Genomic DNA, 121,896 nt, shown 5'->3' with positions numbered 1-121,896 from the left:
GTAATAAAAACAGGAAGGAAAAACTGAAATTGCGACGGATCTTTCTCACCGCCGGATGGAGGATCCACCAAAACTAATTAATATTATAAAGAAGTAATTACGGGAAAAAGAAATTATATTCATTAATATCAATATTGTTGGAGTAAGAAATGGATGTTTTGTAGTTGAACTCGATATATCAAGTTGGTCACCAAACTCAAAACAGTTTCAAATCGGTCATTTAAGTCAGATATGAGTTTAAGGTGTAAAACTATTATTAATAAAATTTACATAATTTTTGAATGTTATTACAACTAAGTACATGATTATGACTTCTAGTATTTATAATAATATATTTAGATTTTATCAAGTTTATTTACTATATATTTTTAATTAAAACATAAAAAAATAATTATATAATAAAAAGTTACGTTGAATACATGCTAAATATTTTTTCTGTAATAAAGGGATCACGTACATTGTCTCTATTGCTGATTTGATATATACATATGCGCGACTGCGGTTCCAACATTGGAGTAATTGCCATTAGTTGATTATGACTCATGAGACAGTACTACATTCTTTCTTCCAAGAGGTGGCCTTGTCATAGTCCGATCTTTTTTCAATCCGGAAACAGTTGTCTTTTCTTTTTTAACAATGTCTATCATATGATATCTGATCATGTAGCTAGCATTTGGTTTGCTAGCAACAGAAATATAAAATATTCGTAACTCTCAGTTAAAATTTCAAAACGTCATTAGATAATAAACTAGATCAGCTTCTAAACCACCTCTAATGATTAACATATATCCAAACATGAAGTAGAAAATATATGTTAAGCCTACTGTTTAATGTTATTAGTTGTATCATCAGATAATAGTTTCATTGTTTGAAGCATTAACAATAGCAATTTTTAAGTACTTTCACATGTGAAAATGTACCCGAAGCTTCAAATGCAAAGTGATCAAATGAATAAAAGAGAGCTAACCATGGACATGATATATTATTAATAAGCATTTCTTCACTAAACACTTACAGCACACGTACATGATCCTACTCACAGAGCAGACATTGCAGAATAAAATTTTATTCATCCACCAAATGATATTGATACAAAGAAAGTGCAACAAGAAGTCGCATTAATAAAAGAAATTACAACAAATCCCAAACACATCTGCAGCAATATAAGATTTAAACTTGGTTTAAGATCATATATAGCTAATTAGGTACATTCAAAGCCATTGGGTAGTGTCTTCCCACAGTTGTTAAGAACTAGGCTCAGCGCAACAGGAAGATTGAGGTTGATGCCCAAAATGTTGGCCTTAATTGCAGTGCAAAGGCAAAGAGCCGCCTCAAGATTGACAAGACCCTCAAGGAGAGCACAACATGGCAGCGTTGGAGGAGCTCCGACGACAACGTTCTTCACCAAGTTAAGTACATCAGCGCAGACTCCTAGCTTGAGTTGGTCTCTAGGGCATTTTCCAGTAGGAACCTCGGGAATGACCGGAAGGCTTCCGGTGCAAGTCTTGCATGAACTGACCAAAGAAAAGAAGAGAACGTTGAGTGTGAGGAACAGAGCCAGGGAAACATTTTTAGGGGAAGCCATTTGTTGAACTCAACTAAGTTTTAAGAGATGAGAAAGAGAAGGCTTCTGCTTTTTCTTTGATGGTGCTAAATTATGAAGCTAGGGTAGCGCATTTATAGTGTGCGAAATGATAGGTTTTTGTGGTGGTTCGACACAAAACAAGATCTCAGCTCATTCGTATCTGTGCGGGGAAATTGATGAGCTGTCAGGCACATTAAAATTATTCGGACGTATATAATCAAGTGGGATCAAATTATACAGAATGCCATGTTCCGTGCTTCAGAATGAATCGATCTCTGGCTTTCTGCATTATCGATCAACATACTTGTGCATGTAGACGATATCATTTCTTACTGCTTACTTTCATAGTTATCTTATCATGCTGTGTATACATATATGCGGTAAATTGTACATATAGGTGGTGCAAACCCACATATAACTCTACTAAAATTTATACTAAAACGAAGACATAGGAGGGAGGGCTCGAGACTGTTCCCTGAATCAAAATTTTGATAAATATTAAATTTAATTTAAAATTAAATTATGGAGAAAGAAACTAATACATAATATATACATGCCAACATTCCAGAGAGAGACTCCTTATATGGAGTTACATAGTGCGCCACTATAAATCATCAATTTTATTATAAATTCTGTTATAGAATGCATATAAAACATGATTCTAATATAAAATATATATATTTTAAGTAATTTAACACTTAAAATTTGATGAAAAAAGTATATTTTCAAAACTGATTCTACAATAGAATAATTCTGGATGATTATTATTCTGTTATAGAATCATGTTGAGATATTGCATAATTTTAGATGATTTTTGGAAGAAAAAAATTGTATAACTTCGTTTTTGGTTTAATAATCAAAATTTGCAATTATATTTCATAAAAAATATAATAAAATGTATATTATGTATATATTTATAATACTGTGCTATGTAACTCCATATAAGAGGTTATACTATGGAGTGCTACCCGTGCATATGTATATTTAAAAATAATGAAATATACCTTCTCGTAAAAGTTAGTTATAAGTTAGGGAGCTGTATGGATACTTGAAAATAATGAAATATACATAATCGCATGGCATCTTCTAAATGAATGTTTATGGATGGCCCAGCACTGTTTCTTCACGAGCGAAGTTTCTAACCTCAATTATATGGGCGTCTCAATCTAATTTCACATGCGGATACTCTCTTTTATTTAGTGCCACAGGTTCTGCGGACAAGCTTCTATATATGTACCTTTCTACAATTGATTACTTTCCCATAGAGAACAAACAAAGAATGCGCCGAAGTTTCACGAGCGAAGTTTCTAACCTCAATTGTAGGGATTGTGGGCAGGCCTTTATACAGCGCTCGAAGCGATTCAAAATAATTGGTTCTTGAAATACATAATTGAATTAATCAAACTTAAATATTTAAACATCATCAAGAAAAATTTATGAGGATACAATCCAAGTTTTACCCCTTGAAGTTCTAAAGTTACCAAGTTGATGACGACTGATAACTAAAGAAAATTCAAATTGAATTATTTAGGAGTTGTCCGTATTTCAATTCAAAAAAAAAAAAAAAAAAAACCTTGCAACTAAATACAATCCGATTATAAAAAAGAAGTTCAAATATCTCCTTTGTATTTCTTGCCTCTAAAATTAGAGTTCAGATCTCTCATTTTGAGTATGAATAAGAATTATTCTACTAAAATAATTTAGGTTCAAATTGTTTAGTGAGTGTCAACCCAAGTCCTACGTCGGAAAGATAAAGAAGATTTGTCTTGAATATAAGCAGCAAAAAAACTCCATTAGTATGAGGCTTTTTTGGGAGCAGTCCAGAAATAAATTCATGCGGGTTTGACCACGGCCCAGAACGGACAATATCATATTAATGCGGAGTTAACGGGTGTTGCGCGGCCACACAAATTTCACTGCAAGATTTTATTTTTTTTCACTTTATTTTTATAATAAATCAGCTCTCCAATCATATTGCCTTTATTTATTATATTTCATGCAATTCACTCCCCCAAACCACTATTAATCGCAAGTGGATACTTAAATTTAAAATTAATCTGCATTTTCATGGATGGCTCATCTATTTTGTGTGTTTGAACATTTGAAGGGACCTATTTATGCAGTTGGGTCGCTACCGCCTGCCGCTAGTCTCAGTTCGGAATTGTTTAAATGAATTATTTTTTACTTATAAATAAGAAGATATTATATATTTTATAATATTGAATTTAAAAAAAAAAAAAAGACGACGACAAAAGCCAGAAATAAGCCGGCGTGATGATAAATATGACCGTCATTTAATATGACTGCCATAAGTGGCAATCAAATTTATTTGATCTTATTTAGTTTTAACATGTAAATTTCGTGATTTGACCTTAAATATGACCGCGAGCAGTCATATCTGAAGTCGATCATTTTTACCTACTTTTCTTATAGTGTAATAATAGTAATATGAAGATAAAAATTTTATTTAATTTATATACGATGCATTCATTATATATTGGCACACATTAATTTATTAAAATTAATGAAAGACTACATCGTACATTCACCGAATACTAGAAAACAAGAAGGCCCTTTAATTGAGCACCATACGAAGAGAAAATATTTGCAAAGTGCAACGACGCATACAACGCTCACACGACACTGAAAATAATTTAAACATGCAGACCACAAGTAGTTGGAGGAACAACAGCAAGCCAGAATGAGGCGATCACAAGGAAGAATGATACGTAGCTAAATAGGTTCAGATGTTTTTAGGTACATTCAAAGCCGTTTGGAAGAGTCTTGCCACAGTTGTTGAGAACCAGGCTAAGTGCAACAGGAAGATTGAGATTGAGTCCCAGAATGTTGGCTTTAATGGCAGTGCAAAGACATAGCGCCGCCTCGAGGTTCACAAGGCCTTCAAGGAGAGCACAGCAAGGGAGTGTCGGCGGGGCTCCGACCACTACGTTTTTCACCAAGTTAAGCACATCAGCACAGACACCTAGCTTGAGCTGGTCCCTGGGGCACTTCCCTAATGAAGGAATGGGAATAGCAGGAAATTCTGCTGCACTGGCTAGGGAAAAGAAGACGAGGTTTAGGGACAAGAAGAGAGCCAGTGAAGAAGTACTCTTGCCACTCATCTTCATAATCTTTAGAACTATATGAAAGCAGAGAAAGACCGGGAGTGTTTTAAGTGTGGTATGGAATGCTTTAGTTTATATCCTAGGTAAGGTATTTATAGGCACTTGGGGGTTAGAAAAACGTAATTTAAAAATAAAATGAAATTTTGCAGATTAAATATTAGGTATATTAGTTGGCATGCAATGCAATCACCAAGCATTGTATTTTTAGGAATATTTTTCGATCTAGCTAGCTAGCTGGTCGATATGGCCATGCATGTTCACTGCACAAACCGTACGTGTTTATGTTATTATATAACTTGCGTGCAGAACTACTTTAGCGCGTCTCCAAATAATGGAATTGAGGGCCATAATAATATTTTTCAGTCTTTTTATACCAATCTGATGAACTCCTGGGAAAAATTTCAAAAACTTTAATTTATTAATGAAGTATATAACGAAAGCACATATTAATGTAAGGAAAATACTTCAAACATAAAATTAGATATAAATATTTCGTAAAATGATATGTGTTAAGTTTTGATTGAAATGAGCATTTTGTATTCATATACTCCTTCTATTCCTACGTTAATTTTTGACACGTTTTTTAAGATTCATTTAAAATATAATTTCATAAAATATAATTTATTTTTCATGAATAAAAATTTGATATTTAAATTTTTATTCAAAAAAAAAATTCAAAAACATATTATAAAATTCGGTTTTTCTATGGTGTGCCCATGGGCACACACTAAGCACTAAAATTTATGAAATTAGAGGATTTCTATTGGCTTACCTTCTTTAATAATGGTGGACCCCCCTGCAGTTACAACAACCACACCAATCAAAGCCCTCCATTTTTATTAATGTTAGTGCTTAGCATGTGCCCATGGGCACACACTAGCCAAACCGTATAAAATTATATTTTATAGAAATCTCAAAATGCTTGCAAATGTAAACTAGCCAGAGGGACAAAGGGAGTAACTACCATCAATAAAACATCATAACTCAATTATCATGTCGCGAGAGGCCGAATGCCAAATAACTTTTAAGTTAGACTTAATAAGAATTCTAAACAGCCTTAATTAAGTTGTCAAGAGGGCAGACTTACGTATTGATGAAATTGTAGAGAACTCATTGTGACATTTAGAAAACTAGGATACTGTGCGTATATTTACAAGTCAGTGTATATACTGCTTGTTTATCGTTTATGACAGAACACTGCGCTTCGTTGAACCATAATACAAGTTTTATTTGCGGAAGAGGTCAGAGGAAGGTTTTTAATATCAAATGAATTTTATACTATAATTTAAAATTTTATATATTGGTGAGATGATCAGCTAAACCAATATATCTATGGTGTGCCCATGAGTATATACTAAGTGTTAAAATCAATAAATTCAAAAGTTTTTGATTAGTTTATATTCTCTGACCATGATGGACCTCCCCTGCATTTACAACTATATCAATCAAAACTCTCCGATTTCATACTCTTTTCGTTTTGAAATATAGGTCGCTTGACTTTTTGGCACACGCTTTCAAGTCTTTTGACTGTTTAGTTGAAATTGTTGTTTTTAAAATTTTCTTTTTTAAAAAATGATAATATTAAATATATAATTTTATTCAAAAAACAATTTAAAAATAATCATTTTAACTATGCGGTCGAAGAACTTAGAATTGTGTGCCAAAAAGTCAAATAATTTATATTTCAAAACAGAGAGAGTAAATTTTAGTGCTTAGCATGTGGACGTGGGTAACAAGAAGATGCTAATAATAGTAAACGCCAGTATTGAAGCATCTAGTTGAAATTGTTTGTTTTTAAAATTTTCTTACTTCAAGTGATAATATTAAATATATAATTTTATTCAGAAGAAGAAAATTTTAAAAATAATGATTTTAACTATGCGGTCAAAGAACTTAGAATTGTGTGCTAAAAAGTCAAACTATTTATATTTTAAAACAGAGGGAATAAATTTTAGTGCTTAGCATGTGCACGTGGGCAACAAGAAGATGCTAATAATAGTAAACTCCAATATTGAAACATCCGGTTGAAATTGTTGTTTTTAGAATTTTCTTATTTCAAATGATAATATTAAATATATAATTTTATTTAGAAGAAGAAAATTTAAATAATGATGATTCTAACTATGCGGTTAAAGAATTTAGAATTGTGAGCCAAAAAATCAAATAATTTATATTTTAAAACAAAGAAAGTAATGTTACATGGGTCGTGAGTGTTGACGTGGGCAAAAAGAAGATGCTAATAATAGGAAACGCCAGTATTGAAACATCGCTGTCACGTTACATGGAGTGCAGGGTCACGGGCACGGCCAGTGAAGAATTCTAGTTAATAAATTTGTTGGCACGTTCTATAATGAACATTATGGGTTCGTTTGGGTGAATTTAAAATAAGTGCTTCTTGCTTAAAATAAAAAAATATAATAGAAGTCAGAAGCAAGTTATATAAGACTTATAAGTGATTAAAGTGTTTGTGAAATAAGCAGAAGTCCTGAAACAAAAGCTAATATTCCTAGCTTTTTATAAGTGCTTCTTGACTTTTTACACAAACGGTACAAATAAGTGCTTCTAACTTATAAAACAGAAGTCGGGCTTAAAAGCCCTAAACAAACACCCCCTATGTATTTATAACTTCAATAATTCAAATTTTAGCTAGTGCTTTGTGATATTGTGATCGATGATGGAATGGATGTTAGTCCAAAATGACTGGACTAAAACAAAAATGCAAATTGGGTGGAGCCGTGTGGTTATGTATTTATGCATTTGTTGAACAAAATTCAATCATACTTAAGAATCGCAAAATATATAACGCAAATTTTGGTTAAATTTCGAATTTTTCTCGAAAATTGAGTTCAATCCCGGAATTCATATTCGAAAATAAGTTAAAATAAACTGAATTTAATACAATAATTTAAACAATTCACAAGCTCATCATAGGTTTTAAAAATTTTGATTAGTTAGTATAATTGATAATAGTATTTATATTCATAAATTAAACTAAAATCTTCACAATTCTTGATTCTTGATGTGAGATTGGATACTAGGTGTAAATTGATTTAAAATAAGTTACTTATTGACATTACGTGATAAAATCACACATCTTTAAGTTCGAGAGTAGATTTATTACGATAAATAGGATTTCGAAGTGTGATTTATCTATATAGATGCAATAAGACTAATGATAAGGTTAAGAATAGAGCGGCTTCATTAATTAAAGCAAAATTTGATATTTATATATCACTGTAAACAATACTCCTACACACTAGGGGTGAGCATAAAAATCCGAAAAATGGATTATCCGATTTTCCCATCCGGTATCCAGTTTTAAAAAATCCGAAAATACGGATATTTTATCCGAAAAACCGGACCGGATATCCGATCCGGATTTTTTTTGTAAATTCGGATTCGGATCCGGATCATTAAATTCCATAAAACCGGATATCCGGATCCGATTCGGTTTTTGATTTCCAGTCAAAAAATTAATTTTTTTCATGATTAATATACTTATTAAAGATAAATAGTGCAATACAAAATATAATAAATAAAGTAGTAATTGTTGATATAAATTATTATATCTTATAACACTAATGTATATATAAAAGGATTCATTATTTTTTGATCAAATATTGTAATATGATTAATCACAAATATCATTTAAGAGAATTATTATAAGAGTTGAATTAAATATTCTATTTAATTAAAATAAAATATACCTTAAAATTTTGATTTTTAAGTTGCTATTAATCACTTTTAATTTATAAATTTAGTTGTAACATGTTAAAAACATAATTAAATTAAAGAATAATTTACAAATTAAACTTAATTATATGTAACAAATTCGGATCCACATAATCTGGTTTTTCGATCCGGTTAAAACGGATATCCGAATTCTGGATATCAGATTAAACCGGAACCGGAACCGGAACCGGAATTGATTTTCAATGATCCGGAAAACCAACCGGATATCCGGTTTGATTATTACTAACCGGACCGGATATCCGGTTTTGCTCACCCCTACTACACACCCGCATCTATGTAATCTATCTACTTATCTATATAGTAACCCAACAGGTTAGTGTCAAGCCTCCCTCCTGAGCAAATAAATTACCTAGCTCTGAACCTGAGCCTAACTCCGAACCTAACCTCATCTCATATATATAAAAAAATATTATTCATAAGACTCGAACTCAGGACCTCTACGATACAAATACATCACTGAAACCACTTGAACTACACAAAAAATTAGTTTGTTATTCAAAAGCATTAACCACATACTTTAAAATTTTTGTATTTATATTCATTTCAATATCTTATTTATTTGAGATAAGTTTTTATTTCAGTTAAGTTTCATATATTATTTACATGAAGATTAATATCTATAAATTAATTATTTATGTAAATAAATATAAAATTGAAAAAGAATATGAATAATCGGGTTTGAGCCATGATTCAGATTTCTAAAAATAGATATAATTCATATTCGAATAAAAATGAACGAATTCAAATCTAACTTAATAGTTTAAACGAGCACCGATACAATGTTATAAAAATTTTAAGTCATGAATGTGAGAAATAGTTTAAACGAGCACCGATACAATGTTTTTTCATAATTCAAAATATCAAATATATGACTTGATCTTTAACAATTGAACATGATATGATACATCACGAGTATCAATATATTTAAAAATATGAGTTTGCACAAAGCTAAAAAGGTAACTACAAGACTAATCGAACTAATTATTTCATGGTTTTATGAACTTCATGATGCCTAACTCATATCTACTCTCTTTTTGCTATTTGAAATTCCTGAAAATCATTTGTTTGGGATCTGGTTTATAACGATCACATGAAAAATCATTAAAAGTCTTAATCGACAAGCTCAAAAAACTAATTATAAAAAATTAAAATTTAATAACGAGATAATGTTATAACATACGGTATCAAATTAATAATCATCTAATATTTTTAAATTAACAATAAAAATATAATATGTTGAAGTACTATATAATTGAATGAATAATAGAAGGATAAGACACATCAAATGTGTCAGAAATTTTTGGGGTGCAATTATACTGTTAGTAGTTCAATTGATGATTTTATAATAAAATAAAGTATGTGTCTTTTTACATACAACATATGTTTCAATTTCTATTTATACAAAATGTGTGCAACATATGCTAAAAAGAATGTGTTGATGATCTGCTCGATCATGTATCACTTTAACAATTATGCAAAGGTACGCTAAAAAAAAAAGAAATAAATGCAAGGCAACGCGGACCACACATCTTCATTTAATCATGATTTAGGATATTGTAATTCACATATCAAGAACAAGTTTTCATCAAAATCATGGCATATTAGTTGAAATAATTTAATAATTTCAATAATGAATTACATATACTTCTAATCAGGTATAATATATTTAAAATCTAAAATTTCAGTATTAATTTCGAATATATTTTTGAACATGGATAATATGATAATGGTCTTCATATCTTAACGAATTTGAATATAGAAATATCAGTTCGAATGTAGTTTTTGATCCATAATTTTTTTTAAAAATATACTCCATTCGTCCCATTTTAAGTGATCTTATTTGACTTTCACGGAGATTAGTGGTGGGTTTATCCTCTGTTGTCCCCGGACACCCGGGTTCGACTCTGGCTCATCCGAGAAGTAGTGGGTGTAATAGTGAAAAGTAATGTTTAAAAAATAGTATGTATAATAAGTTCATTATTACAGAGATGTTCCAAAAAGAAATAAGGGTCATATAAAATCGGACGGAGGGAATAATACGTATTATTATTATTAATGCTATTAAGTTGCAAATATTACATTTTTCATATTTACATTTTTAGTCAAAAAATAAAACATAATAGTTACGCTCGAAACAATATGATGACACACGGATATTATTTAAAACACAATACAAACTCAAGGCCCGTACCATAACAATATAATGACACACGAATATTATTTAAAGCACAGTAGTCCGAAATGTTTGTATGTTACCGTCGACAAAATGTTGTTTATTCCATTTTTTTTAATTATGCAGAAGATTTGTGAAACTCCCCTGTATCCAAATTTTTTTGAAAACAGTAAGGGTGAATCATTGTTGTGATTGTCTAAATGTTATGTAAATGAAAAATGACATACAAAATATGCTCAGGAGAAAGTAGCTCCTCTGTAAAAATTGTTATGTTGTAGCAACATTATTTAACTTTCTAATCTGAGGAACATATTGCTAAACTATTTATGGATCAACCTGTTATTACCCTGGTTTTTATTTATTCCTTTCAGAGTGTCAACCTAATAACAGCAAGTTGACTGATGCCTATGTTCCAAGCGTCTCTGATTTGAATAATTTTCGAATTGGGGCTGTGAGGAGTGCTCTCCTTAAGATGAAGTGTGAGCATACTCCTTCAACGGAACTGATTTGTGGTCCCCAGGAAAAGGCAAAACAACAACCAGTTATGTGTTGCTTTCAAATACTTGAAATTGAAATTGACACTTATTTGTGCCCCTTGGAATACAACAGTGACAGAAGTTCCTTCCCATGTATCGAAGATATTGAGAATTCCGGACCTTCCTTTTCTTCAGAACGAAATGAAATCTGCAATTAAGTTAAAATTAATTTCTTCTGAATAAGTGTGACACATAGTTGGTGTGTGAATGTACAGTTACTATTCCACCTACTACTATGATTTGTTTATTGTTTATGATATTTATTTAGTTTACTGGTGATGAGACCTTAAGCAATATTATGGATCATATTCAAATAATTTCTCTCACATTTTCATTTTCTTTTTCTCACATCATTTTCTGCCTGTCTTGAGTTTTCTACTATTTATTGATGTTTTCTTCCAATAAATTAAAATTTTAAATCTCTAAATACTTTAAATTTTTTTTTTTAATTCGATGTTCAAAGTTTATTTGCACTTCATGTTTCGTACATGCGAGCAACGACACAGAGGCCAGAGGCCCAGAGCCGCGGTTCCAAAAGTAGCCAGTTCAAGTACTGCCACAGTGCTACTGGCTGTTAAACAGTTATACGTCTTCAACACGAAACTAGTAATAATATTTAATTTTATGATAATTTTGATAATTATATTCAAATTAAAACTGAAAATAAGAACCGGAAATAAATTCTGAATTTTATAATAATTTATTTTCTGTTTGCAAAAATTACTGAATTATTAATCACCGATTAATTATCAACTAACCGTTGATCCGTAATTCATCTTGTTATTTAATTAATTATCCAATTAATCCGATTAATCTTATTCCATTTCTTAACTAATTAAATAACTAGATGAATTACAGATCAACGATTAGTTTAAGCAAAAAATAATTATTTTGAAAAACACTTATTTTAACTAATTAATTAAATAACCAGACTCTACTTATTTTTTACTTTAAATAAAAAATATTTATTTTAAATTCACCCAAACCGCCCCATAGTCTGTTAAGATATATTGTTGATGGAAAATAACTAATTCAAGTTTTGATAGTCGATCTCATGTTATATATGCAATGGCTTAAATTTTTATATATTAGTCAGATTTTATGAGATCCTGGTTCAATATTTTAAATATGCCATATACATCATGCATTCAGTTTTTCCCTCGACGTGGTGAAGTTGTTCTTCTAGCCAGCTCATACAGCTTAAGAATTTCTATCTCGAACAAATCATTCTAGTCCCTGATGAGCCCTATAAGTACATAACCCTTGAGATCACTTCAATTCATCCTGCCATCTCCGATCAGCATTTGCATTTACCAGACCTATTCAGCCTAGAAAATTACTACAAAATGGGTTCCAACACTACTGCAGCTTCACTCTCTCTGTTTCTGTCCCTCGCCCTTGTTTTCGTTAGCCTAGTGAGTGCATGCGACACTAAAACTAGCCCCGACGTACAGAAACCATCCCCAACTCCTGCAGTACCAACTCCGACTTATACTTATGCTGCAAAATGCCCCGATGTCATAAAGTTAGGAGTGTGCGTAAATGTACTCAACTTGGTTGATGTTGTGGTTGGATCCCCTCCGACGCTGCCATGCTGCAGTCTCATCCAGGGCCTTGTGGACCTGGAGGCTGCGCTTTGTCTTTGCACTGCCATTAGAGCCAATGTTTTGGGCATTAACCTCAACGTTCCTGTTGCACTTAGCTTGGTTCTCAATAACTGTGGCAAGAAAGTTCCAACGGGTTTTCAGTGTTACTAAGTGAGGGAATTCTCCGTAACTGTTTTATTTTTGTTTGCTGTCAAATTGTATTAATAATTTCATATTTGTTGATTCATTATAATTCCGTCTGATTTGTTGTTATCTTTGTAAGTGTATCTGATTTATATAAATGCAAACTTTTTTATTCATCGAACAGCTATATATCCTCTGCATATTGTTGTACACTACTAATATCAAAATCACAAGTAATCTGTCGAAAAGGCCCGTTTGATCTCTTGTTTTTCAAGGCATTCATGTATTTGACAAGGAAAGAAAGCAAATACCAACTCCAACAGAGTGATTGTGCCTGGCCATTAATTTGCAAACGACGTGAGTCACATTTATAAGCTATAGGGAAACATGTTCGACGCACAATTAAGTATTCAATTCCTACTTAATTGGTGCTTAATTAATGTGCATTTCTCAAACAATCAAGTTTGCGGATCAATTAATTATCCAGTGATCACTTCATTCTATAAGTATACCACACACGCTGTAACAGTACAACTTGAATATCTCTACATCAAAACCATCTAGGAGTTGATGATATAATTAGCTATGTCTTGTGAAAAAGGATCATCAGAAATCTTCTTCTCAAAAAGGATTCACATTGTTGCTCACTGCTCAGCGGGCTTATTGATCTCGAAGCTGCACTTTGCCTCTGCACAGCCTTAAAAGCTACAGTAACATTCTCGGCATCAACCTTGATATACCCATTGCACTGAGTTTGCTAATCAACATTGGGCGAAAACTTCACTTGAGACTTTCTGTGTGCTTGACACAGAAGCGTGATCTCAACCATGACCCTTTGCAATATGTCATATAGAGCACATAAGCTGATCTAGACCATCTTATTATTCTCTAGCCCGTTTGGGAACAATTTAAGCGGGCTTATCAAGACTTTAAGCTAGCTGTGAGCTGTTTGGCAACCCACCGTTTAGGCGGGCTTTAAGTTAAAAACAGCCCAAAAGCGAGAAGCTGCTCACAGCTGGTACTTCTCAGCTTTTTTTCTTCTGCGCCTCCTTTCATTTCTCCTATTTAAGTTTAAATACCCAAACACACACCTTCAGCTTAAAGTCAAAACTTTCACAGTTGACCTAAAGCCACAATACCCAACTTTAAATTATAAGTAACTTATTTTAAGTTCAACCAAACATGCTCTTAGTAATTGTTATTTAGTTATGTATGAGTTTTCTGGTTTGATTGTAACGATTCCAGAGCTTTTTAAACTCTCCATCTCATTGTATTTGCGATTCATTTTTAGAATAATTTCAGGTTTCTGTTTCATAATTTGTTTTCTCGTATTATGTTGAAAACATGAATTCCATTTGGACTCTTTTTTACCATCTTTAAGTTTTATAAACACTCATTGTGATATCAAAGTGCAAGTTTGGAAAGAGGTTTTAAAAATATTCAAATTAAGAGCCCATTTGGATATAGTTAAAATTATATATTTATGATTTATAGTGACTTAATTAACAAGCGTAGAGTTTATTTTGTCAGGTTGAGTAATTTTATTATAGATGACTTATGGGTTATTAACATAATATAAAAAATAATTTTATTAAGAAAATCATAAATATAAAATAAGCTGATAAAAGTATACATCCTGTCAACTTCTTGTATTAAGTTAGTTTTTAATTTATTTCTAATTTCAAATTAATTTATATTTTATTATACAAATGTATAAACAACGAGGTCAGAGTCCAGTAGTTTGACTACGATAACCAGCATCAAACAGTAGTGCGAAATAATGTATACACTTGTGGCATATGACCAAATTATCACTTGAAGATCACGAAAAGGCACAAACGAAAAGAGAAAAACGTTTCATATAGTACCAATGAATATTGGAAGAGAATCTTTCAAAAGTAGTCGTCAGTAGTCATTATCTGGGACAGTTCTGGGGAAAAACCATGTTTAATCGTCTTACTTTGAACGTAGAGTTGGGGCCACTATTTCACTGTGCAGTGTGTGACGCTAAATATTGAGTACTCAACGAGAACCATTTGCATGGGTGTCTTATATATCTTCAATTTCATTTTTTCCGGAGACTACTACTTAATTTTACCTGTTATAAAAGAATAGATTATGTCAAATGATTGATCTCGTTGTACTTGTATATGTTCTTATTGTCAGACAATCTGTGCAAAAAACCAATATATGTGTTTGTGTGTGCAAAACAGAAGAAGAATGAAGGAGACAGATTAAACAGAAGGATACGAAGATAATCCGAGTCCAGTGCGAAACTGTCTCCTTAAAGCGTATTCGCCTACTCACCGTATGTGTGGAACGAAAGCTTCTCAAGATAAAACGGATTGCGATGTGGTTAACAAGAACGGTACCTTCGGCGAGCTTGAATCGAGCAAAACAACTATCAACCCTTCAACCTATATGGGTATTTATAGGTGAAGAAAGACTTGCGCACTACTTTTTTCCATAATTAATCGTCATTAATTACAGAATCGGTGTAAAACTTGCACGCCACACTATTCCATAAATAATATGAAACAGAATCAAATAAATATTTACAAGTTATTATATCCCATACATAATCTGAAATAGAATCAGATTAAATATATCAAGACTATATGGTAGCGGCGGGAAATCCTTTGGCTTTGAATCAGGGTCTTCACCGAGTAGAATAAGTAGGCTTTTTCGGTTGAAGCTCTCCTCGAACCATTTCTGATGATTGAGCCTTTCCTGAGTTAGTGAGAAAACTCTGCTTTAAGCCTTTCTTCAGAGTTCTAGCAAGCCCTTCTTTGACCGGGCATTTCTGCGAGTTGATTCTACACCCATTCGGCGCCATATCGGTCAGCCATAGACCCCCAGTTACTGGATCTCTGAATCCTAGTTACCTAACCAAATGTTGGCCTGTTTGTGGTAGAACCCCGGTTCTAACCTCGGTAGAGTGGTAGCGGGACACAATCCTGTAGCACAACAACGGAGTCAACCGTTCCCTTGAGTTACGACGAAAAGAAGAAGCGAATCCCCTTCCTTATTAGGTAACAAAGTACCACCAGCGCTCTTACCCGAGGAGACCAAGATCAAAAAGAATGCATTGGAACAGATCTGCAAATATCTCTTGACCTGTGGACCTGTCTCACGTGCAAAGAAACCGGAATTCATGAATAAGTCAAAAAGCACCTCGTATGTGAAATATGATGACCATCTATTTGAGTCGATCATTTCCAAGATCTAATTCAAGTTTTTTCTTATGTAGTGGAAATGCCTTACAATCTGAAGTTTTACGCTTAAGGGAAGACATTTTCTTTTGCGGCCGGCCCCCGGACTATGCAAAAGAATCGAGGCCGGGGGTCTCGTCCACAACGGTTCCCCCCCCCCCCGCCTTTGGTGTGGGTTCGACTCCCATAGCCCCGATGTGACGAAAAAGACTGATTCAACAAGATACGCCGTGCCTGCATTAAGATTTCTATTTGAACCGCCTCTTCGAGTGTAAGTTCGGAGCTTGATGCTCCGGAAGTCCCCTGCTCTACTCCTACGGACCCCGCCGGAGGCTGGTTCGCCGAGGAACCAGAATGCGAAGGTTTTCGAATAGAGTCCAAAAGCTCCTCCTCTGACTTAGTCATTGAAGGCAACATTTATCTCTGCCGGGGTCCCTCCCATTGCTCTAGCCATAAGCTATGGCAGCTCCAGCTCGCAACCACAGGGGCCCGCCCCGCGAGGCCAGAGTGGGCCCAGCGGTCGGCCTCCATTCGAATTATGCTGAACACCGTGATTGATGAGCGGGTAGGTGGATTAGGTTTCGAACCTAGAATTTATCAATGAAGAAGCGGGACGGCATAGCCCGTTGCAGAAGTCCCCCTTTTTTCGGAAGGTTTTTCTGTAATCAGGCTTCGACGAGAAAGACTTAACTGCTCGAAAAGTTTCAAAGCCCCCTTCTTTCGGCCCTGAATAAGCTGAGCAACCTGCCGTCGAAGGGCGGGCGTTTTCGGCCGGGCCAGCCGGAACTTGACTCAGCAGATCTTTCGCTTCTAAAGTGTTGGAAGATACATTTTCGGTGCCATGGAGCTAGACCAGTGAGCTATTACGCTTTCTTCAAAGGATGGCTGCTTCCAAGCCCACCTCCTGGTTGTCATCGCGTTGAATCAGTCTTTTTCGTCACATCGGGGCTATGGGTTTTCGCCTCAACTCCCTAAATAGGAAGGGGGGACTTTCAAAATAGATCCCTTGCTCTCACGTTCGAGTGTTTGCTCGTCGTTTAGGCCGGTAAGTGAGGTTTCTGCTCATTGCAGTCACCTCCCCTTTCCTTCGCTACTAGGAGAGTAAGCTACTTCTATTAGCGCCGGACCTTGAGTCGAATTGATCGTGTCATGTGCAACGTCCATCAATGGTGGTTCATTAATGTCCATTGATTTAGACTCAGAAAAAGAATTAGAAAATCAGATTGAGATCCAGCAACAGACGCTTCCCCTCCTTTCGGACATCCAACTCTACTTTCTCTTCTTGTCCTGATCGCGCAGTATACAAAAAAAATGAGATTATCGCAAATAAAATATAAGACATTAAAAACTCTAGTGTTACACGCGTGGGCGGCACTTGAACAGACTCTTAAAGGTTACTACCTACTTATACGGAAGAGGTGTACTTTGTGCCGCCCCGTATCCGCATTCTCAGAATCCGCATTCATTGATATATCATTATTCTCCCTCTCTATTGACGTCTCCCCCTCAGTCGAAGGCTAGAGGGCTAGTCCTTATAAGACATCACCTTCCCCATGCTATTCCATCGCGCTCTCCTATATCTTCTCTAGCTCCATTTCCATCATCTGCATCTCCTGGGATGGATAAGGGTAGGTTGGGTAGCTTTTGCTATCTTTTCTTCCATTTTCAAATGAATTAGAAAGAACGAAGAAGTAAGGAAATGAGACGACTCTTTCTTTCACTATATCATAAACAGATCTTCCCCTCCACACCAATCACGAGTTTTTCTCTATTCCTCTCGTATATCGTCGTAACACCCTTAATGCTAGGTTTTGAAAAAGACTTTTCATGCATCAGAAAGGATACAACCCCTTTATCTTTATGATTCCAGCGTTTGCGCGCGCGTGAACCAACCCAACAAACAAGGAAAGGACGCCTCTCTGGGCATCTGAGAATGATTCGAGCCGTATGAAGGGAAACTCTCACGTACAGTTTTTTTTGGGGGGGCCGGCAGGGTCCCCCCACTTACTTGGCCCGGGCCTAAGTGAAAGTTAAGTGGTGGGCCTACCCATCCCAACCAGGGGTATGCTAGTCTTAAGGAAGGGCGCTCGGCTAAAAGCTTCAAAGAAAGAAGCTCGGCTAAGCAGCAGAGGGGGTTCCAACATCAGAAAGAGAATCAGAATCGAGTTCGGAATCAGAAATGGGGTAACCCTCAACCGGGGAATCACCTGAGATAGAATCACCTCGATCGACTAAGACAGAAGAAAGAGGACTTCTTGCTTTAACCAGTCCCCTTTCCTTTGTATCGGACCTTTCCCGCTTTCCTTACTTTCCTTCCTTGGCTAGTTCTAATTTTCCACTTTGCTTTGTTCATACAAGAAGTCAGAAAGTTGTGACAATTAAGATTCATAAGAGGAAGAACTGGCTTTTCAGCTGAAAGGAGGGAACGAGGACAGCTTCTTGCTTTTTTTGCCTATCTGGCTTGACTACTCTGCTTGCTTAACACAAGTCTTATTTAACCTTCACGGACCACTTCACTACCCAGCAAGCGTAGGCTCGAAAGCAACGGATTAAGCAACTTGCGCGAAACTTGAGCAGTTCTCCATAAGGGGCAACAAGCAACGGATTGAGCTGAAAGCCGTTGCTCTAATGCCTCGTTACGTATACTTCACTCGCTCGTTAGCCACATACATAGTTCCTATTCAATTTTTTACAGACTTGGAGATCAAGAAGGGAAAGAAAAAAAAAGAAAAGGATAATGAAAGCGCCGAGACATCTATAGGATATAAATTTCCCCTCTTGGCTAAGCTCCGCTTGCTCCAAACCATGAGATCCAAGAAGGGGGTGGACAAAGAAGCTTCGTCGGATCTTCCCTGAAAGCAGGGGAAGGCAAAGAACCATGAGACGGGCTCATGTAGCCCATGCCAGATTAATCGTATTCTGGGCCGGAGGAATGAACCTATTTGAAGTGGCTCATTTCGTACCAGAAAAGCCTATGTATGAACAAGGATTAATTTTACTTCCTCACCTAGCTACTCTAGGTTGGGGTCGTCATGCCATTCGGCCCTATTACGGTAAGGCCAACGCACCTGCAACCTTTATGCGGCTGATGAACGATGTTCTTAGGCCTTATTTAGATTGGATGAATTCGTCACGGTTTACGACGACGACATCTGGTTTATAGCAAGTAGCAAGACTAACAAGTGGTCGAGTGGATTTATGAACGAGCAACTATTATAAGCAATACCTTTCTATTTTTGGATTCTTTCTCCACGGGCAAATATAGTATACTACACTCTTTCTTGGCTAGTGTAGTAAACTATATTAGCCCAACTTATTTAGCCTCCATCGCGCAAAAGGGGGGCTTGTAGGAACATGATTTCTGGATGCTGGGAGATGGACAGACCAGACTGCATAAAACTACTGGAATGGAAAGAAAGAGAGGGGAAGAAGCAATTCGTTAAAAAAGGGATGAGCTACCCGGATGAACGAAGAGCTAAAAGGAAGAATGCACCTCCGTACAAGTGCTGCGTACAAGTTTCGGCCAGAATGATTGGGAAAGATCAAACCCATTTGAACCGCTCACATCACAGTAGTAGTAGCGTAAAGGCCGCGGATGTTAATAATGAAAGACAGAACATATATTAGAAGGCAATCCCGGGGGAATTCCTATCGATTTCCTATGGATAACAATCCATCTTTCTCGCTTTCGCTCTTTCTCCCAATCAGTCGCGGGGGTTCCGGGCGCCAGCTTACTACTTACTGCCATGGTTGGAGCTTTAGGCTCCATAGACGGAACTCTTTTTAGGTCTTAGGGGGGGGGACTACTTGGGATCAGCAGAATTCTAAAACTGCGGAACCAACTTCTTTCACACCAGGAGAACAACATCCGGAGCAAGGACCCCAACAGTTTGGAAGAAGTTTCCCAATGTCGCTCCCCGATGGAAGTGGGGAAAGGGATGATGGCATTGCCCGGTAAACCGCCAAAGAGATCCAATTAGCGAAGCGACGAGAGTGGAGTTTAAATTGACGTGAGGACCTACTCGTGACTTTAGGCATTTCTTTTTCCCGCGTTTTGAACGGGTTCTTGAACAGCCATGTCATTCCTTGGAACGTGAAAGCTTGTCTCGCGCAGGGACGCTCGCGTTTTTGGCGGGGCCGTATCTTGCTGGGTGAGACCGAGAGAAAGAAAGGACGGGTCAATGTTAAGTCTGACTACGAGGCTTCTTAGCCCGCAGCTGACTACTTATTGAAAGACCGAACAGAAAATGAAAAGTCGTACTACAACAACTGTAAACATTCCTTTTTTATAATTTTGTTTGAAGCGGGCCAAATATAAAATGAAATGCAGAAATAGGGGAAGGGTAAAGGAGGCTGGGGAAAGAAAGAGCTATGCTATTCGCCGACCTTTTTTTATAATTTTGTTTGAAGGGAAAGTAAAGGATTACTTCGTTCTTGATAGTTATTTCTTTAATCGGTGGATAGGAACATACTCTGGATCTTTGAATACACTGCCCCCTTCACTGCCCGATCCTTCGGGTCCATCGGACCTAGCTTTAGCGCGCACTCACTCTAACGGCGTACCTTTTGCATGATGGGTCAGCGAGGAAATGGGAACAGCGGCTTAAGCCATTAGGTGTAGGCGCTTTCCAGAACAAAAATGGGGTTTTTGTTCAATTCATTTATCTGCTTTAAATCGTTGATGGTTCAATTCGAAAATAAAAGATATTTTTTTTATGATAATCAAATTTTTAGTCTTTACTGTAAAACTTTATTCAAATAATTATATCGAAATAGTAAACTTTTTCGATTATAAAAAATTGAATGCTTGCTTTTGAGTTGAATTTTTGGTATTCAAAAAAGTAGGAAATGGGCCATATTGAGTCACTTTAAGATGCAGAGTAAAAAAAAAATTCATTTATCGCATTTCAAGCAAAAAGCGTGGTTTCTTTGACATAAAGGCTATACTCCCGCAGTTTCATAAATATACATCTCAAATGTTCAAAGAGTCAACTTGCTTAGTGTCCTACACTACGGGGTCCATAGCTTGAAGAAAGGCTCTTAGCGAAGCTACTCTAACTAATTAGCTCCTAACAGCGGGAACAACAGCATCTTTAGCTCCGACGCTACAGTTCGCTCATCCAATAGTATTGAACATCCAAAAAACTTCAAAATCAAATGCGTCCCAAGCCGAAATATCACAAGTGGGGCTCGCTTCTTCAAGCTCCGCCCAAACCTATACAAGGTGCTGCTCGCTTTCTCTCGGCCACTAGTGGCTTATGTAGTGGTGGTCGTTCAACGGCTAAACACGAAACAAAAAGGGCCTAGTACCTAACTTTTTGATAACAAGGCAGAAACCCCCGACCCGACATTCATTAGTTTCGAATGAAGAGTGCTCCGCCCTAGCAAGCACCTACTCCTATCAAAAAGCTTTACTTTACTAAACAAGCAAGAAAAGCCCTTTACTTTCTATTAGTCAAGCGCTAACGAGCGATTTGTACACGAATGCGCGAGTTATACCGATATATTTATGGATGGAATCAAATATGCAGTATTTACCGGACGGACTACTATAATGAGTCTAGTGACTACTAGAGTAGAGTTAAGTCAAAAGGTATGGTTGGATAAATAACACATAAATCGAGGGCTATGCGGATCCTCAGACATATATGAAATGGAATAAAGATGGGCCTCGTTACGTATACTTCACTCGCTCGTTAGCGCTTTAGTTTGATTGCCCTTAATAGTTCACTGTTGGCGGAAGCCAATGTCCTGCGTGAGCACTAGCTGAAAGCCCATACGGAGAAGAGCTTACTTATGAGCAAAAAGGGAGAGGGAGCTGGTATACTTGGGGCACATCATCGGCTCATCCCCATTCCCGGACAGACTTCGTCTTCTCAGGACCTATCTTGACTCCGGATGAGCCGATGATGTGCCCTGCCAAGTTACTTTGAATTCCAATTGGAGTTCCCTTTGTAAGCCCTGCTCCCGGAAAGTTCCCTGCCGAGACAGATAGAGAGAACACAGATTGGCTGAATACGGGAGACTTTCCAGATGACCTATTCCGGATTCGCTACTAAAAATAGCTCCTGCACCTGTAACCAAACCAGAGTCATAGGCTTCCTTCGCCCGAAGGGGCCATCATCATCTGGATGAGAGAGGGCGATACCCCGGCAATGAAGGCCGCATTGAGGGCTCAATCTAGCGCAAGAGCTTCTCTGTTGAGTTCATCTCTAGTACTGAGAATCGAAGGGGAAGGGGAGTCCATCAAGCCTGCTTCTTATTAAGGCGGTTATGTTGGCGTGGCGGAAATGAACGAAAAGCGGGTTAGAAAGCCGTATGATAGGTGGTAACTATCTTGTACGGTTCGGGGGGTAATCGGCGTAATCTGAAACAAAATCAAATTAATTTATGTCATAATATTTGAGCCAAATTCCATTTGGAAAAAATAATTTCCATTATCAAAAAGATATCATCATATCTCACACATAATGCTCAAAATATTATTTACCAATATGGGACTTATACCCATATTTTCCAACACTTATTTATGGAACGGCATTCTTATACTCTCTCTGTCCTTCTCATTTTTTTACGTTATTTTTTGGCACCCACCACACTCATTTAAAGTATAGTTTCATAATTGTTTTTTTTTAAAAAAATTCTTCTGAATAAAAGTTTGATGTTTAAACTTTTATTTATAAAAAAAAATTTAGAAAAAAAGTTATAAAACTATATTTTATAAGAGCCTCAAAATGCTTGCAAACAGTGCACGTAAACTACCACGGGCACGGATGGAATAATGTCATTATAAGCAACAGCAGGCTAATTAAAACCAAGAAGTATCTTGTTCGACATTATTCAACGGCATATATTTTCGTATCAAGTTGGCGGTTTTGTTAATGAGTTAGCTTACACTTGCAATTGTACACAAATACGGTGGTGTGTTTACATCGACGCTATACCTTGACGTTAGATGTAGTCTAATTATTACTGCTATGTATTTTCAAGCAGATATGTTTTTTATTGAGTAAGGATTTAGCTTTGGATAAACAAACATATTTTATATCATCGTTTCAAGGAAATTATAATGAGTTATGTGATCCGTGACGATCTTTTTTTATGGGAATAAGTAAATTTCTTCTAAATAATTTCTTTTTTATTCCACTAATTTATTTATAATTTTTTTACTATTTGATACTTATTATAAGATGTATATATAAAACATAATTTTATTATTTATTTTAATATTTTTCTGCGTCAAGTCGTCCGTCCCAAATATAAAGAATCAAGAGAGGAGCAACGTTATTTTTTAATAGAAAGTCACTTATTTCTAGTTAATAATGTCAACCAAATACTCATTATATCTATAAATGGGGCTGATTTTAATAGAAGTATAAATAGTTTAATTATAAATTAAAAAAATTATGTATAATTCTAAGCTTAAAACTACTTACTAAGGGAAAACCAGCATATGAAGAAAAAATGAATTATATTTTCTATTAAAAGTGCTAATGTATTTAAATATAATTGCTTCATTTTAATATGGTACATTAAAACATTTTCATATTTAAAATCAAAATTACTCTTTAATCTGAAATCACAAGAATAATTTGAGCCCACAAGTTAGAAAACCATATAGGGCCGGATAGAGTGGTTAGCAACTCTTTAGAGGATTCAAGATTTATATGAGAAATTCAAGTTTTCACACCTATGACGGTGACTTAAAGTGTGTCAAATTTTCTTTCAACTTGCATGCTAGTATAGTGCATGATGTTCATTGTGAGACCAATTAATAATCGTCTATTCGTCTGTATATATATATATCCACTTGCTCAATCAATGGTTTTTGTCACCTAAGCAAGCTGATGGATTAATCCTAATCAATCGTATTATATGACTGAAAGTGAAAGATGTGCCCCTGGACTCCTGGTCACCAGAAAACTTGTACATATCGGTTGAGATTACTTTACCAGGTAAAATCATTGATGCAACTGATTGCATTGCATTAATTTATGTTTTTTTTGTCTTTCTATGGTTATGTGTGTGACGATTTATCTATATAGCAGACTACTATGGATAATTTATTTTGTATACTTTATTAATAATATCCTTTAAATACTTATTTAACGTAACACTTAGATATAAATTATTTTAAAAACATCAATTAGTTATTTTTTTTGTTGTATGATATAATTATATTTTCTAATATTGACTAAGTTTAGAGGCGATATGCATGTAACTGAATTCATAAAATAGAAAATTAATAAAGGAGAAAAAGAAATAAGAAAATTAATCGAATTTTTGAAAGTGATGGGAGAATAAAAATATTTGCCGGCGAGACTAGTAAAGTATGGTATGTCAGTTCCACTGACAATTAAACCGGACGGAACTGAAGAATATAATTAGAAGACGTCGGGGCCCTTTGGCTAAATTTAAAAGAAGCGCTTTTTGTTTAAAATAAAAAAATGGAGTAGAAATGAAAAGTAGATGTAAAATTTTTAAGTTGGTGTTCGGTTACTTTTGAACTTATAATTTTTTTCAGTGAATAGGTGAGAAGAAGAAGGAAAGAAGCTAGAACTTCTAGCTTCTCAACTTCCACTTCTAAAATCCAAAATAAGCCATTTGCTTTTTTTTCCAAACATGGATATAACTACTTAACCTAGCTTCTGCTAAAATAAAAAAATGGAGTAGAAATGAAAAGTAGATGTAAAATTTTTAAGTTGGTGTTCGGTTACTTTTGAACTTATAATTTTTTTCAGTGAATAGGTGAGAAGAAGAAGGAAAGAAGCTAGAACTTCTAGCTTCTCAACTTCCACTTCTAAAATCCAAAATAAGCCATTTGCTTTTTTTTCCAAACATGGATATAACTACTTAACCTAGCTTCTGCTCAAAAGAAGCTCCTGCTTCTTGCTCCCAAACACCCCGACGTCATGTCCTACTCTTCTCCCTGCAGCTTGGGGTGTAAAACCAACCAATTTTTTTATACTCAGGATGGAATTGTGGAAAGACTTTACGCCATTAGTATTGACGGCCGTTCTCAGCGCATCCCAAAATAAATATTTGTAGAGGTATAATGGACCGGTATTTTCTTAAAGAAAATTATTTATGAAATTTAGATATATTTACTTTAAAATTTAAATATCATCAGAATTTTTAAAATATTAAATTACGATGTCAATTTAGTTTAACAAATCTGGTGACACTCAATAATTATTTTAAATTATGAAATTTATTAAAGTTTGATGATATTCAATTGATTATAATTCCTTTGGATTTCATGAATGATGATTGCGTGAGATTGTTCAATATATTTTATGCTTTTTAATCATAATAATCTACGAGATATTAAAATATAGTGTTTAAATTTTAAAATAGCAGGAATGTAGAAAATAATGGAATGGAATGAAAAGATAATGAAATGAATTTATTATTTAAATTGGGATGATGGGAGAAATTGTCATAATTTCCAAATTATATGAACTAGAAATATAACTTACATGTTTTGGGAGACACGCTCATTTTCTACTTATCCATAGGATATTTTTAGTTTTTATATTAAAAATTCGACTCACTCATATTAAATCATTGTTGTCACTCTCAGTTCTCTTCATAAAACTTGTTTTATAATTTTTTTTATTTCAATTCATCCCTATTTTCATTACATCCAAGTAACGCATTTAAAAAACTCTACACGAATATTTTATTTATAATTAAGTTACTAGACTCCGTATAAAATCAATATCAACTATAATATATCAAAATAGAAAAATATTCTTAATTATTAAAATCTTAATCAAAGACATCTGTAAAGATATACGGCCCTAGAATGTTTAAACTGTCACTGATTTCCGCGAGACATAAAAAAGGATTTTAATCTAATAGTGGATAGTGGATAATTTAATTTTCACAACTAAAAAGTTTGAAAACAAAGTTGCTGTTATTTATAATTTGTAAAGTACGATCGCCTTTTATTATGAAGGAATTAAAAGTTGATTATCAATATTGTATATACCTAATTATAAAGAAACAAAAATAAAAATTTGATTATTACCAAATTTATTCCTTTTATTTACTAAATTACTTGCTACAAAAAAAAGAAGCTAAACAAGTATGCATAAGTTGAGCCTCTCTACAGTAATATATTTTGTATCGATAGAATTTCTGGCCTGGTTGGCGACCCCGCCCTTTTGTTCATGGAAAAAAAGTTAATAGTATGTAGCTAGCTAGATTGGCGATTGCAAAGATGAGCACGAGGCATGGGGCTAGTTAGCTCCACAGCCACACTATAAAAATGCACATATCCTAAGCGTAGTCAGCGAACACTTTGTCTCTATCGCTCTTAATTTCAGTCTTCGCACCTCTTTTATTTTCGAAAGGCCGGATGGCACTAGACGAAACACAGTCCGACAAAACTCTCCAAGATGCTTGGGACTACAAAGGCCGCCAGGCCACCCGATCCACCACCGGTGGCTGGACGGCTGCCGCCATGATTCTAGGTTCGTTAATTACGCTCTAATTAATCGTCCTTACGTACGTTCAATATGTAATTATGTTTTTGTGGATCGTCAGGTGTTGAAGCTTGCGAAAGGTTGACGACTCTAGGCATTGCCGTGAACTTGGTGACTTACTTAACAAGTAGCATGCATTTAGGCAATGCTAGCTCCGCCAACACAGTCACCAATTTTCTCGGAACCTCCTTTATGCTGTGTTTGCTTGGTGGTTTCGTAGCGGACACTTTCCTCGGAAGGTACTCGTGATCAACCTTGTTCGCTTCTGTTCAAGTCATATGATCTTTCGTAAACACAATTGTATGATCAAAGATTAATTAAATTTATTGTTATGCATGATGCGACATTATTAGGTACCTCACCATTGCAATTTTCACGACCATTCAAGGGATTGTAAGTAACTTTTTTGACCAAATATTACTACTAATTTGTCGAGATTTTTAAGTATACTTAGCTTAAATATTACTATTATTCAGGGTGTGACAGTCTTGACAATCTCGACCACAATCCCGAGCCTACGTCCTCCGAAATGCAATACGGGTTCATCCTCTTGTGTCCCAGCAGACGGTATGCAACTCGGCGTTCTATACACAGCCCTATACCTCACTGCACTCGGAACCGGTGGGTTAAAATCCAGCGTTTCGGGCTTCGGATCGGATCAATTCGACGACACGAACCAACAAGAGAAAAACCAAATGACCAGTTTTTTCAACTGGTTCTTTTTCTTCATCAGCATCGGATCACTAGCAGCTGTTTCGGTTCTTGTTTACATACAAGATAACGTTGGGAGGCGTTGGGGTTACGGTATTTGCGCGTGCGCAATAGTTCTCGGGCTCCTCGTGTTCGTGTCGGGTACAAAAAGATACCGGTTCAAGAAACTTGTGGGCAGCCCGTTAACCCAGATTGCTACGGTGTTTGTGGGTGCTTGGAGGAAGAGGAAACTGGAAGCTCCGTCTGATTTCACAGTCTTGTTCAATATTGATGACATTGAAAATGAAGGCTCAAAGAAGAAGCAAAAGCTACCACATAGTGAACAGTTCTGGTAAGAGCTAACTAACACTCAACTGTTTTAATCAATTTTATTTAAAGCTTTAAAGTTGATGATCAATCGATCATATCATGAATTCATGATATTTGCATGACCTACCGTTTGGACTTGCATATCAACATGCATATATAAATATAATTTTTACATGATAATAGAAGGGCAGTGATTTGTAATATTCCAAAAAATGAAAAGTAGGCTGGGACCGAGAATATGCTATTGGACTGGAAGAATCCACGTAAATCGAGTCCTACAAGTAGGTCAATGACAAAGATCCAGTGGCCTATTTTTTAGGTGGGGCAGGTTGTTAGCTATTAGAAGAGGGACATCTTGATTGATATACATTGTGTGAATCCTGTCACAACACCTATGGTATATGGAATTATGAACCCACCATGCTAAAATAATTATTAATACATTCCTCTAGGCATACCGGATGTTTGAACGAGTTTAAAATAAGTGATTCTTGTTTAAAACAAAGAAATGAAACAGAAGTTAAAAGCAAGTTTAGACTAAAATGAAGAAGTGAAGTGACTAAAGTATTTGGAAAGGTATATAAGTCATGAAACAAAAACCAGTATTTTCAACTTTTTATAGGGACTTCTTATTTTTTACGCAAACAGCAAACAGTATGAATAAATGTTTTTAACTTATGAACCGAGAGGTAGGGTTTTTAAGCCCGGCCAAACACCACCATAATTAATTTCAAATACCTGGAATCGAAACTAATTAATTGATATATCAATATATGATTCTTTTATGAATTCGAAATTTAAGTCAAATCAAAATTTAATCGATAAATCAGAACAATATTATTAAAGGATTAAGTGATTTCAAATAAATGGAGAATTTTTAAAACACTGTTTCAAGCAAAACAGGTCATAAAATTTCATTGCCTTTAGCTATGATCATTGATTTGTTATGTAATCTTGTTGCAGCTTCTTGGATAAGGCTGCCATCATAAATGCTGATAACAAAATGAGCACCAACAAGAATGGTGTGGTGGATAAATGGTCCCTCTCGACTCTAACAGATGTCGAAGAAGTGAAATTGGTGATCAGAATGCTACCCATTTGGGCCACCACAATAATGTTCTGGACAGTTCATGCCCAAATGACCACATTCTCAGTGTCACAAGCCACAACCATGGACCGTCACATTGGCAAATCATTCCAAATCCCCCCAGCATCCCTGGCCATTTTCTTCGTCGGCACCATCCTCTTAACCGTCCCCGTTTACGATCGAATCATCTCTCCGATCGCCAAAAAACTGCTGAAAAATCCACAGGCTCTAACCCCGTTACAGCGTATCGGGGTCGGCCTCGTTCTCTCAATACTTGCCATGGTTTCGGCAGCACTAATCGAGATCAAAAGACTAAACATTGCGCGGTCACATAAATTAGTTGATCATTCGGATGTCATCATACCCATGAGCGTATTCTGGCTAGTGCCGCAGTTTTTCTTTGTGGGTGCGGGTGAGGCATTTATGTATATAGGGCAGCTAGACTTTTTCCTCAAAGAGTGTCCTAAAGGGATGAAGACCATGAGCACGGGGCTGTTTCTAAGCACACTTTCACTAGGGTTTTTCTTTAGCTCCGTGTTGGTTACAATTGTTCACAAGATCACTGGCAATAAGCCATGGCTGGCCGATAATCTTAACCAAGGGAAGCTCTATAACTTCTATTGGCTGGTAGCCATTTTGAGTAGTTTCAATATGGTTCTGTTCCTGCTGGGGGCTAATTGGTATGTGTACAAGGACAAGAGGCTTCTTGAAGAGGGAATTGAGTTGGAAGAGGAAGAATCTGCAGCTTACCATGCATAAATATATATAGTCTTGTATTTTCCACATATAGAATAATTTTGGTGATTTATTTGCCATGTGTAACTAAGGTTGTATGTTTAGCATATTGTACAAATAATATGGGAATGTATTTTGGAGGGTTTTTGAGAAAAGTTTCAACTGAAAGTTCAAAGGTTGGTCGTTTTTTATCTCTTTAAATAAAAAGTAGAGGTAATCTTTTACATGATATATATTCTGTCGGTTATTGTGTGTGTGGGGTGTGTGTGTGTGAGAGACCGGAGTTTGGTACGTATTTTAAAATTTTATATATTATACTTTTATAAATTATTTTAAATAATATTTTTTTGAATAAAAATATAATATTTAAATATTTATTTAGAAATAAAACTTTAACAAATTATAAAATTATATTCTATAAAAGTCTCAAAAACATATGTCGTCAAAGAAACCTGTATAAAAATTGAAAAAGGAAGGAATATTAATGTCATTATCGATATAGATAAACTTTTTTTTGTTTTTAACCAATCACTATTGTGGAGGATATAAATATAAAATTATTCGTATAAAAGATAATTTAAAATGATTGGGCTTTTACTGTTTATGCTATCAACGGCAACCATATATGAGAGCTAAACTTATATCCCATGATTCTTGGCGTGGCCTCATTATATTTTCGGGCTTTTGACAATCCATCTTAACCAGGCTAATAAATCAGCCTTGCAATTTTATATTACTGCTATTCACAAGTTTAGATTAGGAGAATGGTAAACCTAGTTGATTACGAAATTCAAGTTTTTCTTAGAAAAAGATTGAAATATAATTTATGAAGGCAAAATGTCGAGGACTTTCAATTTGAGAGGATGTCGAATTTTGTATTAATTTTCACTCTTCTCTTCTTTAATCATCTTCCTTGATCTTGTATTAATTTCCTGGACTTCTTAAAAAAACCACAGATGAGTATAAAAAGTACTCATAGTTAATTTCCTACAAAATTCTCATAATCCCGCATATCTTAATCGAGGACCACCTCAAAATGACGCTTTGGTTAAAGTAGAAATATTCTATATTAAAGTCGTCGTTCCGTTAATGAAATTCATAACCCATTGGGCCGAAGAACTTGGTGAGATCAGTTTAATTATGTCGCAACATAAAGAACGATGTTGGTTTTTCCCATGCTAATTAATGTTGAAATTGACTACGCCCACCTTTTTTGGCAGTCATGTCGATTTTATTATTATAAGCTAAATCGTCGTCATTTTATTCCGTTGGCACGGTGACCCAAAGCGGAGATTCGCAGCCAGACTATACCAGTATACCATAAGTTTGCCCGATTTTAGAGGTGGTCGAGCAAATACTTGCACCAAATGTTTTTACACCAAATGTTTAATGTAATATCAAATTTGATGCCGAAAGAAATCTGGTGTCTCTCATAATTCCAACAATATCTTTATTTTTGTTTATAAAATGAATTTGTTCCTTTTATGTTATAGAAAATTCTTTTTAGTGTAAAGTACAATGTCAAAAACAAATTTATTCTTTTTATATCATATAAAGATATTCTTTTTATATAAATTATAAGTTTTTAATAACTACAATTTACTTTATGAATTATTTGGTTTTAACGTTAAAAGTACATAAAAGTTACACTATTTAACCGAACCGAGACTATCGATTACTCCCTCCGTCCCCCTCAATCAATATACTTATATAAAGGAGAAGCGAGGGGCGTGTATGTGGCGCTTCTCGCATCGCTCAGTTCTATTTTTCTAATTTTCTGGAATTTTTGGATAAAAATATCAAAATTAGAATTATCTTTTTTAGTTTTGGGTATATTAGAAGCAAGTGTCACATCTGATTTTGTTTCAGATTATTTATGGAATATAGTAGCTTGAAAATTTTAATCTGATTTTGTTTCAGATTATTTAATTATGGGAAAGAGTAGCACACAAGTCTCTCTGCACCTATAAATACCCCTATCGATTGTACGATTTTGGATCATCTAAACACAACCTCCTCTCTCTCAATACCACACTGGTGATAGTTCTCTTGCTCGATTTCTAATTCGGTGGTGTCGTTCTTCTGCAACGATAAGTGAAGGCTGTTTATATTGTATTAAAAAAAAATTGTTGCAAGCAAAAGTAGTTATAGACCGCTATGTGAGAGTCGACAAATCCAAATATGAGAAAAGAATATAGTCTTGACATGATATTGATGGATGATATCAATAAATTAACTATCAGTGATGTATGTTTGTTGGTTATTTTTTTTAATAATATTTGTTTTGTTTACCGGACATGTTTGTGTAGGTGGCGCATCTCACATCGCTCCGTTCTATTTTTCTAATTTTCTAGAATTTTTGGATGAAAAATATCAAAAATTAGAACTACTTTTTTTAGTTTCTGGTATATTAGAAGTAAGTTTCTGAATCTGATTTTGTTTCAGATTATTTATGGAATATAGTAACTTGAAAGTTTTAATTGATTTTGTTTCAGATTATTTAATTATGGGAAAGAGTAGCACATTATAAGTAAGTTTCAGAATCTGATTTTGTTTCAGATTATTTATGGAATATAGTAACTTGAAATCAATATCAATATACTTATATAAAGGAGAAGCGAGGGGCGTGTATGTGGCGCTTCTCGCATCGCTCAGTTCTATTTTTCTAATTTTCTGGAATTTTTGGATAAAAATATCAATAATTAGAATTACCTTTTTTAGTTTTGGGTATATTAGAAGCAAGTGTCACATCTGATTTTGTTTCAGATTATTTATGGAATATAGTAGCTTGAAAATTTTAATCTGATTTTGTTTCAGATTATTTAATTATGGGAAAGAGTAGCACACAAGTCTCTCTGCACCTATAAATACCCCTATATAAAAATATTCATGCATTATCTGTTTGCTCCGTTCAAACAACTTTTAAGTGAAGGCTGTTTATACAGTATCAAAGAATAAAGTTTGTTACAAGCAAGGGTAGTTATAGACCACTATCTCACGGATTTATATACATTAATTTACTTTTTATATACAGCCACAAGATTATTTTATTCTATAAATATTAATATTAAATCATTAATATAATTTTTATAGGCCGTCGCAACGCGCGGTTTCTCAACTAGTTGTTTATATTGGAGGGGACACGGAGACCAAGACAATGTATAAAAAATGAGCAAAGTTAGATGAAAAGTGGGCAAAGTGGTGGGACCTATCAATATTTAATAATAGATTTGAGATAGTGAAGGAAAGTAGTGGGTGTAATAGTACTCGTTTTTATTGTTAAATATGAGATAATAGGGGAAAATAGTGGGTGTAATGATGGGAAAAACTTACTATTTATAATAACGTAAAGAAATGAAAAGTACATCCCAAAATAGTAACGGTAAAGAAATGAGAGGGACAGAAAGAGTAATAACGAAAACGGTTTGATCAGCCTTTCGGGATAGCCAGGGCCCAGGAGTCCATGAAAAGATTTCTATATAGCATAACTCGGTGATGGTCAAAGACACGTGGTCTTCTCGTACATACCCATTTATGGCATATTTTCCTCTTTTTTAGCAAATGCAGACATGATATTAGTGAATATAAACACCTGTTCTTCTGTTTCCTCAGCAGGTTTATAATACCTATATCGGTTTTTCTATGGTGTGCCCAAGAGCATACACTAAGCACTAAATTTTATGAGTTTGGTGCATTCTTATTGATCATGTAATCATAAATATGGATGGCCCCCCTCATTTACACCAAACTCCACCAATCAAAATCCACTAAACCCATTCTGTTTCCTCAGCAGGTTTTTTTTTTTTTTTTTTTTTTTTGAAAATGAGAATAAATCTCAACGAGAATCGGCAATTCACCGTGATAATTCTTTCATTCAAGAAAGCTTATTATCTAACCGTCGGACATGCAAGATGACCGGGGAAATTTAGACAATAAAACTTTAATGTCCGAAAAGAAAACCGGTCTTCTTCCAATAATCCTGAAAATAAAACAAGAAAACAAGAAGAAATATAAGTCGATATATTTAACAAATTACATCAAAATATTCCCACAATCATGATAACTCATGATTGAGACAATTAAGCTCTTAATTAAGGCATAATAATAAAATATTAATATCCTTAATTAAGACACAATTAACGCCCTTAAATAAGGCCCAATTAACGCCCTCAATGAAGAGGCACAATTTACGCACTCAATAATTGAGGCAAAATTTACGTCCTCAATAAAGAGGCGCAATTAACCATGCACGATTACCGCCCTCAATTAAGGCATAATTAGCGCGCTTTCCTTTCTGAAACCGGATCCGGTTCTGAAATCGTCGTCACCGCCACCATCGGCCACCACCGCTATGCTATCGATCAAGTTGCCTCGTCGTATGCGAAGCGAACGAAGCGTCTCACATGTAACACGAAAAATCGCCAAAAACATCAAAAACCAAACAAAACACAAGGATTAAACAAGCAAACAAATACCCATAAACAAACAAGATTAAAGTCAACCCTTTCGCAATTCCACTCAAAATCATGAGAAAAAGAAAGAATATTGTAAATAATTGTAATAGAAGAGCATACCAGTTGAGTCATGAGAAACCCCATAGGATTTGAAAGTCGGAGCAGCATCATGTGTTTGTGTTCGGATTTGAAACCCGTAGCAGCACACTTCTGATTTCTCTACATTAAGCTGCCGCTCTTTGTTTGGAGTGTTCATATCATTGCTCTTGATTTGTTTCTGTATCGGCATTTTGTTTCAGAAAAACTAAAGCATTTCGTTTCGTGCACAATTTCCTCAGCAGGTTTATAATACCTATATCGGTTTTTTTATGGTGTGCCCAAGAGCATACACTAAGCACTAAATTTTATGAGTTTGGTGCATTCTTATTAGTCATGTAATCATAAATATGGATGGCCCCCCTCATTTACACCAAACTCCACCAATCAAAATCCACTAAACCCATCAAATTTAGTGCTTAATGTGTGCCCTTGGGCACACACTAGAAAGACCCTACCTATATATACAGTGATCACCACAACAGCATGCAATTAAAAATTTCAAACACATGACTTCAATGTCAAATCGATCGATGTTCCCTAGCATTGAGTAACTCCGCAGTTCATAATGTTGAATCTTATGGACTTACAGTCTGGTATGGAAGTCTTTAATTTTATGAATGTTCCATGCAAATATACAGCAGTAAAATGAATGCTTTAGGTATACCGGAATTGTTAAGTCCTGTATTCTATGTTGTATTATTAATAAATACTCCTTCTGTCCCTCTTATTCCTTTACAATTTTTTTACACCGCTCGACCGCATTTTAAGACGTATATAAAACATAGTTCTATATATAACTTATTTTTAAAATTTTTCTTTTTTATATAAAAATTTAAGAATAAAATTTTTATTCGGATTTGGACCCGTAATTATATATCATTTGATTAGCAGTTTTGACACGAGTGAAATTATCACTGTATAGTCTGTATTATTATAAGGTTTGGTTATCAAGAAATATGTGGCAGGATCTTTGCTATCAATTTGATAATGTTATCACTTGAACAAGATCTTTGATCACCTTTCATATTCTTATAACTAAATGAGGTATGCTGCAGCCCACGTTAGTTTAACTTGAACTGTTTTTAATCATCTATTTATGCCATTGCATGTATCAAGTATTAATAATGTGATAACTAGATGATAAAAAAATCATGCTTAAAGATCGAGCCTGGCGCTTGTGCAGTATATATGGGTACCGAGATCACATTAGTTCTACGCTGGGTGAGCTTATTTCCTTGTGCTAGATCAGTTTGTACGGCTCTTTACCCTCCCAAAGGTACATTAACCGCGCAAACAAATAGTTGTGCAGGTTGATTACAACTTAGAACATAATCTTTAGCTTTGTCGGATGTTTTAAAATAGTGTAATTGACATTTTGTAACCTTTAAGTTTATGCGTTTTTTCGATTTGATCTCAAACATTTTTTTTGGCAATATGCAACCTAAAATTTAAAAATCGCTTTGATTTGCATCCTTTGACCATATTCCATCCAATTGACTGTTAAATTACATTTCAGTAAAATCATAAAATACAATCGCTCTATCATCGAACCCCTCTTCTCGCCTCCTAGAATATTATTTTACCCCGGTTAATTTTAACAGTCAATTTGACGGAATATGGTAAAATTGCACTTTTTAAACTTTAGGGTGCATATAGCCTAAAAAAATTGTTTAAGACTAAATTGAAAAAACGCCTAAACTTGAGAGGTGCAAAATGTTAATTACTTTTAAAAATATTGTTGAAAAAAAAATTAAATTTGAAATCACTAGATTATATTTTATCTAATATTGAGGAACGAGGACTCCAAGACTCTACTGAAATAAGGACTCCAAGAAACTTAACTAGCTCTAATAAATAAATATATAAATATTAAACAATTTCAGAGTATTTTCCAATGGAGTTGGTTATAATCGTTGGCTAAATTGGACTTGCAGGTTTTATATAAATTTGGTGAACATGTAAGACATTGTGCTTCGATGGTATTGGCTATACTGGTTGGTTATAATTTAAAAATAGTATGCTATTAATATAATAGAATATATTAGTTTAATATGGTAATAAATGATGTGTAATCTTCGTACGAATTTCTTTCAGGTATGTAGATATTCGACAAATTTAGCCATTTATAAGAAAACTAAAATTATAGATAAGGGGTCGGTATGGTTGAAGTGTAAATTTTTGAAAAGATTGACTATATTTTTCATTTTTAATATGCCAATTCAACTTTTAATTAAGGGATCTTCATGGTTGGAGATGTTGTTATGTATCTTAAATTTTGTTTCAAATTATTTTCTCAAAATAATATTACCGAGAAATGGCTGATTTTAATCAATTGATATTAATTGATACCCACGATCCCGTTATAATTAATGGGAGTGAAACCAATCAAAAATTGGCGCATCAAATTTGAGGAAATTTTTGAAATCCCAAATCTTTTCTTGATTTTTTTTCTAATGACATGATAAATAAATATATGATTTTAATTGGGTGGTATATAATACACACACACGGAAATCATTATTCAAATAATTCCGATTAAAAATCATAAGAAAAAAGGAAAAAAATAATGAGATACCAAGAATTTTCCAAAAATAATAGAAAGACCGTTTTTGTTTCCCAACATGAGCACAAGTAAGCCAGTTACCTTGTTTGGCAAGTCTTTTGGACATGGAAACTCTATAAATAACATTCTCATTCTCCCCTTTTCAATCCCCTCCCTCATTTTCCTCTCTCGCCTCCATCCGTTTCTAGGGTTTCTTTCCCTCTCTACAACCTCACCTGTGGCCAGCAGTTTTTGGGACTAATTTTCATTCTCTGGTAATTTCTCTTCTTTTAGTTCCGCCTCCGATTGTTCTTCACTTAAATTTTAATCCAAAATCCTAATTTTCATACTATGATTTCTGTTAATTTAATGTTTTCTTGATTGTTCATTAAGAAATCTTGCTTTTTTTATTGCTTAAAATGTAATGTCTTTTGGGCTTTTGTATGGCAAAAATAAATATGCAAATCTCATTGTATTTCTGTCTCCCATTTCTTTATTGTGGAAGATCTGTTTGGTTACACATGCAAAGTTTCAAGCTTTCGGGTATTAGGTGAAATTTATGTGACTTGATCACCATGTGGGTCTTTTCCAAGGGAATAGTTAAAAGGTTAGAGATTTTAGCTTCTGCCCATGTGGGTGTTTTATGTTTTATTATGTAGGTAGTGTATGTACATTGATTAGGACATATAATTATAAATTGTGTCTGTTTTTGATTTCTTTCTTGGTTTTTGTAATTAATAATATAATTTATTTATCTGTTGCTACAGTTAGGAAAGATGTTGACATTTCATGAGGTATCTTCTTAAATAATAGTTCTGGTTTTACAAGAGAAAGATATGAAAGTCATGTTAAATATATGTTGAAGAGTGCTTTTTTCCAACTGTATCTTAAGGAAAATCTCATGTACTTCCATAAATGTTTGTGATACAGACTTGGTAGAGCCTCTCTGGTGGGGAGTATCTTATTGATTATTGACTAAATCTCTGATTTTGACAATCTAGTGGAAAAATTTGAGACCAGACCAATGAAATCTCTTTGTTTGTATGGATTGCCACATTAAGCAACTTCTATCTCTGGCCTAACTGGATGTTTGTGATTAAACGTTTACCACCCATGTTTTGTCTCATTTATAAAAAGTCTTTTAGGCACATATATCGCAGAAGTATCATTGTTGTCTTTATGATAATAGCTAATTTGCTGTGCTTGTTGTGAAGGCTATATCAGACCATCTATTGTGAAGCTTGCAGAAATTATGTCAAGCGGCCTCTTATAGATGCGGTGTAGCGGAGATGAGGTATTACATTTATAGTATAGAGTTGTCTGTTATAATGCTGATCAAACTTGTGTAACATGCATGTTGTTTGGTATCAGATTTTTGGTAGCTTGTGCTTGATGGACTTCATGCCAAGTAGTAGCGACAAGAAAACTTTGAAGAGGTGGTTTTTTATTGACAAGAGAGTCGGGTAGTACCATATCTTGATCCTTGAACACATTTCACTTTAAAACTAATTAACATCAAGTGATCAACAGACGACAGTTAGTTGTAACAGTAAAAGACTCTGGAACAATGGAATTCAAATCAGCAAAATCACCCTCTTCACTCAATAATCCTGCTCGATCTTCCTTAAACAAGTCTGGACAAAGCCTCTATTCTAGTCTGTTTCCGTACTCACAGACAGGAGGATCCTCATTTTCAAGTACAGTGCTGACCGTCCCAAGAAAGAAGCCGGAAAAACTTGATGATGCTCTCCCTAATGGTTGGCTTGAATCCATGAAATCTTCTTCACCTCCTAAGAGAAAACTTGTGAAGGACCATAATGTTGAGGTTGCTTCAGATGACCATGACTACGCTTATCACTCATGGCTGGTATTCTAGTAGTTTATAAATTTTAAAAAGAATTTATTTATACTATTCTATAATACTTACCTATAATATTAATCCTATGACTTATGCGGACAAGTTTATTAATACCATCTGACCTATTTCCTCATCTTGCTGACCAAATTGCAGCTTAGTTATCCATCTGCACTCCGATCCTTCGATAAAATTACAGACTTTGCAAGTAACAAGAAGATTGCTATATTTTTAGATTATGATGGGACACTTTCTCCCATAGTAGATGACCCTGATCGTGCTTACATGTCTACTGATGTAAGTGGTCTTAAATTTTCTTTCTTTTGTACATAATATTAATATAGTTAATAACGGCTAAATGCAATATGTACTTTATATGCCAGATGCGCTCTGCTGTTAGGGGTGTTGCAAGTTATTTCCCCACTGCAATCATCAGTGGAAGAAGCCGCGATAAGGTAGTTGATATTCGTGTTCAGTTAAAATTACGTTTCAAATAATTTAACACACACGTTTATCTATTTTAAAATGTGCACAGTTCAATTTGATTATTAAAATTATTGCCTTGTTATTGGCCATCCTTCAAATTCCAGGTTTTTGATTTGGTCGGCCTAAAAGAGCTCTACTATGCTGGTAGTCATGGTATGGATATATTGTTCCCGCACAAGGACCCAAAATCTACTGATCACACAGTCTGCAGTGAGCTCGGAAACACTCAGGTAAATGATTCACTTTTGTTGTCTTCAAAATTTTCTTAATGTACTATCATATCCTTCACCCTCAATCATTCCTTTAAACTCTAAACTGCACTTCGTAATGTCCCATTCTTTTTCTGAAAATAAATGGTTTAGGAAACCATAGGACCGTTAAAGGTTTTTTAATATAAACCTCTAGACGCTTGAGCCCAACTTATATTTTTATACTTAATTTTGTTGAATTTACTACTCCTACTTGTTTCTTAGCTAATTTTAAACATGGCAGAGCAAAGGTGTCACCTTATTCCAGCCCGCTAAGGAATTTGTACCTGTGATTGATGAGGTTGGTACTTTTTCTGTGTCATTCAATATCTTTTCAAGATTAAAGCTCGTTACTGTAGTCAAATAAAATCTCAAAATTTCTTCTCCTGCAGGTTTTCCGAACTCTAGAGAAAAACACTAGAGATATAAAAGGTGCAAAAGTTGAGAATCACAAATTTTGTGTCTCAGTACACTACCGTAACGTGTCTGAGAAGGTGATGTGTAGGATACTTTTAACTATTCTTCTCAAATGTTAACTGGTTTTGGTCATCTAGTTCGCATTCTGAGGATTCCTCCTGTATGGTATATTCTTGCAGAGTTGGGTTACAATTGCAGAGTGTGTTCACAGGGTTGTAGATGATTACCCCCAGTTGCGATTAACACATGGGCGGAAGGTAATTACTGCATTGCATGCATAAAATGTTTTGTAATCCTTTTTTTATAATCAATTGCGAGCATTGGTTTTTTGCACATCTCTTTAGGTTTTAGAGGTTCGTCCGGTGATTGACTGGGACAAAGGGAAAGCTGTGGAATTCTTGCTCAAGTCATTAGGTTTGTAAACTACACGTTAAGTACCTTATCTTCTCTGTTCTAGTATATATATCCGGGAGTGTACCTCACTTTTTTTTACATCGTACATATTACTCTCTTTTTACTGCTAAATGATTCATATTTTCACATAATTACGCAGGACTTGAAAATAGTGATGATGTGCTTCCTATCTATATTGGAGATGACAGGACAGATGAAGATGCATTTACGGTATAAATATTATCCTCCTCCCTGGTATATTGATTGATACAAAAATTTGGACGCCTAAGCTCGTTTTCAACAGGTATTAAGGCAGAAAAATCGGGGTTATGGTATTCTGGTTGCTTCTACTCCGAAAGAGAGCCAGGCACTCTTTTCATTGAAGGACCCTTCAGAGGTACAAATCTTTCTTGCATTTGCACATTGTCTTCAATTTTTCGCCCCTTTATTATAATTTTTGCTTCGTAATGCATTACCAATTCTACCTGAAAATAAATTACTCGTTACTTGCAGGTCAAAGAATTTCTTGAGTCCCTTGTGAGATGGAAAGAACAGAGTTCCCTGTAGATACAACAAAGCCACAAGCCCACAAAGTACTAATACATATGCTCTTACTAGAGCTTCATGAGATTTATGGTCTTTTTTCTGTTTAAAGCAGTCTGGAACTGCCAATTCAGATGCTAGTGTTTCTTTATTTTTAGTAAATCGTAACATATTGGTCTATTCTTTCTCCCTGGTGGGAGTTCAATAAAATCTCCGGCATCAATGAAATTCAGCCTTGTGTACGAATGATATATAATGGATATCTTATGCTATACATTTGAAATAAAACTTCTTATTGAGTCTCGATTATAGAAATAAAATTGCTCATTTATTTCCTGAAAGTATTATCCTGTCGATGATAATTTGTATACAGAAACGTAAAAATTGGAAATTGGGATTAATCATTATTATGTTGATTAAGGATTAATCACATGACCGAAATTAATAAGAAGAGTTAATCGGATTGAAAATCAGATATTTTATAATATTATAAATTATAATAATATTATATATTAATTTAATTTATTATATAATATATTATTATTTTTTATAATAATTAATTAAATTGAAAATTAACTGGGGATTAACGAGTCGAACCGGAATTTTAACCGGGAACATAAAATTGCAAAGTGTACTACACTACAAATCTACAATACATACAAAGTTGGTAGTGTTATAAACAAACAAGATAAAACATCATAGTCATCTCTTGTTCGATCAAACCGAGGTAAGAAAAACAAGTGCAAATTCTTGAGCTTTCTTGATCATAAAAATTGCATCTTTAACTCTGCTCTTTCTTCAAATTGACTAGCCATGGCATCTTCCTTTCATCTCCTCTCCTCCTCTCCCACCCTTCTGGTAATTTCTTCATTCTCACTCTCTCTATGTGCACATCTTCATATAGCTTCAAGTTTCAACTTAATTTTTGTTTGAGTTACATTTTGCAGGACAGAAGATTGAGATTCCCAGTTCAATCTGTAAGGCCTAATCACATTTTCAACTTCCCCAGATCATTTCCCCTAATTCAAAAGCAAGCTTTCTCTGCAATTTCTTCTTCTTCTCTTGATACTGGTTAGCCCTTTTTACTAGTAAATACTTTTGGTCTTCTTGAATTAGTTACACTTGTTTTGTTTTGATTGATGTGGTTTTGATTAGTGTTAATTGATGGGTTCTTAGGTTTGACTACTGAGCTCGATGCTGTGTCTTCCCACAGTGAAGTAGTTCCTGATACTGTTATTTTCGATGATTTCGAAAGGTTAGATTTCCCCTTAACTGAGTCCACTTGAATTTTAATAGTGTTGTCTTGAGTAAAGCATAATGTAAGAAACTTATTTTAAGTTCTGTATCAAATTATTATAGGTTCCCTCCTACTGCTGCCACTGTTAGCTCTTCTCTGCTCCTTGGTATTTGCAGTCTTCCTGATACCACATTTAGGGTAAGTTTAAGTATTTGCCTTTTCAAATGTTTAAAATTTTATGTCTTTGCATGCTTTATTGGATCAGTTATGTATAATTACCTTGTGATCCTTGTCGTAGTACATTAATGGGTAATTTGCTTTGACTGACAAGTTCAAGAGTTAGTTTGGGCCGGAATTGAGATATAGTGCAACTATATATTGTGGTATTTGCATTAAAAAATAGGTCTTTCTCATGTAATTATCTGTTCTGGGTATGGGGCATGTAAACAAGGCTTGTCTAGTTAGATTAAGTAAAATGTTTATGAAGTTCTGTTTTTCATTTTATTATCTTTAATTGTAATTTTAAATCTGAATGAATGGGTGTTTTTGTGATTGATTGCTTCACATACTGTATGTACGTGCACCAACTTCCACATATATTATATACATATATTTGGGGATTCAGGGTGCTGTTGACACTGCATTGGCAGACAGGAAATGCAACGCTTCTGATAGCTCAGATGCTCGAATGTCATGCTTCTTTAACCAGGCAAGTCTAGTTTTTTAATGCAATGCCAATTTTTTGTTCTGTTTCATCATGTCAATTGGTGACTTTTGGTTACTAATATGCAGGCTTTAGTAAATGTTGGATGTGATCTAGCAAAGCTAGTTCCAGGTAGAGTCTCGACTGAAATTGATGCTCGTCTTGCGTATGACACAAATGGCATCATTAGCAAGGTATGGATTTTGAGACTCATGAGAAATGTACCAACAAATGTGTTTTTAAGTGCATCGTTATTTTACATGCTTACATATAGTTTCGTACAAGAACTGTAACCCAACTATCCACAGATTAAAACAGCTGTAGGTCTCTGTCAATATTCTTAATTCAGAAATGACATACAAAACTCATTCTCATGTCCCACTGGCTATTTAATTCATTATATTAATATGTATCACACATGTGTTTACCGTACTGGTCAGGTGCACGACCTGTTGAATTTGTACCGTGAAGTTGAAGTTCCCCCAGAGCGTTTGTTGTTTAAAATTCCAGCAACTTGGCAAGTAAGTATTCGAAAAGAACTAAGGTCTTAAGCATTTTAATGAAATTAATTCGTCTACATGAAACTAGATTGCTCTACCATATCTAATGATCTGATATCTTCACCTTTGTTACTGTATTTTTGATAAGGGAATTGAGGCATCAAGAATATTGGAATCTGAGGGTATACGGACTCACATGACTTTTGTTTACAGGTATGCATACGTTTTAGTTTTTCCTTCGGCGATGACTTAACACATGATTATGTAACAAATATCTAGTATTGCGACTACAATAAGTAAATGTGTTATAACAAGCATGTTTCTCGTACAGAATCGGTGAAGCTTCCAAAGATGAACAACGTTTACTGGTCACTTATATATGTACTCACATTTAAAGTTCTATGGTAGAACATCATACATGGTCCGTAGATTTCAGAGTCCTAGTCGGTGTTGTTCTCGCCTGACTGATAAGATGTTTCAGCATGTCATCGATTGATCATATGCTTTTCTAGTGGAAGTTACCCATTCTCATTGTAATGATATGCTATACAATTCAGACTAGTTTTTCTTGTGATCATTACCTTGTTGGCACTAGAGTCTAGAAGTATACCAGCAACTGAGCAACTTGTTAAAGGCATCTGTAACCTGGTGGATGGCCCTCTTGTGTTGGCAACAAAAGGTCTAGGGTTTGCGTTACAGTGAAGGCAGACCTGGTGTTATTTTAATCACTGCAACAAATAACACCTTGTTAAAGTTATTTTTTATTTATTTGCACCGAGGGTCTTTAAAACTACACTGTTGCAAATTATAGATTGTCAGATATCAACCAGTTAATTGACTGCCAAATCATTTTTGATTCCATTGCATAGGAAAATAAATGAATTTTACAATAGCTCAGTTGCTGATGATAAACAATGTTTTCTTTAGCTTTTGTCAAGCTGCAGCAGCTGCTCAGGCTGGAGCTTCAGTTATTCAGATCTTTGTTGGTCGAATCAGGGTAAATTAGTTATCTTCATTCACATAAGAATGTTCCTTATTTAATATTTAGAGCTGATTGCTAAGCTGTGCACATGATCAGGATTGGGCACGTCATCGCAGTGGTGATCCTGAGATAGAAGCTGCTCTCAAGAGAGGAGAAGATCCTGGATTAGCTTTGGTAAGCCTGCAGTTATTGAAAGAATCTAGATATTAACATTACATATAAGCAGTGTTGCAAAAATTCGAAATTTGTGTGAAAATTGAACGTAGTAATTTCTTTTATAATATAGATAAATTTTGCAAATTAATGATTTGCAAATTATGCTATAATAACATATGACAAACTTGAAATCATTATACATTATTTAGACTTTAAGAACACTGCATATAAGAGTGGGTTGTAGCTGTCTTTCTTCAAAGTTCTGCATGCTGAAGTCGGCGATGTATCACCAGCTGATATTCAGTCAAATATATATATAGCTAAATTTTTATCTTAGCTGTTGCTTCCTCGTTAATCATATAATTATTTGTACACGATTATCCATATATAACTAACTATATGAATATATAAATGAATTGATTAATTAATTAATTAATTGTATTTACATAAGGTATGATCTCTTTAGTATTTCACCTCTAGAGTTTACATATATGCTAAAATCATAATGATTATAAAGTGCTTATCTGATATGAGTATATATAGGCTTTGTTTTGAATTGAGATCTCGTGGGAATGCAAATTGTAGGCTGTTTGGAAGAGATTTTTGCATAATGATATGTCAGAATCTGGAGATGAGTACTAACGCCCCTGGAATGGGATATAGGAAATAGATTCAATATAATCTCCGTCTTCTCCTTCCTCCTTCCTTTTCTTTTATTTATTTGCCTTTTACAGACAAATGTGAAGTTCTGATTAATTTTGTGCTGTGCTGCATGAATCAAGAGTCTTTAAGAATTTGCACAAGTTATGAGCTTACTGTATTTATGATTATGTAGGTGACGAAATCTTACAGTTACATTCACAAATATGGCCATAATTCTAAGCTAATGGCTGCAGCTATTCGGAACAAACAGGACGTGCTTCATGTTTTAGGGTAGCTATATTTTCCTTCCAATTGACATTTACAAAATTTTAAGATTATGTACTCAAGAAATGATCTGATGCAATTTTTTTCTTCAATTTCAGGGTTGACTATATCATTACTCCGTTGAAGATATTGCAAGCGCTGAAGGAATCTGTGACTCCTGACGACAAATATTCTTTTGTGAAAAGACTATCCCCAGAGTCAGCTAATGCTTACAATTTCAGTGAAGAAGAGGTTTGAGCATAACTAATTCTTATTATAGATTATTTATGTTTTACCTACCATAAAATAACATTGGTTGGTCCTCCAGAAAATATGCTTCCCAAAAAGGGGCAGGTCTTGTTGGCTTGTTTCTACTGAAACGACCTCTTTCTTTTGTCCCAGATATTGAAAACTAGAGCTAATTAAAGAGAATTGTTACATATCTTTCTCCGATTTGATCCTTAAAATAAAGTTTGAGTTTGAAATTAGTGTAGTTGCAGCTAGCGTTTCCCTTGTGACGTCGTAAAAGACATCGCAGAGTCAGGAATCAGGATGCATTTGTATGTAGGTCAGGCTACCTGACGCAGTAGGAATCTAGGAAAAACAAGCTTTATCCTTGAAAGTCCTGAAGCACGAACTCCAAGCAATAACTCCGGAGTTTATTGTCTAACAAAACTTAAAGATGTTGATATATGCGTATAAAACCATGAAACAAAACTAAACCAAAACCGAATTAAAATTATATTTTGCTAAAATAGTTGAAAGCCTGATTTAAGGCCCTAAACTCGGAATGGCCTAAAAAGCCCATAGGATGTTTCCCTTTTTAAAAACATATAATAATGGTCATTCGGACACTTTCAATTCTGTGTAATTCTTGTCGTACCATTCCTGCGAACCATTTTATCCTCTATATGTTTGGCCAACCTTCCTACATCATTGCCAATTATAGAAAGAACATATACATAACAGTTAAAACTAGATATGTATGTACCTCGATCGAGATCAGTTTAGTATGTGTTTGCTGGAACGGTTTAGCATAGTCCGCTACTATGATTACCAAATATAAATGTTGTCAGTTTTACCTCCATGGACCTTTCCATTCACAAGAGGGGATTTCCGACAGCATATAAGTAAGTTTATTTTATGCAGTCAGGCAATTTGAGTGTATTACTGTATATACACTTGGACTTGCCGACTTGGTGATATTAACAGACTTGTGGTGTCGTGTCAAGCCAAATAAGTTTTTAAATTCTTCTGGCTATATAAATTCCAAATAAAAAGCGTGACTTATATTTGTTTCCCTTCATTTCAGCTTGTACAGTGGGACCAATACAGTTTTGCATCAGCTATGGGACCCGCTGCTGTTGAGCTTTTGGCTGCTGGTTTAGATGGCTATGCTAATCAAGCGAAACGAGTTGAGGAGTTTTTCGGAAAGATTTGGCCACCACCAAACGTCTAAGTATTATGTTACTGCAGAGAAGTTGACAGTCCTAAATAAAACAAGTTGAGTCCAAGTTTTTTCTGTAATGTTCAAGCTCTGCGGCTCTGTCCTTTGCGCTGTTTCTCTGTTAATCTTCTGTAGTGACCCTTCTCTCATGCATGTTGCAACGCAGAGTCATGTTTTTTTTTATTGTACTTTCATGTTAGATTGTTCAGTGCAAGTAAATTGTTCGGATAATAGATTCATGATTAAATTTAGATGCAATGAACTGCTAAGATGGCGAAAGACATGTTCTTATGATTGGGAATATGCTGCAAAAATATACACCCAGGCCATGATGATCCATTTAAAATTTAGAGTTGGTAATGCTGATTGGAGTTTGAATGATTCAGAATTGTTTATTCTACTTGAGTGGTAGGTTACATGAGCACATGAATTGCTTCTTTCATGTTATGGGGCAGCTGGGAACATGTGGTTTTGTATCTGTGTCTGCTTATTCTGTCTTTGCAATTTGCAAATGCAGATGATATGAAAATCGTAGTTGTTGATAACATAGTTAATTCACAGTATATTCCCCACATTATCATATAGGCATGTTTACATTAAACTTATGGGCCGTATATGTGATATTATTTGGACAGGAGATGGGGGAAAAGAGAGTATTCATGATTAACATTCAATTAGTTAACACCTAAAGAGCGAAAGACAATTAGGAACAAGTCTATGGATATTATTCGAATCCAGTGATTGAGCGGAGATTTAATTTATAACTAGAAAATATATTAAGAAAAGGTGTTTGTTATCACCATTTTCTAAAACAGGTTTTTACGAAATAAAATCTATACTATAAGGTTCCGATTTGATAGTTCAGTCAACAAATAATCTCATGAATAAATTTTAGGCCTCCTAATTGTAGTATTACGCTTATTTGCACCGAGCCGAGGGGAAAAGAGAGTTTGTATCTGGTTCAAGTTTAGTCTTCCTTGTTTTTATCCTTCCATAAATTTTATTTTTGATTAACATTTAATATTTTTAAGTGATTGACAACAGACAGGAAAACAATTAGGCACGAGCAACGGAGATTATTAGATCCATAGTATTCATTTAACTAATTGGCAAAAAAAAAACTAATAGAAGACGCATGTAACTTTCCCAATTTCCGCAAATCCCGCGACTAATATTCATATTCTTTTGCTTCATAATTTCCTAACCAGAACTACGTTATTCTGGAAATACACTATTGGACAACAATATTAGGCAATTTTGCTCGATGACGAGCGATATGCATGTTGAAAAAAATGTTTTTAATTCTTACCTGAAATGATAAATAGCAAGAATATAATTATTTAAAGTATCTTCATGTTGGTTAAAATTGAACGGTTAAATTATATAAAATATAGATTATTTAAAAGTTATTAAAGGTTAAGATATTTATAAATTGTAAACAATGTATGTAAATAGAAGAAAAATATTAATTTCAAGACATTATTATTCTCTATGATTTTAGTCAAGCTCATGATATTAATTCTGTTTGGCCAATTTTCACATACATGTAACAAGACTTCGCATCATCTATTATCGTACTAAAATAAAATATTCTATTTATAACAAATAATAATAATTAAAATATTTATGTGTAATATCATGTGTCCGAGTCTCGAACTAAATATATTTAATTAATAAAAAAAATCGAGTTATTAATTTATATTAATTAAAAATATTAATAAAAAATATTATCATATATATATTTAGATCAATAATTAATATTCGTGTAGCAAATATGAATATTTAATTATTTAATAAAAAACAAAAAATAAAATTGATTCCGTAGCTCCATTTCATTATCCATCTCTCTCCTTCGATATCGAAACCTCATACTGTGGGAACCTGAGATACTAGATTGAAATCTTAACATTCTATAACCAAATATCATATATGAGTTTGATATGTAAAAAACTCATAACTCATTTCCACATCTCAAGAAACAAGTGACTTCTCATAACATTGTTCGAGTATATAAATAATTTAAAAATCCGAAAATTGATATTTGTGTTAATCATAAATAAAGAAAATAATATTTTTAATTTAGTACATAATAAATTTATAAATTATGTCATCCCGATGTCAATTTACTAATGTGTATTAGACACGTATTATTGGTTTGAAAATGTATAATCAATTATGGTATATTATGTGCCACCTGTAGCTTTCCAAAAGTAACTTATGCACCACCTGTTATGCCAGCTCATTCAGTAAAAAGAATTATATTCATACAATCATTGGAGATCTCAATCTCAAGTAAATTAGAGTTTATCGCACAAGTATTTATTTTCACAATAACTGCATTTCGTTCGTTTACAAAATAAGGAAAATCTTTAATCCATTATGCAGGGGAAAGACGTCAGTACATATTCCAAATTAAAATTAAAATACCCATAGATAATTCCGCAATAAAATATCAAATTAGTTCCTTTTCGTCAAAAAAGAAACACAGCTTTTTTGCATGATACTCCAAGAATAAAAAAAGGGATAATTTAATTGACAAATCATGTAATAATTGGTACAAGACGACACTTCACGAGAATATACACCTAGTAAAACTCTCCTGTCAAGAATCCACTTGTTTTTCAACCTACAAATATCCAGCGTATATAAGCTGCTAATGGTCTCTTCATAAATCATAACCACTCTCAGATTTCCTACATACAAATAATACTATACGTTTCTGTATTTGTGTTTTTGTATTCGTTAAATAAAATCTCGAATTCATTTAGCTGCACAGTTTCTTATATTTCATATGGAGGATCGAATAACCATCTCTCATCATCCGTACACTCCTCTCCCGGACGGCGACAATGCGCCGTCTTCAGGCGTCTCTCCGGCCACGCAAAATGGTCGGCGGCGATCCTTGAAGTTTGTGCTTGTGTTGAGTGGGGTTTTGGCAGTTGGGTTGATCATGGGTGCGATGTTTTCGTTTTCAACTAACGACGGTGGTGCCGTGAAAATGAGTACGGAGTCGCCGGAGAAAATATCGGAGTTGGTGGGGCGTGGCGTGTCGGAAGGAGTGTCGATGAAGTCGTTCCGGCGGCCATTATTGGGAAACGAGCCGCCAGCGAATTTTCCGTGGAACTCCAACGCGTTGTCTTGGCAAAGAACTGCGTTTCATTTTCAACCGACCAAGAATTGGATGAACGGTACTTACGTTAATTTTTTTTAAAATGTTTATTCACCTCGAAAAATAAAAATAAATAAAATTAGCATTATCATGTTTAATCTCATGTTACTCAATTAATTAATTGTTGTTTATGTTTTGGCATGCGCTGGATTGGCATAATTGTTGCATGGTGCCGATGTATCTTCTCTTTATTCCGTTGACCAGATCCTAATGGTAAGTTCCTTAACTTGTGTTCTTTGTATAGATTGTGACGTTTGATTTATTTCATTGATTATTCAAAGAATGAGTATATTCAGCATCCCTGTCACTCTCAAATTGAATCTAGACTTGTGTTCTTGGCCACCTAAAACTCTTCAAAAAACTCATCCTTCTTGCAGTATTTTTTTTATGCCCATCTTGTAGCTGTTTCTGCATGAACCAAGAATGAAGAAACTTTACTGTTTTGTTCCAAAAAAGCATACCTACTTGTTGCATTATTCACTTTAAAATTACAGCAGTTTGTGTACATGAATAAAGAAACTCTTAAATTGTGCCGCAGCCCACAACTCATACTCCATCAGACGTTAAATAATTGTTCCATTAGGCGATGATTACGAGGGGATGGTATGAGTGAACTTAATACTGTATAACCTGGAAAAGATAATAACTGATTTATTAATAACCCGCGATAACTTGATATTTGCATTACAGATTTTTAGTCACAATATAATAGTGATAATACATATTTAAGCTCAATAAATTAATAAAATTTTAATGGTTCCGACGTTATTAATTCATAGAATAGAGGTTTTAATGTAAGCTGGTTATTCAAGAAGTATTTGGTTTGAGGTTGATGAGTCCGGTTAACGGGAGTATTAGAAATTTAAATTCATGGTTGGTGTTGAGATTTGCAATTTTGTTGTGCGGGTAAATCAATCATCCCACACACACCTGGGATATCCATTCTCATTTCATTCCCACCTGCCAACCGGACATCTATGTTTAATGTATTCAAGTTCTGTAAGTGTTACAGTACTATATTGGTATTGAATATCCTTCAAAATCTTAATATCATCTTGTGGTTATGTGAATTAAATATCAGTAGTAAAGAAATATATAATTTTTAAAATTTTATAATGAATTACTTTCAAGAAATTCTCCAGAGAAACTACTGATATATATGTATTGCATGTGTAGTCCATAGACCTGAATTTGAATGTAATATAGACAAATAAGTGTTATATTATGGATCGGCATATCCTTGTCCATTAATCAGCCTGCATCAGATCCGAGCAAAATATATGTGCTAAGATCATAATTAATCGCGAAACTAGTAGTGCTAAGCTCATATATTATTTTTGGCAGGTCCATTGTTCTACAAAGGATGGTACCATTTATTCTATCAATACAACCGAGATGGTGCAATATGGGGTAAAAAAATTGTTTGGGGCCATGCAGTATCAAGAGACTTGATTCACTGGAACCATCTTCCAGTGGCTATGGTCACTGATCAATGGTATGATGTCAACGGTGTGTGGACTGGGTCTGCTACAATTCTTCCTGATGGTCAAATTGTGATGTTATATACCGGATCAACCAATGAATCAGTACAGGTGCAAAATCTAGCATATCCTGCTGATCCATCTGATCCCCTCCTCATTGAATGGATCAAGTATCCCAATAACCCTGTTTTAGTCCCACCGCCTGGTATTGATTTCAAGGATTTTCGTGACCCGACAACTGCGTGGTTAACGCCTGAGGGTATGTGGCGTTTTGTTATTGGATCAAAACTTAACAAAACCGGCATTTCATTGGTTTACGACACCGTAGATTTTAAAAATTTTACCCTGCTAGATGGATTGCTCCATGCAGTCCATGGTACAGGTATGTGGGAATGTGTGGACTTCTACCCAATTTCGAAAGTTGGGGAAAATGGGCTGGACACATCAATTAATGGTCTTGGAGTGAAACATGTTATGAAGGCCAGCCTTGATGATGATAGAAATGATTATTATGCACTTGGAACTTATGACCCGGTCTCCACTACTTGGGTTCCGGATAATCCGAAAATGGATGTTGGTATAGGACTGAGGTACGATTATGGGATATATTATGCCTCAAAAACATTTTATGATTCAAACAAGAAGAGGAGAGTGTTGTGGAGTTGGATTAAAGAAACTGATAGCGAACTTAGCGACATTAAAAAGGGTTGGGCATCCGTTCAGGTATATCTTTATACATAATTTTTAAGTTCATATTTTACTTAATATATAGTAATGATGTAGTAATATTATCATATTGCCTATCATATAATTATATATTTGTATTTTAGAACTATATTGATAGTTAATTCATACTTGGCATCACATGGAAATATTTCTCTTAGTTATATCGGTTTTTCTATGGTGTGCCCATGGGCACATGCTAAGCGCGGAAAATTTTGTGCTTAGATCATTTTGATTGGTTCTTCTCTTTTGATAATGGTGGACCCCCCTGCAAATACACCAACCACCCCAATCAAAATCTCCCAAATACAAAAATTTCCGCGCTTAGCATGTGCCCATGGGCACACACTAGACAAACCGTAGTTATATTACTTGTTTGTTAATGCTAATCATGGAAATCCGCTTACACAGTTACACATGATTCTGTAGATCCAGTATACTCTGGGCATAGAAGAATACAAAGAGTTGAAATTTCAAGATTTTGAATAAATCATTTAAGTAAACTAATTATTGCAAAATTGATGATGTTCTTCTCAATAGGGCATTCCAAGGACGATATTGTTTGATCATAAAACTGGTAGCAATCTACTTCAATGGCCAGTTGAGGAGGTGAACAAGTTAAGATCAAACAAAACGGTATTTGAAAATTTGGAGGTCAACGGCGGTGCAGTTGTGCCACTTGAAATTGGCTTAGGGAGTCAGGTTTGTACAATTCATGTTTTTGGCATAACTGTAACTGAAGATGTTACGGATATATATAGTACTCCCTCCATCCCATTTTAAGTGTTCTGTTTTGACTTTCAACGGTCAAATTGACCAATTTTTGACCAAGCATAAAGAAAAAAGTTGATATTATTCTAAAAAACTAAAAATTACATTTTATAATATATTGTATGTACTTTATAATGATATAATTTTTTTTACTTTTAAAAATTATATAATATGTGTAAATCTCAGTCAAAATTTGGTCAATTTGACCATTCAAAAGTCAAACATGATACTTAAAATGGGATGGAGGGAGTATTTACTAGGCTAAACTTTGTAGCTAAAATTAAGCTGGTGCCATATGTCAATCTTGCAGTTAGATATTACAGCTGAATTTGAGGTTGATAAGAAAAGCTTGGAGAGTGTACAAGAATCAAATGAGGTGTATGATTGTAAAAACAGTATGGGAGCTGCTGGACGTGGCGCATTAGGACCATTTGGTTTGTTGATTCTTGCTGATGAACAACTTTTGGAGCAAACACCTATATACTTTTACATTGTTAAAGGGTCAGGTGGAGATCTCAAGACCTTCTTCTGTGCTGATCATTCAAGGTCTGTTTTGTAGTATATCCTTATTGCGATCTACTTTCCCCTGTTAAATCATTGTTTATTTATCAACAAGGCGTCTCCCTGGCAGTCAACCCAGAAAGTTACTGAAAAAATGACCACGTTCATAACTGTTGTGTTGCTTATTTTTCCAGGTCTTCTGAGGCAACCGATGTTGACAAGGAAATTTATGGCAGCATAGTTCCAGTACTAAGAGGTGAAAAATTAACAGTCAGGATATTGGTAAGTTCTGTTTTTCACTGTTCTTGGGAATACTGTAGTCTGATTGTTTAAAGATGTTGAGTATAAATTTAAATGTATTTTTTTATATGCACTCAATATATTTAGGACAATACAAAACAGAAAATAGATTAAATTCAAGAAAAGGACATAGTAAATAATTTTTTGGCGGCCGAAACAGTGTCTCAGAGCATTTTCAAGAGATTAACTATATGATATCTTAAGCTATAATTCTTAGACTCGTTTGCCAAGTTAGACATCAAATGATTTGATTTAGTTTTGTTTATATGCAAAAACTACAAAGACTGTTATTAACATAACCTAAAATTGATATTAATTCTCAGGTGGATCATTCAATTGTGGAAAGCTTTTCTCAAGGAGGGAGGACATGTATAACTTCTCGGGTTTATCCAACAAAAGCCATCTACAATAATGCCAAGGTTTTCTTGTTTAATAATGCTACTGAAGCTAAGATCACTGCTTCCCTCAATATTTGGCAGATGAACACTGCTCAAAGACATTCCCATTTCACAGAATTAATGATGTAAATTGCAATATTCATTATATATTCTTTCAATTAAAATTGTTTCATTTTATTTTTGGATGTACTTTGATAGAGTTTTACTTCAATAAACAAAGATGAAAAGATGGTCTATTACACATCCAAGTTATAAAAGTTGATTATAATATTTGACTAAATTGGACTTGTAATATATTATGTAATATTTGCCGAAATATAACACATTTTGTGTGAACAAGACTGGTTAGAGAAATTCCGATCATTAAAAATCTTTAACTGAGTTAACATACCAAAAAATAAACATTAACATAATCTCACGAAAATATCACACTTCAACCATACTTTATCTATAATTTTAGCCATAATTTTAGCCAAGTTGTTATTGATAATTATATATGTCGAACCATTAAAGATCTCGAGCAAATCCCACCTTATGAGTTATTATATTAAAGCAATACATGATTATATTTATAACTTGAAATAATAATAACATGCTATTGATTACTAAATTGATAATTATTAATAGCTTCTACAAATTTCTAAAATTTGAATTAAATACATCCTCTAACGATTATGATCCTTCAAAATTAAATTTTTAGAATTTGAGATAAATACTTCCTCTAACGATCTGTGATCCAAGACTCTTCAAAAATCAAATTTGATGACCCCCTACAAATCTAGAAATTATTATTAAAATCTATATATTTGTGAAATCAAAAAATTTCAAGACCACATTTATGAGTCATCATCCTATTTTCAAAAATTTATAGATATACTACCAAATTTTGTTATTTGAGATCTTCTTATCAGAAAGAGTAATAGGTTAAAAATCTAGGAGATCTCGTCTAGTTTCAATAGAATTTGTAGAACATACTTTTGCACAACAAAAAAACCCTCATAAATGGTTGTTAGTAAAACCTCCACCTCAACATAAAGTGGTTGTTATGGGCACACACTAGAAAGACCCTTTATCAAAATAGCAATTCGAAGTCCGGTATCCTGTGGGTTTGGTTAGTTAATTTTTGGTACGTAGTACAGCTACTCATAAATGACTTCTCTCGTCGTTTTTTCTTCTTTCGTTTAAAAACAGTTAGCAGAAATACAATAAATGCATATAAACATAATTTCCATTTACTTCTTTATCTATTAAGTGATCTTTAAATCGTTAAATACCAACATTAGTACACCTTCAACCATATTTTTCTTAATCTCAAAATGGAGAACCAAAGCACCGTCTCTCACAGTCCAAATACTTTGAAGTTTGTGTATGCAATATTTAAGATAATTGTTGTGGTGTTTTTGCTATCAAACGGTTACGGTGCGGCGGTTGTCCAAGCTACGCAACCGCCAGGGGTGTCTGAAGGAGTTTCGATGAAGTCATTCCGGTGGAATGTAGGGGGATCAAAGCAGGGAGATAATTTTGCATGGAACTCCACCATGTTGTATTGGCAGAGACCAGCGTTTCATTTTCGACCCCCCAAGAATTGGATGAATGGTACATTACATATATGATCCCTGCTAAAACCTTTTTAATTGCATTTCAAATTTATAAATCTTTGTTTTATAGTTAATTATTCAACTTGCACAATTATGCAGAAATCTCTCATGCATTGGGATGTGTTTTTTTTTGGTAAATTCAGTGTTGAATGTCCCCTAAAAGAAACTATTTTACCCTATATCCATAATTATTTTTATTAAAATATTTTTATCCTTGATTAAACATTTCATGATATAAAATTCTTGATTTGGTAAATTATTATTTTTGTTACTCTTCTCATTTATAATATAAACGTCTTGATTAAATCAACACAAAATAGTGATGTACTTTATTTATTTATTTATTTTTGCCAGTGATGTATTTTATTTATACATACATATTTTTATTTATAAGAGAATAATATAATTATTTTTAACTAAATTTAAAATTTTCCTTATAATTTCTTTAAAATAAATTAATATATGCGCAAATCTCATTTATTTTGGGCTTAATTTCATTTCTTTGTTTTACGCATGATTGCTCTCTATCTGTCAACGGCGCCAATGAATCTGCTCTTCATTCCTTTGATCAGATCCTGATGGTAAGTTGCTCAATTCCCATCTCATATTCATATTCTTATCTCGATTCTTTAATTCATTATTCCAATCACATTGCATGCATATTTATAATTTCGCAGCAACAATATATCATAATGCCGTCTAATGTAACATTGTTTGTTTGATTATAAGCTCTCAAGACTTATTTAAAGTGTCTAGCTAGTCCATTGATTCGTAGATTCGATATGAATCCAACAAATTTATGTTTTTAGATGAAGAGGACTGAGATTGATTATTAACACAGAGCTACTATACTTGTGAATTTTGGTGATATTCAATCAATGAATTTAAAGATGGATGTTTATTGGCAGGCCCTTTATTTTACAAAGGATGGTACCATCTGTTCTATCAATACAACCCGGATGGGGCAGAATGGGGACCGAAAATTGTTTGGGGCCATGCGGCTTCAAAGGACTTGATCCACTGGGAGTATCTTCCGGTTGCCATGACCACTGATCAATGGTATGATACCAATGGTGTTTGGACAGGCTCTGCTACAATACTCCCTGATGGTCGAATTATGATGCTGTACACCGGATCAACCAATGAATCAGTGCAAGTGCAGAATTTAGCATATCCGGCTGATCCATCTGATCCGCTCCTCATTAAATGGGTTAAGTACCCTAATAACCCGATTATAGTCCCACCTCCTGGAATTGGTCCCAAGGACTTTCGTGACCCGACAACTGCCTGGTTAACGCCTGAGGGAAAGTGGCGTTTTATTATTGGCTCAAAGCAAAACACAACAGGCATTTCTTTGGTTTTTGATACCGAAGATTTTAAAAATATTACCCTTGTAGACGGGTTTTTACATGAGGTTAAGGGTACAGGTATGTGGGAATGTGTAGACTTGTACCCGGTTTCAAAACCTGGGGAAGATAGGGTGAAGACATCAGTTGATGAGCTTGAAGTCAAATATGTTATGAAGGCTAGTCTTGACGATGATAGAAATGATTATTATGCCATTGGTACTTATGACCCGGTTAACGGTACATGGGTTCCAGATGATCCAGCATTAGATGTTGGTATTGGGCTGAGATATGATTATGGGATATATTATGCCTCAAAAACATTTAATGATACAAATAAGAACAGGAGAGTATTGTGGAGTTGGATTAAAGAAACTGATAGTAATAATACGGACATTCAAAAGGATTGGGCTTCCGTTCAGGTATACTTCATACTTTTTTATTATTACGTCTTAGTTTATGGTGTATATTCTTTTTGTAACCAGAGTTGATGTTGCTATGCTTGACAGGGTATTCCAAGGACGGTAATGTTGGATAATACAACAGGTAACAATTTACTTCAATGGCCTGTTGCAGAGGTTGACACACTAAGATCAAATCATTCAGTTTTCCAAAATTTGGAGATTAACAGCGGTGCAGTTGTGCCACTCGAAATCGGCTTGACAAGTCAGGTTTGTACAATTTATGTTTTTGGCATATAAAAAGTGTAGCACATACATATAGAATATTATAGATAATATATACCTGAATGTCCTGCAGTTAGACATTGTAGCGGAATTTGAGGTAGATAAGGAAAGCTTGGAGAGAGCACAGAAAACAGATGAGGTGTATGCTTGTAATAACAGTACAGGAGCTGCTGGACGTGGCGCATTAGGACCATTTGGTTTGTTGGTTCTTGCTTACCAAGATTTGTCTGAGCAAACACCTATATACTTTTACATTGTTAAAGGGTCAGATGGGAATCTCAAGACCTTCTTCTGTGCTGATCATTCAAGGTGTGTGTTTTACTATTTCCTTGTTCTGATATGCGCGCTAATTAAATTGTTGCTTACATATTTATAAGGGGTCGAGTAATAAGACATTAACATCAGCTGTATTTAATTATTCATTCTGCACATATAAATTTGCAATTGGTATTATAAGATACAGTCCGACGAAATGCTTAATGCATTGCTTATATTTGCAGGTCATCTGAGGCAGACGATGTCGACAAGGAAATATATGGCAGCACAGTTCCAGTACTCGAAGGTGAAAAAGTGACAGTCAGGATACTGGTAAGTTCTTTATTATCCGGGGACATGAAAATACACACACACAAGTAGATATATAGTTCTATCATTTTCTAGACAAAACTAGACAAAAAGAATCAGAACTGAACAAAAAATCAAAAGTTATCAGTTTATACAGATGAAGTATCTAATTCTATGTCACTGCTTCCGAATCAGATAAACTGAATATGTTTACTTTCGTTTGATTGTAGAATTACACAAATATAGGGTATTAACTCAGATAAAATTGATATTTATTCCCAGGTGGATCATTCTATTGTGGAGAGCTTTTCTCAGGGAGGAAGGACTTGTATCACCTCCAGGGTGTATCCAACAAAAGCTTTCTCCGATGATGCCAAGATTTTCTTGTTTAACAATGCTACTGAAGCTAATATCACTGCTTCGGTAAATATTTGGCAGATGAATAGTACTAGTACTAATTAAAGGCATTTCCATTACGCCAATTTGATGATGTAAATCACAGTATATTCATTAAACTAAAATCCTTTCATTCCATTACATGTGTGCACTGTCATCCTAGTATTACATCAATATCCGATTCATATAAAGAGAAAAAAGAGTACTGGATCAAAATATTGGTAAATAACACAATAATCAGATAAAAATAGTTTATGCACAGTGGTCTGATACTTCATTTGCAGAGATGATGAGCATCAGAGACATGTTTGATTTCACATTAATTTTTATCGGTGATGCACATTACATTATACGGATTTGTTTTAATTGATATGCATCAGAAATTCCTAAGCAAATTTCGCTTTCTAGAACTATGAAGCATATATTGAAGGTAAAAGTTGAAATCCAACCACCAAAATTACTATATAATCACCAATATGGGTTAGATGAGTAGTATAGTAAGATGAAGTGTTTTGGGGAAGAGGTTAAGTAGAGTTTCTAAACTAAGTGTTTTTTAGTTTAGCAATTAGTTAAACTCTACTCAGCGTGAATGTGAATGTGCATAACATGTTTGAGGAGAAAATGACATGACAACCAAAACATGCTGGATTTTGACACTGGTGGTGTGTGTTTATACATTCATTAATACATTGCATACATGTTGGAATCTTCTAGCGACTACTTGTAAAGCTCTGAGTTTTATTTTATGTAAAGATCGTGCCTGTAATAGCTGACGCCGACTATCCACCTTGTAATAATTAATTGATATACACAATTATTTTTATTCATTCGGTGAAGACTTGAACATGGTGACAAGCATGTAATCTCTTATGGGTTTCATACAAATGCTAGTCTTGTAAATATAGGAGTTCTCTTTATCAGTTATGTTGAAGAAACATAACTTGTGAGTAGAGTTTTTCTATTTATCGGTACAATATCTAATTAGTCCATCTGATCCGACAAAAGAAATATGATCACTTTGGACTTCAATGCCACAATGAAATAGTAAATTGGAATTCTGTGAAAAGAAAATTATTGAACAGTTGACCAAATGATAATAATTTTCATCAGATCTTGAAAGCAGTAGTAATCAGCTGTTCTGAAACATCCAAAGAACAGACTGTTGAGCGAGGAAAGAAAAAACGTAGTATATGACATTGGAAGGCAGGTACAGCTACAGCCCATAGAAATATTACTTTGAGATGTAGTGGATGTTGACAAATTTACATTTTCCATCGCCAGCTGACAACCTGTGTTTCAGTTTTGGCATTTTACATCTTCGTATCATTATTTCTCCCTGTTTTCCAGTTTTATTATTTTATACTTCTTTCCTTTCAAATTATATATCCATCAGCATATTAAGAAAATTTTAAATTTTATATAAATTTTTTATTTATAATCATATTTATTATATTAACTGTATTATATTGAAGATCATGATCAATAGTGTATCATTGTTTTAAAATATTTTTTTTTAAACAAAGGTGTTAATCTAATAATAGAAAGCCATACGGCATCTACAACAATGATCGAGTCAAACAAACTGGAAATTGCAATCGTCTGTTCTCACGAAGAGACAGTTAAACGATATTTTGAAGATAAAGTATATACAAATACAAATACCCGCTTCATGCATCCTCGTTGAATCATCGGTACCCTCTTCATCATGCCCTAATAGAGCTATCGTTTGAGCTATCGACCATAACTGTGATTCCATACAAACTTTCATCGTCAAATCAAGACACCCGCTTATAATGAAGAAGCGAAAACAAAACTCTCACGAGGGAGAGAAAACAACCTTAGATCTGGAGCGGAACCACAAAAACAAGAGAAATCAGATTGAAAATCCACCCGATTGAAACAGAGAGGAAAAACAGCGAAATCTCTTATGGTTTTAGATCTAAGAATCTTTCCGAGAATAGATCAGGAACAGAACCACAAAAAACAAGAGAAATCGGACTGAAAACCCACCCACTTGGAAGAGAAACAGCGAAATCTCCGATGGTTTTCGATCTAAGTTTTCAGAGAAGAAGTATTATTCAAAAACTATAAAGAAAACAAAATAATTAACTGATTTAGGGCTTTCCACCGGTGAAAACCGATGGAAGCCCCAGGCGGCTACGACAAGAGAGAGACTAGACTCTAGAGAGAATTAGGGTTAGATTAGGGTTTCAAACTTTTTTTGTTTTAAAATATTTTTAATATTTCAAAAGTTATGTTGAAATTATTGGAGCCGTTTGGCTGAGATTAAAATAAGTGCTTCTTGCTTAAAGTAAAGAAGTGAAATAGAAGTGAGAAGCAAGTTAAGACTTATAAGTGATTAAAATGTTTGGGAAATAAGTAGAAGTCGTGAGATAAAAACTAGCATTCCTAGTTTTTTATAAATGCTTCGTCACTTTTTACACAAACAGTACAATAAGTGCTTGTAACTTATAAATTCATAAGCTGGGCTTAAAAGCCCAGCCAAACACCCCCATTATATTTCCTCTGATCATCGGACCCAAAATTGTAGCTCTAGGCCGCTCCAACTGCAAGTAGTATTTGCATCTTGTGCATAAGACGGATTAGGAAAGTTCCCACCACTGCGTAGCCATGTAAACATCCGCAGTTTTTGTACGCATTAGCAGATGAAATCTATACTATACTATTAAAGCCGAAACATTAAAAGTTTGGTCGGTCGGTCGGTACACGGGCTTTTATATGGGTTGTACGATTAGTGGGCTTCAGAACAAAACATAAACGAGCCAAAACATAAATTTAAAACGAGTCAAAACATAAATTAAATAAGATATAATATAAAGCTAAATTCAAAACCTTTAAAAAATATATACGCCTGCTTCCAATTTTCTTCAGGCCAGCTTACCGAAATTCATACCCCTCATGAGAGGCAGAGGGACACACCTTCTCTCATAATCTCCCGTAATCTGTTCTCCTTCTCTAACACACTTATATGTATATGAGTATCTATATATATATGCCTGCATATGTTTTTTTGTTCGTGAGTATTATATTTTCCCGTGGTTTCTTATGTTGTAAACTCAGGTTATTAATTGGTTATATAATTGAGGTTTTACAATTTGATTGTGTTAAAGTATGTGTTAAGATTAATGCTTTAAATTTTTATCTCACTTTTAAAGCCGAAACATTAAAAACTTGATCGTTCGGTCGGTCGGTCGTTAATTGGGCCAAATTATGAGCCTAATTCTATAATCAATTATTTTTTTTAACTAAATCTATTATCTTTTTCAGAATCCTAAATAAAAAACTGATTTTCCAAAAATAACACATGCAACATTCATATAAAAAAAATATTTTATATTTTTATTATACTATTAAAATCAAAATATTGAAAGTTTGTTCAGTCTGGGGCCAAAATATGAGCCTATCTATATAACTAATTATTTTTTTTAAACTAAAACATGTTATTTTTTTATAATTTCTAACTGAAAAAACTCCATCATTTAAAATAACATCGAGCAACTTAGTAATTACTTTTTTTAACTAAAACACATATCTTTTTTAGTGTTTTTAACTAAAAAAACGGATCTTCTACAATTAACAAGGGCCACGTATATATAAAAATATGATATTATTATATATAATTATTAATAAATAACCTGTAATATTTTTCAACCAAAATACATTAACAATATTTTTTCAATACTCTAATGGACTCACCTTAAAAGTAATATTATAAATTTGTAATATACTATTATATTGTTAAGCCGAAACATGAAAAAGTTCAGTTAATCGGTCGATCAGTCGAGTTCGATGAGACGGTTGGTATTCAACCCACGAACCTCCTTAATTTAAAATAACATGTTATAATATATTTTTTATTATCTATTAAATCGAAACATTAAAACTGTTAAAACTGAGATTAGTATGACCGGTCGATATTTGGTTTTACGCGTCTCTTTTAACTTATAATATGTTCCATACTTAATTATTAATTATTAATAACGAAATATTAAAATACTGATTATATCAAATTTTATAGATCTCCTTAAATTATAACATGAGAAAAAAAACATATTTTAACATTCTCAGTAAATATATATATGTGTGTGTGTGTGTGTGTGTGTGTGTGTGTGTGTTCGACCTAATTTTTAATCAGTCATTTGACGGATTTAACTATTAAAAATTTATCAGTTGTTAAAAAAAGTTATTTAATCATTTTCTAGGTTAAAATATATACGATAAAAAAACAAATATTTTAACCGCCCGTGCATTTCACGGGTTATAAGCTAGTTAGTATAATAATAATAATATTATATGGAGCACAATACAATTGTTTTATGTACAACGGAAAGTTGATAGACGTAGCCATCCAACGGAAAGATGTATTGTAAAACATGTGCAAAGGCACTAATACTCTGCATTTTGAACTGGCTATTGGCTGGCAAGGGCCACATTATCCGTTCTCACCTCCACCCCCTCTGTTCTTTTTCCTTTATGCATTACTTCAAAAAAAGTATGAATAAATACGTACTTACAAATATTATAATAATCACTTATCAATTAATTAGACATTTTCAAAATTAATAGATAAATAGATTAGTAATCATTCATCGGCTTGAACTTTGAAGGTTCGAACCATATCAGAATTTCAATTCATTTCGGTTCTCGATTTCGACTTAGAAAATTTTTATCCTGTGTAAAATGTTAACTAGATATATGAGTTTCACTGTCAAATTTCATGAATTTAGAGAATCAGCCTCAAGCAAGTTTTATTAGAAAAAGAAGTTTAACAAATACATATATATCAAAATATAAAGGTTTATAACATTATAATTTAGAATCACAGTAAAAAAAATTAAAATAAAAAAATTATATTATGCTATAAAATCCTCGTGTAATTGAGTGAAGTGAAGTTAAACTCGTTAAAATCCAATGTAATGAAAATTATTTGAAATTAAAAAAAAAAAAACGTTGCAATCTTTTACCAGTAAAATTGAGCATGGTCCCTAAATTACAAGATTTTGTAGCCTCCCTCTCCTCCCGTTATTGCACGCTCTTGATGATGTTGATGGCCCCCATACACAAAAAAGTCTAACATAAAATAAAATTTAGCCCTTTATTTCCTTCTTTAACGTGTGCGCCTCACATCTAAGCAATTTCAGCTGTTCTCGTCTCTTCTGCTCTCTTTCTCTCTCTCTCTCTCTTGCTTCTCTCTCTGTACTTCTCTTCTTCTATAGCTTTCTTCAATCTGATAATGTAAACTCAAAAAAGCTCAAATTTTTATTCGCTTATATACTTCACTTGTCAGCTTTAAGTTATTTTCATGGCTTCTTTTAGTTCTCTCTCACTTCTCTTTGTGTACATTTCTCTTTTCTTGAGCTACTCTTATGCTGAAGATGCAACTGTAAGTTATGATTTTGTGGTCTCTTACATCACTGCTTCCCCTCTTGGTGTTCCCCAACAGGTATTTTCTTTTCTGTTCTACTCTTTATATACTTGCATATGTGTGTGTGTCTTGGAATGTGTGTATAATGTATGTATATCCTGTTTTTAGTAATGTTGGGTCTGTTTATTTTGCAAAAAAATTAGGTGGGTTGGTTTTAGATTCTTGATGTTATTGGTCTTTAGCTTCAGATCTGGACAATGTGATTAGATCTTTGCTTAATGTGTTTACTTCTCAAGTGGGGTTTAAGTAAACTTTGAATGGCTTTCTGTTTTTAGGAGGTTTGACTTTTGTGTTTCTTTTTTGTTAGAAGTCAATTTTTAAGATGCAGTGCCTTTGATTCTGCAGGTTATTGCTATTAACGGAAAGTTTCCGGGGCCTGTCATTAATGTCACTACAAACAACAACGTTAAAGTGAATGTTAAAAATAAATTAGATGAAGACCTCCTAATGACTTGGTAAGATGATGGTGATTAAATTTGGTTTTCTTGATAATGTGTAGAATGATATCTGAGGTTTTGAAATTTAAATGGTGAATCAGGGATGGTGTTCAGCAAAGGCGCACTTCTTGGCAAGATGGAGTGCTCGGTACCAACTGTCCAATTCCTCCCAAGTGGAATTGGACTTATAATTTTCAAGTAAAAGATCAGATTGGAAGTTTCTTTTACTTCCCTTCGCTTAATTTTCAAAGAGCCTCTGGTGGTTTTGGAGGCATTATTATTAACAATAGAGATGTGATTGCAATTCCCTTTTCAACCCCAGATCAGGATGTTCCAATCATGATCGGTGATTGGTATACTAGTAACCACACGGTTAGTGTTTAGTGATTTGTTAATTTCTGCTATTTATACCTATGCATAATAGCAAATGATGTAATATGATTTATTATTTCCTTGTGCATTGATTATAGGCACTGAGAAGGACCCTTAATGGTGGGAAAGATCTTGGTATGCCAGATGGTGTTCTTATTAACGGAAAAGGCCCGTACAGATATAATGATACACTTGTGCCTGATGGCATTGACTTTGAAACAATTGATGTTCACCCAGGTGAGCAAATAGTGTAGCTAATTCAATTGCTGTATCTGTTTCTTCTGCTTAAGCCTTGGTTCTAGACATTTTGTTATTTAAATGGAAGATGTATATATATTTTTTACTTGTTGCATGTTACTTTTGGTCCCCCTTAATGACCATGTTGGTTTATGATTCTGCTTCTCAACTCACTTGCAATTGTTTTGTTGTTTTGCAATATAGGCCGTGATCTAGATATATGATTCTTGAGTTTTCAGTTTTTCATTAGACCATATTTTATTGAAGCATGCTTTTGTTCTATGAACAATTGATTGGAGCCCTGGTGTTTTTTCACCGACTTCAACACATTTTGTTCATTTTTACTAAACTAAATGCATGTTGTTGGGCAGGTAAAACTTATCGATTTCGTGTCAGCAATGTTGGGATATCAACTAGTTTAAACTTTAGAATCCAGAACCATAACCTGCTATTAGCTGAAACCGAGGGATCATATACAGTACAACAGAACTACACTAGCTTAGATATACATGTTGGACAAACATACTCTTTCTTGGTAACAATGGATCAGAATGCAAGTACTGATTATTACATAGTGGCAAGTGCAAGATTTGTAAATGAATCTGTTTGGAGAAGAGTTACTGGTGTTGGCATTTTGCGTTATTCAAACTCTAAAGGAAAGGCGTCTGGCCCCCTTCCAGAACCGCCACAAGATCAGTTTGACAAAACATTCTCGATGAACCAAGCAAGGTCCATCAGGTTTGTGCTGGCTTTTTGAATGATTTAAGACATTAAATTTGAAATTGCTGTGTTTATTTCATCTGTCAAGCATGGCAGTGAATTCACTAAATATTGTAGTCTCTAACCAGTAGCAAGAAATTCTTCTGAATTAATCAGCCCATTTTATTTATATAGGTGGAATGTGTCTGCCAGTGGTGCTCGCCCAAACCCACAGGGTTCATTTAAATATGGCTCGATAAATGTGACTGACGTATATGTATTAAGAAATAAGCCGCCTGTTACTATTGATGGCAAACGGCGTACAACACTTAATGGGATATCATTTGTCAATCCTCACACACCAATCAGACTTGCTGACTGGTACAAAGTGAAGAATGTATATACGGCTGATTTTCCCAAAGGGCCGATTACTGGACCTCCTAAGATGGAAACAAAAATAATTAATGGCACATTTAGAGGATTCATGGAAGTAATTTTTCAAAACAATGACACTAAGATGCAAAGCTACCACATGGATGGATATGCATTTTTTGTAGTAGGGTAAGCCCTGTCTTCAAAATAATCTTTTTTTCTTTTTGATGCCTATATTTCCCTAGTAGTCACAACCTATCTATTAATTACTCGAGTGCAGGATGGATTATGGTGAGTGGACAAATAACAGTAGGGGAACATATAATAAGTGGGATGGTATTGCTCGCTCCACAACACAGGTAACATTTGTAAATTTTGCTATTAATATGTCTCTCTGATAAATACTAGGTTTTAGTTCCCATATACCCTTCCTAGTTTGTGAAGCTTAGTAAGTTCATACTTTTGAAGCATTTAGGTTGTTACTAATGTTGAGTATAGACTATTTGTTGACTGTTGAACGACATACGCCTAAACTTAAATTAGCGCCTTTCAATATTGTCCTATCCAGACAGCCTAGGGCTTGTGCTTTAACTGTTTCCTGCTGTGATAGATAACTATTACCAAATTGTCGAATACGAAATAATATTAAACTTACAAAGCAAACAACTATGTTGGATCCAGATATATTGCACTTTCTGTTATTTATATGTAGACTTGAGGTTTTACTGTGACATTCTCATTAACTATAATATTAGCCAAAGTAAAGATTTGTAAAACAGAACCTGGTTTTTTGTAAAAGTGAATATTTTATTTTTCTTCGTGATTTTTTATTAATTAGATCCATCAGCAAATGAATTCCTCTTTCAAGTGCTTCATGGTTGCCTTAATATATTCTAGTACTTGCCAGAGTCTACAGGACTCTAAATAAGAGAGAACTTCTCTAGACGACACTATCTTTTTTTTAGTGCATTGAGATTATATTTTAGATGTGAGACGAATTAATTATTGTGCGCCTCTCCAGGTATATGGAGTTATTATGTAGCATCTAGTCAAATAATTATTCATTATGTATATGCTGCCTAACATGAATTGTTTCATGTAAAAACATATATATCATAGGTTTTCCCCGGAGCATGGACAGCCGTTTTAATCTCACTTGACAATGTTGGAATTTGGAATATAAGAGCAGAGAACCTCGACACATGGTATCTCGGCCAAGAAACTTATGTTAAGGTTGTCAATCCAGAACCTACTAACAAAACAGAATTGCCTATTCCTGACAATGCCCTATTCTGTGGTGCTCTCAGCAGTCGTCAAAAGTATGTGTTTAATAAAATTACAAAGCATAATCCTTTTTCAATATCGATGATATCATTTTCTATTCTATTATTAAATTTTACAACATCACTTGATTATTCAGGCCACAAGACGTTTCTTCTGCAACATCGGTCATGACAGATGTTTTCTTCTCTCTGCTGCTGATGATATGCACATTTATATCCATTTTCCAGTAATCATTTTCCAGCGTTGATGCAAGTTTTATGCAGCTTGGGAGCATTACTTGCTTAATTTGTACTGCATGTTAGTGGCATCTGAGTTGCACCTCCAGGAGGGTTAATAGCATAATAGCATATCTTGATTTATTAATTCTTGTTGTTATATCTGCTAGAACTCCTGAAATTTTCGATTTATTTGGATTCTCAACCTTCTACTATACAATTTATTTATTCTTGTGATGACTATTCATTAAGTTTCAATAATACATGTTTATCCTTGTATAATCTTTTTTTTCTTTTTGATATATGAGTTAATTAAATAATAAAAGTCTACGAGATCTATTTAAATAGTCGCATCGAACAAATAAAACACAACAATCACTGATTAATCTATTTTTTTTGAGATAAAATCACGTGATTTGTTGAAGATGATATGTACACATGCTTCGTCACTTTTGCTTCTGTCATAACCAGTTTGAGCTATCGACTGAGAATGCAATCTCTAAACAATTTTACACTTAATCAAGCACCAAGCTCACATAAACGGTGAGAAAATAACAAAACTTACACAAACGGTGAGACAACAAAAAAATCAAAATCAAACCAGACAAACTAGCGACCTTAAATATACAACGGAATGTCTAACCTGTGCCCTCAGGGCACAGGATAAGTCATAACGGCTATCATTAACAAAATTTTAATAAATACTAATTATATATTTACTTTTGATTTATTCTTCAAAATTTATAATTATAACAAAATATTATTTTCTTTTAAAAAAAGTCAGAGAATATAGAATAAATTTTTTATCAAATTTTAAATGAAAATTTTAATTAATTCCATTCTACAAATAATAACGAGGCCCCCTGCATGCACACTAGTTTCCTAATTAAAATCAGCCTTCTAGCTAAAACTATCCAATTTAATATTTAATAATAAATCTATGAGTTTTTTATTATTTAATATTATTAAAAAAATATAATAATATAATATAAGAGTAAATAAAATATCAAATTTGATTAACAAATGTGAACATTTGAATTCCTGATTAATAATTAATGCTTTGTGTGTGATAATGTGCATTATCTACAGAAAACTAAGCACATTAAATGTTCTTAAGGGCACAGGTTAGACAAACCCAATATGCAAATGCACAAATGAAACACTAGCTAAACCAAGGCGATCCAAATTAATTACTGAGAAAACGAGAAATCTGTCGCTCCGTGAAACTGAGATGTAATAAAAAGAAGACCAAATCAGAAAAGGTTTTGAATCTTTAGATCCGAAAAAACAAACTAATGTCAAATCTTAAGAAAAAATGGACCAATCTTCACCTAACAAGGAAGTTTTTAGAATAATCAAAGTTTTAAAACAAGTTTTATCGAAAGAAGGAAGAAAACAAACAAAAAATAAATAGTTTTTGAGGCTTTCCACCGGTAGAGATCCGGTGGAAGCCACGACAGCTGCTAAGCAAAAGAAAAGAAAGAGGAGCGGCTAGAGAGAAGAATAGGGTTTTGCTGTATAAAATATATCCTTGTATAATCTAATCACACTTGTGGAGCTGCTGCTACGTCCATTTTGCAAAAAAAATTAGGTTCGCCACAATAATCTAAATCTTGCACCAAACAATGCAATGTTACCCAGACGTAAGCAGTCTCAGACCTATTGTTACACAGCACAAGAAGTGTATACTTTGTAGCCTAGATGACTGCTCTTCCCGTTTGGAATACATTGTCTTTCCCATTCGACATTGCTGTTTGCAGAGCCGTAACTTTCCAGTGAAAAACAGGTTTACCAAAGATTCAACATTTTTTCTAAAAATGTTGAACAGCAAGTTGCAATTATTTAATATTCATTATTGATTTGAAACCGTGGTCTTCTTCTAAAATTGCACTTTGTCAAGATATTTAACTTGGCAAAATGAAAATTTCGCTTAAAAAAATATAAGACTCAGTAAAGCAATTCAGACTTGACCGACTTGCTCATTGAATTAACAGAATTAAACAGATATTAATGTAGTCAGAATCTCTTGTCGAAAGTATATGCAAATCAAATGAAAAATTCCAAAACATAATACATCAGGCAAAACTCAAGATATCATTTATGCCTCCACCCTCATTCTACATACGATTTAGGAGGACACCAGTAACTTACTTCATCTGAACAATCCCCGAGCTTATCAATTTCTGAATCTTACTCATCACGGAAGGGTTCTTCATGTGCTCCTGTGAAGCCTTGGGATTTTCCTGTAAATCAACCAAAACCTGTGGCCACAAATACCACACTCAAGGTGAATCACAAGCAACAAGTATACCAGATTTTCATCAACCTAACAAACTTTGCTTATAAGGGTACCTGTCTCATGACAGGATCAGAGAGAATGTTCTGGATCTCAGGGTCCTGCATTGCCTTGGCCTGCAAAACAAATAATCAAATGAACTCAAAACAAAATCTAAGTTATCCTACATTATTTAAAAAAAAAACAACTCGGGAACTCTGTTTAAACCTGTCGCTCCTTCAATTCCTCAGGGCTAAGATCTCCACGACCAGTTCTATTAATCTGATCTACACATCTGCAAAAGAAAAGGATTGTTGGGGTCAATAGCACAGTGGAGATTTTAGTAATTGACCTCAGCAACACAAACAAATTTAGTTTTGTGAATTTAACATACCTCCTAACACCATCTAGCAATTCTTGGTTGCGAGCATCGTGTTTCAGTCCCTCTTGATATGTTTCCAAAGCTTTGTCATAATCTTTCATGAGAAATTGTGCAGCACCTTTTCTGGTATAGCCCTTAGCAAATGTCGGATCAAGCTCAATACATTTTTCTGCATCTTTTAACCCCTCTGGCAATGCACCAAGTTTTGTGTAGCAAGCAGCCCTGTTGCTGTACACCTGGAGTAAAGCAAACAGGAGTACATCTTAACACTAGAGCAAACAGATACACTCTATAGCAGATTATATTCTATTTTTATTCTATATACAATTCTGTAAGAGACTTCAGGTAGTTGGTCGTTTGGACTTCATCAGGTCCCACAATACTAAAAACAAGGATTAAACTAGATACTCATATAAGCTACTTCTATTCAAAATACATACAAATGAAATGAACTTGTTCAATAGAAATATTCTAATTCAGATATATTATAATATGCATGCATCTAAACAAAAAATATAGAAGTATTAAAAACATTCAAAAAAGTATTCTAATGCTTTTATAATATATATGTATTTAAAATCTGTTTGACTGTTTTCATATATATATGTATTTAAATTAAAAATACTAAGCCATTAATAAAATTTAAATATAGTAATACATCCACACATGATTGTTAATAGAATTTGAATTATTCTTAAAAGGAAAAAAAAAATATACCATGGAATTAATGTAGCTAGTAACAATATAAAAATATATAAAACCATAAATAAGTGTAGTAACCTTGTGATCCTTGGGATTCCTTCTTAAAGCTTCGGTGTACTGCTTAATTGCTTCTGGATACTTCTGTTGTTTGAAAAGTTCATTGCCTAACACAGATAAATCAAGCAGTAAGACAACGAATACAGTCCCACAAGAATAAATGAGAGAAATAATCCTCAAAAGAAACGTAAAATATGACAGTACCTTTCTCACGCTCCTCATCAGCTATTTTTGGATCAAAGTACTCTTGTTGCTCCAGATCTTTCTTTGCTTTCTCAGCATCATTGAGTTTCTTCAGTGTGTCAGGGTTACGATGCTCGGTCAATGCTTTCTGGAATGCCTCAATAGCAGGTTCAAAGTCCTTTGAGATTTTCGCCATCTTCACCAAAGCAGTTCCTTTTCTTGTCAGAGCCCTTGCAACCATCTTATAATCCGACCGTAGTTCCCGTCCTCTTTCGACAGCTTTATCACAATCTTGAATGCATTCTTCATACTAGAATTAAAAAGTTAGTATTAGTAACAATTTATCAAAATCTCTCTCACATGGACATGTACATATAGCAATTTATATGAATAAAGAATCGAAGCATTTTAGCTAAGGCTTGTTCGGCTTGCCTTCATAAAGTTCCTCATTACTTCAAACCAATTTTACAACTTGCAAGTAAAAGCATTGGCATAACAACAAAAAGGTAGGCAGAGCCAAACCACACTCTTAATTACAAACGTTTTTAGGTACAAAAGCTTTATAAAGATCATACTCAACTTACTTTTAAGTACAAAAAAACAGATTAATTAACTTATTTTAAATACCATTTTTCTATCTTTACCCCAAGTAATAAGGGACAAGGGGCACCAATATTTTTGTATATATAATAATAATTTTTTGGCAAGTTATAATTTTATATATGATTATAAATGAAAATTTGAGGCTATGCCATCATTAACCCTGGTTTTTACTACATGCACCCCTGAAAATAAGTATTTTATTTTGACAAAAAAAACCATCATGTAGTATAAATAGTGCAATTTATACAGTACAACTCAACAAAAGATAATTTTGCAAGTGTGGTGCTGAAGTTCCTCCAAAAAAGTAATCGCCTAATATCTAACCTTTTTAACTTGAATAATAGCTTAAGCTTATATCATATATGGACACACTTATAAGCCTTATATTATCCGAATATGGTTTAATACACAATTAAAAACATTTTGAACAGATTACATATAAATACCAACCGTACATGATATAATTTGCAGATAAATGACAACTAGAGGGCAGTGTAGCATGATAGAAAAAAAAAATTGATTTACAGGAGAGAAATGAATCTACTGTGTGTGCACCTCCGTTTAACATGAGACTTACTGGACCATACTCTAGGCAACTAAGCCCTGCTAATGAAAAACTGAATAGTGATCAGATGTCAAAAAAAACAAAAGGATTGTATTTAAGAAGTGGGACTACATTTTAAACAAGGACAAAAAAATCTTTTCTCATTGATACATCATGAAATACATAATGCTACTTAGACAAACTAACATCAATGGTAAAACAGCAGGTGCAACTATAACATTAAGGGTTTAAACATGCAACATTGAAAATTTAAGATAAACTCGAAAATACCCTCAGCACTTATGCAAAATTAACAAGAATACTAACACATTGTAAAGTCAGAACTCAGAGACACTTAAAACATCAAAACTTTTAACTTCGAAACTTCAAAATACCTTTCCCATCTCCAAATACACAGCAGCCCTATTGGTAAGAAATGAAATATCCGCATCATCCAATTCAATAGCTTTACTATAATGCTGAATAGCCATCTCGAATTCCTTCTTCTTATAAGCAGCATTCCCACTCTCCTTCTCCTTCTGCGCCTCCGCCTTCCTCTCCCTAATCTCCCTCTCCTCCTCCGACAACTCATCCTTCTCAGGTTCCTTCTTCGTCTCCTTGACTTTGACAGGCTCCTCCTGCTTCTCCTCAGCCGGCCTCTTGCGCTCCGTCTGAGCATCATTCACCTCCATCTCCTCCGGAGTAGTAGTCTGAATATTAATATTCAACAAAACCCCAAGCGATTGCATAACCCTAGGATCTTGCAAATACAAATTCAAATTATTAGGGTTTCGCTGCAAATCCTTCATCATGTTAACGAAATCAGGCTGCTGCATAAACCCCCTCGTCTTGGGATCAGACGTCAATTTGGTCCACATATCCGGCCCAAACGCATCTCCAAACGGCGACCCGGAAGGCCTCGGGTCGGGTCGGGCCGAGGCAGCAGCCTCCGCATCGGCTAAGCCGGACTTCAGAGCCTGATTATTGGGGTCAAAGTCGAGACCTTTCTTGTACGACTCAACCGCTTCCTTATAATTACGGAGGCCCAGATGAGCCGCACCGAGGCGAGAGTAGCCTTTAGCCCAATACGGCTCAAGCTCGACGGTCTTTTTAGCGTCGACTAAAGCTTCGGAGTAGTTACCTAGGGAAGCGTGCGCGGCGGATCTGTTGGAATAGAGGACGTGATTGGTCGGAGATAAGTTGATTGCGTCGGAGAAGTGAGCGATTGCGTCGGCGAATTTGCCGGCGGAGAAAGCGGCGTTGCCTTTCGCTTTGGCTTCGTCTGCCATTAGAAGAAGAGAGTCGAAGAGTCGAGACGATGATAATTATTAGTTAGTGTGAGTTAAGCGTTGTGTGTTTGTTTATGTATACAGTGTGTTTTTATGGTGTTGGTACTTCTAGATCCTTCGGAGTCATGTGTTTATGGGCCTGATTAGTGTGGGATTTATCTGACTAAAGAGTGTTTTATGGGCTTGATTCAACAAACAATGAATATTCCATTCACTGGATTACTCATTACTGTACTTATATTTGATTTTAATTTTTCTCGAAAAGAGAAACTAATTTACTTTGTGAGAAATATTTATATTTTCATGAACAAAACAGACCCAAGAAAATGTTTTTTAGGATTCCTTTTTTATCTGCTTTTGTTTTACTCGTGAAAATTTTTTCTGGAAAGCAAAAAAGACGAAAAATCAATAAAAATACTGCTCGAAAATAATATCTAATATCTAGTAAAAATAGAAGAACACGTAAAATAATACTAATATAAGTGTTGAATATATGAATGATGATTATATAGAAGTTTGAATTGATATTAATGAAACAAATATTGGAATAAAAGTTTTTAGACAAATAATTTATTCAAATATAAAATCTCACACATAAAATTAACTAAATTATCAGAGAGCAAATACACAAAATAATCAATTCATATAAAATGATAAATTTATTTTACACATAACCTTTTGTTATTTTGTCCACTGTGTGTGATTGGAGATTTTAATACTCACTTTCACTTTAATGTTTACTAACAGGTTAATTATCAATTGGATCACTCATTCCAATCCAATATACCATCCGCTTCGCTGCGAAATTTTTGGTCTCACATAAACCACTCATCAGAGTAACGATTGCATGCCGTTAAATCAAATCAAAATAAATGTTAAAGTGAACTTTTTTTGTTAAACTCAAGTGAAATAACGCTTACGTGGATAAAAAAATAAAATAAATTTAAACTAAACAAATAAACTAAAACGAAATATCAATTCAAGTTCAAAAATATACCCGAGGCTGCACTAGACCTCGATGACGACAATGAAGACTATGCTTGCTCTTTTGCAGTGGATGCTCACTGATTTCAATTACTCCCTTCGTTTCAAATTACATGTCCACTTTCAAAAAATCACATAGTTTAAGAAAAGTGGATTTTGAGAAAAAAGAGGTACATCAAGTCATTAATTGAACCTAATATGTGGTATATGTTTGATCTTGGAAATATAAATTTGAAATATGCGAAGAAGAGTTGATTTTGGAAATATAAATTTACATTGAAAGTTGAAATGGACAAATATTTTGAAACAAATATTTTTTTCTAAAGTGGACATGTATTTTGAAACAGATGAAGTATCTTTTAGAGAAATTATGCTTATGTTTATGTTTGGTTTAGGGAACCATGATGTTTAGCATTATTCGTTTGCTTGTTCTTTTGAAACTTAAGTATTTATGTTTGTCTTTAAATTTTGCAGCTCTTGATTCTTTCAATTAAGTAAATAAATCAAATACAAAAAAATGTGACAAAAGATTTTATATTAATAACACTAAATAGTTGTATTAAGTTTTTAATTCAAGTACAAGTCTAAAACGCCGGATACACACACTTATATTTACTAGGATTAAAGTGAAGTGGAACACACAATCAGCAAAATTTAGCTTTTTTAATTTGATTTAACAGAATGCAACTGTTAGTCTGTTGAGTGATTACTGATTTATATGAAACCAAAAATTTCGCAAAAATGCGGATGATACATTAGATCGGAATAAGTGATCCATTTGATAATTAACCCTTCACTAATACCAACAAAATGGTTACCTCTTCAACAAAAACAAAAAAGAGAAGACCGTTATTCCCTACTATCACCGAGGCACCAACATTGTACTCTATTCCCGCGTCGCCTAAGCCACTGAATGTGGTCTGATTTACCATGAGCGCAGATCACATACATTTGTACAAAGAGCCCTTAGTATGAGTGCCTTGGTGCGGCTCTTGCATTCTGAGATTTATAAAAAAACTTGACATTTACATTTTCTCATGAAATCACAACGATCCACCCCAGATAATCAGAACAATACTCCTTCACCTGGGTCGCTCTTTTACCCTTCAAATGATTATCATCATTCTAAACACCAAGTTACAAAAAGGCCAAGAAGACCACACTCATTCTCACAACAATAACCATCTCTAATAATTTCCTTCAATAACCTATTACCTATGACTAGAGAGTAGAGGGAGAGACAGTCATGAAAAAAGTCCAAGGCAAAATACCCACAAACACTTGGATCAAGAAACGATTTCATATTTGTTGCTACCTTTTCACATTCTCCACCCCACCCACAAAAAAAAAAAAAAAAACCACTACAGCTATCAACTGAACCTTTTACAATGATCCCAAGTATACCCCCTAAACAAGAGTAAGCCGTAAGCAATATCACAACAAAATGGACCCTTTATATCCATCTTTAACATCGAAATTGTATTATACAGCAAAAGCTCTGTAACACTGAGTAACTTGTTCAATTAACTTCAAAACAGTTAAGATCCACCTCCAGTATAACCAATTCATCACAACCCAATTTAACCTCGTGAAAAAGAAAAAGTTAAGAACATTCAAGATTAACAATGCTATATTGCTATCCAGAGTCTGAAAAGGGTGATCACTTTGGGCCAGCAAATTTGCTCATCATCTTCGCAATTATGGGAGCCACCTTAGGGTTCGACTGATGCTTTGAAAGATTCGCTGGATCTTTCATCACTGCAAGATCACAAATGCAGGGTTACGAAAAATTTAGAACAAGTTGGAAGAAACCAGCAAGAAGAAATATACATATCACAGGATAATTAACAGCATGCACAACAAAAGACATCAAAAAGAAATGAAACAATCAAATGCAGAGTATACACATAAACGTAAAGGCAAGATGCAAAACAGCAATATTCTGGTCCTGGCTTATTTTATCCATATATTGACATCATGTAAATTTCTCATCAGAGCAGCACAAAGGTGAACATTCAAATTCAAGGCTTAATATAGTAAATAGGCAACAAAGAAAAGATCATACTGCAAGCGTTTGTGCCACTCAATATTATTGACAGCGCACAAAAATTAACGGCATTAAATGACACATTGTAATATTACTACAAAATTTTAATAATTAATGTTAAGGCTATAAATTCAAAGCTTCATCTCCTGAGATTTTATGCCTTTTTAACCTGATATGGTTTTGAATCAATTACTATATAGGTCTAGTAGACAATAAAACAGTGTAGCATACCATCTTGAAGAGCAGCCATGATTTCAGGATCCTTAAATGCTGCCATCAACTCAGGGTCCTGGTCGAATATAGAAACAGAAGTAATAGATTCAAGTTAGTAATAGGAAAGCTGGAATCTATTATCAATATAGATGTAAACAAATGTGGCCCCGGAACATTCCACAGCTATATTGTGATGCCAAATTTTTTAGATAAGTTAATAAGCTATATTAATGTCAACAAAGTCAAGGTACTAAAAGAGAACTACAGTATATAATACAGATGACTAAGGGAAAAAAATCAACATCAACTTACATTTAATATTTTGCTATAATCCATGTTACCAGGCATACCCCCGGCTCCAGGCATACCCCCAGCTCCAGGCATGCCACCTGGCATACCACCAGCACCAGGCATGCCACCCGGCATACCACCAGCGCCAGGCATGCCACCAAACCCTCCAGGCATGCCACCAGGGAAACCACCGGGCATGCCACCAGGAAAGCCTCCGGGCATCCCACCAGGAAAGCCTCCAGGCATGCCACCAGGAAAAGGCATTCCACCAGGCATCCCTCCGGATCCTCTACTTGATGATGCCTTCTCTTGCTTCTTTGCCTTTTCATAAGCAGCCTATATGATGATTACAATTAATTTATTAGATACATGAAATAACATAACAGAAGAAGCATTAAAGTTGACATATAAGTCAAAGGGTGGTGACTGTCCACCTGAGCTTCAGCTTTACGTCGCTGTCTTTCACGTTCAGCCTTTCTGTCCTCCCTCTCCTTCCGCAGCCTGTCATATTTCCTTCGGTGCTCCTCAATTTTGTGAGCATTAGGTTCCACCTGCATACACCGAACCGGATGTATAACATACAAAGACCCATGTTATGATATCTACACTAAATAACATAATAATAGCATAAAATGAAAGTTTCATGGGCCAACCTTCTTGAGTACAGCACTTATCTCCTCATCATAGTCTATGTTAGAAGCTACATGTAGATCTTTGGCAGCATCTTCCCACTGGCCAAGCATTGCCCGTGCCATTCCCCGAGATTTGTGGCCTTTCGCAGAATCAGGATTAATCTGCAAAGTAGTCGATCCGTACAATTGTCAGATAATTATAGAATAGATTGACTTGAACAGAATTTTAGAAATTGAACCACCACAGCCCTAACGAATAATTAATGCACAATTGTTGAACACATGCAGCACAACAAAGTATGCATAAAGTAAAAGTGCCGTAAAAGTGGCATTGACAAACTAAATCACTGGATACAGCCAAATTTATATTAAAAAAAATTATAAAATAATAGTAGTCAACAGTGTGATTTTGGGAAACCATGTACACCCATGAAAACTGACCACTCTGCGGTTGCATAATCCATTAACAATTCACATTTACAGAAAGTCAGGCTTGTAATATACATCATCTGACCGATACTTTGGTTAGCTCATCAAGAAAAACTACCTCCAAAGCAGCATTGGCATCTCGAATAGCAGCATTGGGTTTCTTCATCTTGATGTAAACAGTCGCTGTATAAAAGGCAAACAGAAGTAAGAGATAAATTAACAAATTGGACGTAACCACAATTTAACTTCAAAGGAAACTTTAGTCAGACATATACCTCTAGTGGCATACATTATAGCTGATGTAGGGTTGAGCAAGATAGCCTGCGTAAGGTGCTCAATTGCTTCCTCAAAGTTACCTGACCAATACCTCACAATATTAGACACGTGGATCATAATACAGTGGCATTAAGGGTATCTAACAAATAATAACGAGCATGTTATAAATAAATCCATCAAAGCATGAAATCAACTTGATGACTTGCATTCAGGACCTCTGCTAAAACAAATAAGTAACACCACACTTGACGTCATTTCGATGAGCTTAAATCAGAGCTTTTCATTATCAATCACAGTCAATAACACAACAGCAAAAAAAAATAAAAAAATTATGGCACATTATGATAATGTTTGCAATACGAACTACGTTATCATGAACAATAAATGTAATACAGCTCTAAAATTACGGCAACCATTTGCACACCCAATTACAGAATGCATAAAAACACCAACAAGAAAATTGACAAAATATATACCTTCAGATATAGCTTCCATAGCCTTCCCCTTGGCCTCTTGAGCAGCATCCATATTCTCCTCACTAACCTCAACAGACGAATCTCCCATCTACCACAACGAATAGCACAATCTCAACTCCAACACAGATAAACAAAGCTGACATAGGATTAAAACACAATGTACATAAAAAATATAATTACCTTCTGTGGAGGATCATTATCAGGCTCAACAGTCTCTCCTTCGAGTTCAACATCAGATTCAACAATCTCATCCTCTTCTTCATAAACCGGCACTCCTCCGGTCTCCTTCACCTCATCCATATCATCCTCATCGCTATCATCCACCTCATACGCCTTAAAACACACACAAATCGCACATCAAACACACAATAACCTAAACGAAATCGATTCAAGCAAGTACACTCATACACACACAGACTAAGCTCCACAAATCATTTCACTATGTGTATGGAAAGAGATCCACCTCATACGCCTTAAAACACACACAAATCGCACATCAAACACACAATAACCTAAACGAAATCGATTCAAGCAAGTACACTCATACACACACAGACTAAGCTCCACAAATCATTTCACTATGTGTATGGAAAGAGACATAAGAGTTACCGGTTTGTGATCTCCCGATTTGTAAGCAGACTGAGGAAGCTTACAACCAACACTGACACGCAAATCGAAAAATATGCAATCAATAACTCTAAAATCTGATAATCAAAATTTCAAAACCCTAGAAATTAAAAAGAAGAAATAATCAGACCTTTCGAGATAATCTCGGAAGAACGAGAGAGAAGGATCGCTGAGAATAGAAGGATTGGCTTTGCACTGTTCGATGAATTGCTTCAATTCGCTGAGCTTTTTGGCGTCCATGGCTGTGCTAGATAGTTAGGGTTTTAGAGAATGAAGATGTAAAATGAGACAGAAGAGTGGTTTTAATTAATAGAAAATGAAAAGAAAACCAGGAGAATGCGAAACAGTGGGCTCGCCTTGAGTAGCCTCACTAGATGCTTCCAGTACCTTCCAAATACTATACTTGTATGGATAAGGATCTAAATGTTTATCCGTTTATTTTTACTCTCGTTGGTCAAGAAGAAGAAATAAATTTACAAGTAGCCTGGGGATACTAGCAACGATCTTATAGAAAGTTGGAATGAAATTTTATTACGTGTCTTCGAGAATTTTTTTTTTAAAAAAATATCTAAATTATGATTTTTTTTCCCTCAAAAATATGATGCAATTAGCTTTAGTAATTCTTGCGATCTGAATTGTGACTTTTATTAATATGAAAATCAACTATATTATGTGGGTGTTTGGGAATGATACTTCTGGACTTAAAAGTCCAGAAGCCCAGTTCCACTTTCTTGACAAGCGTTTGGCAAACAATTTAAAGTACTTAAAAACAGCAAAAGAAGTCGGGAGAAAAAACTATACATCCTGGCTTTTTTCAGGACACAACTTATTCTTTCAACTTATTCTTTCAGCCTCCACCCCTCCTCTTTGGTTGTTAACTTGCTATTGTGTTTGTTCATTTTTCATTCCTACAAACTATTTCATGTTATCTCATATTTATTCCTGTTATTCCTTAATTATATTTTTAATATAATCCTAAAAAATAAATAAATGAAAATTATAACAAAATGAGAGACAAAGTAAACAAAAGGCCATTTTTTATATAATATAAATATTAATCTAATTTCATATTTTCATCAACTTTTTTCAATCTATTTCGTAAATATCAAATAATTATATTACAAAAATATGAAACTATACCAACTTATAAGTCAAATTATCCAAACACTTAAAAACTTATAAGTTACGGTATCCAAACCCTTATAATAACTTATAAGTCCAAACCAACTTCTCATTTTTAATCTACTTCTTTACTTTAAGCAATAAATCACTTCTTTTAAGCCCAGCCAAACGGCCTCTATAACTATGATCGTGTTTTTGAAAATAAATTTGAAAACATAGATATTTTATAAAAATTCGAATAACAACCCTATCATGTTTCGATATTTGTAATAAGTAGTATAATAATCACTTAAAAAATTCGAATAACAATGATATCATATATTTGTAATAAGTAGTATAATAATCACATTTTAACATATTCTTATGTTTATTTGTCCAAACTTAGCAAGTCACTCCCTTAATAAAAAAAACCCTTAGCCAACTCACTCGATATTTTGCTTTCTATTTCATTGATAACTAGTTGAAATTCGAGAACATCAGTTCATGTCCATTGCGCAGGACAGGAAGAAGTTTATAATTAACTTGTATAACTCAGATTCACCACACCAGTAGAACTGATTACATATTTATGTGACACCAAATGGTCTATGCTTTGTTTAAATGTCATTTTCTTACAGGAGTCCTGTCAAGTATGAACTGTTACCATGGACAAAAACTAATTCTTTCATCAAGAAATTTATTCGAAGAAAAGTTTTAACAGGACGGACAACATGCGCACAAGTGTAACATAGATTACGAACATGATATATACCAGTACTTGATTAAATCACACACCAATTAATGATACAGCAAGATAGACATCATGAAAATATGGAAGTTATGTAGCAGCTGATTTCGCTCCCAGTACTTTAATGGCTCTACATTAATCTCAGAACGTCTATGTGGAGAGGAGTCGCGCTCAATAGAGCATGGCAGCAGCCAAAATGAACAAGCTGCTAAATGTTGCCGTAGCACTCTGGCTAGCACTGCTTGGTGGTGTTGCTGCAGATCAAAATAAAATTGAAAAATGTTAGTAATAAAGATCAAATTATCAGGTAACAAGTAAAAGGATACATGAGCAGTTTTACTTTCAGGGGATTCGTAAATTTGTTGTATGAAACTTAAGTATTGCCCCTAGTGAATTAACAAGACAAGTATATATGTTCATTACCTGGGGTTGTAGGGGAATTTGGGGTTGATCCTGGAAAGGGAAAAAATAATGAATGAGTACACATTCAAATGCAGAGTTAAACAAACCTGATACGAAAGCAGATGATATTGAATATTCACACCAATTAGTAGAGGACTCTAGTTTAAGGAGTGAAGGATATGAAGAGCATAAAACTGCTTCCATCAAATGACAGTAATCTCTATATATGTTGTGTTTGGTTGGGGTGAATGGAATGGAATGGAATGAGTAAAAATAAAAGAAAATAATAGAGTGTAGGTAGGAGGACTTTGAAAAAAATGAGTGAGTGCAAATTTTGTATGATAAGATTTGGGTAAAAAATAAGTATGAAAAGGAATGGAGCATTCCTTCACAAAAATGGAGGTTTTGAGTTCTAGTTAAGAGTGATAGAAATGGAATGGTGGAAGGAATGAAATTATTATACATTCAACTAAATTATAGTTCAAATCTCATTCCATTCCTTCCATTTTTATTCACCCCAACCAAACACAACATAACGGTCTAACCTAAACTAAGGTCTGAGCTACCAATCCAGTATTTCATAACATTGAAGACCTACTTAATCTCAAAACTAAGTTCTTCAAAAATTTAAGTACCCTCGGCTTCTTAATTATCATGTGCTCCCTCTAATTCTTCATGTTAGTATACTCCTACATATTAATCTCATTCCTATTCAGAAAGAACTTTACGCAAGGAAAAGAACTGAATACGACTAAGGAGTAAATGTTATGCTGGTAAGAGGACAGACAAGGTCAAGGGTGTACTTAGCTCTCGTGTCTAAGTCCAGACCGGCTTATAGAAGCAAATCAACTCTGTAATCTTTATCAAATATTGCAAATTCAGATAACAAAATACAAAATTTGAATTGCGTATTGTTTAAAACACATTGATTACCTGGTCCAGGAGTTGGAGCTTGTGATCCTGCAAGGGCGAAAAAAATTATATATCATTCTTTGTATTCTAACAAAAGTTACAAAACCTCTTTTTCCTCCGCCAGAAGAAGTTGAGAGGTTATATCATATATGTATGCGCATATCAGAATATCATTGAACCAATGAGAAGTAAATCTCCCAAGAGATACAGTACACACACTGTGTGAAATTTTAAAGTCCAAAAAATTAAACAATATCCAAATAGTTCAGGAACTCACAGACCTGTGCATTCAGTGATACTGAAGTTGATGCCACACCGAACAGGAAGCTGAATAGCCTGTGTAACATTAATTCCGAAAGATATAAGCAAAGAAGGGTCATTATAGATGCCACACAGACACGGAAGCTGATCTGTTACAGCTTCTTTTAGTGGTAGGCAACACGTCACTGGAGGTGGCGTGGTTGTGTTCAGATATTCCACACAGCTCACAAGGTTTGCGACGCACACTGGAAGGTCTTCTTGTCCTTCCACCACCAAATTTGATATCATGGCCACCACCATCACCGCCACAATCAAGCTCTTCATCCTGACTAAACCCGCCTACTAATTGGTTTTGTGTCCGGGGTTATAATTGTTGGAGTTGGGCTTTCACAAGTGTGGTGGAGATTATATATATGTAGATGTGTATGTTTATCACTTGTCAGGTATTGCATGTGGTTATGCGAGATGCGACCGTCCAGGCCCCAAGATTATGATACATTGGGCTGAGACATTGGTGTTATGTAATTGTAGAAACTCACTTAACCAACAAGGTAAGATTCACAATTTTAATTTCTTGTTTCTGTCAATATTTGTTACTTATCAGGTTCAAATATTAACAAAAGGAATTGACAAGAACCAACCAGACCAGGGCATCAAGATTATGAACATGATTCACATGAGTATACCGATCAGAAAAAAGGGAGTAGAAAATGAGTCATAAGGTTTCTCCGTCTGCAACTAAAGACAGACTAGCAGCTGGTTATATATGATCTTGTATAAATCGTAACAGATTAACTGAGCTTTTGATAAAAACAAGGCCTTATCATATAGTTTACATTGATATATTATACAAAGCGACAGAGATTATCTAGATACCGGAGACTAAAATTAGTAAATTATCCAAGTTTCCGTTGAGATTAGTTTGTAATGTTTGTAGCAAACTTTTAAGGTTTAGCATATACACAAATGAACCGATGATGAAGGCATTGTCAAAGTTTTTGACGTTTGTGAATCAAAAATTACGTAGAACATTGAGTACAGGGATAACATTATAAACTGTTACACACCATAGTTTATTTGTTAGCTTTCACCATCACAGTTACTTATTGTAGGTTAGTTTGGTGTTGATCGTAGTGTTAAAGAAGACAAGAACTCAGCTATCGAATTATAGTATGATACTAAGAGACACCAACACTTTGTAAAAGAAGATCAAGATCTTTGCTTAATTAGGCAAAGGATCAAAACTATTTACGATGTTGTCTAGCTCACGGATATAAAATGGGAAGGTGAGGTATGATATACAGAATATATCAAACTGAGAGAGAGTTAATTTAGCAAGAAAATTACTAAATCCTTGATGGACTCTAAAAAAAGGCTTATAATCGGTCTCAGCTGCTCAGCCAAAGAGCCCGAGGAAACATTAACAATTTATCTTGCATATGTTGTTACAACTTGGAATACAAACTTTGACTCGTACAAATCGGATTCATCACCCTTGAAGAATAGTTTACATAGTTGTGTGACACAGGTTTTTTATGTTTCAATGTCATTTTTCTACAGGAGTATACTACGGAGAGTGCTGTGAACTGGTACCATAGACAGAAAGAAACATGTGCTCAGCTTTGGTAAATTTCTCATTAAGAATTTTATTGCAATGGAAGTTTTAACAGGACAGATGACATGGACACAAGTGTAACGTAGCTTATGCTAAGAACACGTGATACTATTTGATTAAATCTCCCACCTATTAATGATACAACAATAGACAACATGAAATTGTAGAAGTTATGTATCCGCTGATTTTGCTCCCAGTCCTTGAATGGCTCTACGTTAATATCAGAATGTCTATATGGAAAGTCACGCCAAATAGAGCACGGCAGCAGCCATAATGAACAAGCAGCTAAATGTTGCAGCAGCACTCTGTCCAGCACTGCTTGGCGACGGTGCTGCAAAGCAAACAGTTTATATTCACACCAGTCAGTCTGGTTTATGGACAATAACCACCATCTAAAATAGTCATAATTTCTAACATTACCAAGATTCAAGCTACTGTTAACATGGCTTTAAAGGGACTACTAATAATAAATTGAATATATCAATACACCAATTACCTATAAATTAAGTATACACAATACAGAACTAAGGCAAACAATTTAGCAAAAACAAAAAAAAACAGAGAACCAAGGCAAACCCGGATATCAGGAATTCAGGATACATATACTAGTAGTAATTTAAATAATTTCATTACCTGATGGAGTTGTCGGATTACCCGGAGTTGTTGATCCTCCTGGAAAGGAAAAAAAATTGAAATGAGCACATGTTCCCACTCGAAGTAAAACATACTTGAAACAGAAGCACACAGTATTCTGACCGATCAGTCTAGTACTCTAGTTAGGAATTAAGGATATGATAAGCATAGTACTGCTTCCATCTAAAGAGTGATCTCTAACATAACTAAAATCCGAGCTACCAGTCCATTACATTAAAAAGCTGTTATGCTGGCAAGGGGAGGCTCGTAGGTGTCTTTAATCTACTGCATCAAATGCTGCAAATCCGGATACTAAGATATGTAATCAAATTTTGCATTATTTGAAACAAACTGATTACCTGGTTGCATTTGGGGCATAGGAGATATCAGAAATGGTGATGGAGCTGGTGATCCTGTAAAGGAAAAAAATTGTTACTTATTTATTCATAGTATTTGAGTGGTACCACTTAGTTCTGTGTTACAAACCCCGAAAGAATTAGATACACACTTAAAACTTATTAAGGCCTAAAAGAAATTCCATAAATCCACAAAACAATCACCTGAGCATTCGCTGATACTGAAGGCGATGCCACACCGAGCAGGAAGCTCAATAGCCTGAGTAACATTAATTCCAAGAGATTTAAGAAAAGCAGGGTCATTGTAGACGTTACACAGACAAGGAAGCTGATCAGTAATAGCTTCTTTCAATGGCACACAACAAGTCGCTGGAGGTGTCGTAGTTGTGTTCAGATAATCTACGCAGCCCACTAGGTTTGTGACGCATGGTGGAATGCCTTGTCCTTCCACCTGGAAATTTAACATTACGGCCACCACCAGTACCACGACAATAAAGCTCTTCATCCTGGCTAAACCGGCACTCCAACTAATAATATTTTCCGACTATTTGGTTGTGTCAGAGAGTAATAATTGCTGGGGTTGGGCTTTTGCAAGTCTGGTGCAGTTCATTATATATATGTCATTCTGTTGTATGTTTGTCACTTGTCAGGTCTTGCAAGTGTTTATGCGACCGTTCGCGTAATGCAGATCCTAAAATTGTGATACAAGAAAAACACGTTGTGTAATTGTAGAAAGGCTTAAACGGAATAGCAGCTGGTTGTATGATCTTGAATGTATCGTAAATAGATTAACTCTTTTGAGTTTTTGATTAAAACAAGGCCTTTTCACATAGGTCTTACAGAAAATAACAGAGATGCAACTGTACGATACCGGAAATTACCACAAATGAGTAAGATACCCAATTAAGTTTCTGTTCAGATTAGTTAGTAATTAAGGTATGTAGTAAACTTTTAAGATTTTAGCATATACTCCTAAACAAAATGAACAGATGACGAGGCATTGTCAAAGTTTACTACTACTGTAATCTGGCTCAAAAGAGAAATAGAAAAAGTTTTTGACTGTTTATGAATCAAGAACTACTTAAACAGCACATTGAGTATATGGATAACATCATATTCTGTCACACACCATAGTTTAATTATTAGCTACTTGTTGCAGGCTAACGAGAGGGTTGATCAACTGGGGAGTGTTAAAGAAGACGAAGACAGAGCTCAACTATCATACAAAGACAAGACACCTATTGTGAAGAAGCACACAATCTCTCTACTTTAGGCAGACGATCAAAAGTATTTACAATGTTGTCTAGCTCACAAATTCAGAAGGGGAAGGAATATATCTAACTGTGTGAAACTTGATTTAACATGAAATTTGAAGCAGCTTGAGGGGCTAGCAAAAATGATAGTAAGAGCTTTATATATATGGCGCACATACAATGAAACTCTTGCAGTCTCATTCCCTTGTAGCTATTAGTTTGTTATTTTATTTAATTAAATTTATTCATTTTAGCTGCTGATTTCGTCATGCAAGCTGCTTTTTAAGCTGATCAGGCAGGGGAGGGTCCTCAATAATTTGGTTTATGAAGATGATTTGGATGTTGAAGATGGAGCAGTGGCCATGCAAGTCTGAAAAATGACTGTGTTCATGGCATATCAAGAAGGTGGTGACTATTAGTTTCTTTGGTATAAGCTGAGTGCTGAGACATGAGTGGCAGTGCTTTGGTCTGTGTCCACCTTTGTTTCTTTTCTTTTTCCTTGCTATAGTAGGGAAATTTCTTATCTCAACGGATGGCTTTAAAAAGAATATATAAAAATATATAAACACTGATACGGAAAAAAAAATTCCAACTATATTTTTATTTTTATACGAATTCGACACCGTTAGATACTTACAGAAACTCAAATATGTTAAAAATAGACTGCATGAATCGATAAAAAATACTAATATTTTGAAGGAAAAAATAAATAATAAGATTGGTAACTTGATATCAACTACTACTACTACATTAGAAATACTAATAGTTTAGGGTTTTTTAGAGCATCTCCGGCAGAGTCCTAACATGTTCCCTAAATATATAATAAAATATTCATCTTTTAAGGGATTACTACATTTTATTGAATGGGAACTCCAACAACATCCCCTATTTCTATTCCCTATTATTATTATAATATTATATTCAACTTGTAAGTAAGTAGGAGAGAGAAAGGAGGGCAAGAGGGGGAAAGAGAAGAGAAGTAAATATTTTATTCTTCAAAATAGTATGAGGAATGGTTCCACATTCCTTAAAAATGAGGAATGAAGTGGGCATCCTAACTTTTTAAGGAATGGTTAGGACTCTGCTGGAGTTGTGTTTTATGTCATATTCCTTATATTAATAGCTTAGGACATCATATAGGGAAGCTGCTGGAGATGCTATTAAGATATTAAATTTATTAGAGTGTAATAAATTTGGAAAGAGAATTACTGTTAGAAGTGAGTTTGTTTTTAGAAGGTTTTGAAGCAGATAAGAACACTTATCACCTAGAAAAACCCATACTTTTTTTTGAACGGACCGCAGTTAAATGGCCATCACTCTCAGTCTCGGCCTCAGCTTCTCCGGCGCCGGCGTTACCACCTACCGGAAAACCTCAGCTTTTCCAAAACCCACCAGCTATACCACCAAAATTCGCTGCATAGGCTGGGTATTCTTCTTTCCCTCTTTTAACATTTGTATGTATATGTGTGTGTATACAACACTGAAATGGAGGTTTTGTGTGTGTGTTTTTGTTGAAGAAAGGACCCAGAAGGAGTACTGGGCCCCCCAAGTACAGGTCACATTGCGAGACGAGAGTTCCAACAACGTCTTCAGAAGGATGCTGGTGCTAGAGAAGACTTTAAGCGTCAGATTCTTGAAGAACAAGAGCGTCTTCGAAATCTCAGAGCTGTAATTTTCTTGTATTTTAAGTGTTTTTGGATGTCTGTGTTTGTGTTGGTTGGAGGGGTGAGTGATGTTTTGTTTTGATTTGATTGTGTTAGGCTCGTGTGGTTCCGGATACTCCTGCGGGTTTGATTGAGTATTTTCTTGATACGGAAGCTCAGGAACTTGAATTCGAAATTGCCCGGTTGAGGCCTCGGTAAATTTTTCACTTGCTTATGTTTTTTAGAAGTTTTTGTGTTGGGGATTTGGGACAATTATTTGGTGTGCTGATTTTAACTTGGTGTATAACTCATATATTTTGAATTGGTTAGCTTTGAGTTGCTTGTGGCAATATTAGCTTGATGAATAATTTTGATTGTTCGAATTGTTTGTGTGACCCTCTAAGTTTCTTGTTGAACAATTTAATATCGATGGGGGTGATTTTATTGGTTTTGTATCGGCCAATGGCCATGCTAAATTTGCCAACTTAATATAATGCCCCAAACCCACAATGCTCACCAAGCAACTCTGTATGCTGAACAATGCTAATTTCAGGCTTACTAATCTTACCAAATGAATCATATATATTATCGCAATTTCAGTGCAAATCACTAATCCCTGTAATTCTTTCCATCCAAGATCATGTCGCATTGCATTGTCAGTTTTTGTTATTAACTATTAGACATGTCAAGCTTCATCCCGGAAACTCTTCATAATGACATAGTTGCAATTTCATAGGTTGGATGACGAATTTTTTGCTTGCGTAAAATTTGAACTCGGACAGTTGCGTTTTGCGGTGAACAAAACACAGGTTAGTATATGTTGATGTACTCAATTGAACAACGGGTGGATCCTAAAACAGAACTAATGTTTTCCATGATAAATTGATAACATGTGTAGGATATGGAAGATAGAGTGCTTGAGCTGGAAGCACTGCAAAAAGCACTTCAGGAAGGAACAGGTTTGCTTAACTAGTACAGTTGTTAAGCACAATGTTTTGTTTGAATTCATTGAAAAAGCCCTAAGCATATCTGTCCCTTGTGTTTCTGCAGAAGCCTATGATAAGTTGCAAACTAACATTGTCAAGGCAAGAGAAAGATTGACGAAGATATTGACATCAAAGGATATAAAAGCGACTGTATGTTCATATACTTTTGCTTCTGTTTCTATTCAAATGTTATAACACTAAAGAAATTGTGAGCCTAATCAACCTGTATCTTGTTATGCAGTTGCTTGAGATGCTTGAACGCAATGAGCTCAACAAATCCCTGTTGACACTTCTTGATGAAAACATAGCAAGTGCGCAGAGAAGCAACCAGGTAGGACATATCAGGAAAAAACTTCGTATCTTGTCAGGATATGATCTTGCTATTCTTAATCATATCTACTTAGAACCTGTACCCTCCATGTAATGTTCAGTTCACTGTGATAATAGCTGCAAATATGGGTATAATCTAATAAATTTTTTAAAATATAAAAAATTTATTAGAATATAAAGAACTCCAGAAAAATAAAATCCTTGAGCTGTTGAGGTTATAGTCGATGTCATGATATATGTCTTTAGAAGGACAGTTAAAAGAATTATAAATTCTGTGCCAAGGGTTATCCTTGCGCAAACCTGAAATACGAGCACCTTTTTTCGATCGTTGAAGATTGATCCTTATTGGTACTGCTGCACTACTGATCAATGTGGCATGCCTTAAAAGCCAATTATGCTTGATGTGGGATATATTCTTAATCACAGTAAATCGAGACAAATAAGTTGAATTTCTCTTGTCTTGCCCTTGTATATTAAGGGTATCTTATTATTTATATTTATTTTATCATATAATCATTAAAGTTTCACACATTAGGTACCTTGTAGTGGACTTATTAAATGCTTGGAGATCAAAAATATAAGCTGTCAACGGTCATAGTTATTGTAATTTTTCTTTTTCCGGTTTTGAGATATGAAGTTTATTGTTAAGTGATGAGGCCACAAAAAATATAAAAAAAGAACACAAGTGCTCTCTTAACATTTAATTTTAACTCTTAAAGTTCAGTCCATCCATAATTTCAGATGAGGGACAAGGTTATAGTAGAACCTGATAGTTATAAATTTTAAAGAGAAAAGTGCCGATGAACCCTTTGAATATCAAGACAAAGAGTTCATGTATTGCTAGTTTATCTTCCATCTTACCGCATGATGAGTTAGTTGACTAACAACTTTGCACTGATATTAGAGATGGGCAGATGGCTAGTCAAATCAGATAATGAAAATAGTGCGGGCTTATAAGTTTGTTGAAGCTTGTATGTTTAAGATCATACTGTATATATGCAACAAGTCATAGTTTAAAGAAGGTCATAAAAGTTGATAGCTACATACTAAACTTTACCTTTTATGTGCATATTCATTGCAGAAAGAAGCAGCTGATTTCATGGAAAAACTTCGTGGGGCAATGTTGAAGTACATTACAGTATAGTATCTGTAAATTTTTGAAATTTTAGTATTGTTACATCGGCTATAGGAAGTGAGTATTTTTGTAACATGCTTTTTTATAGTGTCCTTTTTCACAATTGAATTTTACATAACTAGGTGTTTAAAATAATTTTATACTGTGACAATGTATTTTAATATGCACTGAAATGTATCTGTTAATTTACATAATAAAAGAGTAATTCAAAGGAAATCTGGAATCCTTTTTCCCCATCTTTAGTGCGACTGGTTCAGCATAATGCCATAATCTCAATTACTATTTTTACCTTTCAGTGTTTTACGAGATAATGAGCTTTGTTGCTAACTTGTAGACTTGTAGGGCGTCAAAGACCATACCAGGTGTTATTTGATCTTTACATAATTTAGAGGTTATACGTCTAACTGTGGATGGTGTTGATCATGAAGTCAAAATGTCCAAGGATTTGGTTAAACTGTTGGCCCCTTACCCACACCCTGTTTTAACAGAGATTTTATCTGCTTTTTAGGTTTAGCTGTTACTAGATATGTATTAATAATGTGTGTGTTAGGGTCCCTTTTATCAAAGTTTTCTTAAAGAAATATATGTATTGTTAGTTTGGAATACGAGGCGGAGACCTCTGCATTTTATATAAACCTTCTAGTTCTATATTTAGTTTTCAGAACTCTCCATTCTTATCATCTGCTTTGCTGTTACTGTTTATTCATGGTCATCTGTAGCTTTTGATTTTATATATTGTTTAGTGGAAAGAATGAGTTATATAATGATAATAGACATTATTCATGTGTTGACTTACTTGAATTCCGGACTAGCATCAATGCTTATCTCCTTGGACAGTCTTATTTATTTAATTTTGTTCCTGCTGCGGTTTACAACCTTGTGTAAAGAATAGAATACTTGGGAATACGAGTGCTGGGAATGGAACCACCACAAAGCTTTACTGGTGACTCATACTTCAAATCCCGGATTTATTGCAGTTTACTCTTTAGGGGAAGAAGTATATCACTGTTATTAAATTAACATTTTTCCGCATCTTTCGAGAGAATTTACACTATTTAAAGCTTCGTTTTTATTGCCTTAGTCATCATCTTTCTTCTATCTGTTCCAAGGAAATGGCGAGTCTTGGCCTTTACATGTTGCTAATCTTCTCTTGTCAATACACAAGTAAAACCAGGGGGTCTGTTGTGACAGATTCAAAACCCAGCGCCACAAATTTCATCCGGACCTCGTGCACGGCTACTTTCTATCCTGTATTATGTTTTCAGTTGCTTTCAATCTATGCTGGTAAAATCCAGCAAAATGAGCACGAACTAGCTCGAGCTGCCCTGTCTGTGAGTCTTGCCAAAGCTCAATCAACCACAGTGTTCGTCTCTCGGATGCCTAAAGTGCCAGGAATAAAGCCAAGGGAGTTTCAAGCAGTCAAGGACTGCATTGAAAATATGCTCAATACCGTCAATCAGCTTAACCATTCGATGAAGGAGTTTGATCTCATGAATCGGGTCAGGGTTCAGGACTTTGCGTGGCACATGAGCAATGTGCAGACATGGGTTAGTGCTGCTGTCACATATGAAAACACCTGCATTGATGGCTTCTCCGGGCCTCTCTTGGAAGGAAGGGTGAAGGCGGCTGTCAAGCGAAGGGTCTTTACTGTTGTTCAGGTCACTACTAACGCTCTGGCACTGGTGAATCAGTTCATGGAGCGACACCAAGCTACTATTGCTCCCATCAATATTCCCTAAAATTTGGTTTGAGAACTCAATCAAACTCGGCCTCAAGTGTTGAAGAACATATATGTATTATAAAGCAGAGAAAATAAGTGTAAGATAACAAGTGTACAGTACATAATATGTATATGATCGAGTGTCTGAGGATACTTCGTAAACTGTAATGCACTCCTCTCTTTCTTTCCTGTTCTGTAGTAGTATACTAGTATGTATATAACAGTTCATAAGGTTTATTTTAATTTGCAGTGACCAATTGTTGATTTACTGCATGGTTTTGATTTCTGGTATTGAGGAGTATTTTTTAAATTTTGAACCAGCATTTCAAGAGAGATAGGTGAGCGGAATCGCCATAGAAATGTTTATCCGAGATCGTACTGCTCTGATACCATGTTAAAATATGCACCGGAAGCCATGAAAATACAGAGAAGCAAGCTCTTGTATATTGCAGAAGAAGAAAACTATACAAAACTGTATTGGTGGAATGAATAACTAACTAATCTATGAGTGGAGCTCTGTATATATACAAGCAACTATCTAACTAACTCCTATACATATATCTCATCTAATGCTATATGTATCTATACAATTTGTAACCAACTTATACAGCTCAGCAGGTGACATGTCATTGTACAGGGTGGATATATCAACTATATGCGATGTACTGCATAAAGCATGATGCTGTGGTGGTATATTCTCAACAATAGGATTTAACAGTAATCAGCAGAGATCATTTTTAAAGGAAAATGGGTCCTAACTGGTGCAAGAAAATTGGATGAGCAGGGTTTTACAAACTTCACAATTCTAGCTTGATGGTAGGTAGACTCGGTAAAACAAGAACTTACGGGATCGGATTCAGGACGGATCCATGTGTACCCGCGTGCGTTTTACTAAATCCGCTCCGATAAAAAAAATTACTAAAACTATTCTCATCAACGTATGTATAGTTCATCAAATTCTTAAGTTTATAGCATCCAATATCTCAAAACCACTTGTATTTGTTAATATAATATTTTGTCAAACTATGGCCTCCCATATATCCCCACTGCTTGTTCATCTGTGTTGGAACTTGGAAGTTGATTCATGAAATTTTTTATTTGGCCAGCCTGGGTTCAAGTTGATTGTCATTGTAAACATCTGTCAATTTTCTTTTCTTTCTGATGGGCTTTGATCCACGTCTAAAACCAAGGAAAGATATTAGGCCTTGTGGGCTCAGACCACATCTTGCCCGCTACATTTTTTCCGGATAAGTGGGTCCAGCCTTTGCCTTGCACTTTTTGAGGTTGCAAAACCGTGTGACGTGGGAGCTCCAAAACCAATAGCACTGACTTGAGGTTTTTTATATTACTGACGTATAATTAAAGCATATTTAAAATGAAATCGTCATACTAATATATTATTTAAATATTTTGTTCAAAAATTGTAATCATGATTTTATAATAATATCATAAAATTTTAATTTGGATTTCTAATATATAACTTTCTTACAAGTGAAATAAACCGGTGCATAACATTTTTTAAAGGATATGAATATTCAATTTATTAAGCTATGAAATAAATTTTATTGTATAAATCTTTTCAGGAGAATTAAGATTGGCAATTTCTATTTTTTACCATTTCTCAACTTATAATAATAAATTCACAATATAAAATTAACATGGCATGTTATTTTATATTTAAACAAAAAATAAATACTAAAAACATATTTTCATGGGGGAAAGAAAGTCCATTTTTAGTATTCACAAACATTTTTATTTCTGCAAATTAGACAAAAGAATTTCATTAAATAAGACTGCCATTTAACCAAAAACGGCAATAGAAAGGGGCAATAGTGGAAATAAAAGTAGATATAATAATTTATTATCCAATTCTTAAACCACATAAATTTTATCTCATAATCGATTTTAGAAAACTGAAAAATAGCGAAGATAATAAAAGAAAAGAGACCCAAAAAATCCAAAACCCATACACAAAATCAGAGAGTGTGTGTGCGCTCTTTCGTTATCCCCAACACCGAGCAGCAGAGAGACAATCTCTGCAGTAAGAATGGCGGGAGAATCAGCAGTCGCAGCAACTTCAACAATGTCTACACTCCCAACTTCTTCTTCTATCTGTAACGCGCGCCGCCCAATTCAATTCTCTCCTCGCCGGTTTTTACTCCGACCCATTTCCCGACGAAGCTCTGTCTCCTCTTCTTCATCTTGTTCTCAATTCTTTGGACCTGTTGTACTCACTTCTTCTAGAAACTTCTCTTCTGTGCTTCCTAGACGAGGCTTCTCTGTTTCAGCCATGGCTACCCCTGAAGGTAATTTCTCTCTCTCTCTCTCCCCCCCTCCCCCTCCCCCTCCCTCTCCCTTCCTCTCCCCGTGTTGCAATTACATGTTCTTGTTATGGATGAAATTTAAAGATTGGATTTATAGTATTTGTCTATGTTGAAAGATTGGTTTTTTTGTTACTTTTTGCTTTGGGTGAAAGATTGGATTTTTGTATACTAAAGACTCAATTGCGTAGTGTATATTTCTTGTACTGTTTTTGTATATAAAATTTTAACTTGTTCATTTGTAATAAACGACTATCATTGATCAAGTGCTGCAGTATGAAGCAGTTGTATATTTTCTTTTAATGGTTGAATGTTGCCCTTTGCATAAATTCATTGCTTGATGCCGTATCTGTGTACATGTTTATTTTGTTGACTTCTCAGCTGGTTCACTAGCTTATATATTCTGTACCATGGCAAAAAAGTTTTTGAAATGATAAATCTGGAATTGCTCAATTTTAAAGATATATTAGGTGCTCTAAACTTATTAGTTAGTCCTTTCAGGTAGTTGAAAGCTTGCTTGCCATTTTATTTGTATGATATAGTTGAACCATTGTTCTGATCTTTGTTGTTTCTTTTGCAGAGTCAAAACGTGCAGTGCCGCTGGAGGACTACCGAAATATTGGAATTATGGCTCATATTGATGCGGGTAAGACTACTACTACTGAACGTGTCTTATTTTATACTGGGAGAAACTATAAAATTGGTGAGGTACACGAGGGAACAGCTACAATGGACTGGATGGAACAAGAACAAGAAAGAGGAATAACTATAACCTCAGCTGCAACCACCACATTTTGGGACAAACATCGGATTAATATTATCGATACCCCGGGCCATGTTGACTTTACACTTGAAGTTGAGCGTGCTCTCAGGGTTCTGGATGGTGCTATCTGCCTATTTGATAGTGTTGCTGGGGTGGAACCTCAATCTGAAACTGTGTGGAGGCAAGCTGATAAGTATGGGGTACCCAGAATTTGTTTTGTTAACAAAATGGATCGGCTTGGGGCAAACTTCTTTCGAACAAGAGATATGATAGTAACAAATTTGGGTGCCAAACCAGTAGTGCTTCAGATACCTATAGGTGCAGAGGATACTTTCAAAGGAGTTGTTGATCTTGTGAGAATGAAGGCTATAGTTTGGTCAGGGGAAGAATTAGGTGCTAAATTTGAATATCAAGACATTCCAGAGGATCTTCTAGAGTTGGCTAAAGAGTACCAAGCACTGATGGTTGAGACTATAGTTGACATGGATGATGAAGCTATGGAGGCATACCTAGAAGGAATTGAGCCAGATGAGGCTACCATCAAGAAGTTGATTAGAAAGGGAACCATCTTAAACAGTTTTGTCCCTGTTTTATGCGGTTCAGCATTCAAGAACAAGGGTGTCCAGCCATTGCTTGATGCTGTTGTGGATTATCTGCCTTCTCCTCTTGATGTGCCTCCAATGAAAGGAACAGACCCTGAAAACCCAGAATTGATAATCGAGAGGGCTGCTAGTGATGATGAACCATTCAGTGGACTCGCTTTCAAGATCATGACTGATTCTTTTGTGGGTTCTCTGACATTTGTAAGAGTATACTCAGGAAAGCTTGCTGCAGGATCTTATGTATTAAATGCGAATAAGGGGAAGAAAGAGAGAATTGGTAGACTTCTGGAGATGCATGCCAACAGTAGAGAAGATGTTAAGGTAGCCTTAGCAGGTGATATCGTTGCTCTTGCAGGGCTAAAAGACACAGTTACCGGAGAAACATTGTCTGATACGGAGCATCCTATTGTACTTGAGCGGATGGATTTCCCTGATCCTGTCATAAAGGTTGCTATTGAACCCAAAACTAAAGCTGATGTTGATAAGATGGGAGCTGGTTTAGTCAAACTAGCTCAAGAAGATCCATCTTTCCACTTCTCACGAGATGAAGAGATCAACCAAACAGTTATTGAAGGAATGGGTGAATTGCACCTTGAAATTATTGTTGATCGACTAAAGAGAGAATACAAGGTATGAACCATCTTTTTAATTTGTGATAATATATTGTTTCCAAGTGTTTGGCTTTCACAACTTTGTTTTTTGCAATGCTTATGCACAAGTACACAAGTGACAGGTCAGATGCACAAAAACACCCTCATGGATACTATATAGTATATGTTGGTGACTTGTGTGTATATGTACCCACATGTTGTATGGAATAACTATGTAATATGTTCACAACTCTAGCTTAGCCAATTCACCTGTCGCTTGGGGTATAAATGTTAATCAATCTTTCATATGCTTTCCCACTTCCCTGTTGCTGTGTTTTTTATTGATAGTTCTTAATACCTTTAAAGGTTTGTACTACACAAACTCTTTTCAACATATGTTTGACGTGTAATTAGTAATTTGAGGTGGCAACTGCAGGTAGAAGCTAATGTTGGTGCGCCCCAAGTAAATTACCGCGAAAGCATTTCCAGAATTGCAGAAGTTAAGTACGTTCATAAAAAGCAATCAGGTGGGCAAGGACAGTTTGCTGATATTACAGTAAGATTTGAACCGATGGAACCAGGTATGGGATATGAGTTTAAGAGTGAAATTAAAGGAGGTGCAGTGCCCAGAGAATATATACCAGGTGTGATGAAAGGACTGGAGGAGTGCATGAGTAATGGAGTTCTTGCAGGCTTTCCTGTTGTAGATGTACGTGCTGTATTGGTAGATGGCTCCTACCATGATGTTGATTCAAGTGTTTTAGCATTTCAATTGGCAGCTAGAGGAGCTTTCAGGGAAGGAATCAGAAAAGCGGCTCCAAAGATGCTAGAACCAATTATGAAAGTGGAGGTTGTTACGCCCGAAGAACACTTAGGAGACGTGATTGGTGATCTCAACTCGAGAAGAGGTCAAATCAACAGCTTCGGTGACAAACCCGGAGGTCTTAAGGTATGTTCTACTCGACTTTTTGGCAACCTATATCTGAAAATGATGTTTCTGTGGCTATTCTGGCAACTCAGACGTAGCCTCATCATTTGGCAATGGGCCAATGTTGAAGTAGATATTGACCTGATATGTTGTATAGATTGTGAGGACAATTTTTTTTTTTACCCCAGTAGTAATAAAATTAATCATGAGTAATGCATTACTGATAATGAAGGTATTGAAGTTTAAACTTATAGTTATAGGTTGAGTTTGTTTGCAGTTGTCGTGAGTCGTGACTTATATAAGTAAAATTATGAATACCACATGATTGATGCTATTCTGAACTTTTTAGCTGTAAATTAAACATGTTTTCTGCATCTCTTATAAAATTTCATGCAGTTCCTTGTTTTTGTAACATAGGACTCCCTCCGTTCCTAAATAATAGTCGCTTTGACTTTGTGCACGTAATTTGAGGTGTACAAAAAATATATTTCTACATATTATTTTTCAAATTTTCTTTTTCTGAATAAAAGTTTGACATCTATATTTTTATTCAAAAAAAGAAAATTTAAAAAATAACATGTAAAAAATACGTTTTTATTGCACCTCAAAATACGTGCAAAAAATCAAAGCGACTATTATTTAGGAACGGAGGGAGTATTAAATTAAAGAATAGTTAAATAAGGAATCTCGCACCTTACCGAAGTACTTCAACAGTGTATTAGAAGGCAGACTTTATTAAAGATCAACATATTGATCAGAGTCTCTGTATCCAACTATTGATGTTTTGGTTCTTACTGCTACAGGTTGTTGATTCCCTTGTTCCTTTAGCTGAGATGTTTCAGTATGTTAGTACACTTCGAGGAATGACAAAAGGTCGTGCTTCATATACTATGCAATTGGCCAAATTTGACGTTGTCCCTCAACACATCCAAAACCAGCTTGCCACAAAGGAGGATCCAGTTGCTGCTTGATGTGTTTATTCTCATGGAGTCTTAGTGGAAATGGAAGCAATTGCTGCATAAAGTTGTTTCTCATGTAGAGATCGAAAGAGATCCGGTATTATAGCTTGTTAATTGTTTGCACACGCCAAAGTCCTAGTTATACTAATTCTTTATGCACCACATACATAAAACTTCAATTGATCTTGTAGTGGAAGGTAGGAAGTCAGTTTTGTCCTGCACTTTGAAATTTTGATTGAGCTCATGATTTCATGCAAACTTTTCCTCTGATTGGTAAATAAATTTGTCTTATATTGGATTGCCCAAGTCCTTTGTATTTTAAGAGCTATGGTAATGTTATAAAGACGCGGCAAAATATGGTTTTGGTTTGGTTTTGGTTCTTACAAAATGGATTTGGTTTGGATAAATGAACCAAAACCATTCTCAAACCATATATTAATAAATGTGGTTATGGTTTTAGTTTGAATTATGGGTAACTAGTTTAGTAAGTAAAAATAAGTATTATATAATGAGCAAAAATTAATACACTCAAGTGACAATATAATGAATACTAAATATAACGATAGTGTGTTTGAGTGTGTGAGTTGGTGTAGTGGTTTAAGCTTTTGGCTCTCATGTGGTAACTAGCAAAACAAAAGAAAGAGAAGGAAAAGAACATAATAGTGTGTGGAGAGTTATAAAAAATCTTAAAAGTGAGACAAAATGTGGTTAGAACCATATTTTGTGAGAAATGTGAGACTAAAAACCAAACCAAATTCATTTTTCTAAGTGTAATTTCAAATGGATCCAAATCCATAATTTTGGTTTGGTTTGGATTGGTTTAATGGTTTTGCAACCATATTGCCACCTCTAGTTATAAAACATAATCTTTAATAAGTCTATAGGAAACCTTCTCTAAGACCTTGTACATTATAGGCATATTATACACCATGGCAGAACTGCAGAACTGCATCAAAGAAGTTCTGCTTCTTTTAATCCTTGAACCCCCGATATTGAAAGTGAAATGCGACGAGGATTAGTATACTATCTAAAGTTTTGTGGTATGATCATATTATATACTTCCTGTGCCCAGCTGGTTCTTGACGTTATTTTTTGCACACATTTTGAAGCTTCTATAAAGTATAGTTCCATAATAATTTAAAAAAAAATTGTTTTCCTGAATAAAAATTTGACGCTTAAACTTTTATTCAAAAATAATAATAATTAGAAAAACGTTATTAAACTATATTTTGCAGAAGTCTCAAGATGCGTGCAAATAGTGAAAGCAAGACGGATAATGACACACTTGTAGCATACGGGCGAGAATTCCTTCTTGTAGTTCTCTTCATAACCAAAGCAAGTGTGTGTATTTCATTGTCTATACAAGTTGCTGCACTGGTCCTTCCTAACTTACATTTTCGTCCCACCTGAAGCAATGATTGTTGAGTTGCATTCCACGTATTTCAAAACATAATAAATTGTGTCTTAAGGTTATGTGGTTTGAGTCATTATTATATTTGTGCTGTGTCCGACTTGGATCCCATGCACAAAGTATATCGACCCTGAAGCTGCAAAATTCACATGCTTATCCCGCCCAGTCAATTACCCGAAGCTTGCTTACACTAGAAATGAAATTGGATAATGAAAGCTGAACATCCATCTTTTATCATGCCCGGTGGATATCTATTGTCATATCACAAGTCTCACTACTTCGGATTATGGTTTTCAAATTTAGGGATGAATGGTAACTTAAAATTTTTAAACTCCTCTGAAAATCATGGATGCCACCCAACAAATTTAGTTCTCCCTCGTGAATTAAGCATTCCCCCTGATCCTACTCCCTGTCCCCAAATCTTACTCCTACACTCACGGTGTATCTTTTTTGACACGTATTTTAAGATATAAAATATATTTTCATAATTTATTTTTTGAATTCTTCTTTTCTGTATAAATACCGAAATATAAATTTTTCATTAAAAAATAAAATAAATATTAAATTTATATTTTATAAGAATTTTAAAGAATTTAGGGGACAGAGGGAGTAAGATGACCGGAGAGATGATGCATAGTACTCCCTCCATCCCGATTTAAAATAAGATGGAGAGTGACATTCCAATTCTCCGGATCACCAGAGAAAGGTTCTCTTTATGCATGAATAATTGGAATTTGGAAAGGGCCAGTGGGGTAAGTGACAGTATCAATCGACTTTATTCAAGTTGCATTATTGTTGTTGATTCCTCAACATTCAGATTCCACTAGCATGCTGCAACCTCTATATAATATCCAGCAGTATCTTCTTCACAACTAATAAAATGCTACTATCATACTTTACATGTAGACACTATAATCAAACAAAAGTGCTTAGTTTATAATCCATTAATTAACAACCATTAATTACATAGATCCCATTGAACATATGGTATTATTCATGTGGATTTAAGGTTAGACCGTGCGACACAACAGTTCTGTGTTTAGAGTCATGTACAATGAGAGAAAAAAGCCTAATGAGCAGGGGATCAAGCTGCTGCAGAAGCCTTACAAATTGGGAGATCTTTTTCATCGTTAGGAGGAGCCCCGAGGATCGGATTGCTCTCGAAGAAGTTAACAGGCTTTAGATCAAAGCTCGATGATACTGTTGGCATGATTGGGAAATCTTCTTGACACGGTATATGATGGAATCCTAATGTGTACCACATTACAAGATCCTTGTTCTCAATTGGCCGATCCCTGCAGTAAACATATAACATTATCAACTGTTTTTATGAATATCAGTCGTAAATTAACATACTATAACCACTCGCATTGAGGATTCAAAATAGCCTGGTGGCACCAGATAAGAATCTCTGTTGCAGATCGAAAAATAAATATTAATACACAACAATTAAAAAAAAAAAACTCGCCTTTCGGACCATACTGCTAGAGTGTCTTCTCCTTTGTTCTGGTAAACAAACAATCCCCCTGCCCAATACTCGGTTTCATTATACGGTGTGACCCATATCTGGTTATTCGTGAAGGCGCCTCGTTTCTGAGGAGGATCATCAACATCAAGCAAACTAGCCGCGGTGCCACCAGGAACCACCTTATACCCCACAGGGTTTCCCACTCGGGTCATTTTTGCGGGGTTTATTAGGTGAAATTCAGATGGCTGATAGAGCTTGAGCTTGATTTGTGCATCCTTCTCTGTTTTAGCCACATTTCTGACAGCTTTTATGTAACTTTTTCTCGGTGATTCACCTGGTGAGGTCTCTTGCCTCTTGATGTCCACCTTAACAAACGAATTTTCTGAACCATCCACGTCCATGTCAAGACGGTATGTGATGTAGTGATCATGGATGACTCCGATAACGTTTTCGGACAAGAGGGTACCGTACAGATTCTCCTCTTGATTCACCTCATTCATGTTCACATAAGATGTCCCTTTCACCATCAAGATTCCACTAAGTCCCACCTGCGATTATTAGTCATCAAACACTGATACTGAGAGTCCAGTTCAAACACGTTCATAGGACTTTTCTTCGGTGTTGTGCATGTCATAATCATATACACACAGTCACACATAACGTATTTGGTGTCATCCTTCACCACATAGTCTTTTATGTTTTTTTATCCGACTCATCTCTCACCATTTATTCATTCAACAATACAGCAATTAACTATAGTACATATTAGAATTTGTTGATACGGGGACACATACTAACAATTATGCATGACTAGGGTCATCATAAGATTGAAATCAATAAAAATCTGTCATCTAACTAAAAAGTGATTATCAGCGTATGTTGATAGTTACAAACTAGAATTACGTAACAAAAAAGATGCGTATGAGAATTGAGATTGGTGCTACCAACCATTTAGATAATTTCAATTGTGTGAGAGTGACGAATAGAAAAGAAAGGACATGCGACCTATGTCAAGATATTAGTGCTTGACCCACTTAATTATAAACTCTAGCTGTATTATCCCCAGAATCTTAGCCTTAAAAAGACAAAATCTGACAACTACGTACACGGGTTAACATTCATGAATCACGGAACACCAAGTAATATTATAAACATTCACTAATCACCAACCTTAATTCTGATTAGTCCATCAGTTTGGAACTCCCAGTCCATGATATAGTCATAGTTAGCCACTGATGCTGCCATTCTCACCACTAGGGTCACCTTTGGCCTCACTTCTCGAATCTGACAAAATAATCAAACAAATTTCTACCATCAACCCGTATAACTTCTCTCAACTACACAACAAATCAATAAAGATAAATATCACTTCCCATTTCCCAAGTCATAAAAGTACTGGCCAACATGTTTGGTATATTTTGGTCACAAGAATGTAATAGTTTCAATATTGGTGTTAAGAAATGTAAGTCGAGCAGTAAGTGAGTGATTATTTAAATTTATGCAACTAATTTTTAAATATAAACGAGAAATAACATCAACATTAGCCGACAATATTTTAGAGGAATATTAAAGTGCGTGCCGTCCCCTGCATATATAACTCAAGAGGACGGAGGGGTAGCAATCAAAATTGTAATAACGTGTATAAGACGGAGTTAAATGTACCTCCATTCCTGTGATAGGACTTTCGGAATGTCGCCACCCAATGTCACCTCCATAGCTTTCAAATATACAAACCATATTTTCTCTAATATAAGGTGTGCCGTCACCAGCTGCAAATATTCCATCCATATAATACGCATTTCTCGGGCAATCATTTAGCGGGTCAAGTGGCATTGCTTGCAACCCGAACCCGTATTCACCCGCATCCATATACGTTTTAAAATACCATGCATCGGTCGGGTCCATATAAGGCACAAACAACTCTGACGTAAAGCCTTGGTACATCACATTTCTCATTTTCCCGGTTCCCGGGTCACGCACCTTGACCCGAGATATTATCACCCCGGCTCTCGGGTCGGGTTTTAAGTGAAACTCCCAACTAGCCCATTTCACTATATGGTCATCCACGGTGAAACTTGGGCCTTTTGGTTGTTCAATGGATATTGGGTTGACTAGATTGGGCTGTTTGTTTTGGGCTGAGAAACGATAGTCTGTGTTGGCGGACTTTGGTATTGGGATGCTCTTTCCTTTATCTACAATCTCGACCACACGTTTGGTATCTAAATCGAGAAGCACTGTGAGCCCTTCGATCGGTCTCATATAAAAATTTGCAGTGCCTTCCATAGAGTAGCATTGTATTTTAATTAATCTCATTTTTTCTTCGAGCTCACTCGTTCCGTACCATCCACTTGAGATCGGTAAACATGCCAGGTCAGCTAACTTCACTCCACGCGCCAATATAGAGCGATTGAAGTCGGCGTTTCCAAGTGGCGCCCACGTGGCAGTTGTCATATCCTCGATGGTCATCATCGGGTAACCCGATAAATGACCCGTTTCACGCCGGGTCACCTCTTGTGCACCGATATCAATACTGAGCACGTGAGCCTCCCCGTTGACCCGAGCCACCACGGATGCTTTTCGGGTCGGAAGCGGGTCGCCCTTTTGCCACGTCAGAACAGTTTGCTTCGCGGGTTCCTCGAGAACAACAGAGTGTAACGCGTAAGCCGAGTTTCTGAACAGCGCGTGGGATTTGATAATTGATTGAACTTTCTTGAACTCTTGTAGTGTCAACGGGTCAAGTGGGTGGTGCGGTACGTCGGAGGAGTGGTGGCGCGTGGACTTATGAAGATGGCGCGTGGGGCTCTTCAGAAGGAAACGGTTGGTGCAGTACCAAGGGGAAGGGTGGTTACCGGAGCTGTCACAGCCGGCGGTGGAAGGAGAGTAGGGGAGGTTGAGAAAGGTGAGAAAGAAGAGAAAAATAGAGGTGAAGATGAGAAATAGAAAGCGTAGTAAGCGTCTTCTTTCCATGTTGGTGGTGCTAGACTAAGGTTTCTCTATGCAGTTGAACAAGGCTCGCTATTTATAGAAACCTGATAGATTGATGCTGAGGAGTGAGGAGTATACCATAATTCATAAAGGATGCATGCGTGAGTTTATGCCATCCACGTGCATACATATCCGCTTCATATATATTGGAAATTCAATGATATTGTTTGCGCATCAGTTTTTATGTTTTAGGTGTTCTTGGTAATTGGTATTGTTCTCTCTACAAAATAAACTTGTACTGTAACTAGCAGAGAATCGAAAAATATTTGAATATTATTCTCTATAATTAATACTCCATTATTTAGTTCAAAAGTTACGCTTATGTTATTTATATTTCCAAAAAATTTGTTCATACAGTATGATAATTATCATCATCATATTTTTAAACTTTATAATTAATATTACGAGTGTTTTTTAAATAGAGTTTGTATTCATAACAATCATATATCAAAATATATTATTGGTGGAAACCAGTGTTACAGAAATCGGGAATCGGACCTAATCGGTTGAGCTACCGATTCAAGGATTAATCAGAAATCGGGGATTAATCGGAGCTAAAATCGGGTTTATTTTAATATTTTAATATTATTTAATATTTAGTTATTATTATATTAGCTATTTAGTAACTAATATATTTACTATATTCATAAACTCCATAATTATTCATATTTAAAGTAATATAGTATTTTAATTTTAATAATTTATCACATATACTTCGATTGTGAAATATATATAAGGATTAATCGGATTTCAAAAATCGGATCGGTGGCCGACCTTGCAGAGGATTAATCGGGAATTTATCGGTTAAATCGGGGATTTTTACAACACTGGTGGAAACTAATTTTAATGCATATGTACGTTATAATATCGTCCGACGATAAATCAATTCTTTCTTAAATTTTCGTGTACATCTTTTTTCATCAGACATATGTTGTCGACTGTCGACCATCACTTATTCTGTATCAACTTGATAGAATATATTTTTATATATATTCTATATGATTTTATTCCTAGATTTAATTATATTTTGCACTGATTTGGATATTTATTTAATATATTTTCATGTTTTATTGTAGGAAATAAAGAATTCCAAGTTGAGAAGGATTTGGAGATAAATTAGCTATTTTGGAGCTAATTTCTATTAAAATTCGGATTAATTGGGTTCTACCCGATTTCTGCACTGTTTGGCCCATAACTTGAGTTCTGGATGTCGGATTTGGACGATCTTACAGCCCACGCGAAGCTCTTGGAATTTTCTTTAATTTAGAAGTGGTCCAGTAAGCAAAGTCCAACTGAAAAAGCCCGAAAACAGAGCAGAAAAGAAAGCTGCGAATTTTGAGAGAGAATCCTTGTTGGTTTTGGAGTTCTATTTTGTATATTGATTTAAAATATTAGAAAGACTTTTATTATAGAAAGAGGATCAGATTTTATTATTAGAGATTATCATTAGTTACATTAGTTACTTACGCTATTATACAGAGGGTTAGGTCTTCTTCTCCTTCTCTCCATACTTTGTTCTAGACATTGTTTTCTCCATTAATATAAGTTTGAGGTATTCCCTTTTCATCTCTTGTTTTACTTGTTAATGTTTTATATGGCTCTCTTCATTACTTTTGTTGCTTTAGTCTCTACTATGTGTGAGTAATTCCATTCTAGGACGGAAGGGGAGCCATGTTTGCACCATTATAATGCTTTATTTTCATTAGTGGTTTAATGGGTAATGTGTAATTCTAGTCTATATGTCTTGATGTTTGATCTGTGTAATTGGCCAATATCATAGATTGATTGTATGCAAATAGGAGTACAAGATCGAGAGATGTACTTACTAGAGGCACACATAAGATTAGCGGGACTGAAATTGAGTGCGAGAGCATCAATGGATTCCTGAGAGTGTTAATGCTTGAGAGAGATTAACAATTGCTCTAATTACATGACTTGTTGAATTATTATATGAATAGCTAGTTTTGGTGTAAGCATGGTGAACCTGAATTGTCCTAGACTTTAGTTAATTGATTTAAATCATCTTTGCATTGCTTTATTTAGTTAGTAAAAAAAATTCTTAAATATTCGTTTGTCTTGTGAAACAATTTGCAATAGTCAGATTAAGATTCTTGAAACTTGTCTCCCTGTGGATTCGACCCGTACTTGCTAGTATCTGTTTACAACAGGCACCGTGCACTTGCGGTAGATATAATTTTACACATCAAGTTTTTGGCGCCGCTGCCGGGGAGGCGCTAGTTTTCTATATATTTTAGTTTGATTATTTAGATTGTTTCCTTTGTCTCATTGGAGCTTTAGTTCCAATCGAGACTGTTTTCACTGTTTTCCTTGTTTAGTTGTTCATGCCCAGGTCTACAGGAGACGTGGAATCAACTACTCCTGATCCTGATTTTGACACTACTCTACAGCAATATCTTGATCAACGAAAGAAAGGGAAACAAGGGTCAAAGATTAAAATGGGTGATCTTCCAATTAAATCTTTGAAGAATTATTCGCAGCCCTCTCCGAGTGGTGTGCCTACTGGCATTGCTATGCCAAATATTCAAGCAGCAAACTTTGAGATCAAACCGGCGTTGCTTACTATGATCCAACAGAATCAGTTTGCTGGTCTTCCGACTGAAGATCCTACACTTCACTTGCAAAGGTTTCAACAGCTCTGCTCTACCATCAAGTTTCAGGGAGTCACTGCAGATCAAGTGAAAGTTATGTTGTTCGGGTTTTCTCTTCGTGATAAAGCTCAGAAGTGGTTGAATGATATCAATGTGACCGAGTGGGATGCAATTGCTCAAGCCTTTCTCACTGAGTATTTCCCTCCCAACAAAACTAATGATTTGGTTGACAAGTTGACCACTTTCAAACAAGAATATGATGAAACTCTTAAGGATGCATGGGACAGATTCAAAGATATTCAACGCTCGTGTCCTCATCATGGTCTTGAGAAGTGGTTTCTTCTCAAGCGCTTCTATTATGGTCTTGACTCCGAAACGAAGAGCACGGTAGATAATGCTGCAGGTGGTGTTTTTCTAGACAAAGGAGTTGATGATGGTTATGCTTTTCTTGCAAATCTAGCTGCAAATCACTTCAATAACCCGAGAGCACCTAAGAAAGGGGGTAAACTTGAAGTTGATGCTTATTCTCTTTTATCATCTCAACTCGCAACATTGACACAAGAGATTCACTCGTTGAAAACTTCACAAGCCTCTAATACTCAACCTATGAGTATTAATGCACTATCTTCTATGGCTCCTATGAATAATCAGATTTGTGAAGTATGTGGTATTCAAGGACACCTTGGTAATGATTGTTTGTACAATGTTCAGAATGCACAGAATTTTCAGATGGAGCAGGCAAATGCTTTTCAGCAGAGGCAGCAATATAATCCGTACTCCAACACTTACAATCCGGGGTGGAGAGATCATCCTAATTTCTCCTACAGGAATAATAATGGTCAAAATCCTCCACCCAATCAGCAGCAACAATATCAGCAGCATCCTCAACAACAACAATATAGGCCTTCTCAAGGGCCTATGAACCCTCCTGGATTTCAGAAACCTGCTCAACAACATGCTCATCCATCTAGCCCAGCTGCACAACCTGATCAGACGCAAGAGATGTTAAAGTTGTTGATGCAAGAAATTAAAGACATGAAAGTTCACAATAAGATGATGGAGACTCAGATTGCACAATTAGCCAGCTCTTCAACTACAAGGCAACCTGGTTCTTTACCATCTCAACCAACTCATTCAAAGGAGAATATAAATGCAATTGCTTTGAGGAGTGGTCTCACATATGATGGTCCTCCAATGCCTGTGGATGATGTGATTGATGAGAAAGAAAAGGAAAGCTCCAATGGTGATAAGGTGAATGAAGCTATTGATTTGACAAACAAGGATGGAACTGAAGGAAGCAAGAATGATGATACCGAGAAGACCGTTAATGCTCCTCCACCTTTTGTGCCTAATCTGCCATTCCCTAGCAGGATGAACAAGACAAAGGTAGACCAACAGTTTGGTAAGTTTATGAAACTTGTCAAAAATCTTGAGGTAACAGTTCCTTTCACTGATTTAATTTCCCAAGTTCCATCATACGCAAAGTTTTTAAAGGATATTCTTACAAAGAAACGATCTTTTGGTGAGGTGGAGACAGTTGCTTTTACTGAAGAGTGTAGTGCTGTTTTACAAAATAAGTCTCCACCTAAACTTAAAGATCCTGGAAGTTTTTCAATTCCATGTCACTTGGGTGCATTATTTATTGACAAAGCTTTATGTGACTTAGGCGCTAGCGTCTCTGTTATGCCTCTCTCCATTTTTCAAAAATTAAACATGGGAGATCTTAAATGCACACAAATGACATTGCAAATGGCAGACCGTTCTATAAAATATCCTTTGGGTATTTTAGAGGATGTGCCTGTTAGAGTTGGAAAATTTTACATTCCTGTAGACTTTGTGGTTTTGGACATGGAAGAGGATAGTCAAATTCCCATTATTTTGGGTAGACCATTTCCCTGTACTGCTGGTGCTGTTATTGATGTCAAAAATGGGACATTAACTTTGTGTGTAGGGGATAATAAAAGTACCTTTACGCTAACATCTGCTCTTAAGTCCCCTATGCTTGAGAATACTTGTTGCAGGATAGATGTCATTGATGCAATTGTCCAAGATGAGCTACCACAGGTTCTATTAGATGATCCATTGGAAGCAGTTCTTATGCTTGAAGCTTCCGAAGGAGAAGGACACGCTGAAATTGATTTACTGATTCTTGAGCTTGATGGTAAGGCAAATTTGAGGAACTGTGAGGTAACAAATGCTATCACTCCTTATGATAAACCTCATGTGAAAAAGTTAGAGTTAAAACCTTTGCCATCTACTCTTAAGTATGTGTTTCTTGATGATGATGAGTCTTGTCCTGCGATTGTTAGTTCTAAACTTGATGATTATCAAATTTCTCAACTGCTTGTTGTGTTGCGTATGCATAGGAAAGCTATTGGGTATAGTATTGATGATCTTAAGGGAATTAGCCCAGACTTTTGCATGCATAGAATTAATCTTGATGATGATCATAAGCCTTGCATACAGGGACAACGTCGCTTGAACCCTAACATGCAAGAGGTAGTTAAAAAGGAGGTGATAAAACTACTTGATGCGGGCATCATCTACCCAATTTCTGATTCTAAATGGGTGAGTCCGGTTCAAGTAGTTCCTAAAAAAGGAGGGACCACGGTAATTAGGAATGATAAAGATGAATTGATTCCCACTAGAGTTATCACAGACTGGCGAATGTGTATTGACTATCGTAGGTTAAACACTGCTACTAAAAAGGACCATTACCCTCTCCCATTCATTGATCAAATGCTTGAAAGACTTGCTAAACATAAGTTCTTTTGCTATCTAGATGGGTATTCAGGGTTCTTCCAGATCCCTATACACCCTGATGATCAGGAAAAGACTACATTCACATGTCCATATGGTACTTTCGCATATCGAAGGGTGCCTTTTGGACTGTGCAACGCGCCTGCTACTTTTCAGCGTTGCATGACATCCATATTTTCTGATTTTATTGAGTCTATTATGGAAGTATTTATGGATGATTTCAGTGTTTATGGTTCTGATTTTGATGTGTGTTTGCATAATCTTTCAAAAGTGCTAAAAAGATGTGAAGAGGTAAATCTGGTTCTTAATTGGGAAAAGTGCCACTTCATGGTCAATGAAGGAGTGGTACTTGGTCATCTTATTTCTGAACATGGCATCCAGGTTGACAGAGCAAAAATTGAGGTGATCGAGAAACTTCCTCCTCCTGTTAATGTTAAGGGAGTCAGGAGTTTCTTGGGTCATGCGGGGTTTTATCGACGTTTCATTAAAGATTTTTCAAAAATTGCAAAACCCCTCACTCAATTATTGCTTAAGGATGCTACATTTGAGTTTACTGATGCTTGTTTGGAGTCTTTTTACAGGATTAAGCAGGCGTTGATAAGTGCACCGATCATACAACCTCCAGATTGGAATCTTCCATTTGAGATCATGTGTGATGCGAGTGATTATGCTATTGGAGCTGTTCTTGGTCAACGGAAAGATAAGGTTTTGCACGCAATTTACTATGCAAGTAAAACCTTGGATGGAGCTCAGGTGAATTATGCTACTACTGAGAAGGAACTCTTAGCTGTTGTTTATGCTCTCGATAAGTTTCGAACTTATCTCATCGGTTCCAAAGTCATTGTTCACACTGATCATTCGGCGCTGAAATATCTATTGGCCAAGAAGGAAGCAAAACCAAGGCTTATTCGTTGGATTCTGTTACTCCAAGAATTTGACTTGGAAATCATAGATAAGAAGGGTGCTGAGAATGTGGTTGCAGACCATCTTTCACGATTGCGGTTCAGATCTGATGTTGCTCCTGACATTCCAATTGATGATTCCTTCCCTGATGACCACTTATTTGCTGTTGCCGCAAGCACCCCATGGTATGCAGACTTTGCAAATTTTTGTGTGAGTGGCTCCCATCCTCCAGATTTAACTTATCAACAACGAAAGAGGTTCTATTATGATGCTAAACAGTACTTTTGGGATGACCCTTTCTTGTATCGGAAGTGTGCTGATGGAATCTTTCGTAAATGTGTCCCCGAGGGTGAAGTAAATGACATTCTCCGACATTGTCATTCTCTTCCATGTGGAGGTCATCATGGTCCTTCTAAGACTGCTGCAAAGGTACTTCATTCTGGTTTCTACTGGCCTTCTCTATTCAAAGATGCGCGTGCTTTTTGTCTTTCTTGTGATGCTTGTCAAAGGACGGGGAATATTTCTAAACGCCAAGAGATGCCACAAACCGGGATTCTAGAGGTTGAGATTTTTGATGTGTGGGGTGTTGATTTCATGGGACCTTTCCCAGCTTCTTGCGGAAATAGATACATCTTAGTTGCAGTTGACTACGTGTCAAAGTGGGTTGAAGCTATTGCCTCACCAACCAATGATTCTAAGGTTGTTATGAAGCTGTTCAAGAAGATCATATTCCCACGTTTTGGGGTTCCAAGGACCGTAATTAGTGATGGTGGATCTCATTTTCGCCACCGACAATTTGAAACTTTGCTCAAGAAATATGGTGTTACTCACAAGGTTGGCCTAGCCTATCATCCTCAGACAAGTGGCCAAGTTGAAGTTTCAAATCGTCAAATCAAAAGCATCTTGGAAAAAGTAGTTGCAAAATCTCGAAAGGATTGGTCCTTGAAGTTAGATGATGCTTTATGGGCCTATCGGACTGCCTACAAAACTCCTATTGGCACTACTCCTTATCGATTAATCTATGGTAAGGCGTGCCATTTGCCAGTTGAGCTCGAACATCGTGCTTTTTGGGCGATAAAAGAGCTAAATATGGATTTAGAGGCCGCGGGTGAAGTCAGGCTTCTTCAAATGAATGAATTGGATGAGCTTCGTTTTGATGCTTATGACAATTCTCGACTTTACAAGGAGAGGACAAAGAAAATGCATGACAAATTGATCCAGCAAAGAGATTTTCAAGTCGGTGATAAGGTGTTACTATTTAATTCGAGACTTCGACTCTTCCCTGGGAAGCTCAAATCTAGATGGTCCGGACCTTTCATGGTAACTGATGTCAAATTTCATGGTGCTATTGAGATTATGGGACAAGATGGGACCAAGTTTAAAGTGAACGGACAACGCTTGAAATTATATGTGGAAGGTGCATTTGTCGGAAAAATTGAGACATTTTGTCTCGATAACCCCTCCTTGAAAGCTTGATTGGAGGTAAAAAGTCAAGCTAATGACTTTAAAAGAGCGCTTCTTGGGAGGCAACCCAAGGTCTCTGTAAGTTAATTAATTTATATAATATATTTTTGTAATTTTTTTTAGGATTTTAGAATTTTTATTCTTATTTTTTTACTCCCATAAGATGCCTTGATGAATTTGTGTGAAGTGTTTCAGATAATATTGAGTTTGCAAACACCGCGATGATTTGAAAAAATTAGGAAGAGATGGGTGCACGCTGGTTGGAGCTGTTTGTCGAGAAAAAAAAAAAAAACAGAGGGGAGCAGATGTATTGGCACGGTCAGCTTGATTTTCTGCTGGCGGTGCGGGAGCTTCTGCCAACTGTTTTGTTGCTGCGCGGAAGATTCTGCTGGACGTGCATATTTCTGCTGGGCGTGCAACAGCTACTGTCACCGCGCTCAAATTCTTCGCGCTTTCTTTTTTTCTTCCGCTGGGCTGGGCTGGACTCAAGCCCATCTAGCATCCAAGTCCAGTCCTCATATTAAAGCCGCATCCACGATGTCTGCTTCACGTGTTTTTTCCAAACCTGTTTTCTCCTGCTGTTTACTTGAAGCACCAACCCATGTTACAAGCACACGGGTCCAGTTGGCGAGTCCACCAATCCACCAGTACCAGGCCCACACATTTCTCAAGCCCAACGCAAGCTGGAGCCCAGCCCATGTTTACTTGAAGCACATTTGCACAATTCCACACTAGCGCACTCCTTGAAGTGTTGCTGCCTGTCCAGGTTTAATCTAGCAGTCCAGGAGCCCAAGCCCAATTCCAGCCCGCCAGGAGGCCCAGTACTTGCTGTATAATTTTAAAAAGAAATGATGCTGCTAGGAGTTGATCCTTGCACCTCAGGATAAAGATTTTTAGAGCCACCTGCCAACCGGTGTGACAACTACTGCACTTGTTTAAAATCTGCATCCGCTTCAATAAAGAATTCAGAAGTTGGAATCAATTCATGACATTTTAGGGGAGTATTCTTTTTAACTAATATTTATATAATTATATTATTATATCCATATATCTTTGTCATATTTGTTCATTGAGGACAATGAACCACTTTAGTGTGGGGATGGTTTCTCAATGACTAAAAAATTTAAAAAAATTATTTATTATAAAATTCAAAAAAAAAAAAATTAGAAAATTCATGTTAGTTGCATTTAAATTAGAGCATGTAGTTATTAATTTTGTATGCATTTTTTAGTAGTTTTTTTTTTATTTCATTTAGTTTGCATAATTTCATGAAAGTAAATAATACCAAGTTAATTTCTCGTGATGATTTCATTTGTATAATTTCTTGACTAGTAGTCTTGATCATATGTGATGTCTTGCATGCTTAGAAATTGTTTGTGCGGAAATTTTAAATACACTATAAAATGCTCTAGAGACAAGACGTAGACTAACTTAATTCTTGAGTTTTATCTATGAGTCGAGTGTAGAATTTTGACTATTCCCTTTTGAGCTTAGAGTATGTAAATCTTAAGTTTAGGGGAGCTTTAGGATGTATATGCCTTTCTAAAAAAAATGAAAAAAAAAAGAATATTGCAAATAAAGTATCAGGCACTCCTTTGAGATCAACGGGTGGTAAATGTGAAAGGGACGATCCACGTACTTGTGCTGGTATTAAGTGCAATTGTACTGGAAATAAAATTTCTTGGTGACTTTTCACAACCCTTGGTTACTGGAGAATTACTTGGCTTAAAAAAAAAAAAATGAGCTAGCAAAGTCTTATGGTGGTCGTAACTCACTTACCCTGAGAAGCGTCCCGACCTTAGGCCGAGCATGAAAAAAAAAAGAGTAGAAAAAATAAGAGAGGCATTAGAAATTCCTTTGCGACCCTGAGCTGTAGTTGACTCTAATGTAACGAAGTGTTTAAGCATTATTCTGATAAACGACTCATGGTTAAGACTCTGTTGAAATTTGTTGGTCTCTGTTTTGTTTCACTAGAGGGCATGTTCAGCACACACGATGCACTCCGTATTTGCAGTGGAAAAGTTGCATGACTAGTATGTGAGATAGATGAATGCCTTGATTGTTGCATATTCTGAGGATATATATTGACGAGGTTGATGCTTTCATGATTTGTTTTTAGGCATATTCATTTAGTTTGCATCCATATTAGTTGCATTTTTGAGACTTGGTAGAAAATAATGAATTTTGTGGGTAGATTCACTATAAACCCTCACGAGACAAAACTCGTCCTACTAGGGCTGCCTAGGGGTTTAACGGCTTGTTGCATACGCTCAATGCAATCGTGTCATCTACGAAAGTGGTGTTAGTTAGTTAGGACTTAGATTTTATTTCGCTTATTTGCCCGAGGACGTGCAAAAGCTTAGTGTGGGGATGTTTGATAGAATATATTTTTATATATATTCTATATGATTTTATTCCTAGATTTAATTATATTTTGCACTGATTTGGATATTTATTTAATATATTTTCATGTTTTATTGTAGGAAATAAAGAATTCCAAGTTGAGAAGGATTTGGAGATAAATTAGCTATTTTGGAGCTAATTTCTATTAAAATTCGGATTAATTGGGTTCTACCCGATTTCTGCACTGTTTGGCCCATAACTTGAGTTCTGGATGTCGGATTTGGACGATCTTACAGCCCACGCGAAGCTCTTGGAATTTTCTTTAATTTAGAAGTGGTCCAGTAAGCAAAGTCCAACTGAAAAAGCCCGAAAACAGAGCAGAAAAGAAAGCTGCGAATTTTGAGAGAGAATCCTTGTTGGTTTTGGAGTTCTATTTTGTATATTGATTTAAAATATTAGAAAGACTTTTATTATAGAAAGAGGATCAGATTTTATTATTAGAGATTATCATTAGTTACATTAGTTACTTACGCTATTATACAGAGGGTTAGGTCTTCTTCTCCTTCTCTCCATACTTTGTTCTAGACATTGTTTTCTCCATTAATATAAGTTTGAGGTATTCCCTTTTCATCTCTTGTTTTACTTGTTAATGTTTTATATGGCTCTCTTCATTACTTTTGTTGCTTTAGTCTCTACTATGTGTGAGTAATTCCATTCTAGGACGGAAGGGGAGCCATGTTTGCACCATTATAATGCTTTATTTTCATTAGTGGTTTAATGGGTAATGTGTAATTCTAGTCTATATGTCTTGATGTTTGATCTGTGTAATTGGCCAATATCATAGATTGATTGTATGCAAATAGGAGTACAAGATCGAGAGATGTACTTACTAGAGGCACACATAAGATTAGCGGGACTGAAATTGAGTGCGAGAGCATCAATGGATTCCTGAGAGTGTTAATGCTTGAGAGAGATTAACAATTGCTCTAATTACATGACTTGTTGAATTATTATATGAATAGCTAGTTTTGGTGTAAGCATGGTGAACCTGAATTGTCCTAGACTTTAGTTAATTGATTTAAATCATCTTTGCATTGCTTTATTTAGTTAGTAAAAAAAATTCTTAAATATTCGTTTGTCTTGTGAAACAATTTGCAATAGTCAGATTAAGATTCTTGAAACTTGTCTCCCTGTGGATTCGACCCGTACTTGCTAGTATCTGTTTACAACAGGCACCGTGCACTTGCGGTAGATATAATTTTACACATCACAACTCAATTAAATAAGTATAATCTGATCTCACAAATATAATTTTTATGCCTATTAACTAATAATAAATAATTATATAGGACGGACATTTATAGTTTTACTTCCGACAGAAACAATTTAAATCTATTTTGTTTTGAATGTGAATTAGTAAATATCAACATCGTGCATCAATCTATGGTGCATATACCCTATATCCCATATATAGAATGTGTGTATGAATAAATATAAAAGATGATTATTATGTGTTAGCTGGAGATGACGATGATACACACATAATATATAAATTGTAACGATATAAATAACGAAGAAAGATATACGAAGAAAATAAAAGTAGGGAAAATCTGAACAAAACTGAGATAGTTAATATTTTTCAACAATCAAATAGTTGGAGTGGATATCAAATAGTTGGAGTGGATGATATCTCATCACCTGAATTGAATTAGAAGTAGATAAAATAGTACATATATGATTTTTTTTCATGTAAATTTTCTAATTTTAAAATTAAGAAATACTCATATGTTATTATCTATGAATGATCATTAGAATTAAAAAAGAATCTACTTTTAAGTATAATAAAAAAATAAAATTTATCTAAAAACTTGAAAGAAATTCCTATCAATCTATAAAAGGATGATGCTATATGAAAAAAATTTGAGAATATTTGATTGGACAATTTTACAATTTTCAATAAGACAAATATAAACATTGAGACTGTTTTTACATTAAAGAATAGAATAAAAATAATACGTAAATAGAATGTAACGACATTCAAATATTAGTCATTTAAATTAGTTTCTAATTTTTATGTTTTAAATTTTAAAACTAATTTCTTTTATGCAGATGGTTAGTGCATCTCCAAAGGTAGAGACATATCAGCTATATCATCCATTTGACATCTATGTGTCATCTAGTTGGCATGTTTAGAGGATATATAAAATGTGAAACACTCCAACCATTACCCTTTAGCAAAAAAATATGGATAACTAAAATTTGGGTAGCTAGATTTGGAGGACCTCTAAATGAATTATGCATAATTTTATATAATATGATTATACATAACACCATTGGAGTTAACATAGAACCTATTACCTGTAATTTTAGATTATTATCCATATATTGTATTATAGCTAACAACTATACATAACACCTTGGAGATGCTCTTTGGGGATGAAAATTATCTCCCTGAGAGTAATGATTAATAGGTGATATTACAACTAATTTCTACTGGCATTAAAAAATTAAACACCAGAGTAAAGACTCCATAATTTAACTCTTTAACAATTTGACCGGCGAAACAGAAGTTTGCAAGAACATCAAAGACCAAATTCGAGGTAAATCCTGTTCAATCATTAAATTCATACACAGACCTACTATTATATAGAGTATGTAACCAACCTCGGGGCTGGTCAACTCCTCTAAACCATTATAAGGATGTGAAAAATAGGAATCATCAATTACTTGAGGAAAACCATGGAAGCTCATGTTTTTGTATAAGTTTAATAGCTGATAAAACAAGGACAAAGTACTTAAAATAAACTGAGCAAGGAAATACAAGACATGATAGATTGAGAAGTACTGAAATGAAATTGCAGAAATTGAAATAGACGAGAAAGGCAGCTGATTTTTCGATGATCCTCCCTTCTGTATAACACTGTTAATATAGCATAAAAACTCGATTGGGCTCAAATGGGCCTAGCTGTAATTGGGCTTGTTGGTAGTGGACTAGCTAGGCCAACTCTTCTAAGTCCAGTCTCTCATGCTGGTTACAATCCATCTCCCTTAAAAACATCCTTGTCCTCAAGGATGTTCCAATTATCTTCAGATAACAGCAACTCAAATCTCCAGGATGGGAGTAATTGAAATCTCCAGGATCAAATACCAGTATAGCGATACTCCAATACCAAGCAGAAGCCATCCTCCTAGCAATGGATGAAACCAGATAATTGTGATGTTGAACCCACGTATATACTGTTTCTTCACATTCAATAATACCACTAGCAAAAACCGCAGTCCATGTCCAGGGAGTATGACCTGGAGCTTGACTAATGTTATTAAATAAAATTTCCAGCTCATCCATTGTAGCAGCAACAAGCTTTACCAAGATAGCACCATTAATAAACAAATTTCCAGGATCAAAAACTAGTGTTATCTCACACCGATGCCAAGCACTAGCCATTTTCTTGCTGATTGGTACCTTAAACCTCACAATGCCGCCACGGAGTCCATGAATCCAGTTTAATAACCTCCCCAGCTGGTCCCTAGTAAATACTTCAGTAGCCGTGTTGTTTGAGTGTTGGACACATGTTTGAAGTTTCTCCAAAAGAGCCTGATACAGCAATATAAAAGCTGAACATTCTATTGCATAAGAAAGTACCTCCTTAAAACCAAAATTCCCAGCAAGCATAAACCCAAAAAATTTATCACCTGATATGGCTCCACCAAGTAAATCAGACCTTGTAACACTAAATAGTGTAATACCAGCAACTTCAAAGGCTAAACACATCTTTGTAGCTTTCAGCATTACATTGAGTTCCTCTAATAAAAAACTTCTAATTTTTGAACAGTTATCTCTCTGTTCTCCACCTTCATCATCTTCACAACCCTTTTTAACTATTATCTCTTTGAACAGATTAATTATACGAGCTTCATGTGCATTATGTGAATTACCACCAGGATCAAATATAAGCACATTGTCCTCGCCTATATTACCAGAATTTATACCCAGATCAACTGAATATATAGTACTTGTAAGCTTTTTGATAGTTTGCAACATATGATCATTTGGGGTTTGCCTCTTGTTATTAACCATGGCAGGTAATTCTTCTGCAACCATTGGTTTCTCATCTTTGCGAAGTCCTGCCGACAAATTTTTAACACAATAATTTGTAACCGGACCCTTCTCACATTTCATCACTACATTAACAACCATCAAGCTTTCTTCAAGCAACAACTCCTTATATTTAGCCAAAATAATAGCCTCTTGTAGAGTCCGAGGTGCCCACAATTCCAAAGCATCTCGAAGATCTTCTTTCAATCCTTCAACGAAGCAGTAAGAGAGAAGATCATCATCAAATTTGCGCTTAAAAATGAGCTCAGCCCTGTTTTTAACATACATAAAATCCTCAACATAATCTGTAATAGAACTTGAATTTTGATGTATTCGGAAGTTGTCCATCACAAACAAATCATCACAAATATTTGTCAATTTCTCCGAACAATTTACAGTTCTAGTCAGATCTGTTAAACTTCCATCACCAAAAACATCATCAATGTCATTCTCAATTTCTTCAACATCACTTTTCACTTCGTTCTTTTCATTATTATCATCTTTAATCACCTCTCCTAAATTGATGTTATTTTCTAAAAGATTTCCTCTTAATCTCCTATCTTCGTCATTTCCACCCACAACCATGCTACGTCCATCTCCACATTCCTTAGAACCATCAGTTTTGACAAGTACAGAAACACTATTCACGACTTCATTTATATTCGTAAATTCTTCACCAAACTCATGATTATTGAGAACTGAAGACAATTCAATGCTAGATGCAACATTAGGACAGGGAGCTGTTATTGAACTTGCTAATTCAAGAGCATAATATGGTTGGCCAGTAGAAAGGGTATGACATGTGAGAGTATAGAGTGAAGCAATTGTGCTAGTGGTGTCAAAGTTGTCATTAGCAAAAACATACTCTCTTTCAGAACTTGTATCAAACATCTGATATGCATAAATGTCAGAAGCATATGATTTTGATGTAACTGTGGGTGGTGGTTCATACTCGTGTGAATAGTACAAGCCAGGGTTACTGACCTGATGTTGGGGAAAATAATATGCACCTTGATAGCATGATGTAGGAGACGCCAAATTCATCACCGGCAAATCGGAGGAACCTCGCTCTGATACCATTTGTAACCAACCTCGGGGCTGGTCAACTCCTCTAAACCATTATAAGGATGTGAAAAATAGGAATCATCAATTACTTGAGGAAAACCATGGAAGCTCATGTTTTTGTATAAGTTTAATAGCTGATAAAACAAGGACAAAGTACTTAAAATAAACTGAGCAAGGAAATACAAGACATGATAGATTGAGAAGTACTGAAATGAAATTGCAGAAATTGAAATAGACGAGAAAGGCAGCTGATTTTTCGATGATCCTCCCTTCTGTATAACACTGTTAATATAGCATAAAAACTCGATTGGGCTCAAATGGGCCTAGCTGTAATTGGGCTTGTTGGTAGTGGACTAGCTAGGCCAACTCTTCTAAGTCCAGTCTCTCATGCTGGTTACAGAGTAATACACACACAAGAGTTTTATATGTAATGCGCGAGGAATATACGTATCTATAATCATCTCTGTGAGAAAATAGGCTATGAAAGGAGGAGGGTCGTCGGCTCCTGGAGATTACATCTACTTCAAATCTCAAGTCCCACTTCACAAGATCCCTGTAATCATCTGTTTCCTATCTTTCTTGTTATATATTTTGTGTCTTTTCTTGAAATTGATTTTGTATATGAGTATAGCTTGATTGTACATATGAGGTTGCTTTTATTCACTTTTTTAGATGAAATGTTGAAGATGGATGGGCTAATTTCAAGATTTTGAAATTGCATATAGTTCTTTGGGTTTAAATATAGGTGGGTTTAGTTTCTTTTGTTGATTTGAACTGGATTTAGTGTTCTTAGTGTGTTTTAAACGAGAGATATTAAGATGGGATCGTAATTTGTTGTTGAGTTGAGAGGTCTGATTGGATCGTATGTATCCATAAAATCTGGAGATTGGCACTGTGGAGACTTGGCCTCTGATGTCACTAATTGTATGTTTGATTGGTTTAGACTTTAGAGTAATTCCCATTTATGGTATATTGATTATGATGATGCATGGAATGCTCAATCTGTGTTTGGATGCGTCTGCAAGTTATTACGTTGATCATTGAGCAATTAGCACAGTGCTACATTTTTACATGATTGTATTACCTTGGGACAATGAATTTCACTCCTAGAATGAACTACTTTCTCATATATCAGATGTCTTGATTAAGTGAGTACTAACACGAGTAATTAGAGCATCTCCAATAGGCTTTTCAAACAAGCTCTTAACTTCAAATTAAAAGAATATGTGTAAAATTCGTGCTCCAATATGCTCTTAGAAGCTCTTTAAAATTTAAGAGCCTCTTCTCTCTCCTCACTTTTAAAGAATATCAAGTTGCTCTTAACTTATTGTTTATGAATATAATATTCACTTCCCTCCAATTCTGTCTCCAACTTTTTCCTCAAATAAGAATAAAATATAAATAGAGAGGAAGTATAGACTATAGAGAGTAGTTTCGGAGTTGTCATGTCATTAAATGTATTAACTTACTAGGAGCCACATATTTTATTATCTTCTTAAAAAATGATTTAAGAGCCTGTTGGAGATGCTCTTATTCAACCAAAATAAGCTAAAACAATGGAAGTCTTGAAATCTTTATAATGGTAAAACTGTTTTTATTTAATATATGTGTATTAGCTAGTTTCTTAGTCCTATGATGCAAATTTACATTGGGCGACTCATTTTTTACTGGTTTGTTGATGTGTTTCAAGATCTTTCTAGATAAGATTTTTTCGTGTTGTCTTTTAAACTGCAGATTGGCTTAAAGCAGTGGCGATACTATGACTTTGGTCCAAAAGTGGTGCCTCCAGTTATCTGTCTTCCTGGCACTGCAGGAACCGCAGATGTATACTATAAGCAAATCATGTCGCTTTCAATGAAGGTTGTGAATTTACTATGTAAAAATGAAGTTACTGTTTTATAGTTTAAGCTTCATTATATTTTTCTAACAAGTACCTAAAATACATGAAAGGATAGATAAAAGCAGTGATTATTACTGAATAATGCTAACATAAAGAATTACAGTAGTGATAAGAATCATAATATGTCGAGTAAAATTATTCACCAATGAGCGCCAACTGGACTTGGAAATATGCAGGCATGCAAAATCCTTGCAAAGGACATGGTAGGTACCCAT

The 121,896-nt window shown here is 35.0% G+C and overlaps 18 protein-coding genes and 1 long non-coding RNA gene across 21 annotated transcripts in view; 11 read left to right on the top strand and 8 right to left on the bottom strand.

Annotated features, from left to right (window-relative positions):
* Positions 1 to 1,050: 1,050 nt before the first annotated feature.
* On the bottom strand, positions 1,051 to 1,867 carry LOC108209061 (14 kDa proline-rich protein DC2.15-like). The gene has a single exon (XM_017379777.2). The coding sequence runs from the start codon at positions 1,583 to 1,585 to the stop codon at positions 1,202 to 1,204; it is 384 nt and encodes a 127-aa protein (XP_017235266.1). The 5' UTR covers positions 1,586 to 1,867; the 3' UTR covers positions 1,051 to 1,201.
* A 2,208-nt stretch (positions 1,868 to 4,075) lies between these two features.
* LOC108209062 (14 kDa proline-rich protein DC2.15-like) lies at positions 4,076 to 4,785 on the bottom strand. Its single transcript, XM_017379778.2, has one exon. It carries the CDS (start codon positions 4,711 to 4,713, stop codon positions 4,339 to 4,341), a length of 375 nt encoding a protein of 124 aa, XP_017235267.1. The 5' UTR covers positions 4,714 to 4,785; the 3' UTR covers positions 4,076 to 4,338.
* Positions 4,786 to 12,444: 7,659 nt separating this feature from the next.
* Positions 12,445 to 13,078, top strand: LOC108207626 (14 kDa proline-rich protein DC2.15). Its single transcript, XM_017378062.2, has one exon. The coding sequence runs from the start codon at positions 12,519 to 12,521 to the stop codon at positions 12,927 to 12,929; it is 411 nt and encodes a 136-aa protein (XP_017233551.1). The 5' UTR covers positions 12,445 to 12,518; the 3' UTR covers positions 12,930 to 13,078.
* Positions 13,079 to 26,207: 13,129 nt separating this feature from the next.
* LOC108210026 (protein NRT1/ PTR FAMILY 6.3) lies at positions 26,208 to 29,677 on the top strand. Its single transcript, XM_017381265.2, has 5 exons — positions 26,208 to 26,592; positions 26,666 to 26,843; positions 26,958 to 26,997; positions 27,081 to 27,646; positions 28,588 to 29,677. The coding sequence occupies exons 1-5, from the start codon at positions 26,478 to 26,480 to the stop codon at positions 29,468 to 29,470; spliced, it is 1,782 nt and encodes a 593-aa protein (XP_017236754.1). The 5' UTR covers positions 26,208 to 26,477; the 3' UTR covers positions 29,471 to 29,677.
* A 3,604-nt stretch (positions 29,678 to 33,281) lies between these two features.
* On the bottom strand, positions 33,282 to 34,225 carry LOC135150201 (uncharacterized). The gene is made up of 2 exons (XR_010288484.1): positions 33,642 to 34,225; positions 33,282 to 33,425 (listed from the first exon to the last, which is right to left on the bottom strand). It is a non-coding gene; the product is annotated as an uncharacterized LOC135150201 (long non-coding RNA).
* A 3,687-nt stretch (positions 34,226 to 37,912) lies between these two features.
* On the top strand, positions 37,913 to 40,795 carry LOC108208232 (probable trehalose-phosphate phosphatase F). Its single transcript, XM_017378746.2, has 11 exons — positions 37,913 to 38,408; positions 38,553 to 38,693; positions 38,780 to 38,851; positions 38,987 to 39,112; positions 39,375 to 39,431; positions 39,523 to 39,624; positions 39,727 to 39,804; positions 39,892 to 39,961; positions 40,101 to 40,171; positions 40,245 to 40,337; positions 40,454 to 40,795. Exons 1-11 carry the CDS (start codon positions 38,109 to 38,111, stop codon positions 40,505 to 40,507), a joined length of 1,164 nt encoding a protein of 387 aa, XP_017234235.1. The 5' UTR covers positions 37,913 to 38,108; the 3' UTR covers positions 40,508 to 40,795.
* Positions 40,796 to 41,101: 306 nt separating this feature from the next.
* Positions 41,102 to 46,693, top strand: LOC108205802 (uncharacterized). 2 transcript variants are annotated; one of them, XM_017375880.2, is made up of 14 exons: positions 41,102 to 41,210; positions 41,295 to 41,341; positions 41,431 to 41,554; positions 41,660 to 41,738; positions 41,843 to 41,918; positions 42,346 to 42,429; positions 42,513 to 42,617; positions 42,864 to 42,944; positions 43,072 to 43,136; positions 43,851 to 43,920; positions 44,002 to 44,079; positions 44,897 to 44,994; positions 45,087 to 45,219; positions 46,280 to 46,693. In XM_017375880.2, exons 2-14 carry the CDS (start codon positions 41,297 to 41,299, stop codon positions 46,424 to 46,426), a joined length of 1,185 nt encoding a protein of 394 aa, XP_017231369.1. In that variant the 5' UTR covers positions 41,102 to 41,210; positions 41,295 to 41,296; the 3' UTR covers positions 46,427 to 46,693. The 2 variants fall into 2 exon arrangements, with proteins under 2 accessions (XP_017231369.1, XP_017231368.1); XM_017375879.2 differs by having other exon boundaries at positions 41,165 to 41,341.
* A 2,322-nt stretch (positions 46,694 to 49,015) lies between these two features.
* LOC108206477 (acid beta-fructofuranosidase-like) lies at positions 49,016 to 54,000 on the top strand. The gene is made up of 7 exons (XM_017376791.2): positions 49,016 to 49,602; positions 49,788 to 49,796; positions 50,928 to 51,787; positions 52,328 to 52,489; positions 52,869 to 53,104; positions 53,254 to 53,341; positions 53,683 to 54,000. Exons 1-7 carry the CDS (start codon positions 49,206 to 49,208, stop codon positions 53,884 to 53,886), a joined length of 1,956 nt encoding a protein of 651 aa, XP_017232280.1. The 5' UTR covers positions 49,016 to 49,205; the 3' UTR covers positions 53,887 to 54,000.
* A 2,304-nt stretch (positions 54,001 to 56,304) lies between these two features.
* On the top strand, positions 56,305 to 58,485 carry LOC108207625 (acid beta-fructofuranosidase-like). The gene is made up of 5 exons (XM_017378061.2): positions 56,305 to 57,123; positions 57,211 to 57,372; positions 57,461 to 57,696; positions 57,888 to 57,975; positions 58,234 to 58,485. The coding sequence occupies exons 1-5, from the start codon at positions 56,398 to 56,400 to the stop codon at positions 58,411 to 58,413; spliced, it is 1,392 nt and encodes a 463-aa protein (XP_017233550.2). The 5' UTR covers positions 56,305 to 56,397; the 3' UTR covers positions 58,414 to 58,485.
* A 4,992-nt stretch (positions 58,486 to 63,477) lies between these two features.
* On the top strand, positions 63,478 to 67,646 carry LOC108210039 (monocopper oxidase-like protein SKU5). Its single transcript, XM_017381288.2, has 9 exons — positions 63,478 to 63,811; positions 64,139 to 64,248; positions 64,332 to 64,602; positions 64,701 to 64,839; positions 65,211 to 65,577; positions 65,734 to 66,099; positions 66,191 to 66,269; positions 67,030 to 67,229; positions 67,331 to 67,646. The coding sequence occupies exons 1-9, from the start codon at positions 63,671 to 63,673 to the stop codon at positions 67,422 to 67,424; spliced, it is 1,767 nt and encodes a 588-aa protein (XP_017236777.1). The 5' UTR covers positions 63,478 to 63,670; the 3' UTR covers positions 67,425 to 67,646.
* A 1,714-nt stretch (positions 67,647 to 69,360) lies between these two features.
* Positions 69,361 to 73,584, bottom strand: LOC108209649 (hsp70-Hsp90 organizing protein 3). The gene is made up of 7 exons (XM_017380667.2): positions 72,551 to 73,584; positions 71,030 to 71,318; positions 70,847 to 70,932; positions 70,079 to 70,302; positions 69,913 to 69,979; positions 69,762 to 69,821; positions 69,361 to 69,670 (listed from the first exon to the last, which is right to left on the bottom strand). The coding sequence occupies exons 1-7, from the start codon at positions 73,442 to 73,444 to the stop codon at positions 69,557 to 69,559; spliced, it is 1,734 nt and encodes a 577-aa protein (XP_017236156.1). The 5' UTR covers positions 73,445 to 73,584; the 3' UTR covers positions 69,361 to 69,556.
* Positions 73,585 to 75,860: 2,276 nt separating this feature from the next.
* On the bottom strand, positions 75,861 to 79,856 carry LOC108209801 (FAM10 family protein At4g22670). Its single transcript, XM_017380922.2, has 11 exons — positions 79,550 to 79,856; positions 79,402 to 79,453; positions 78,973 to 79,125; positions 78,793 to 78,880; positions 78,316 to 78,396; positions 78,159 to 78,223; positions 77,633 to 77,773; positions 77,414 to 77,530; positions 77,001 to 77,315; positions 76,707 to 76,764; positions 75,861 to 76,186 (listed from the first exon to the last, which is right to left on the bottom strand). The coding sequence occupies exons 1-11, from the start codon at positions 79,657 to 79,659 to the stop codon at positions 76,089 to 76,091; spliced, it is 1,278 nt and encodes a 425-aa protein (XP_017236411.1). The 5' UTR covers positions 79,660 to 79,856; the 3' UTR covers positions 75,861 to 76,088.
* Positions 79,857 to 81,186: 1,330 nt separating this feature from the next.
* Positions 81,187 to 83,288, bottom strand: LOC108208594 (non-specific lipid transfer protein GPI-anchored 3). Its single transcript, XM_017379131.2, has 4 exons — positions 82,864 to 83,288; positions 82,604 to 82,630; positions 81,692 to 81,721; positions 81,187 to 81,522 (listed from the first exon to the last, which is right to left on the bottom strand). The coding sequence occupies exons 1-4, from the start codon at positions 83,165 to 83,167 to the stop codon at positions 81,440 to 81,442; spliced, it is 444 nt and encodes a 147-aa protein (XP_017234620.1). The 5' UTR covers positions 83,168 to 83,288; the 3' UTR covers positions 81,187 to 81,439.
* A 1,176-nt stretch (positions 83,289 to 84,464) lies between these two features.
* On the bottom strand, positions 84,465 to 86,045 carry LOC108207624 (non-specific lipid transfer protein GPI-anchored 3). 2 transcript variants are annotated; one of them, XM_017378060.2, is made up of 4 exons: positions 85,652 to 86,044; positions 85,451 to 85,504; positions 85,092 to 85,130; positions 84,465 to 84,789 (listed from the first exon to the last, which is right to left on the bottom strand). In XM_017378060.2, the coding sequence occupies exons 1-4, from the start codon at positions 85,950 to 85,952 to the stop codon at positions 84,701 to 84,703; spliced, it is 483 nt and encodes a 160-aa protein (XP_017233549.1). In that variant the 5' UTR covers positions 85,953 to 86,044; the 3' UTR covers positions 84,465 to 84,700. The 2 variants fall into 2 exon arrangements, with proteins under 2 accessions (XP_017233549.1, XP_063942416.1); XM_064086346.1 differs by lacking the exon at positions 85,451 to 85,504 and having other exon boundaries at positions 85,652 to 86,045.
* A 1,856-nt stretch (positions 86,046 to 87,901) lies between these two features.
* On the top strand, positions 87,902 to 92,763 carry LOC108210272 (uncharacterized). Its single transcript, XM_017381587.2, has 8 exons — positions 87,902 to 88,126; positions 88,222 to 88,368; positions 88,461 to 88,558; positions 89,080 to 89,152; positions 89,242 to 89,302; positions 89,394 to 89,479; positions 89,571 to 89,660; positions 90,741 to 92,763. The coding sequence occupies exons 1-8, from the start codon at positions 88,007 to 88,009 to the stop codon at positions 90,801 to 90,803; spliced, it is 738 nt and encodes a 245-aa protein (XP_017237076.1). The 5' UTR covers positions 87,902 to 88,006; the 3' UTR covers positions 90,804 to 92,763.
* On the top strand, positions 91,907 to 92,763 carry LOC108210273 (21 kDa protein-like). Its single transcript, XM_017381588.2, has one exon. It carries the CDS (start codon positions 91,907 to 91,909, stop codon positions 92,531 to 92,533), a length of 627 nt encoding a protein of 208 aa, XP_017237077.1. The 3' UTR covers positions 92,534 to 92,763.
* A 1,652-nt stretch (positions 92,764 to 94,415) lies between these two features.
* Positions 94,416 to 98,983, top strand: LOC108209326 (elongation factor G-2, chloroplastic). Its single transcript, XM_017380170.2, has 4 exons — positions 94,416 to 94,820; positions 95,416 to 96,830; positions 97,227 to 97,739; positions 98,522 to 98,983. The coding sequence occupies exons 1-4, from the start codon at positions 94,562 to 94,564 to the stop codon at positions 98,687 to 98,689; spliced, it is 2,355 nt and encodes a 784-aa protein (XP_017235659.1). The 5' UTR covers positions 94,416 to 94,561; the 3' UTR covers positions 98,690 to 98,983.
* A 2,020-nt stretch (positions 98,984 to 101,003) lies between these two features.
* Positions 101,004 to 104,772, bottom strand: LOC108209440 (amine oxidase [copper-containing] gamma 2). The gene is made up of 4 exons (XM_017380346.2): positions 103,219 to 104,772; positions 102,727 to 102,840; positions 101,557 to 102,104; positions 101,004 to 101,383 (listed from the first exon to the last, which is right to left on the bottom strand). The coding sequence occupies exons 1-4, from the start codon at positions 104,521 to 104,523 to the stop codon at positions 101,173 to 101,175; spliced, it is 2,178 nt and encodes a 725-aa protein (XP_017235835.1). The 5' UTR covers positions 104,524 to 104,772; the 3' UTR covers positions 101,004 to 101,172.
* A 15,403-nt stretch (positions 104,773 to 120,175) lies between these two features.
* Positions 120,176 to 121,896, top strand: part of LOC108210143 (uncharacterized) — a 6,388-nt gene continuing 4,667 nt past the window's right edge. Inside the window, exons 1-2 of the mRNA XM_017381413.2 lie at positions 120,176 to 120,336; positions 121,516 to 121,641. Coding sequence (XP_017236902.1) covers positions 120,262 to 120,336; positions 121,516 to 121,641 — 201 coding nt within the window. The 5' untranslated portion in view covers positions 120,176 to 120,261. The remainder of the gene's footprint in view (positions 120,337 to 121,515; positions 121,642 to 121,896) is intronic.

The sequence above is a fragment of the Daucus carota genome, chromosome 2 (assembly GCF_001625215.2).
Source record: "Daucus carota subsp. sativus chromosome 2, DH1 v3.0, whole genome shotgun sequence".
Lineage (NCBI taxonomy): Eukaryota > Viridiplantae > Streptophyta > Magnoliopsida > Apiales > Apiaceae > Daucus > Daucus carota.
The sequence above is the reverse complement of the archived record's forward strand: the minus strand, read 5'-3'. Positions and strand labels throughout refer to the sequence as shown.

Bases quoted from the DNA above. Each gene is read 5' to 3' on its own strand.
- LOC108209440 (XM_017380346.2), bottom strand. From the start codon at position 104,523: ATGGAAAGAAGACGCTTACTACGCTTTCTATTTCTCATCTTCACCTCT. The intron at 102,841-103,218 runs GTACATTTAACT...TTATTTTGTCAG, and splicing joins GTCCTATCACAGGAATGGAG to ATTCGAGAAGTGAGGCCAAA. The intron at 102,105-102,726 runs GTTGGTGATTAG...TAATAATCGCAG, and splicing joins ATGGACTAATCAGAATTAAG to GTGGGACTTAGTGGAATCTT.
- LOC108207625 (XM_017378061.2), top strand. From the start codon at position 56,398: ATGACCACTGATCAATGGTATGATACCAATGGTGTTTGGACAGGCTCT. The intron at 57,697-57,887 runs GTGTGTGTTTTA...TTATATTTGCAG, and splicing joins TTCTGTGCTGATCATTCAAG to GTCATCTGAGGCAGACGATG. The intron at 57,976-58,233 runs GTAAGTTCTTTA...ATTTATTCCCAG, and splicing joins AAGTGACAGTCAGGATACTG to GTGGATCATTCTATTGTGGA.
- LOC108207626 (XM_017378062.2), top strand. From the start codon at position 12,519: ATGGGTTCCAACACTACTGCAGCTTCACTCTCTCTGTTTCTGTCCCTC.
- LOC108209326 (XM_017380170.2), top strand. From the start codon at position 94,562: ATGGCGGGAGAATCAGCAGTCGCAGCAACTTCAACAATGTCTACACTC. The intron at 94,821-95,415 runs GTAATTTCTCTC...TTTCTTTTGCAG, and splicing joins AGCCATGGCTACCCCTGAAG to AGTCAAAACGTGCAGTGCCG. The intron at 97,740-98,521 runs GTATGTTCTACT...TTACTGCTACAG, and splicing joins ACAAACCCGGAGGTCTTAAG to GTTGTTGATTCCCTTGTTCC.
- LOC108208232 (XM_017378746.2), top strand. From the start codon at position 38,109: ATGGAATTCAAATCAGCAAAATCACCCTCTTCACTCAATAATCCTGCT. The intron at 39,113-39,374 runs GTAAATGATTCA...TAAACATGGCAG, and splicing joins GTGAGCTCGGAAACACTCAG to AGCAAAGGTGTCACCTTATT. The intron at 39,805-39,891 runs GTAATTACTGCA...ACATCTCTTTAG, and splicing joins GATTAACACATGGGCGGAAG to GTTTTAGAGGTTCGTCCGGT.
- LOC108210272 (XM_017381587.2), top strand. From the start codon at position 88,007: ATGGCCATCACTCTCAGTCTCGGCCTCAGCTTCTCCGGCGCCGGCGTT. The intron at 88,369-88,460 runs GTAATTTTCTTG...TGATTGTGTTAG, and splicing joins GTCTTCGAAATCTCAGAGCT to GCTCGTGTGGTTCCGGATAC. The intron at 89,480-89,570 runs GTATGTTCATAT...CTTGTTATGCAG, and splicing joins CAAAGGATATAAAAGCGACT to TTGCTTGAGATGCTTGAACG.
- LOC108209062 (XM_017379778.2), bottom strand. From the start codon at position 4,713: ATGAAGATGAGTGGCAAGAGTACTTCTTCACTGGCTCTCTTCTTGTCC.
- LOC108208594 (XM_017379131.2), bottom strand. From the start codon at position 83,167: ATGAAGAGCTTGATTGTGGCGGTGATGGTGGTGGCCATGATATCAAAT. The intron at 81,722-82,603 runs GTAATCAATGTG...TTCCCTTTCCAG, and splicing joins AGCTCCAACTCCTGGACCAG to GATCAACCCCAAATTCCCCT. The intron at 81,523-81,691 runs GTAATGAACATA...TTTGATCTGCAG, and splicing joins AAATTCCCCTACAACCCCAG to CAACACCACCAAGCAGTGCT.
- LOC108209649 (XM_017380667.2), bottom strand. From the start codon at position 73,444: ATGGCAGACGAAGCCAAAGCGAAAGGCAACGCCGCTTTCTCCGCCGGC. The intron at 69,822-69,912 runs GTTTAAACAGAG...TTTGTTTTGCAG, and splicing joins AGGAATTGAAGGAGCGACAG to GCCAAGGCAATGCAGGACCC. The intron at 69,671-69,761 runs GTACCCTTATAA...TTGTGGCCACAG, and splicing joins CTGATCCTGTCATGAGACAG to GTTTTGGTTGATTTACAGGA.
- LOC108210026 (XM_017381265.2), top strand. From the start codon at position 26,478: ATGGCACTAGACGAAACACAGTCCGACAAAACTCTCCAAGATGCTTGG. The intron at 26,844-26,957 runs GTACTCGTGATC...CGACATTATTAG, and splicing joins GCGGACACTTTCCTCGGAAG to GTACCTCACCATTGCAATTT. The intron at 27,647-28,587 runs GTAAGAGCTAAC...ATCTTGTTGCAG, and splicing joins CCACATAGTGAACAGTTCTG to CTTCTTGGATAAGGCTGCCA.
- LOC108210273 (XM_017381588.2), top strand. From the start codon at position 91,907: ATGGCGAGTCTTGGCCTTTACATGTTGCTAATCTTCTCTTGTCAATAC.
- LOC108207624 (XM_017378060.2), bottom strand. From the start codon at position 85,952: ATGAAGAGCTTTATTGTCGTGGTACTGGTGGTGGCCGTAATGTTAAAT. The intron at 85,505-85,651 runs GTGATTGTTTTG...TTTCCTTTACAG, and splicing joins CAGTATCAGCGAATGCTCAG to GATCACCAGCTCCATCACCA. The intron at 85,131-85,450 runs GTAATCAGTTTG...TTTCCTTTCCAG, and splicing joins TATGCCCCAAATGCAACCAG to GAGGATCAACAACTCCGGGT.
- LOC108205802 (XM_017375880.2), top strand. From the start codon at position 41,297: ATGGCATCTTCCTTTCATCTCCTCTCCTCCTCTCCCACCCTTCTG. The intron at 41,919-42,345 runs GTAAGTTTAAGT...TTGGGGATTCAG, and splicing joins TTCCTGATACCACATTTAGG to GGTGCTGTTGACACTGCATT. The intron at 42,945-43,071 runs GTAAGTATTCGA...ATTTTTGATAAG, and splicing joins AAATTCCAGCAACTTGGCAA to GGAATTGAGGCATCAAGAAT.
- LOC108206477 (XM_017376791.2), top strand. From the start codon at position 49,206: ATGGAGGATCGAATAACCATCTCTCATCATCCGTACACTCCTCTCCCG. The intron at 51,788-52,327 runs GTATATCTTTAT...TCTTCTCAATAG, and splicing joins AGGGTTGGGCATCCGTTCAG to GGCATTCCAAGGACGATATT. The intron at 53,105-53,253 runs GTCTGTTTTGTA...TTATTTTTCCAG, and splicing joins TTCTGTGCTGATCATTCAAG to GTCTTCTGAGGCAACCGATG.
- LOC108210039 (XM_017381288.2), top strand. From the start codon at position 63,671: ATGGCTTCTTTTAGTTCTCTCTCACTTCTCTTTGTGTACATTTCTCTT. The intron at 63,812-64,138 runs GTATTTTCTTTT...TTGATTCTGCAG, and splicing joins CTCTTGGTGTTCCCCAACAG to GTTATTGCTATTAACGGAAA. The intron at 64,603-64,700 runs GTTAGTGTTTAG...CATTGATTATAG, and splicing joins GGTATACTAGTAACCACACG to GCACTGAGAAGGACCCTTAA.
- LOC108209801 (XM_017380922.2), bottom strand. From the start codon at position 79,659: ATGGACGCCAAAAAGCTCAGCGAATTGAAGCAATTCATCGAACAGTGC. The intron at 78,881-78,972 runs GTAATTATATTT...TCGTTGTGGTAG, and splicing joins ATAATGATCCTCCACAGAAG to ATGGGAGATTCGTCTGTTGA. The intron at 77,531-77,632 runs GTTGGCCCATGA...CGGTGTATGCAG, and splicing joins TAAGTGCTGTACTCAAGAAG to GTGGAACCTAATGCTCACAA.
- LOC108209061 (XM_017379777.2), bottom strand. From the start codon at position 1,585: ATGGCTTCCCCTAAAAATGTTTCCCTGGCTCTGTTCCTCACACTCAAC.